Source organism: Arctopsyche grandis, chromosome 1 (assembly GCF_051622035.1).
Source record: "Arctopsyche grandis isolate Sample6627 chromosome 1, ASM5162203v2, whole genome shotgun sequence".
Classification (NCBI taxonomy): Eukaryota; Metazoa; Arthropoda; class Insecta; order Trichoptera; family Hydropsychidae; genus Arctopsyche; species Arctopsyche grandis.
Window position 1 is genome coordinate 4,032,421 of NC_135355.1, and position 144,179 is coordinate 4,176,599.

A 144,179-nucleotide genomic window follows, 5' to 3' on the forward strand; every position below is an offset into this window, starting at 1 on the left:
TTTATTTGCCAATTTATCTGATTTCATTCTTGAAACGGTTCCTTTATCAAATTGGAAAAAACCATCTATGCCACCAATATCTTAATTTTATTTATGTACAATATGTAAAAAATCCATAGCTGTCTCTATGGATTAATTCATTAATTAATTAATAGTTCATTTCGTGTTGGAATGCCGGAATGTTTGTAATTGGCTAGAAACGCGCATTAGGGCTTACATTTTAGGCCTTCCTGATATATATCTATGTAAAATAAATAAATAAATATGGAGACATTCATACGTAGCGTAGCGTAGACGTAGCAGCAGTAGCCTACGAAATCTATTCACACTATACATATGTACATCACTATATGTCACCGTAACGTATCACGCAAAAACGGTTTCTTTTAACTAACCTCTTATACGTTTCACATGGTTTTCGTTAAGCGGTCATTTTTTATATCCTTTATCTCTTATCGGATCGTTTTCATACTTTGCCATATTGCTCGTTTTGGTCATCAATATTTATTTATTTATTTAATAGTTTTGGACCATTGTGGCATTACAGGAAGAACCTAATGCGCCACAATGGCCTACATTTGAAAAAGATATAAAAACATGATATAAAAACAAGTATACTGTAAATAAAGGAAAAAAGCAAAAGCAGAAAACATGGTAAAATAAAATAATAAAAAAAAGTAACAAAAGGAAAATAATACCTCATTCAGAGAGAAAAAAAAAATAACAAAAGTGTAAAAATTAAAAATAAAATCCATAAATCCCATTCTTTGTTTACACTGAGCAAAATTAAAATAGTATATAAAAATGTACAAAAGAGAAAGAAAAAATAAAATAAAATAAAACAAAATATGAATAAAAAATAAAATCACAGCGAGGTCCAAATGGAAGAGAGTAGATTAAGATTTCACTCATTCATCACATTCAAATTAAGAAAGTAATGATGAGCGCAGGTTACCAGATAAATATGTTAAGATAATATCCGACAATCTACGCTCCCCAAGGTGGAAAATATCACATTCAGGGACAGCAGCAACGATTTCATTGAGAAGTGGAATAGCTCTTGGAATAGGAGCCATTCAAAAAAGAACTGTGCGAGCAGCAGGTACAACCATTAAATGATGATGTCTACCACGCACATAATTATTAGGGACATAAAGTCCCAACTGTTCCAGCAACAACGGGCATGACGTATTACCACGCAATAGCTGGAGAACGAAACGAATTAACGAGAAGTTTCTCCGAAGTTCAAGGGAATTATACCCAAGCATGCCCAAAAGGAAAGGAGTAGGATAGAGATATGGGTAGTACCCATACTCTTTCTTATAAAGAAAACGAAGAAATGCTTTTTGCACTTTTTCTATAATAAGAGAGTAGTTTGCTTCATGCGGATTCCACACAATTGCATTATACTCTAGCTTACTTCTAACAAGCGAGTTGAAAAGCAAGCGAGAAGACAAGGGGTTGGAGAATAATCTAGCATATCTCAAGACAAATCCAAGTCGACGAAAGTTAAGGTATAATATAAGTTAAGGTATCATCCGCAATTACGATGGTGAAAAAATATCGTATTAGACACGTTTGAAAATACTCCATCGTATTACACGGTGACGTTTATCTGTCACATTCATCATTCACATCGGTAGTTTCATTACTTTTCGCCCTGCCATCTCGCTGTCAAATTTTAATTATTTAAACGCCTATAACTTTTTCTTTTTCCACTCTATATTTTATAAAATTTGCTTTATAGGTTCTCGTTATATCTAATATATAAATATTTATAGTTTTGTGGAGGCTTGCTGAGCCAACGGTATTGGGTGTTGCCACACCAGCCTTTATGCAGGGTGGCAACACTGTTCGGTGAGTCTGACAGAATGGCGTTTAACCCATAACCTCAAATCAAAACAAACTTTCTAACCAATACAGGCTTAATATATGTACACAGATCAAACAGTGATAGTTTTATTTTTAGTTATTAGCTATCATTTCCCACTGTGGAAATATTCACACACGACGTGATGTCATAGTGGCGGGTGTACGCGTAGTAACGAAATATTGTAAATATTGTTAACAATATGTGTCCGTTATAAAATCGACTCGTACGTGGGAATTGATTAACGGCCGCCAGCGAGAAGCGAACGCGCTATACTCGCAGCGGCGCTAAACTAAATCTTTGTCGCGAATTCGAGGTCTTTTTGTCGTGTCGTCCGAGCTTTTGTCCGTCTGTCTGTCCCATGGACATTCACTTTCTCAATGTCAAACTGTGGCACGCGATAAGTCAGAGACGCGCCTCGTAAATACCGGACGCCGTTTGCCGAGAGCTTAAACGCACCGGTGCGGAATGCAACTCGGTGCATACATACAACTGCATACATCGAACCACATGCATATAGTAATATGTACCTATTGCGATGCACCGGAAACGCACCAAGCAGGAAATGCAGGCACTCCTCGTCTTTCGTTCACAATCCGTTTCTGAAAAGTTGAGCGGTGCATTTATTTATGGGGTAAGGGAGGATCCGTTGCAGTGTTGAATAGTAGTAAAAATGAAAATGTACTTTTAAAATCCACGTTGTTTAACCCTCCCTCGCCGAAGTGGGGTATGCAAGTGCCCCAATTTTTACGTTTTTCGTAATAACTATGTGATTTTCAAAGCTATATTTCTAAAGCTATATACACTCTATATTTCTTGTATTCCTAGAATGAACTACAAGAAATTTATTTTAATAGATTTTGTATGATTTAGAAATGGGGTACATCGTAAAAAGTGGTCTCCGTGACGAGACAGAATGTTAAATGACAGAAAACGCAAATATCGGAAGGCAAAGATCGAAAGATCGATAAAGTTAACGCGGCTAGTAATAACAGTGGGTTAACCCTTTGAGGAGTACGGCCGTACGGGTACGTGCAAAGTAAAATGGCCCCGCCAGAGTACGAACGTACTCGTACGGTTTGACACGTTCAATCACTCAAAATACTCTACCTCTCTCATTGTTCGACATATTTGCATTTCGTTTTTTTTCAAGTGTTGCTGAGATTTCTCTTTCACTCTTGTGTATGTATATTTTTGTATTCGAATAAAGAAACCAAATTTAACGAGGCGTGAAAGCCAGTTAAATTTTTATGACTGAACATGATAACAATTTTTTTTCTAAAGTAATATTTTCCACATGTAAAAACTATAAAAGAATTCACGCAGCGAAGACAAAATTTATGATTACTACCAAAAATACAAAATTGGAAATGCCTCCCACTCCACTAAAAATAAATGACAAAAACATTGAACTAGTGCATCAATATAAATATTTAAGATGCTGGTTGAACGACCAATGGGACCATTCACAAGAGATTAAAATCAGAATAGAGATGGCGCGAAACGCTTTCTTCAAGATGCGTGATCTCCTCTGCAATAGAGATTTCAATCTTGACCTAAGGATGAGAATTGTACACTGCTACGTTCTATCAGTACTTTTTTATGGGGTCGAATCCTGGACCATGACTCAAGCTACAGAGAAAAAGCTGGCAGCATTTGAAATGTGGTGTTTCAGGAGAATGTTGAGGATCCCCTGGGTGGACAGAGTCCGAAATGAAGAAGTATTGAAACGAATGAAAAAAAAACGAGATTTATTAAGCGTCGTGAAGCGCAGAAAACTCGAATACCTGGGTCATGTGATGAGAAATCCGAAATATGAAATCATACAGCTCATATTGCAGGGGAAAGTTCAAGGGAAAAGAAGCGTTGGTAGAAGACGCATCTCATGGATGGGAAATCTCGGTGGATGGTACCAATGTGACTCCACAACACTTTTCAGGGCAACCATGGATAGAGAGAAGATATATGTGATGATTAGAGGTAGGATAGTCACAGTGCTATCCATTTTTCGGCAAACCTTTAACAATGCATTTACAACCTTTGAACAATACACGGCCTCCTCAGGCTCCGGTGACTAGTCATAATATCCAACCTCCTACGAGGAGAGGAATAAAAAAGAAGAAGAAGAAGAAAGATCGAAAATCTAAAGATCTTAAGTCGAAAGATCAAAAAAAATGGTGCATGGTAAACGCTACATACTCGGTACATTAATGTGCGCGCGCAGAATACGGGAGGAAAAGCATGTTCCTCTTGTTCCTGTTGTATCCTGCTCGCGCAAATTAAGTGAGTATATACGTGAGTACGTACCGTTTACCATGCACCATTTTTTTTTGATCTTTCGACTTAAGATCTTTCGATTTTCGATCTTTGCCTTCCGATATTTACTTTTTCTGTCAATTAACATTCTGTCTCGTCACGTAGACCCCGTAAAAAGATACATTTATACGTTCCAAAGCATGATTTAAAGGCGGTAGAGATAAGTTATGTTTTTGACTGTTCGCTTGCATATTCTTGTTGATCGATGAATCAATGCGAGAGAAAGAGACAGCTATATTTTCGTAAGCTATTGTTTTCGTAGCTTTCGGCGCTTGGCTATTGAGTCTTGCAGTCACCTGTTGGCCTTACCTATGTGCGTTTTCATGTCGATACTTGTCGTTATTTTTTAATATAAAAATAGTCAAGAGCATTTACAAAGTAAACAAGAATACTACCCACTAAGCCTTTCCAGGTAGCATCGAACATGGGTCGTGCAATCCGTGTCATATATTTGTCAACGTTTATAAACACTGGTTTACACTGGAATTTCTGAATTTATAATAACCACAGCAGAATCTCCCCATAGAAATCCCTAACTGCTGAGCATTATAGATCGAGGCTTGGCATTTCGATTGTGAGCATTGCATTTTAACAACAATGAAGAAGATGGAACTAGTTTTGGAAAAATACATTCATTAATAGACTTCTTTTGTTTATTTTATATTGTTGCAAGATATATTAGCGAATCTAAACTCACCTTTACAAAAAAACTCGAAATCCTCGGTGTTAGTTATTTAGGGTTTGTTTGGATTAGCTATAATTTTCATACCTGCTTTCTATTGAATTTCTTAATAATTCTAGTTGGAAATGATGGCGAAATTTTCAGAGTGGCGGGCTTTCCACCGGAAAATCGTCAGCATTCAAAGGGTTATTACTTATTGTAATGCTATCACCTTTTACTTTTGTGAAACGACAACTAATTTACTTAGAAACTTACTCCAAGCAGATTTAAGCCCAATTTAGTTACAGTGCAAAACTAAATGCACCTCACAAGGGTTTGGTGCATCCGCTCTAAAATCGCCAGACAAACGAACGGCAGCTTTAAACGTAATTCTCGTTTTCTCGAATGATAGATTGCACATCGAGATGACGAGTAACCTTTCGATGTGCACAGATGCAATTATTAAAATGGTAATTATTAAAATTGAGTTGGATCTTTCTGGCGAGTTTAATAAGGCAAGATTCGGAACTTATCGAATATTGCCTTATTAAACTCGCCTGAAAGATCCAACTCAATTTTAATAATTGCATCTGTGCACATCGAAAGGTTACCCGTCATCTGATGTGCAATCTATCATTCGAGAAGACGAGAATTGCATTTAAAGCAGCTGTCCGTTAATCTGTCGTTCAATTTGTCTGGCGATTTTAGAGCGAATGCACCGCATCCACTTCACAAACGGTCACAGATATACACTTAAATACCATGTAAAAAAAAGTTTTTTAAAAACATACCTCTTCTATAATTTGTATATAAAATTATTATTTTGAATAAAAATATCAATAATTTTATTTTACTACCGCCATCTATGTTTAAAACTAAAAACTGGATAGACGTCAGGCACTTTTCAGAAATTCAAATTTCAAACGCGTCTTACACAATATTTTTGCACCATCGTAATGGCGGAGGATCCATTTACTTATACTGATGACCAAAATGAGCAATATGGCAAAGTATGAAAACGATCGGATAAGAGGCAAGTTTTTTCCTGAATTGTAATCGTAAGTGAAACGTAAAGGAGGTATGTTAGGAGGTAGTTGTAAATAGTTGCTTTAATATTTAAAATGTACAAAATTAGAGTGGGTGCAATCGAAGACCCTAATCATTCGTCCAATTATCCGATTGGCGAAAGGAGATTTTTTTGTCTTCGGGCATCTTTTTATTTGGGATTCCCGGGGAGAAGGCGATAAATTGCCAGTGACCCCGAGTCCCGAGGGTGCGTCAATAGAAACAGGAGCACTTAAGCGAATTAATCCTAATTAACCCGGCTTTAATTAAGACGGACGGACAGACATTCCCAGTCGGATTCCACGTGTATCCGCAAATAAGTACGAGTGTGCCGGCGAGAGTGAAAAAAGTGCGTCTATAATAAATATCTTAAATGTGTCGATTTGTCTGCGATGCTCTTCGGTTGCATTTTCAAGATTGGATCCGCGGTCAGATTGCGAGCAGTTTTTTCCAAGGTTCAATCTGGGTAATGCTCGCTTTGATAATTATTTGCAGATGTGGCTGTTTGCCTATTTATAACAAACTACATGTAAATTCAACATGCTGTAACATTTTATTTTTGCATAGATATATACCAGGAAGGCTTGACAGGAAGACCCCAATGCATATTCATTGACAATTAATTACAAACAATGCAGCATTTTATTATTACATAAATCACTGTATTTCCAGAAGCTGAAGAACACGAAATAACAATTTATTAATTAATTAATTACAGAATAAATCCATTGAGACGTCTATGGATTTTAGATTTGTACATAATTTTTACAAACTATACACACAATAAATACAGAAGATTTGCGACAACAGGAAAGATGATTTTTTGTCAATTTTGAGGAACCTTTTCAATAATTATCAGATAAAATTGGCAAACTCTGATAAGAAACGATCGATTTGGAGTCACAAATACCCCCAAATCTAACCAGCAGTATAGTGGATCGAATCCACTGATCACTTGGTGCTAAAAATACACGCTACCAATGAGCCATACTGCTGGATATAATGTTATATATAATGTAAGAGAATTTATCGGCACGCGCACCTATTAATAGTAAAATGTTGAGTGCGTGCATTACAAGCTCTCCGATCCAACCCGTTCGAAATTATGAATGAATGTGGCTTTGTGGGTGTGTCTACATATGTGTGTGTAGGCTCCCGCATAGCGCATCTGACGCTGACGTCACCCATTCCAAGTCAGGTGCTCAATATCATGAGCACGTATCAGATGCTCCCCTCCCACTTCTCCACGTCTCCTCGACACGATCGGTCGTCACACCATATCCCTATAGCGAATGCTTAAGAGGGCTGAACACCAGCGCCTTGTCCATACAAACGTATTAGACTTCTCCCTTCCTCAATTATGGCACTAGAGAATTTTTTTTTTAATATGCTATGGATATCCACCATTGGGATGCATCTATTGTTTTATTTTTTTTATTAGTTATTTTTTATAGGAGCTAGGAGCCGCCAAACATCTATAAAATCGCCTCTTTTTTACACCCACGAAAAGAGTCCAGCGTGCTTATTTAACGGTCGATTTAAAAAAAAATACGCATATAGTTGCACAGAAAATATCTTTCTCATACCGATGATGATTTTTTTTAAAAAATTGGTCTAGTTTCGGAGGAGAAAATAGGAGAATACGAAACCTCGATTTTGTCGACTTAAAATAAGTTTTAACTGGTCGAAGCGCAGCTGTCGCATTGACTCAATATATATATATATTGATATATATTGTCGCATTCACTCAATATATACATTCACTCAATATATACATATATCGAAGAAAGGAACGAGAATAAAATTAAGGTTTCGGGTGTACAGCCCTCTTAAAATGCATCCTTTAATCAGAATGTGTTGTCGTTGCTCTAATTGGTCAAACGTTTTGGTTTTGGACCACTTCACGCTGATTTGTTGTGCACCTCGTTCGTGTTTATTTATTTTATTAAATATCTCAAGGCATAACATATACTTCTGGTATTCTAAATTTTGTTTTTTTGAAATCTCTATACTGGTCGACGCGTCCGCCACATACCCTCATACATACATACATCACGTCCGTTATTATATATATTATTATATACCGGGCATTGTATGTAATGACGATTCCATGTGTATCTCCATTTCGTTGATGTCGGTTCACTTTTGGGAATCTAACATTTTCAGCGGACATTTCAATCTCGAGCAAACACTCTTAAAAGTCCGAACACTCTTTTGAAATGCAATGCAACTTGAAGAGAGTGAGGAAAAGCCATTGCGATATCCATTGACCTAAGTGACTGACTGTGGCTTTAAAATCGATTTTGAGAAGAGCTTCGAAGTTGTTCAATCGAAGCGCACTCGCTATCCTACAAAGCTCAAAAGCTCGACACAAACCTACAAATTCGGATATAGACCCTCTGAAAGCATATTTCACAATAGGTGAAAAGTATAACAAATTAAAAGTATTAAAAAAAAATAGGTGAAAAGTAAAACAAATAAAATTAAAAGATTTATAAACAGTTCCTTCTAATGATATCAGAATGATCATTACTTACTTCTTTTTACTTTATATGTAAGTAGTAAGAAAATATGAAACTTTGTAATCATGATTAAATTTGGCCTTGAGATTTTAACTGAAATGAATTAAGCTTCGACCATTGTTTTTACTAGGGGTTCCAAATTTAGCCAGCATTATGGCTCAATGGTAGCGTGTATGTTGCTAAACATATACGGGTGACGTCAGCGTCAGATGCGCTGCGCGGGAGCCTACATACACATATGTAAACACACCCACAAAGCCACATTCATTCATAATTTCGAACGGGTTGGATCGGCGAGCGTGTAATGCACGCACTCAATATTTTTCTATTAATACGTGCGCGTGCCGATAAATTATCTTACATTGTATATAAAATTAAAGCCAGCAGTGATCAGATTCAGATTTTTAGCACCAAGTGATCAGTGGGTTTGATCCGCCATACTACCGGTTGGATTTGGGGGTATTTGTGACTCCAAATCGAGTCTTTAAGTTCATTTTTTCCGTGAAAAGTATGAACGTATTGAAAATTTGATCTAAATAATAATATAAATAGAAGTTTATGTATTTATAGACAAATAAACATAAAATTCTCTGTCAATTTGTAACGTTGTTCAGAGATTAGCAACTTGTTTGTTAACAGATAAATTTATGTTCTCAACACAATATCAAGAAGCCAGTTGATAAAAGTTTCTGATAAATTTAATACCAAGATTTTTCTCTCATCATTTCTGTCGTAGCGTTTCTACCTGATCATTTCTGATCCTTGTCTCTACTTATTAGCTGACAAATATCTACGAAGATATTCATCTTTACATTGACTTAAATGGACTTAATTCAATAGTACATATCTATATAAAGTTTGTTATCTTCATAGTACATATTGTTATTTTTACATAGATATATACCAAGAAGGCTTGACAGGAAGTCCCTAATGCGCCTTCCTGGACAATTAATTACAAACAATGCAGCATTTTATTATTACATAAATCACTGTATTTCCAGAAGCTGAAGAACACGAAATAACAATTAATTATAGAATTAATCCATTGAAACATCTATGGATGTAGATTTTGTACATAATTTTTACAAATTATACACACAATAAATACAGAAGATTTGCGACAGTAGGAAAGATGATTTTTTACCAATTTTGAGGAACCGTTTCAATAATGATCAGATAAAATTGGCAAACTCTGATAAGAAACGATCGATTTGGAGTTACAAATACCCCCAAATCTAACCAGTAGTATGGCGGATCGAACCCACTGATCACTTGGTGCTAAGCATACACGCTACCATTAAGCCATACTGTTGTATATACATATGTACATATGTATGTCATTTGAATTGTTACTCTAAAGCTCATCTGCAAACATAGCCCTATATATTCCTTTACAACCGTATTAATCAATTAAAAAATAATGGGTAATTTCATTGAAAATAAACACACAATTTATTGATTTATCTATATTGTTAAATTCATATGTATTACATATATATGTAGATACTTTTTTCATCGTATTTTGATACCATTTCGTACGTGGATAAACGAGTGCCTTTTACCGTTCAGACATACACCGTAGAAGGGTGTTTTAAATTCGCTCAAAACATGCAAACCTGCCGTTTCAGACGTTTCAATGCCCAGACTGACGTGTTCTTTTGCAAATTTGCAAATCAGATATCACATCGTAGCGGCACCCACACACACGTACTATATTATACATGTACATAAGTGAGTCGTGAAGTATTCGAAACGGAACAGCTTTTGTGGTTTAAACGTGTTGTTGTTACGCCTTTTCGGATGAAAGGTACGAGATATGTATATAGGGGGGGCTAGGGAAGATTGTTTCGCGTGCACACACAATGCAAAAACAAAACAGGAAGCTGACGTAACAACTGGGTCACGTGGCCATTGTTCCACAATGGAACTTGACTGTTTTATACTGCCTGCCGCATGACACTAACTGTCTAGTCGTTAAACAATGCTGTTAAACTACATGTATATATATATAAACTACTCATATATAACCTCAAAAGATTGATCATTCTATCTTTCTGTTCAAAACTAACTTGTGAAACATTTCGAATTGATGTTTAGACTCGTTCAGAGAATGGTCAGTTTGGAATAGTGCTTCCAATCCCGGAAGATTACTTCAGCACCAGAATTGCGGTGCTAGGAATATCTGATCCCGGGATCCCGGTGCTAGCACCGGGAAATTAAATGTACATATAACAAAAAAAAGGAAAAAAATGTGCAATTGTCTATTTTCGTATTTCAAAACCGTTCAATTGCATTTTACAAACTCTCCCGATGTTTCACGCAAAAAATACTACGGTTCGAATCCATTTCTAGATTTCTAAGATTAAATAAAAGACATTCTTTAATGTAATCAAATAAAGTAAAAAACATCACTTTGATTAATTGATTCATCTTTTACAAATAGTTGGTACCGTCTAGTAATTATTCATCGAAATAAAAGAGTGTGGATATGAACCCAAATATTGTCAGACAAAAAAAAAAAGAAAGCAAGCTTAAAAGAGGCTAGTAATAACAAGAACCAATAGAGCAAATTTCATAAAATATAGAGTGAATTATAGGCGTTTAAACAATTAAAATCTGATAATGCCGTGTCATGGCGAACAGTTTACGCCTTGTTAAACAACACTTGTTAAACATCAGGAAGGTTTACTTTCTCCGTTTTAAAAACGCGATATATACGATATTTTATCTATTTACGTAATGGCAGACGATACATTAACGTTTATTGATGACCAAAATGAGCAATATGGCAAAGTATGAAAACGATCGGATAAGACATAAAAATGACCACTGACACGAAAGCCATGCGAAACGTAAAGGAGGTATGTAAAAAAGAGATCACCTATAATAGGAGGTACTATTTCCGGTCAACTTCAAAATTTGAAAAAAATTTACGTCGTATCGATGGTAATTTAAGTAACCGATACTAAGTTTCAGTTTGATAGGACGAACGGTGTTCAAAATATCACCAAAATACACAGACCCACAGACACACGTGAAAACGTGATCAGTGATCGATTCTGAGTTCGAATCAGTCAAAATATGCTACAAATATCATTGCAGTTGAGCACAAAATCTGCGACACAAATACAGGCCGTTGATACCATTTCGTGGGAACGGCAAGCCGGCGTCAAAACGGGTCAGAGAAAACAAATGGATTATGACTGTCATTGCTCATCCCACAAAAATAATATAATTTTAAAGAAATTTTGCCAACACCGTAATCCCGGTATTCAGACTAGTTTCAGCACCGGGATTTACGGTACCAGAAAACACCGGTATCTCGGGATCCCGGGATTGGAAGCCTTAGTTTGGATGGTCAATAGAATATGGTCAGAATGTAGATGGTCAGTTTGACCCAAACTCACTCTACCAGGTTTTCATATGACGTTGATGTCATATCTTTGATAAAATCGGACAGATGTACATATATTGAAAGCTGTGTTCAAATATGAGACGATTCGGATGATCGGATGAGCCGATGCGGTCTTTAATTGCCTTGTAGATATGGTCTAAATTCGCGTGCAGCTTCGTATAGGTAAGCAACGTTGATGCGATTCAATCGAGACATCCATTCATTCGACGGGGGTTTTTGAATCGAGTTCTTTATGTAAATTTATAAATAAAACCCGAGGAGGTGAACTTTAGAGCTTTCGATTGTGTGTGCAAATGGATCGAATTTCCGTTTATAGAAACATAAAAGGCCTTGTGAGAATTTCCACCTAATAATCTAATGGAAACGTTTCAATGCTTCCGTAATACGCAAAAGTACAGCCACTGCGAGTTGAGAGCTTCAAATATATTTTTTTAATAATGTATATGTACATATGTATGTAGATCTGTGATTATGGTGATTCGAGGTTATAGATTTGCATGTAGTTGTCCCGATTTCATGTCGTCTAAAACGTAATTTAAGGTTTCATTCGGAATGCACAACATAATTTCAATAACTGGTTTTTAATTCAGCTATGATGGTTCATCATTTTAAATATAATCTACTTGCTTCCAAACTTTTTCTAAGAAAAATTTAATTAAATAGTAAATCGTATACTACTTATGTATGTACATATATAAATGTATGCATACATAATCGTTTTTCTTAAACATTGTAGTGCATTGGTAGAGCTATTGAATACCAGTAGAAAGGTCTTGGGTTCAAGTCCCATCCAAATACGCTGCTGGCGAGATCTTATGGAAATTAAACCATAAATCGACCATATCCTGTTAGAATTTTCTTCGATTGTATTGGATCCAATAAATCAGTATACTCCCCCCCCCCCCCAGTCTCTCTCAAATTCAAGTTATTAGCATCTCGAATTTGTTGAATATATCCTACCAAAATAATTTAATTCTCGCCAATTTGCTGTGTATCAATAAATTTGTTGATAATCCATATATGTCTTTATTGTATGTTTACTGTTATGTTTGAAAATTTTTTAGTACTTATGAACAAAGATAATAAGTATGTGTATCGCCTTTGGGTTAATACCTGTCATGGCGCATATGAAGTATAATAAAATATTATTAAACGAAATTTTAATAAAGATGTCAACATTGTGACTTTCCATGTTGCCTTAATTTTTGATTTCGTATTTCACAAATTTTAATATTTTTCCGTTATTTATTATATTAAAAATTTATGGAAAAATTATTAAAAAAATTATTTTCTAAAAATTAATACTAATTTATAAAAAAAATATTTAATAAATCGAAATCATGAAATAAATACGATATTCTAGGAAGTAGGAAGTCTCGGTGACTTTGAATTTACATTAATCGATCAAAACTAATCAAAAGTGATTAATTAAAATTGTAAATAGGTAGCTATTGATATCATATTTTATTTAAAAATGTAAAAAAAAACAAATTTCACAAAAATATCTCTATGTAAAATAAAATAAAATAAAATAATAAATATGGAGGCCCGTCGACCTCAAGTTCGGAACCTTTCCAAAACAAAACTTTATATTTGTAAAGTGATCAAACATATTTTTTAATATAAATAGACAACTATTTAAATTGTATAGATAAAATTAGCTATAATCATATTGTTACTTGGGGGTGGGTAAAGGATCCAAATAAAAGGCCAAAGTCGCTTCACAGCATTTATGGGTGATTATTGAGATCCACGCACTGCCAGTGCTCCGTCCAGAATGCCTTGGTATGAGTCAACTGTCAGTTCTGAGAATTCTATCGGGAGTGTCGTTACCGACCACTAAGTAAATTCGGGGGTCTCCAGTGTTAGCCGACTGCACTTAAGCCTAGAAAACCAATTATAACGGCGGCTCCTTTTAGCATATGCTACAATATTAAACCTAATTAAATATCCCCAAATTATAAGTAATCATATTCCAAGTATGTAGTCTGGAATTATTGCTGTATTATACGCTTACCTATGGATAAACGGGATAAATCCAAGTTAGTTGGGGATGAGGGGGTGGGGCGTGAGGGGGACGGGGCAAAAGCTATGATATTCTGGCATGACTCGGTGTCGAAAATTCACGCTCGATATAACGGTCATAAACGACACGTCACCGGAATGGATGCGAGTCGATTTTTCAGCATTCCGAGCAACACGTTATTCGCGAAAATGAGTTTTCGCGCTGGGAAATGAGGCTCAAACTGAGGCCCCGTGTCGAGTATTAAATTTTACGCGTGTGCGCGACACTAACGCCCTCTGCAAATGGCCGCTCGCGATATTTCACAACAGGCCAAATTTATTTTACTTAAAATGTCATTCGTCAAGGGCGCAAATCTCCGTCGGCAGCGAACGGGTTGACTTTCGACCGTGAAAGAGCGGTTTATACGGTTCGATTGTCGAGTGTCAAAAATTATTTTTAATATAATAATATATATATAAAAACCGAGTGTCGCTAAATATGTCTGTATGTTTCGGACGATCAACCAGTATGGGGAACCAATCACAGCTGAGTAATCGAGACGCCGGTTAACGTGGTAGTGGGCAAGTAGGGGAGGGGGGGGTGACGAGCGCGTTTATATTTGCGCTGGGATCGTTGGCCGCGCCGGACGTCTCGGATGAGGGCGCGGAGGCGAAGACTCCCGAGCGCGGGAGGCGCTCAGGGCGTCGGGGGCCTTGGGGGCGAAGCCCCAGAGCGCCAGGGGCGCTGGGGTGAAACCTCCAGGGTGCCAAAGGCGTCGGGGGACGTGGGGGGCGAAGCCTCCAGGCCACTGGAAGCGTCGAGGTCGCGGGGGGCGAAGCCCTCAGGGCACAAAAACACACACATTCATTCATCATTTCGAACGGGTTGGATTGGTAAGTGTATAATGTGCCACTTTTATTACGATTAATATTACGTGCGCCTATAAATTAACTTACATTATACTACATATAACTTTATTTTTTTTCGTGTTTCAATTCCTTTTCGAAACCACCCGTTGAAATCAACGGGCACAACACTAGTACCTATATACTAGTATTGTACCGGTTGACAATGCAACGGGCTGCTTTGGAGAGGAATTGAAATACACCTACATACGTTTGTACATACGTAAAATATTGTAACGTGGGAACATGAAAGAGTATATAATAAGTGCATTCGCTTTAGTCTATAATACAATTGTCTTTCCATACATGGTTTATTGTGCCACTGTGCCAGACATGTTTAATGGCCTAGATTGAGGAAAAATACAAAAATTACAAAATTAAGCTATGACAGGTATTTTGAATGTTGGTACATTGAAAAGTATTGGAAGTATGTTAGATGTGATGTGTGGATAAGTGGGATGGATGTAAGACTTCCAAGCCGCTTTAAACCGAAACTGAAAAGCCAGCTTTTTGAACATTTTTCAAAAAACCGAAATCCGGCTTTTTTTAGCTCGATCGACCGGCTTTTTAAGGTTCTCTTTAATTAATGATTTTTTCCTCAATACTAACAATTACGAATTTCAAATTTCTATGAAAGATCAAAATAAATGTGTATATCTATACTCTCTTAGGTGACAGGCGTATATTTCTTTGAAAAACAAAAAAAAAGGTACAGCACTTAGCGGTTTCTTTGAGATTTAGCAAACGAAGACAAGGTCATAAACTAATAAAATATTATATATAGTAAGTAGTTTCAATGACCTACACAAGTTTAGGTATAAAAGTATACAAAACATTAGTATCGCAAAAGCTTGTAATTGACAACAACAAAAAAGGAGTCGTAACCTCAAATGCTTTATGGCAAAATGCATGAGAATTTCCGGAATATAATTGATTTTTCTTCAAAAGAATTAAGGAGCCCTTTAAATTTTGAGGCCACATATTTACTTTTTATTATGGTTTTAAAATGTTTGTGATATGCCGTTTTTAATGAATTTGTTTCCGAAATTTGCAACGGTTTGACAAGCTTTTGGATTTTTTAAGGTGTTTTATATATATTTTTTGCTTATTAAAATGAAGTTTATAATGTTTGGCATAATATCTAGTAGCAATACAATAAAATTTAAATAAAACTACCATGTTATTTATATAATATGCTTCATTGATATAATTTTATATTTTAAAATTTCTAAATAAATTTAGGTATAAATGTAATAGTTGTTAACAGTAATACTAAAAATAATTATAATTATGTATCATTTATTATTATTATTAAAACATTTTATTATTTATTATTTAATATTTTTATTATTATCATAATTATTATGTCATTAATTTATGTTTATTTATTCTATCTTCTCCCCGTCATCTGGAATATAATTTTTATTTATATATTAAATTCTACATATCAATTGTGTGTGTATCCGCAATCAGAATTGAAAATTTTACGCTGAAAATTCAACAAAATTTGAAAATGAGTACGAAAGCCTTATTTTCTTCCGTTACTATTTTATTTCTATCGTAAATTGAAACACCAATAAAGAATTGATATTTATAAATCACATAAAAAGTATTACATACTTGACATTAAGTTTTATGAGAAGTCCGAAGCGACCGTTCTTGATACGGCAGGGATCGCCAACGCAATATTATATATTTATTTACTATTAATAAAATAGATTCGATCATAAAAAAGTTCATTGAAACTTCATAACCCAGAGACGGCAACATATACATATTTATGTACCTATGTATATAAGAACGATCAAAACACAAAACAAAAAATATATATATAATACATATTTTCGAAACATCGTGATATTGATATACATACATACATATATTAATTTTAATACTTCTTTAAAATTTATTAATTGAAGTGTAGGTAGAATAGTTATATCCGAATAGTTTTTGAACAGACAATCAATCAACACATAAAATACTACTGAACTAAAACATTTGAGCCTTTCATTGGTTCTAGGACACTTACCCCCTGGACACATACCCCTGGTCGAAAACCCCCTCCTGGACATTAACCCCCCCATGCAAATAACAACCCCCCCCCCCCCAACGTTTTACAAAAATTATTTTATAAAAATTGACAGTATCTTTAATAAAAATCCAGAAAAATACAGATATTAATAATACATATATCAGATTCTTTATATATAATCAATAACCAATAATAAATTGATGCGATTTATCCTCAATATACCCAATATTTAATCGCCGTAGTTCTCTATCAACTCAAAAATAAAATAAAATTATATCGTGCGGTCATATTACCATTATTAACCTATGCTTCACCTGTATGAAATAACGCCTCGAATACTAACCTTTCCAAGCTCCAAGTAATACAAAATAAATCCCTAAAAATAATTTATAATACACCCATATATACTAACATAAAAAACTGCATGCCATATATAATATTCCGTTTGTTACAGACATTACTAACAAACTAACCAGTAGATTCTATGACAGAATCAATAATAACCATACTAACACACTTGTGAAGAGTCTCGGTGATTACAACAAAATATCTATACCCTTCAGGTATATACACAGATTACCCAAAAACAATCTGCTTTAGGTCATTGACTTAAGACAGTCTTTAATTAATATTATGTATTAGATGTATTATGAGCATTTATTAGAATTGTAAATAGGTTTTTGAACTCTTGTTCCTATTATGCTGTACATTCAGATTGGAATAATATATTACTATGATTACTAACAAAATTAAATTAAAATTGTAAAATAGAAAATGATCAGTAGATCAGTAGCTATTTAAATAGATATAAGATGTATTGTGAATATTAATTTCGTAATAATAAAAAGCATTTAAAAATCAGAAAAAAATATATATATAGAGATCATTCGATTATAATTTTTATTGAAACAATACTACAAATAAATGGAATGAAGGAAATGTTTGGATACACCTGCAAGTGTACAAGTTTCAGAAAGGGACATCAATAATTCATAAAGTTCATAACAAAACGGGTGAATATCAAAAAAGTTCTCCTAGCCGGCTCCTCTCCTCTCGGGAAATGTTCGCCTATATTCGTATGTACGTATAGTCGAGACGGGTTCGTCCCGAAACTGTTATATCCATAAATATCGTTTTCCTATTACGAATATTCCTCACATAGATGTATATGTGTAGAGTATACGAGTGAAATTAGGTACGTCCCGAGACCTAGAATATACTTTATTGGTTAACGATGTGTGTTCGTCGCGAGTTCGATCGCGATAAGCTCGCGAAAGCTCTCGTCGTCTCCTTTGCTTTCGGCACACTAACTTTTTATTGTTTCCGTTTTGCGAAAATTTTCCACACAGCAGTAAAATTCACTTAGCGGAGAACTTTCGCAGGAAAGTTTCGCGTGTCGCGTTTTAATGAGGGACATTGCGACGCTCCACTATGGCGAATAACGAACTGAAAAATTCCTTTGTGCATTCTAATACCGTCGAAACTTTCACCAGTTATGTACATTATTCATTTCAATTAAGCTTATCCTAAGAATACTCGTATACATTATTTTTAAATTAATTTCTGAGATTTAGATTAGAATAACCATTCAATTCTAAGCACATCATCTTCTATTAAGGATCTTGGTGTAATAATCAATATATCTCCTCTTGGATTCCTACTCCGCTCAAAAAAACCCTTTAATGATCCTTATGTACTTAAATTACTTTAGTTTTCCTTTGTAAGGTCTCACCTTAAATTTTCCTCAATTATCTGGTCACCTTTTTATTTATCCCATATTAATTGTATCGAAAAAGACCAACTTAAATTTATTAAATCCTTACGCTACCTTTGTATACCCATTCTACTGTTCCCGATATTTTAAAAATCCTATTTTTAACAATCTTCTGTCAGGCGACGACTTACTGATGCTACATTCTTCTTAGCTCATAAATGGTTTCCTTGATTGTTCTGATTTGCTGAGTAAGGTTGATTTCAGGATCCCAGTTAGGTATTCTAGACACGTTGCAATCTTTTCACTTAATCCTTTCAATACTTATTCCCAAAAATATTCTTATCTGAAGCGTGTTTATCGTATGTTTAACGGGGAGCTGAATGAGGGTTGATCTGTTCGGTATTTCCCTACATCAATTTAGGACTAACATCAAGAGAATCTTGACCGATCGATCCATTTCTTCTTCTATTCTATTTTATAACCTTTTTCCAATATTTTTACACCTTAGTTTAGTTATTCAATGTGCTATTTAGTCGTATTATAGCTTTTATTCTTTTCATTTTCATTTATTTATGTTGTATTTATCTTTTTCATTTGTTTATCTTTGTAAAAATCTATAATTGGACTCGGATGTTGTATATATATTATATATTTACTCTTTGTTTTTATGCATTTCTACATCTTGTTGTCTGTCGATTTTTCAATAAATAAAATAATAATAACAATAGAAATGCATATGGGTGGGTCAGGATCCAAATAAAAGGCCAAAGTCGCTTCACAGCGTTTATTCAACGATTTAGCAAGTCCACACGTAACCACCACTCAGTTCAGAATACTTGATCTACCGTGTGTACCTCCGTATAAAGGTCAAGTTACACAGCACAGCTTCCCCGATCCGTTAGGTTGTCTATTTTCTACACTGCTAGGTCACCCTGCACTCGCTCCGTTCTGTGAGAACCCCAGCGTATCCTTTGTTCGGGCACTTTAGCCTAATCTGGGGTCTCTATTGTTCACCCACGAATGCACTTACACAGTAGATACTCCTATGTTCCCATGTTACAATAATAATAATTTTTTTTTTATTCCAGACGATAGAGAGAATAGTGCCATCCCCATCGTCCATATAAAAAATATGTATATAATGCAAATGAATGATTAAATAAATAAATATAATGATAATAATAATAATAATGAATAATAATAGCAGAAATAAATAAGAAGAAAGCCAGTAACATACAAAACATACAAAGAAGAGCGGAAATGAGAAAGCGCGGCAGGATGCAAACAATTTTACGATACAAATACGACGTAGGGAGGCTGCTCTCATCCTGAGAATATTATAGTATCGTATTATAATAGACACATTTCGATATAATTTCGAAAGAGACTTTTTTTGTATTTTTGGTTGGGAATCGAAAACAAGTCAAAGTTTCTATGACGGCGATTCAATTGGTTGAATATTATTTATTTTATTTATTTTTCGATTCAAATAAATTTAATGAAAACACAAATGAATTTTTACTATTAGATTTGCCATGTTTACGCTGTTTATATTACAAATACTGAGCGAAGCCGGGTAAAATAACTAGTATTATATGTACAAAATTGATCAAATTAGTCAATTTGTTGTATATCCAGTATTGGTTGATGCTTCAACTGACACACTTGACTCGACTTTAAAGGCGTTTCGAGATTCGTTCACTTTCCTGGGGTAGTTTTGGGTAAACACACATTACGTCGACATGCTGGGGGGGGGGGAGGGGAGGAAAACAGCGAAGGGTGGGAAGAAGGGTAAGGGATGGTCACGGAGATTGTCACTTATCCGGGGTGATGGTGGGCCCTTTCGTCGTCACGTAGCACGGCGTAGCACTTTACGTCCGTACTTACTTTATACTACGACTGGGTCGAAATGTGTAGCAGTTGGGAAGCTGGAAGCGCAATTCTACAAAACACACAGATCCGGTCCTGTGACGTGTCCGCAACAAACAAACTCGACGTGGCAAAAATTGGCCCAAAACAAACAAAACTGTTCGGAATTTGCACGTCCGCCACGGCGCTCTGCGGCTAAAGTTCAACGTCGGAAAATGGACCACTTCCGGTCACGATCGTATCGAATCAATAATGAAAATGCCACCGTCACTCTTGAACAGCATTTCTCTTCCTTATTCTATCGGGGATTATTTTTATGTATGTATGTATTTATATAGGCAACAATTAAACGGTCAGTCTTTATTCAATAACTGTTCAATAACTTCAACAAAAATATTCGGATGGTACCAACCCATGACTTTATCTATGTATTTGAGGAATATAAGAAAGTCACAATACAAAATTTTATATTAAACCGTACAGACACATTCACACATACCGGCAGCATTATTTTTTTATTTATTTATTTTATTTTACATATATATTTTCACATACATACATATATACAAATATACCAGGAAGGCTTAACATGTAAACCCCAAATGCGCCTGCCTGGTCCACATAATTATTACATAGATACATGTAAATCTTAATATCTGACATCTATGGTCAGTATACACATATTACAAACATCGTATTAATATGATAAATAACGTAGAATAACTTTCATGTAACAATACGAATTTTATATTCGATAAACAACCACAGAGACATCTATGGTGAGCAATATGGCGAAACCTAAGATATAACAATAAATAAAGGTTCGCAACAGAAAATTGGGAAGGAAACGCCAATTTTACAGGAAACGTTTCAATGAAAATCAGAAAAATTGGCAAATTCTGATAAGAAACGATCGACCTAGACAAATCAAGGTCTGGCCAACAACGAGACTTAGCGGGGAATCGAACTCGTAACATCAAGTACGAAATAATTCAACATTCACCACTAGACCACGCTGCTGGTTGTGAAATACTAATAGCTATGACAGCATATTCGATACAAATTGAGCGCAAATGTATGGAAACTTGCACAAGACAAAAATTCTACTTCCGGTTGTCGGATTTTGTTCAATTTTTTTTCATTACTTAAAATCACTATCAGTCTTATAAACAATAAATATCAAAAAGATTAATATAATTTAAAAAGTCAAAATAAAATAATGAAATATTGTTTTAAAAAAAATTACGAATTCTGACCAAAGCCTTATCAGCTCTAATTTAGTACATAGATAATACAAATATACATTTTCAGCTTGATACGTTCAGGGGTGTGAGCAGGATTAAATCCCACTTCTGGTATATTAAATTTAGTGATTTTTTTTTTATTTTCATCGCATTGATACAAGAATTATACTTGAATTTGTTCGTGAAGCGGAATTTTAGCGGTTTGGGAGACAATTGAATTCAAAAACTTAAAAAAAAAGAGGACACCTATAAGGTGAGGTACCATTTCCGGTTAACTTAAAAATTTACGCCGTGTCCATAAGAAATTCAGTAACTAAGTTTCAGTTCGATCGGACTAACGGTGTGCAAAATATCTCCAAAATACGCAGACACACACACACATTGTTTTCTAGATCATGAAAACGTGATCTGTGATCGATTCTGAGTTCGAATCAGTCAAAATCTCGAGATCGAAGTTTCGCATGATCACAAAACTTCATCTATTATTACTTCGTACATAGATTGATAAAGGAAAAATTGTATACTTTAAAGACAAAAATGAACGGACAGTAAACCGCTTATGGTTTTAAGTATTATATTTTTTTGACACACAGACAATAGTCATGCAGTCAGTGACCGATAATACATAAAACTTCCGATCATTTATTTTCTGACCCAATTAATGTTACTGACTGCATAGATACTTGTACAGACCGTATTTACAAGTACATATGTATATATGAAGTAACAATAGATACAGTGTTTGTGAGAAATTTCAACTTCGATACTCTGTTCGATATCTTAATTATTTCTTATATATTATATGTAGTTGCCTGATCGTATTTTAATGCCTAATTTTATACAAAATAATGGCCTTTTCTGAAAAAAAATCATCTGGAGTGCAAAATATAGAAAACAATTCATTTGAAACATATGGTAAACGGATTATTGCGCACATTGTGATCACGCACACGAGATTTGTCACCACGAAAATCGCAAATATGGAATATCTGGCACTCAAGTTGTCGTTAGTATGATAGTTTGCATGCGTGACTCTCGATGGATGGAATTTGTGGATGCCAGATGTTCTATGATGGAGATTTTAGTGACGTTTGCGAGATCGTTTTGTGCGGAATAATCACCGAACTGAAAAATATGTCTATTATATGTGAAATCAATTTATTAAATGACTAGAAATTAACTATTGAGCAAGATCGATTTAATTTCGGAAAATCGATTGATATATACAATGTAGTCAGTACTGATTCTTGATTATATTTTAAAAAATAATTTGTCTTTGTAAAATTTTCGAATTTCAATGTTGTCTTTTGACGGTAACCTTTTCTGAGGCAGTAATTTTTTTACTTTACTATGTTTTTAATGATACTTGATATCTATTCAAACTAAAATATAGATTTTTAAAATCAAAAAGATTGACAGCCGCAAAAGTTTTAATTATTTATTTTTTCTGCCATTTTCTGTCTTCTTGAAATTTCATAATTATATTGCTTATGGCTATAAAAAAAGGCTAAGGCTAAAAATTAAATTAAAAAAGGCTAGAAAAAAAATCTAAATAAATCAGAAGTAGAACTGTTTTCTTACCAAATATCCAAAATGTATGGGTCTCCATTGATTAATACTTACATTTGTTCCAAGAAAGCTCTCATTGTTATCTTTGTGCGTAGTTAGCGAATTTTGTTTGTGATACTCTTTATAGTCTTCAAATATATAAATGAATTTATGAAGTAAATACGCCCCAATTTCTCATCATTTTATAATAACACAAAATAATTCTCTTATTTACATTAAATTCGTAAGTTTTCGCTCCACATCATTTAACTCGCTTAAAAAGTAATGAAAAAGCAGCGCACATTCAAAGTACCGAAAACTTTTCCTGAGAAGTTTCGGAAAGCAATTTTCTGCTTTGAACTTCTCAAAGCAACTATGAATGCTTGAAAAATTTCAAGACCGACTCAAATGAATTTATGTGTGTGTGTAAAATATGACAAGTTCGCGTAAGAATGTACGCTGAATCATTTCGCGGAAAATGCCAAGTGGTGCGTTTTGAAATATTTCGTACACGCCACGAGAACTCGTTCCAATTAAATTCAAAATTCAAATTTGTCCGCAAAACTGTCACATTTCAAATGTGACATTTTAAATTTGTGTAAATTGTTTGTGTCGCTGGGAAAATATTCCGAACCTGTAAATTAAATGTTGAGGCGGACAAAAATTCGGTATACTTTTGAATGTAAATTTATTAATAACTTATACAAATATTTTTATATTTTTTTCACTACATTTACATAGTTCGTATCACAGATATTTCTTTAAACAATCTATTCAAAAACGTAATCGTTATAATGTGAACACAATATATATATTATAATACAAACAATCATGTTTCGCCACGTACTTGCAACAAAATATTTCGTAAACTTCGGACGCGAGTCCGAAAAAAGCTTTTTTTTTATTTTATAAAATAGAAAATATTTTGGCACGAAAATTGGTAATATGCTTCCTCATTTAATAAACAAAATAATATTACACAATTATGCATTTACAATATAATAATTGTTCAACACTTATTACAGCACATATTTACTATTGTCAACTACCATCAATGTTTTCATTATATTATGTACAGTTTACAGTGTATTCGTAATACACATTAAAAATATTTTTTCGTATATGTGTATGTGTATGTATTATATTTATAATATATATATAATTTTCGCTTTTTTATTTATAAAACTGAAATAAGGCAATTATTATTTTATTTATTTTCTTATAGGTATTAATCACTAGCTCCAAATTACATAACAGTCTACTCTCATTGAATGATTGGCGATTTAAAGTGAAAAAATTAACCGTATTTCAATTTTTAATAATGCAAAATAATGTAAGACCATTTCTAAAATAAGCTTTTAAATAAAATTATTTTTTTAAAACTAGAAAAATTATATTTTTGATGGTCCCTTCTACGTTTTTGATTGAAACAATATTACACGAATAAAATAAAGCTGTCTGTACAAAAAATATTTTACAAAGAAATATGCTTAAAAGTTTAACAAATTATAAATTGAGGTATACAATATAAATCGTCTCAAAATCAGTCAATGTCGTTATTTTAAAATAAATAATCATCTCTACTACGTATAGTAAAATATAGGTTCGCACAAATTTTAATGAATCACTTCATATCAATTAGAAGATTGACGAGTTTTTTTTTCATTGAATTACTATATGATTGACGTGATTGTCACACAAACCAACAATTTTGAACATTTATCAAACACTAAATATGTATATATGTAGACTCTTTTCATTTTTGGCTGTACATTTTCACAACAGATCCAAATCAACCTGACTCGATCGAATAGATTCCACTGAAGTTTTTCCTGTTGTCAATTAATTATTCATCTGGATTTGATTTTTGTCGAACAAACTACAGTTCTTGACAGGGGTCTTTTTCTTTTTCCAAAAACAATTCAAAACTTATCGTTTACAACCAACTGGGACCCAAACAACTCTCCATAACTTTGACGGCATCATTTCTACCCATATTTTTCAAAATGGCTGCCAAATCGGCGACTGCACTAGTATTCTTATGGCGACACTCCCACAGATCCAAAATGGATTCTGTAGGAGAACTTTTAGTAGCGAAAAAGTTTATATACCTGTCGACGTTCAATTTTTGAGCCAACAGTCGCCAATCGTTGCCTCTAGAGTTTGGAGGGTCTAAACAAGCACACAGTTGCTTTTTCACAGACTTGGACAGTTTGAAAGGAGTTACACTCTCAAGAATGCAAGAATTTATCCCCTTATCGTTGACGCTCATACTTTTTTGCTTAGATTCGTTGCAATCGTCAACGCTAGATAGTGCCCTGCCCGGAAGGGTTTTGCTCTCGAGGGAATTTTCAGTGATTATCATATTCAAATCGTTATTGAAATAAGTCCTTCTTTTGCCGCGTAATGGCGAATCACAATTGGAATACTCATCGCTACATTTAATATTGAAAGTTTGTTTGTATGAAGGGTTCGACTTTTGACAAACAATCACTTTAAACTCTAATATGTTTATAGAGTCGGTCTGTTCCAAAGTGAAACTGCAATGCAGAGAGTTCGAGGAAGAGTTCCAAACGTGGCCAAAAGGTATCTCTTGATAGTTAGAACTGGATTTGACCCTCCAACCCAATCCCACATCCTCCAAATTGAGGCACAGATTAGAACCACCGTCTTGGAAGAGCAGAGTCTTTGGCGTGTCCATCAAAGTCCCACCTAGCCTATTCTCCTGCTCTGAGCAATAGTGCAAAGCGCAAGGGGTGTCTTCGAATAAATACACCCTTATGTTTATGTCAGCTGCCGATGAGGAATTGCCATGTGGACCAAACACGGCAAGTTTCAGTTTCTTCACGGACTTACCGTTTAGACTTTCGCCGATTAGGACGAAGGTTGACAGAACTTCCGTCACCAAGAAGACCTTGTCGGCGTCGAGTTGAGTGAATATCGGAGTGTTGATCGTCTCCTGTCCCAAGCTGACGACCTTCTTCCATACAGATCTAGTGTCTTTATGGTGATGATTCTCCTTGTCGTAAACGCACAGGGATAAATTCCAGAAACCGTGCTTGAGACTCGCACAGTGCGGGATCTGGACGATGACCGATTTGTTCAGAGGTGTCGACGATGGGCCGATTCTGATGACGGGACTCACCTGGGTTGCACCTGGTGTTGAACAATATTCAATTACAAATGTGTACCTTTCGAATTTTAGACAGAGGTTTTATAGTGAAACTAACCTTCGCCGAGTTTGGGTCTGTACTTCTCGTCCTTCATGACAGTTATATACATGTTCTCTTGCTTGTTCTTAGACACGGCACCCTCGGGTATTGAAAGGGCCACCCCTATCTGATCCAAACTCAACCAGGCTCCAGAGGGTCCCACACTTTGGGAACGGGTCACAGGACAAACGCCGGAAACGTCACCAAACATTCCATGGAACGCCAATAGGGGTAAAACCACCTTGTCACCGTTGGGATCATGCGTCGATTCAGCTGCACACAAAAGGATAAAATTACAATAAAACCACAAAAAGAACATACATACAAGTTCGATCAATCAAATGGAATACTTACAACTGGTACAACAACTAGCCGTCGAATGCTCAGATTCACTATAAGGTTTCCTATCGTAATTGTCGCTTTCGTTTGATGAATTCGGCAATTGCTGATCTATCGGAGTGGCATAACTAAAATAAAACAAATACAATGTATTCCAAACTATATCACAAATGAATATGTGATGTATTAAAAACAAAACAAGTACCTATTGCTCAAATGCGGAACATCGTAATGATGTTCGCTGACACTCCTGCAAATCGGAGGATTGACCTGTTTGCCCAAAAATGGCGGGTATTCGTAAGACGGTGGTACTTCGGCTTGTGGCATCAGATCTGGTTGTAATTTTTTGTCGAGGTCTTGAAAGAATTGAGGTCTCATATCTGTTCAAAAGATGCGCCATTTGAATTGTGCCGTACTTTTAAAATATGATATAAAGTGAATGAAGAGTGTTTACCAGTTCGTCTGTTGTTGTATAGAGAACGATCTCGTTCTTTTCTTCTGAACAAACGAAAAACTAAGAATGCAACTATTGCAAATACGAAAAATGCAACCACCAATCCTATGTACAGAGGAGCGTTATTGGAAACTGCAGCGACTGTTGGTGAAAAAAAAGCACAATATGAAACAGTTTTCAATATTAACATTTTCCAACGAAGTCTCTAAGACTGCATATCAGTTCCACGAATGGAAAATAAATCGTAATAACTGACTTCAAGTACCAATACCGATTTTAATTGCCTATTAAATAATATATTAAAGTATATAGCATAAGTAATTTAATTAATTCAGTTGCATATAAAAATCCGTTGTCTTCAGCATATTTTCAAACAATGCTAGATCTTCCATCTATTTACATTTACTAACCAATTTTTTTTATATACATTTGTAGAATATGCCAGCAGTATGGTTAATGTTTAGCACCGAGAGATTACTGGGTTCGATCCCGTGCTAATCTTTAATACTGCTGATATTTGTGACTCTAGGTCGATCGTTTCTTATCAGAGTTTGCCAATTTATCTGATTTCATTGTTGAAACGGTTCCCCCATCAAATTGGCAAAAATTATCATACCCGCTGTCACAAATATCTGAATTTGATTTATGTACAATATGTAAAAAAATATATACAAGTTTAAATCTATAGGTGTTTCAATAGATTAATAAATTAATTAATTGTTCATTTCAAAATACAATGATTTTTGTAGTAAAAATGCTTCAATGTTTGTAATTAATTGTCTAGGAAGGTGCATTCTACCTAACAGGCCTTCATTGTAATAATATATATGTATGTATATAAAATATGTATTATACATTGTAAGGTAGATAAATATATGACATTAAAAATAAAATAATAATATTTATAGAGAAAATTTTTGTAATGAATATTTAAATTATACTAAAAATTCACGATTCATTTCAATATTTTTCGCATAGATCGTATTAGTTGTGTTTTATCGTCGAAATTCCTTGAATATTTCACAAGTACGACCATTAAACTGCACCGAACGAGTTTCAAAATTAAATTTAAAATCACTGAACCGTGGCAAATAAATTGACCGAATTAGAAACCAAACCCAACTCCTCTGCGCATATAACATACATAGTACATATGTACATACACACGGAAAGGCTTCGATGCAATTACACACAGGTATATACAAGCGATTCGGACAAGGTGGCAAGGGTGATCCCTTCGGAAAGTCCATCATCCCCTCGTGAAATTTCAGACGTGGAATGTGGAATTTTATCCACTGCATCCACTCTCAAGATCGAGCACACCGAATTCCTGGGATGAGGAATTTCACCTGGTACACACCTGCTCCGGCTTCGTCGGGAACTTAATATTTTCTCGTTTATTGAAAAAAAACGGTCCGGAGGATTGTTTTCCCGATTTTGGGGGTTGGGTCCACGTACTCTTGGGGCTTACGAACCACGGTGGGGTAATGGGATGGGGGTGTTGGTCCACTGGGCTGTTTAATATTCACCGCAGCATTGAGCGCTGCAGGAGACACCCGACACATTACACCGTGGCCTGGACTCCGGACTGGGGATGTTATTTTGAATAATTAATGAAGAGGACCGCAGGATAAATGGTGGTAGCTCTCGGACACACCCTTCTGGAGTATGTCGGGGAAAAACAATCACAACAATACGCATTCGGCCACGTGTCAGTCATTTTCGGAGTGGAGTGTACCGGACGGTTCACTATTAATCAAATTTGTACCCATCTGATTTCAACTCGTTGTATATATTCATATACAATACACAAATCTAATATATAATTTGAAAGAGACTTTGTATACATATGTGTATTATTGGTTCGTAAATCCATGACGTCATCGAACAAATGATTCGATTCAAAGGATTCGAAGTCCCCGGGGGCAAAAGCACCGATGGCGAAGCCCTAGGGCTCCGCCCCCTAGGGGCGCATATGCCGGTGGCGGAGCCCTAGGGGGCGCAGCCGCGGGGGCGCAGACGCCGGATTATGATATACATATATTTTTTTATAAGAGACTTACTATATACATATGTTTGTTTGTTCGTGACAGTCAATTGAATAAAAAAAACAAATGAGTATTCAAATAAATGTATATATAATAAAAATGTTTACTATTAGATAAGTCATGTTTAAGTGGTTTATATTATAAACACTGAGCGAAGCCGGGTAATACAGCTAGTACACTATAAGCAGTTGTGACAATTGAATATTACCGGAAAAACAGACGGTTTGTGTATATACATATATGTATATGTTAACGGCCGAAGTGTATTTTCAGTTTTAATATTTTATTTTATTTATTTTATTGTTACAAATCAATATACACTCGCCATTACAGATTTGCTCCAATGCGACGGGTGTACGTTAATGAAAATACAGAATACATATACAATCAGAAATCAGAAATACAGTAATACATACATATACAATCAGAATATATAGCATATAACAATTAATCAGAAATAATAATCATAGAGACATCTATGGATTATTTTTAGATTTTTTTTTGTATACAATTTTTATACATATAATAAATACGAAATTATAGAGATATCTATAGATTTCAGATTACTGTGTATAATTATTACAAATTACTGTGTATAATTATTACAAATTATACACAGGCAGATTTTGTGACAACAGGATTAGATCTAATACCAATTTTCAGGTACCGTTTCAGCAATGATCAGATAAAATTGGCAAACTCTGATAGAGAAACGATCGATTTGGAGTCACAAAACCCCCAAATCTAACCAGCAGTGGCGAGGACTCGAACCTTTGACCTCAGTGGTGCTAAATATATACGCTACCACTAAGCCAAACTGCTGGCTTATATATTCCAACTGGCGTTTTAGCTCAATCATATTCGAATACAACTCAACTAGTTAATTATATATCTACAAGCGCAGATAAACTATCAACAATGTGCGCCAGTTGTAATATAACAGTTGAATTTTAACAATTATTATATTTCGGTACCACCAGTAGTCTCTATTTTGTACTACCGGAAAAAAATTTGATCAGAAACCAGTAAAACTGGCTTCGGTAGTACCGGTATTGGGATCCCTAAGACATATGTACATTGTGGAACGCAGCGCGTGTTTTTTTTAGGTAGTTTTGCGCATGCATAAAAAATCATATGCCATCGCGATCCTTTCGTGATATTTTAATCTTATATTGACATAAGTTTGCCAGTGATTGATAACGGCGATTTCTATATTTGAAGAAATGTAGAAGAAACTTTTTGAAAAAAAGCCCTGTAATTTTTCACCACAGGAGGCCAAGATCGTGCCCGTGCTGTTTGATTTAGTGTATTTTCACCTTAAAAGATTTAATATTATTAAACGCACTCGTTTCTATGCTTGTCAATGTTTGGTAAAATCTATGTTGTTATAATATTAAGTCAACGATATTAATAAATATAATAAAATTATCTTCTATATGTATTATATTAATATCGGTTTAAATAAAATAAAATAAATTGACTTCTACGATTTTCTTAGCAATAATTTTCTTACTGGTAATGATTTCATATCATATTACATACAGAAAGATGGATAATGACTAGTCTATCCACATTCGAAGGTATACTGGACAAATAATTGTCAATTTAAAATTTAAATTTGACGTATGCACATACATATGTATGTACGTCTTATATTGTAATTAATATTTCGAAACACAAGTATTAATTAACAGTAATAGGCCCGATGAAATATCATCTGACGGATTTATCTTTATATTATAAATACCGAGCGAAGCCGGGTAAAACCACTAGTTCCAAATATTAACGCATGGAAAAAAGTATTATGTTTAGATCCAGATCCACCCCCGATCGTACCTTTCCATATCTTGTTGGTAACTTTTTATTGAACTAGATCGATTCAACTGTTGATCTTGGGGTTGCATTCCAAAGTGACCTAAATTTCTCTGTTCATATCCACTCTGTGTGTTCCTCTGCCTCACGAATGCTTGGGTTTGTCTTTCGTAATTCTCGACACTAACATAATCCCGCTGTTTTGAGATTGCTGTACAATGCTCTAGTTAGGAGTATCTTGGAATACGCCTCTATGATCTGTAATCCTTACACTAAGTCTCTATCTGTGAAGCTCGAACTTGTCCAAAGACGATTTCTCAGACTGCTTTATAAGGAGCAATATGGGATTTACCCAAACTTATTTCCTTCAAAATTTGTCATGGGTATGGTCGGCTATACTTCTCTTGACCACAGGAGGAGTGTTGCCCTCATCAAGTTCTTGTTTTCCATATTTAGAGGCTGTATCTCCTGTCCGTCTATGCTGGCTGAGTTGGGCCTTCATGCTCCAGAGAGTGTGATATGGACCCACCATCGTCCCCTTTTTCACACTCCTTTGGCTAGAACTGTGGCATTTAGTTATTCTCCCATTCCTCGCGGCCTCCGTTTCTTAAATTCACTGGATGGTGCCACTGGCATTTGTCACGTCTCTCTTCATTCTCTGCACCACTTCCTAAGTTATGGAGGTCGCGACCATTTAGAAAGGTTGAGTTAGTGTTTTTGATTATGATTTTATTATGATATCATGTTTTATTTAGTTATCCTTTCCTTATTTAATTTGTATATATAATTTGTTTATTTAACTTGTATTTTTTCCTTTTGTACTTATTAATTTTTTTAGCACACTCGTCGCTTTGGAGCAATCTGTTAGACGAGTGTGCTTGATTAATTGATTTTGTAAAATAAAAAATAAAAATAAAATAAAATGTGCCTATGTACATAGTTACAAATAAATGTGTCAGATATAATCATATCCCGATATTTTCACTGACCGCACCGCACCTCTTATGACTTTCATTAAACATTCATATCATATTTCACGAAAATCCAATCGATAAGAGTCGACAGACACGATGAGCTAATAAGTGGTCTTTACAAGTTTTGAATTAACACAACGATAGCATCATCGCACACGTCAACGGACCCCGTACGAAAGGAAACGGCATTGTATCATCTATTATTTGTGTTTTCAATAAGAAAACAATGGAAGACGACGGGCCATGGCACGCGATGTTGTAATTACCCGTGGCACGCTTCGATGACACAAATATCACTTGCGGCAACATCATTTCGGTGTCGCTCTCGTAATTGGATCTAATTAAACCGCGAGCCGCCCCTGTGAAACTTAAAAGCGATGACGGATTTAGTACTACCGTACTGCTCCCTTGTCTATCTGTCAGTCTTGAATTAATTTTTAGTCCCAACACAATATGTCGTGAGTGCGACAGTGACGGTGACGTTGTGATTGATTTCGGGCACATTCGTGGTAAAAGTCATACTGAATATATATGTATATACCGTGATTACACTGTTGGACATTAAAAATGGTTCAGCGATGAGAAATGACTTTTCTATAGATCTATGCCCAGTAAACACAAATCTGGTAATAAAAAATGTTGATTGGCTCGAGATTCGGAGATACATATATAATACGGGAGGAAAAGCCTGTTCCTCTTGTTCCTGTTGTATCCTGCTCGCGAAAATTAAGTGAGTATGTACGTGAGTATATACCGTTTACCATGCACCCTTTTTTTTTGATCTTTTGATTTTCGATCTTTGCCTTCCCATATTTGTGTTTTCGGGCGTTTCACATTAGGGCCCGTGACGGAGACCGGTTAAAAACATATTTTTAAAAATTTTAACATTTTCTAGATACATATGTATATTATATGTATATATTTGCATGTCGTTGGTTGTTTTATATGTATGTATATCGAAATCCCTGAAGTTATAAAAATGATTATTATAATATATAAAACTAGTGGCATTTATGTCTACATTACATTGTTTACATATGTGGTTATTACAGAATTAGCGGTTATTTCTGTATAAGTTCTGTTACAAGTTATAATGACAGAGATTCTTTTAACACCAAAATTCGTTTATTTTATCAAGGTAAGCCAGTTATCAATAGAATTTTGGTTATTAATCCACAAGAATAGTCAAAATATGATTTTTCTCAGTGTAATTTAATTTAATTTTCATATAATGACAATTTAATATATTATCCCTATTAATTCAATTCAGATTCGTGTAAATACTAGTACGAGTTTTTAGCTCGAATTTTACCAATTTAAAATTCGGCACACTTCCAATTAACCCTTTTAAACGAAAACAAAAAATAGTGTGGCCAGAACACTATCCCAATAAACATGTTCCAGTAGAAAATACTCAATATAAAATAGTATTAACAGTGGAAAAAAATCCCAAATGAAAATACGTACTTTTGACTTTTGATTTGAACTGGACGACTACTTAGAGAGATTTGAAAGCTGAAAAGTACTACAAATGAAAGATAAAACAACCGACTATAGATTACAATATACATTTTGAACAGAAAATTGACACATTTTGAGACATCGACCGAATAACACCAAGATATAGAAAAATCGCGCGATGTAAAAAACATATATATCTCCGAATCTCGAGCCAATCAACATTTTTCTCGAAAGCCTGTTCCTCTTGTTCCTGTTGTATCCTTTTCGCGCAAATTAAGTGAGTATGTACCGTTTACCATGCACCCTTTTTTATCTTTCAATTTTCGATCTTTGCCTTCCGATATTTGCGTTTTCGGGCGTTTCACATTCGGGCCCGCGAGGTAGACCCGTTTTTAACTACTATACATTTTTAGATTTCCCTGTTAATTTTATTTTTACTAACCTCTTCTTACTTCCACTAACGATTAAAAGTCAGTAAAAATTTTGACTCTTATTATACATACATATGCATATACACATGAAAAGTCTAACAGGCAATTTATTACGCTGTATATACAAACATTAAAATAAGAAAACATTATACATACATATGTATGTAGATACTAAACAGAAAAAATAAATGTAAAATAGACAATGGTCACAGGCTCAGTAGTCATTAGAATAGACCAAAACATAATGTATAGACAATAAAAAGCATTAAAAATTAAAAACTCAATATACATATTTGTGTATCGGATGAACATTTTTTCTTGGACGCATAATATTCTTGAGTTTTTTTGATTTTTAAATACTTTTTATTACAACGAAATTATGTTCACAATACATCTATATCTATTTAAATATCTACTGATCTACTGATGATTTTCTATTTTACAATTTTAATTTCATTTTGTTAGTAATCATAGTATTATAGTATTCTTCTTATGTTTATGTACAGGCGTTATAGTTGAACGGGAACCTTATCGTTACTATCGTATTTGATTTGATTTTTAAATGCTTTTTATTATTACTAAATTATGTTCACAATACATCTTATATCTATGTATTTTAATAGCTACTGATCTACTGATCATTTTATATTTCACAATTTCAATTTAATTTGGTTAGTAATCATAGTATTATATTATTCTAATGTTAAGCATAATAGGAAAAATAGCTCAGAAACCTATTTACAATTCTTATAAATGCTCATAATACATCTAATACATAATATTAATTAAAGACTCTCTAAATTCGATGATCTAAAGCAGATTATGTTTAGGTAATCTGTGTTTATAATATTGTTGAGTTAGAGAGGACTTTAGCTTAATTGTAGTGTTTATTTTATTTATAGTTGCCTCATTTTTAGTAAGAAATAATATAAATTGCTAAGATTTTCAATCAGTATTGGATGCCGAAAGGTTAGCACTAATAATCAAGATCGTAATAGAATAGAAAAAGTTGATTAAATCAGCAATAATTTAATTTACAAAACGTCCCATATCTCTGCCGCTCCCTAAAAGCGCATTGTTCTCCCCGACCTAACATCCGAATTACAGGGGCGTTGCCGCTCATTTGCAACGAGTGCATCTCAATCTTTGCCAACGTGTGGGTCTTCAGACACTCAAAATGAGGATGAGGAGAGAGGGGAAGGGGGGGGGGTAAGAGAGGTTCTCGATTTATTAAAGTGCGAATAAATCAGGGTTGGCGCGACAACACCGAGCTAATTATACCGCGAGAAGCGGCCCACGCGACGTACATGCAGAAAACGCACTTAAACGATATTTACTGTCGTTCCAATTAAAACCGTACATTCCCCGGTGGTTGACACCGCAAGATGGATGGGGGTCTCGGTGGGTGTGTGGATGTTGTGTGTTACCAAGATGTTGCGCCGAGACAGCCCAACCACCCACTCGCAAATCGGAGCTTTCGCTAAAGCTCTATATCTATCACGTCGTCTAACAATCTAGCCATTTTCGGCAGCCTAAGACAGTGTGTCTATGTAGTTTCAAATTTATAGGACGATCTTGTTACAGCCTAAATAAAATGCGAAAGCTTGTTGTTGATTGTTTTGGGGTGGGTTCGGCTTGGGCTTAATGAGGTTAAAGTTAATTGAAGCTATTGCAGTTTCATTTTGGATATCGTTAAACAAATATAATCATATCGTCCCATACATAAGAACCAGCAGAATACACTTGTGGTTAGCATATAATGCTTTGAACAAACGGATTCAAATCCCACTGGCTTCTGCTGGCCATACCTTGGATTTGTCACTACAGGTGGATCGTTCCCTATCAGAGTTTGCCAATTTATCTGATTTTCATTGAAACAGTTCAATTTGTTTCAAACTGAAACATTGAATCAAATTGACAACCTTACCCATTTTCTTGCAAATTTCGAATTAATTTTTAATTTATAATTTTTTATAACAATTCCCGCATCTCCTTTTATAGCCCTCTTCTACCAAATGGATAATAGAATCTTCATACATATGTATATCTAATTTATGTATATATTCTATCTACTTTATTGATTGATGTGGTAAACCATATATATGTTTTGAAAATCTTCTACATTATAAAAATGAATTTTTGTAAGTTTGTTATGTAAATCTACAGTTATTTGACAACCATCGAATTTGGCAAATAGTGTCGTAGTAAACAAACAATCATTTTCTATACAAAGTATTCGGAAAATATTCAATGTTTTTACTTTTTTCAAATTCAATTCACTTTATTTATATTTTTATCATATTATAAAATGTATAATCATATTATAAATTACGCTTAAGCTCTGATACAAAATAAGCCTTATTGAGAAATTTTTGAATAAGAATATCGGTTGATGCTCGAGTAAACGATGCCTGAATTAAACGTTACATTATATATTATTATAAAATACTAATGATTAATTATATATATATATATATATATATATATATATATATATATATATATATATATATATATATATATATATATATATATATACATATATATATATATACATATTCTATACTATAAATGCCTAATGCTAAATATGATTAATTAGCCTCGTAACGCTTTCCGATGATGATATAAGATTTGTGTATAAATAACCACTTTTTTTTCCAATTCATTTCACTTGTCCAAGTCATATTATAAAATACGTTCAAGCTCCGATAAAACATAAGCCTTGTTGAACGAGAATATCGGTTGATGCTTGAGTTAAACGTTACTTTGTATATATTATTATAAAATACTATTAATTATATCTATATATACATACTATAAATACCTGATGGTAAATATGATAAATTAACCTCTTAACGCTTTCCTATAATGATATAATAAAATTCGTGTATAAATTAGCCCTTATTCTATAGTATCGAATAGTTTAAAAGTGGCTTATTTGTGGATTCAAATTTGAACGTATAATTTAACAAAACAAATCGTAGAATTGTTTCATATTCTTACTGTAGATGTTCTTAATTATAATGATGATTTTTTTTTATTTCATTTACAGTCATTTATCTCAAAATCAGAAGTAGTCTAGACTTGTACAATAGTTAGATTCAACAGACATATGCAGGATAAAAGGCCGTTATTGAAATCATCAATGTATTCAAGGATTACACACACAATGAAAGACATGTCAGAAATCATGGGGAAAGATTTGATTGATTACATTTTCAATCGATCACATTTATCCGTTATACAATGTACAATAGGTATATGCTTACTTCTACGGCTATGAAGGGTTTTATTTTACATTGGTAATGTACATTGAAAATCTCCTCGAGAGATTCTGATCGTTTCGCGAGACTTACGCTGGATTATTTTCCGTTTTATGACCCGCCGTATAAAACGAAGCGCGAGAGCGAAAGCTCGATAAGGGCCCTCGAAAGGGGAGATGATAAACGTTTGAAATATTATAATATATCAACAAATTGAGAATCGTTTCGAGAGATAGGGAGAGCTCTTTCGAGAAGAAGAGTTGCACGTGAGCTTCCAATGGTTGCGACAGGTCGCACAGACACTGTCACGTGTTTTCGTAACGGACATGTGTAATAATAAATAGAGAGAAATAAAAACAAACATTTGCGGATGACAGTGCCACCCCCTCATGATTCATGGGGACACTTATGGGGAGCAGATGACAGTGGCGGGGGATGAAAGTGCACCATCAAAAGCCTTGCTCGGATGACAGTCGTCCCATTGTAGTTTTTCATACGAAAGAGTACGCGAAAGAATTGTAAAAAACATTGTAAACATAAATATATATGAACTATATGAAAGATACTGAAAAAGACCTGCGAATGAAACGTCACGGTGTTACTTCTCAAATTTTGCCGACTTTAAAAGTCGTCTGAGAGTTTCACCAACGATACAAATCTTCTACAGTACATATATATTGTATCAAAAAATAATGCTTAAATTTTATGTACACGATTACTATGTCTATGGCAGGGGTTTCAAATATAAAGAATCTCTACATATACAAAAGTCATAAATGAGTAAATGGTAGACATAAATTCTAGTCTATTATAGCTTTCAAAATATATACATGTATGTACTTTCTACATGATTGATTATCATCCTAAAAAAATTGCACTCCCAATTTATGGTTCAAATCCTAGTACTCACATAGTTGCTTAAACTATTTACATACTATTACCTAAACACAATTTGCTTTAGATCGTCAACTTTGAGGTGTCTTTATTTTTTTTAATTTATGAATGGGTACTTGGGAAAGGTGGCATAAGCGATGGACTCAAGGGTTTTTTTAATACATAAAGTATAATACAAAAAATTAAATATCCAATAAACAAAACTAAAAAAAAACCCGAAAACCTCAAAATAGAGGGAAAAAAAATTCAAATGTGAAAAAATCATAACTTTATCTATGTATTATTTGACGAATATAAGGATTAAAAACAAAATTCGATGATGAAACATACATACACGTTCACATGCTATGAGAGCATTTTCGCTACAAGTTTGAGCGCTAATGTGGGGAAACTCAAACAAGACAAAATTTCTACTTCCGGTGATTGGATTTTGTTCAAACATTTCTCACTACTTATTATCACTATAATTATCATAATTATAAAATATCAAGAAGATAGAAGTAATTTAAAAGGTAGAAATAAAATAATTAAATATTGTTTTAAGAAAACTTCCTACTTCCGGCTTACGAATTCCAAAACCTTATCAACTCGAAGCTGGTACATAAAAATACAAATATAAATTTTCAGCTCAATACGTTCAAAAGTGTGGAAAAAATCGTGTGGTCACAACATTTTTAAGTGAAATTTATTATTTTAAAATCAAATTTGTTATTTTTTCTTTGTTTACATGCTTTTTCTGTTTACTTCATCTATTAATACTACGTACATAGATAATATTAAAAAGAAGATAATAATGCATAATAATACAATAGATAAAGTGGAGAATGGAAGAATTTTTATTTTATTTTTAAGTTTATATTTTAAATGGTATAACTTACTAGTAGTTACTTATTCATTGGATATACTATTTCAAGTATTTATTTAAAAATAAAAATGTATAAAATATACTACAATTTCTAATATTTCCCCACGGATGACCGGTATAGACGTCATGAGTAAATTTACAGTAGCTCGAATAGCTTGATTTAATGTGTAAACAATATATTTCAGGCGTAACTTCAGGTGTACATTGACTAATTTGGTTATTTAATTAATAATACAATACATATATAAATATTTATGGTTGAAAAGTCGATTTAAAACTTCACTGAAAAAAAAATCTATGCTGCAAATCAAAATAATATACATATGTACATATGTATATCACCATTATAAAGGTTTGGGGATTAAGTCGAACAATATATAAATGCACAAATAAAACCCGTATTATATTATATTTATAAGGAATATATGTACCTTCAAGATACTTAAATGAAAATATTAAAAAAAATATATATGCTGCAAATCAAAATAATATACATATATCGCCATTATAAAGGTTTGGGCATTAAGTCGAACAATATATAAATGTACAAATATAACCCGTATTATATTATATTTATAAAGAATATACCTACAAAATACGTACATACTTAAGTATTTATGTACACAGATAAATAGGTATTTGATGTATGTATATATGTCTAGATTGACCTACATATCGGTCCTTTTCGACCCGAGATATAATACATATAACTATGTAAGGTACAATAGATAAGATACAGAGAGATGTTCAAATACTGTGTTGGATTTAAGTTCAACACTTTGAGGACGAGCCTAACATAGTTTCCTAACAATTACGCAAATAAAGCAATACGGGTTCCACATTGCGTGCGGGTCGTTTATCAAAACTTACCCAAATACATAGGTATATATTGTAGTATTCGAGGAATTGCCGAGTGAAATAATATTACACAACGTTGAATGTTTGAAAAGGCTCGACTCATCGAAAGCTTTCGCTGCGACTGATGTGTGCACAATGGAAGTGTATAAAAGGGTACACAGAGACAAAGCAATTTTTTCCGAACGTTGCGTCGTCGTCAAGGGGTTGAATGAAGTTATATGAGGCGAATGTACTATGCTGGAAAATCTGCTAGTTTTTCTTTTCTCTTTTCCTTATATCAAAGTGAACGATGTCTATTGTGTATATACATACATATACGTACATAGTATTGAGTTGTATTAAAGCTACATACATATGTCATTTCTTCGCAATGAAATTGCGACAAAGTTTTCATATTGTAATTATTTTTTTATAAACATATTTTTCTAATGTGTATCATTCTTGTAATTTTCCATAGATATATACCAGGAAGGCTTGACAGGAAGACCCCAATGCGCCTTCCTGGACAATTAATGACAAACAATGCAGCATTTTATTATTACATAAATCACTGTATTTCCAGAAGTTGAAGAACACGAAATAACAATTAATTAATTAATTGAAGAATCAATCCTTTGAGACATCTGTGGATTTAGATTTTGTACACAATTTTTACAAATTATGCACACAATAAATACAGAAGATTTGTGACTATAGGAAAGATAATTTTTTCCAATTTTGAGGAACTGTTTCAACAATGATCAGATAAAATTGGCAAACCATAATAACAAACGATCCATTTGGAGTCACAAATACCCCAAATCTAACCAGCAGTATGGCAGATCGAACCCCAATGATCACTTGGTGCTAAACATACACGCTACCATTAAGCCATACTGTTGGCTTATGTGTATGAATATGTTACAGTCGAAGTTTTCACTCCTGTTCATGTATGAACTTACTAGAAATTAGTTGGTAACAGTCAAAAGCTATCTTTAGATAGACTCACCAGGTGTTGCATGAAACTATTAGCTGTCAAAACCATTGAGATGTCAAAATGCCAAGTATTTAAAAGGGAAATCCTATCCCCATTTCTTTTAAATTGCGATCCAAGCTTACATATGTATGTACATGCATAGATAGTGGGAACAACGATTGAGAATACTTTAGTTTATGTTCGTTTGACATTTTTTCTTTTATGAATATTATAAGGGCACAGACACACAGAGTAATATGTGGTACATGCTTTTTAAAACGCTAGTACACCTGATCTATTACAGAAACATACCCTGTAAGGTGAAAACACACTGAAGGGAACGGCACGGCACGTCTTCGTGCCTTCCAGCCAAGGAAGGGCGTTCCAAGTTCATTGTTAATTTAAATACTGATATTAAATCTCTAGTATTTATACATATCATCAATAGCGATGAACCAGTTTACCTTTCAGATCGAATACGAGCCCATAATCTCCGTCCGTTAATAGATCGTAACCGTTTCGACAGTGGGATAGTTGTTTAGTGGCCATTAGGGAAAGCGGTTGCATTTCTGATGGCCCGAACATTAGTCATTTGATTAATTTAGTTATGGCCCCGGACATTCAATTAAACAGCCCTGGCCGGCTGCAGATGCACCGGCCGATAGCGTAAATTATTCGCTGCCAAAATACGAGCCGCCCCTGCACATATTTATGGGTCGATAACGTTTCGCACTAATCCCGTCCACTGTAATTTAATTAGATTGATCCGATTAGATATCGTATTTTACACTGAAAGCTCAAATTAGCAATTTTTTCTTTAAATTTAATATTAATCTAAGTGAAACTTTGTGAAAGCGCGATGCACCCTTACAAAATGCAGGGTACAAACCACGCTCATTTTCTAACAACAGCTATAACAAGTTTGGATGTGTCAAAATCTGTCCGAACGTGTCAAGACAATAACAGTCCTGTTCAGTTCTTCCTCGTATTATTAAGGCTTTAAAGGCAGAGACACACAGAGAGGTGAATAGCATGAGTTTTTTATACATTCCATTTTCAATATATGTACATATTTAGATAAAATATTCCTTTTCAATATCATAAACATATATCTACGTATATAATATCGCTATTATGTGCCTATCTGAGATAACGCTCGCCGTACTATAATAGTCGTAACAATTCGACATACATACATATTTATTTATTTTATTTTTATTTTTATTGTTACAAATCAATATACACTCGTCATTACAGATTTGCTCACATGCGACGGGTGTACGTTAACGAAATACAGAATACATAAACAATCAGAAATCAGAAATACAGTAATACATATACAATCAGAATATATAGCATATAACAATTAATCAGTAATAATAATCATAGAGACATCTATGGATTATTTTTAGATTTTTTTTGTGTACAATTTTTATACATATAATAAATACGAAATTATAGAGATGTCTATAGAGATATCTATAGATTTCAGATTACTGTGTATAATTATTACAAATTATACACAGGCAGATTTTGTGACAACAGGATTAGATCAAATACCAATTTTCAGGAACCGTTTCAGCAATGATCAGATAAAATTGGCAAACTATGATAGAGAAACGATCGATTTGGAGTCACAAAACCCCAAATCTAACCAGCAGATGGCGAGGACTCGAACCTTTGACCTCAGTGGTGCTAAATATATACGCTACCACTAAGCCAAACTACTGGCTTAGTGGTAGCTTTTTTAGCTGTACGTCACAGCTAAAAAACAAAGATTCTATATATACTGATCACAACTAATATTTTCGCTTGGCAGAGAATTTACCGCCATCTATTGAAAATTTATTTAATTAATTAATTAATTTTTCTATTGGTGTTTTATATTGTTTATATTTGAAACAAGTAACAATTCCATGTCTCTCACAAGTAATACTATGTGAGAGCAGGATGCAAACTTTGTACCTTACTAGTGTGTAATTTTTTAATGTTATTATTATACTGGAAGCAATGGTTTAAAATTCCCACCTTAATAACCCTGATCTTACAGATATTAGAGGCAATGCCTAAAAAAAACCTGTTTTAAAATTGGTCGACAGATAGGTCGACAGAACATTGCTTGAGATTTAGTGAAAAGTAATAATCGAATGACAGTTCTGACTTTTCAATGAGATAAAGACATTCTAAAAGATATGCCAAAATGCAGCAAGCTTGGGTGCTGAAGAATTTTTTTCCTGATGCAATGGCTAGAATCAAAGGAAACTAATTTCTATCAAAGGGTTAGAAGGGTTGAGACAAATGTTTCAACTTTCTATATAATTCAATTATGTATATGTATTTTCTGGAAGCTTTTTGAATGCCTTTCGGTATGTACATACATATGTACAATATACAAAAAATATAATACAAAGTATACTTGATTTGAATTTTTGGTCTGTCTCCCTTGAGTGATCAATCACATTCGCTAAAACAAAGCTCGATCGGACCCTTCCCCTTCTGGCGTGTATAATGTCACGGAAGTCAACCCCTCGATGACAATTTTTCCTTTTCGCAAACATGTTCGTGTCTTAGTCATCGTTCGCTATTAGTAAGCTGAGTAATCATGTGTATGAGTCGGTTCTTATATAGGGTATGTAAGCTTATTGTTCCGTGTCAGCTTTCAGCCAGTACGAGTGAGTGTCTCTTTGTGCCTTTTTTCGATTTCAATGTCTCCTTTGTCTTTCGTGAAGGGAGAGAGACGGCGAGAAAAGGCTCGTGATGTGACTTTCTATCATTTAAAACCCTTTGCTAGGATTTCTCGCCGTTGAAAATGCACAGAAATAATTATTTTCCGCAAAAGAACCGTACTTAAAACCAAACGGTATACTTTTTAGTTAAAATAATATTTTATATGATTAAATCATATCGAATCCATTTTTTAATATATTGTTAATTAATGCCATATTTACAACCCTTTTATAACCAACATTAAAATATAATTTTTAGATTCAAATGATTGCTTAAATTTCAATGGAATGTTTGTTTGAAGCTTAAAAAATCAAATTCAATTGCGGCCTATTTTATCTTGGTTTTGATCATTTTTTAAGTAAATTATATTAGATTAGGCTATTTTGCGTAGTATATAATAAGATTGGGTAATGTTTGGTTATCTATATAAATTAAAAATAATTATATTTATAATCAATCACACTAAGAAAGAGATTAATCACATTGAATGTAAGATATGTATCATATGTCTTGTTTTATATGTATCATATCTAAATTTTATCTACCCTAGCAATGCTAACGATGCTTTTGCATAAAATCATTTCACAGATTCTTCTTGTATTATATCAGAGAAGCTGGATAAATCCATGGAAGTGGATTATTTTATATTTGCTCAAAATCGTACTGCTTAAATTCCTTTTCGACAGATTCAAAGTGTTCTTTCAGATGATTATTATTATATCAAGTACACCTTTTCAGAATCCTATAATACCAATCAAAAATAAATTTTACATCATGTTCAGATGCTTATTCAATATCTTCTTAGTCTTTGTAATTCGTGTAAATTTTAAATCAAATATCGTTCACTATTAAATGAAAATAATTATATGTAAGTATTCATTTGATACATGGGAAATTCAAACCGCACCTAATTAGTATCGAAAATCACCCCATCGTTTATTACACCTCCTAAAACATACCACCTTGCCTAGCGAACTACAGAGTAGCAAAGGGTAAAGGCGATTTCGTAATTATAAAAATAAATTAACGTTAAGGGGTACATAAAGTGTGTAACCTTCTGGTTCGCGGCTCTGCAGAATTTACGCTCGTTGTAAATGAATTACAGCCATAAAATAAATCACAGGTTCACCCCCCCAGGGTAGTAAACTGTCCTCGGACCTTACTTCCGAAAGGTTTTATCCCATATTTACGACGACCGAAGCTCGATAATGTATAAATTTATAGATATATCACAGTCTGAACGAAAGCGCAAGCGCAAAGTTGCACACCGAATCAAAAATATCAGATGTTGAGATATACATATGCTCTGAGTATATCATATGTGTATGTACGTACTTACTTACTTCCCAATTCCTGAGAGTTTCCATCTCATTTTCTATCCCGGGAACATCTGAATGACATAGATGGATGACCGAATGAGTTCGCTTTCAGGACTCGTTCAGATTAAGTCCTTTCATGCGAGAGCGTATTCAATTTCGCAACTTAACGAAGTATCCGATAGGTATATACGCAGTGAAGTCTAATTAACTCTATATATATATATATATATATTATAATATTATCTGGCGTTCTACATATAAAATTACCAGAAATTCACACATGGCTGGGGAAGCTTTTAAGCTCGAATGAATGAAATGAGTACTACAGGTATAAAATGTAATAAAACGATCCATTATAATTATTTACAAATTAATTTAATTATTATTTACATTGTTGAGTAATATCGAATCTAAATGACTTTAAAGGAAATTTAAAATCTCAATATGTAGTATTTCTATAAATCATAGTCATCAAGTCCAGTTGCAAAGATGTTTGAATCTTAAAATTGTATACATGCATCTACGGACGAGAGGTGCTGTATTACATAAAAATTAAATCAGCTGATAACTAAAAATAAAACTATCACTGTTTGATCTGTGTACATATGTAGCTTGTATTGGTTAGAAAGTTTGTTATGAAGGAATAAACAATGAAATTTGAGGTTATGAGTTGCTGCCGGCAATATGTATAATCACTTATGCCGGGAACCTTACAGTTTAGAATAGTTTATTAATACTAAGATTGTTTTAAGAATAGTTTATCAATGTATGATTGTCCATAAATGAGTTTATGTATTTACAGAAATGAACTTTTCAATCATCAGATAAATTAAATCAGCTGATATAACTTATTATTGAATACTTATCTCGCAGATAAAACCCAGTGAAGAGATATACTTTTAGCCGTGAAATGTCAAATCTGACATATTTGGCCAAAAATCAATAGATATCGTGTATTACCCTACAAGAAGCTACACGCCAAATTTGAAATCTATATATACATATGAGAGTTAAAACTATAAATATTTATATATAAGAGATAACGAGAACCAATAGAGCAAATTTCATAAAATATAGAGTGAATTATAAGCGTTTAAACAATTAAAATCTTATATCGCCATATCAAGGCGAACAGGTTGGAAGATACGGAACGAACGCTTATTAAACGTCAAGAAATTTACTTTCCACGTGTTTAAAACGCGTTGTATACGATATTTTATCTCCAACGTAATGGCAGACGATACATTAACGTGTATTGATGACCAAAATGAGCAATATGGCAATGTATGAAAACGATCGGATAAGAGATAAAAATGGCTACTGACACGAAAGCCATGTGAAACTTAAAGGAGGTATGTAAAAAAGTGTAATGATTCAAATCAATTGATGAATTTTTTGAAAGATCGCTCTTACATTCTTACACAATATGTATTATTACTATTTTACATAAGTGATCAAAAATTTGAAGCACAGTCTTTGAATGCTCGTCAAACAGTGTAAGCTAGTCATGAGCGATTTTTATAAACTTAATACGATCTTAATTATTTTAAAAATATAAAAAAAATCTATTCTATTGATAATATTGTAATAAAAATTGAAATCCAATATATTACCAATAGGTAACCTGTTGTTGGTAATTTAATATTATATTATCAGTTACCGCACGCGTTGCATGATACTTGACCGTTAAAGTAAAAATGTTAATGGTATTGTATTCATTAATTACATCGTCAGCATACGACGAAAATCCATTAACTACATAAAACATTGTACATGGTAAATTATCATAATATTTTGTTATAATAAATAAATACAAAACTTTTTCTTCATATGCATGTATTATTTATGCAAGTAATATATTACATTATTTATTAATTATCTTCTTTTCCTATATATGTATGTATGATGACGATTTATTGTCCTACTATGCAAATCTACAGTTATTAATTTGAATCCACCAAATAAGGTGTACTATCACACTTCGACAGCAAATTGCAAAATATTTTGAAATATTTCCGTTTTTACATACCTCTTATACAGTTCACATGGTTTTCGAGTTAGTGGTAATTTTTTATATCTCTTATCTCTTATCCGATCGTTTTCATACTTTGCCATTTTGCTTATTTTGGTCATCAATATACGTCAATGTATCGTCTGCCATTACGTTGGAGATAAAATATCGTATATAATGCGTTTTAAAAACGGGGCACGTAGACCTTCTTGACGTTTAACAAGCGTTCGTCCCGTGTCTTCCAACTTTTTCGCCTTGATATGGCCATATCAGATTTTAATTGTTTAAACGCCTATAATTCACTCTATATTTCATAAAATTTACTCTATAGGTTCTCGTTATCTCTAATATATAAATATTTATAGTTTTAACTCTCATATGTATATATAAATTTCAAATTTGGCGTGTAGCTTCTTGTAAGGTAATACACAATATATTTTGATTTTTGGCCAAATATGTCAGATCTGACATTTCACTGCTAAAAGTACTTCTCTTCAATGAGCGTTATCTGCGAGATAAGTATTGAATAAGAAGTTATGTTTTATCTAATTGTTAATATGATTTACAATAAGTTTTCCACCAACTAAAAATCAAAGCCACATTTTTTATAGTATGGTTCCAGCATTGATGGGTATACATAACTCATAACCTCAAATTTCATTGTTTATTCCTCCAAAACAAACTTTCTAACCAATACAAGCTTAATATACGTACACAGATCAAACAGTGATAGTTTTTTTTTAGTTATCAGCTGATTTAATTTATTTTTATATATTTTTCCAACTTTCATTCGTCCGAACAATGCCTGGAAATTCGGCTAATATAAAATAAACCACGGTTTTCTATTCTTCTTATAATTAAATGATATATTTATTAGTTCCTAAAATAGACTTTTTAACAAAGCTTTTGATAGGATTTGAATTGAAAAAAGTGGATGAATATAAATCATGAAAAATTTCACATGTTAGAACTGTTGAATTAATTTCCCAAAATTTGATAGCTAATTTATTTTCATTTTTCAACGTGAACTTTAAAACATATAATACCAGCAACAGTGGTAGCCTGTAATGCTTTCAATTGAGGGATCATGAGTTCCCTGGCTCAGTGTTGCTGATCAGACCTTAGATATGTGTGATTCCAGGCCGATCGTTTCCAAAGAGAGTTTGGCAATTTATCTAATTTCGTTGTTGAAACGATTCTACCAAATCGGCAACCTATCCTATTTCTCAAAAATTCGAGTTATTAAAAATTTTCTGTACATCGATTTTTTCTCTATAATACTGTATAAATATAATTGTTCATCGATATTTGTAATTGGCCAGGAAGGTGTATTTTTTCACCTGTTAGGCCTTCTTGCTATGTATATATTCTTTATTTTATTTTATTTCAATCGAACTTCTACGTATGTATACTCAACTTTACAGATCGCTCCAAGGCAACGAGTGTACTAATACAGATACAATACAATAATACAATTAATACAAGCAATTTTATACAATGAAAATTCTTACAAACATCATCCACAGAGACATCTATGGAAGAAAAATTTGCCAAATTTTTATTATAGAAATTGGTGAACCTCAAGGCGCAGAATAATTTGATATTTGCAAGAGAAGTTGGAAAGGAAATGTCAATTTTCAGGAACCATTTCAATGAAAATCATAAAAATTGACAAACTCTGAAAGGAAACGATCGACCTGGAGTCACAAACCAAGGTCTGGCCAACAGCTACTAGTGGGTATCGAACCGTGACTACTCCGCACGAAAGCATAAAATGCTTAACAACAGTCCACGCAACTGTTTACAAAAATACACATACGTGTAATAAACTTACATATTTTCATAAAATTAGATTCGAATGTGTATGTTCTTAGAAATGTAGACTTAATTTTACAAAATAAAGCAATCAATGGATTTTCGTTGCACGTTGAAGATATAATAAATATTTTCGAGGGCATACTCAATAACTGAGATAGTGATATTATATCTTGGTACATATGTATTGTAGACGTGCGATATATTTAAAATGATTAATGTCGATTTAATATTGTAAAATACATTATATGTATATGAAGTGGGCCAGAGTATAATTCGATAAATAATTGGCTTTTAAAAACGGCGAATTTAATTAAAGCTGCTCGACTCTAATTATGACTTAATTAGATTAATTCGAGACTCCATCAAAAAACGGAGCTTTCGCCGAAACGGGACGCGCATTCTTCTTATCCCCGGCCGAGATAAATGGCAGATTTGATTGCCCCATTATCCCTGCTCGAGAACAAGGGACGATTCTTATTATTATACAATATATTTCCGTCTCTTAATGATTCCGCTTTTTTTTCCATTACTTAATTTATTCGGGAATGGCATTATGCGACTTTTAGTATACATTTCTGATTGTATTTGAATATACGCTTCAAGCTTGTCAGCTAGGCAGGAAGTGAAACGAAGTTAGCTAGGCAAAAGTTGTCAATTAAGAGGAATCTACATATGTATGTAGATACTGCTTAGTAAAGTGATATGTGTAAGTGTAAATCAAACAAAGGCAGCATTCATTAGAATAGTTTCAAAAGTGTCGCTTACCTTCTTGATGCTCCTGCACGTCGTCTTTGCAACTTCCTCCGGTACAAGGAGCAGTTTGGATGTCTCTCCCGACGCAGTTGTCTTCCTCTTCCAGACTTTCACTTCCGGTTCTGCTGGACAAACATTGTCTTCGTCTAACTTGGCGACAATCTCTACCGCAACGCGACCAATCCGACCACGAGCCCCAGCGTCCGACGACACCTACGAGGACAAAAGCAGACTTGCAAAACCGACCCAAATCACACGCCAAAAACTTTCCACGCAACACATACCTAACAACGATTCGGATTTGTGGAATGTCGCCGTATTCAAATACAATCCATCTTCATATTTAGAAAGCAGCGAAAAATCACACGAACCATTTAAATCAAGTCTAATCATTGGGAACTACAGACACTCGACACACTCGAGAAAGGATAGTTACCGTTGTAGCAGGGTTGGCAGTCTTTGGAGCGTTGGGTGTCTGGACCAGTGCAGGGCTGTCCACCGTTCAGTGGTGGAGGTCTGTTGCACATCCTGATCCTTTTCTCGCCGCGAGCTGGCTGTCCAGGACATCTGCATTCCATCCACTGGAACCAGGAAGACCAGCCTCCGTTGACTGTAAAAAAATAAATAAACATCATCATCGTATTGTCACTATTTAGAGCTGTAGCATCACATCATAGTTAGTAAGCCAACTTGTCGGCAATTGACTTGCCGATAAGTTGGCTTACTAGCACTTCTTAAACAATAATAATAATATTGTTTTTATTTCAGAGGATAGAGAGAATAATGCAATCATCATCGTCCATATAATAGATAATACAGATAAATGATAAAAATAATATAATATTGTTGCGTAAAGATAGGATGCTAAGTGCACGCCGCCCAATTAGCACGCGGCACTCATCGTCTAATCAGAGAGCCCGACTCAGTGACCAATCGGAGAGCTCGGCTCACCGACCAATGAGCGAGCTCGACTAAACGACCAAACCCGTGCGGCTTCCAAAACATGTATAAAAGCCAGCGGATTGGTCTTAGCATTCATTTGGAAACCGGCTACCACCAGAAGAGCATCTATTAAAGATCTGAAACCTATCTGATTAATGTGCGCGCGCAGAATACGGGAGGAAAAGCATGTTCCTCTTGTTCCTGTTGTATCCTGCTCGCGCAAATTAAGTGAGTATGTACCGTTTACCATGCACCATTTTTTTTGATCTTACGACTTAAGATCTTTCGATTTTCGATCTTTGCCTTCCGATATTTGTGTTTTCTGTAATTTAACATTCTGTCTCGTTACGTAGACCAGATGTACTTACGTATATGAAATACTCATCAGAAAAAAGAAGAATGAAAGCGTATTGTAAGAGATTTAATTCGTGAAGGTTACGTTATAAAATTTATAGTTATGAAAATCAAAACAATATGGACTCTTTTCACAACCTAGATAGATATTTGATCCGATTATAATTCATCAGATAAGAATTTCCGAGACTGTTACTAACGTACATATGTATGTTGTATGATTTGAGAATAAGCTCAATTTAACACTTTTAAAAACTGCTTATATGTGTGTATGTACATATTATAATAACTTACCATAAACAGTGAGCAAAGCTGGTTCAGAGATTCTCTTGCCAGCAACGTTCTCAGCCACACAAGTATAGTTGGCCATATCCTGCGAGAAAGAAAGTCCGATTCAAAGCCATTCTCCAGTAAAAGTTGCACAGTTCTTATAAATATTTAACAGTACCTGAAGCGTTGCTTGAGAAATCAACAGGTGTCCTTCAGCCGATACTATAACGTTAGAATTGGAGCCATAAACTATCGGAGAACCGTTTTTGAGCCAAGTTTGATGAGCTGCAGGTACTCCAGTCGGTGCCAAACATCTTATGGTAGTCTGGCCATATTGCTCCACGGTTGTAGCTATCGGTGGCGAAACGAACTGCTTTCTCAAAACTGAAACAAAAACACAAACACATATACCATTTGCTGTTTACATAATTTCTTCTCGTAATCGTCCGAATGTGTACCAATTTTCCGCCCCATTCGGGAATTTCCCGGGCAGTTATCCCCAACCATTCCGAACAGATGTTAACCGCTAATCACCCGTCGTACACGTACCCTATTAGTCACCAAAAATTATGGCACATATGTATTTAATAAGTAGATATATAACCGACCTCGCAAATTGAAATATTAATTTTGAAAAACTGTCAATCTAACATTTGGCCAGTTTTGCATAAAGCAATCGACCTGCATTGATGACATTTTGGCAAACGCAACATTATTAAATCATTTTTGTGAAGTCTTATATGAATTCAGATGTATTATGCTAAATTCTAATCGCTCTTTGATTATTTTATCATCGAGAAGATCGGATAAAGGATGATTTATATGAACATACCTATACTTATTGTTCTGACTAAAAACCCCATGGCCGAGCTTCGAGGTCTAAAAACCCGAATTAAAACTGACAAACATACCTAATAGGTATGTTTGTCAGTTCGTAATATCATTATTCATCAATATTCATTAAATATCGATAGATTATAAGCATCAGGTTAATATTAAGTAGCATCATAAATTTAAAGGAAAATCCGTTGACAGGAAGTGGCAGCTTACTCTTTTCCGCTTTTCTTTTATTTTTTTCGAGCTTTTAAATGTCTGTAAACTTTTTGAGAAAATTACAGTCAAATCTTTATATCAATATTATATAAATTAAAAAAAAAATAGCAAATTTGACAAACCGGAAGTGGATTTTAAAGTCAGAAATGTTGTTACCACACAATTTTTCCTACACCATTGAATGTATAGAGCTGTTTGTATTCTTTATGTAAAATTTCATAGTTGATAAGGTTTAGGTCGTAATGTATAAGCCAGAGATTGTTTTATAATGACCTTTTGGATTATTAGACACTAGTGGTTTTACCCGGCTTCGCTCGGTATTTTTAATATAAACTGCTTAAACATTGCTTATCTAATAGTAAACATTTTATTAAATTTATTTGTTTTTATACTAAATTTAAAGTCACTGATTATAACACCCAAACCTTACATATTTACATACAAAGTCTCTTTCGAAATTATATATTAGATTCTTGGTATTTATATAATGTAGGGTTGTCAGGCATCCCGATTAATCGGGATTGTCACCAGTTTTAAGTCTCGTGTCACGGTGTCCCGAACAAACTTCTCGGGGCGCCCAAATTTCCCAGTTTACTACTTTTTAATTCCTACAGAAGTTTTTAATTAAAAATATGTAACATAAACTATGAACAAAAAATTGATGACAGATGAAAGAAATAGACTTTCTGTGGATACTGTTGAAAGTGTTCTAAAATGCATTAAAAACTATGATTTATGTTGATGCCAAATAGAAAGTCTGAAATGGCAGTCAGTAATAAAATATTTAGGAGTAACGTTTGATAAAAGAATGAGATGGGCACCTCACATTGAGGCAGCGAAATGCAAGGCGATGCGGGGTATATCTTCAATATATCCAATATTTAATCGCCATAGTTCTTTATCAACGCTAAATAAAATAAAATTATATCGCGCGCTCATATTACCATTATTAACCTATGCTTCACCTGTATGGAATAACGCCTCGAATACTAACCTTTCCAAGCTCCAAGTAATACAAAATAAATCCCTAAAAATAATTTATAATACACCCATATATACTAACCTGAAAAAACTGCATGCCATATATAATATTCCGTTTGTTACAGACATTACTAACAAACTAACCAGTAGATTCTATGACAGAATCACTAATAACCATACTAACACACTTGTGAAGAGTTTCGGTGATTACAACAAAATGTCTATACCCTTCAGGTATAAACACAGATTACCTAAACACAATCTGCTTTAAGTCATCGACTTTAGAGAATCTTTAATTAATATTATGTATTAGATGTATTATGAACATTTATAAGGATTGTAAATAGGTTTTTGAGCTCTTTTTCCTATTATGCTTTAGATTAACATTAGAATAATACAATACTGTGATTACTAAACAAATTAAATTAAATTGTAAAATAGAAAATTATCAGTAGATCAGTAGCTATTAAAATAGATATAAGATGTATTGTGAACATAATTTCGTAATAATAAAAAGCATTTAAAAATCAAAATCAAATTGATGCCAAATGTATGATTATCTAATTACAAACAAAATACTCTTGCAAAATGCTAAATCTAATGACAAGAATAAAAAATATTATTTTAATTTAGATTTTTATGGCTACTTTTGTTCCTATTCGTTAATTTACATATATTATATTGTGAATTGTTTTTTTTATGACTGCCTTTGTTCCTATTTAAGTAATTAATATAGTTAAATTATTTAATATAAATTAAAAATTATTTGATTTGATATTTTTTTTGGGGGGGGGGGATGTCCCGGTTTGACTTGCATGAAATCTGACAACCCTATGTGAAAAAACTTCTGCTTCAAAAAAGAAAGCTCATGACGTTGTTGCAGCCAAAGTTTTGAACAACGTTTGAAGTGTTTTCAAACTGGCCATCTAAAATTCAAAGACCGCCTACAAAACAGGGATAGGGGGTGGAATTATAAATCAAGGCATAGCTTTTAGCGCATCCCTGCACATTCTCGCGTGGTAATTAATACAGCGGTGCATTCGGTCGTTGATGGGTGTGTGCTTTCGGTGAGGGGGTGGTCGGGCGGTTTAATGGAAGAAACGGGGGTGGGTGGAAACATCCCCTGTTGCGGCTGAAGAAGCCAGAACTTCTTCAATGGCGTTGAAAGTTACCGAGGCGCGTATTTACCGCTCGCTTAGCAATTCAGGTGTAATTATGGGAATGCTATCAGTTACTGGTTAACTGCTCTCTCGCTGTTTCAACTTAATGCCAGCAGCGGGGAAAATGCACGCTCCACGATGCCACTAAACATTCCTTTTAATGTGTACATTTACTGGTGTACGTATGTACATATGTATGTATGCATGTATATGGAAGGAAGTTGTACTTTTAGCTAGCGTTGTAAAACTGTCACAAACGGACAATATATATGTATTAACTGTAGTTCTCTATGCTCTATGCTTTAGATGTATTTAGAGATACATACATACATATATTATAATGAATAAAAATTGGTGCTATAGTTAGGGGTTCCAAATATTCGTAAAATCCATTATTCGAATATGAAATTGGTAAAATATTAGAATAATCGAGTATTCGAGACTTGACTCGACCCGGCTCATCTCTTTCAAAGACCGTCTGTTATCGGTGAACAGACGGTCTGTGAAAGAGATGGCTGTGTACGTAATGGCATAGTAAACGAGATATTAGTGAACAGACGGGGTGAGAAAGAGATGGCCGTATACGTAATGCCTGGAGCGCATCCTCGGTTTACGGAAAATCTGTGAACGAGTTGTCGTATCACCGACCCGGCCAGGTAATGACTTAAAACCCGGATTCGGGACCCGATTTCGTGTATTAACGTAAAAATTCAAAATAATTTTCAGTCAATACATTGAAAATATCCAAATACGTATGTGTCATTAATAGATTCTGCGTGTACATGATTCATATATGGCCTTATTTGTTCGTGAACTTTTACGACTTGTGAGTTATGAGAGAACTGCAAACAATGGAACGGATTTTGCAAATACCGAAAACTATACGGCGTACTGAAATTAGGCTAAATTTAGAATTCATCAGAACGTATCATCGTTTCTCTTTTTGGTCAAACGTTTCACGCAGATTGGTTGTGCGCCTCGTTCGCGTGTATTGATTAAATACTAGTGTTTTTACCCGGCTTCGCTCGGTATTTGTAATATAAACCGCTTAAACATGGCCAATGTAATAGTAAACATTTTATTGCATCTATTTGAATAGTTTTATTTTATTTAAATTTATTTGAATATTCATTTGTTTGACGACGTCACGGATTTACGAACCAACATTACATATTTTCTTACATACTTACAAAGTCTCTTTCGAAATTATATATTAGATCTCTAGGCACAACATATACTCCTGGCATTCTTAAAGTTTTTTTTTTAAATATCCATACTGGTCAACGCGTCCGCCACATACCCATTTACTTTCATACATACATCGCGGCCATTTTTAGCCTCTTCTTACTTCCCTTTCGATTTTTACATACCTCCTTTGCGTTTCACATGGCTTTCGTGTTAGTGGTCATTTTTTATCTCTTATCTGATCGTTTTCATACTTTGCCATATTGCTCATTTTGGTCATTAATATACGTTAATGTATCGTCTGCCATTACGTTGGAGATAAAATATCGTATACAACGCGTTTTAAAAACGGGGCACGTAGACCTTCCTGACGTTTAACAAGCGTTTGTCTCGTGTCTACCAACTTTTTCGCCTTGATATGGCCATATCAGATTTTAATTGTTTAAACGCCTATATTTTATAAAATTTGCTCTATAGGTTCTCGTTATCTCTAATATATAAATATTTATAGTTTAAACTCTCATATGTATATATATATAAATTTCAAATTTGGCGTGTAGCTTCTTGTAAGGTAATACACGAAATATATTGATTTTTGGCCAAATATGTCAGATCTGACATTTCACTGCTAAAAGTACTTCTCTTCACTGAGTTTTATCTGCGAGATAAGTATTCAATAAGAAGTTATGTTGTATCTAATTGTTAATATGATTTACAATAAGCTTACATACATTTAGTTTTTTACAACAAGGTTACATATATACATCACATACAATTATTTGTAGTTATCAGCTGATTTAATTTATCTGATGACTCATTTATGGACAATCATACATTGATAAACTATTCTTAAAGCAAATCATTAAAGCAATCTTAGTATTAATAAACTATTCTAAGCTGTAAGGGTCCCGGCATAAATGAGTATACATAAATATGTATTTCCGGCAGCAACCCATAACCTCAAATTTCATTGTTTATTCCTCCAAAACAAACTTTCTAACCAATACAAGCTTGATATACATATGTACACAGATCAAACAGTGATAGTTTTATTTTTATTTATCAGCTGATTTATTTCGTCTCACAAAATTTGGGTCCTCATCCGATCGTTTTCAAACATTGCCATTTTGCTCGGTTTGGTCATCAACATATGTATGTGGAAATCAAATCCGTCATTACGATGGTGAAAAATAATCATAATAGACACGTTTGAAAATACTCCATTATCGTTCTCGGTGACGTCTATTTACCGTATTTATCCACGTTGCCGGATTTATCCACACTGTTTTGATCGTTTTTTACCTTTTCGCCACAATCTCGCTATGTCAGATTTTAATTGTTTAAACGCCTATGACCTTTTCTTTTTTCACTCTATATTTTATTATACATATATTATTCTATCCTAAGCGTATCGAACCCGGATTTTAGCCCTCAACAGAACACGTCCGCACCGACACCGACCAGACGAAGCACAAAATCAGTCCCTTTCCGAATTCAATTGGTATACAAACATTTCCGGCACCGTTCAGGGGTCGCACACCGGTTTAACTCGATTGGCCTGATTAAAACAAAGGTTTAACCGGGAATCCGCCACAACTCGTGGACTTTGACTAATGTCTCGTAACCGATGAGGTCGTAATTGCGTCACAGTCACGTACGAAAGTTGTCCCAACTAATTCCCTGGCTCGGACGTGAGAGATACACGTCTATCTGTCTGGGACTTACCCACACCCAGGCCTCAACTCTTCCCGTCGGGACCTCCATAATGGAAGGCCCGAAACCGAAAACAAGGTTGTTCCGGGAGAGGTAACACGGCCTGGGAGGATTATATCGAATTCCATTCAGATCTTCCCGGAGAAGTTTGCCCTTGCTTCGGAAACTTGCGGACAAAAGAGATTTCGCATGAATTGAATAATTCATACGCGCGACGGCTATCGAGATACGAATTGAGTTATCTGTGCGGAAGCGAGTGCGTATGTTACGCCATTAAAAACTTTGCCCATAAATTTCCAAATCGGCCATGTAACGACTATTCAATATAATACGACGCTACCTGAATGTATCCTTTTGTGCGGTCGTAAAATTTGACCTTACGATTTACATACATTGTCACTTTTTCTACAAGGTTAATATTGGCTTCAGTTCGTCTGTTAGTATGGACAAACTTCCTACACTCTTCCGATTGCTTTGAAACTTTACCATTTTGCAAGGTTTAGCCGCCGAAAGAGATTTCAATTCGGTCCGCGGAAGTCGATGGTGAAATATAATCGTAATAAATACGTTTTAAGAATCCAAAAATTTTGGAGACGGTTACAGCTAACCTATTGCCAATAGACCCATTGCCAGTTGACTTTAAGTGCCTATTTTTTTGTTTACAGATTTTAATTGTTTAAATGCCTATGTTAATTCGTATTATTATGTAATATTTTATATAATTTTATTATTTCGATAAAATAATAGTGTAATATATAATTTGGAAAGAGACTTTGTATAATGTATGTATGTATGTATTTTATTTTTTTATTGTTCCAAATCAATATAGACTCGTCATTACAGATTTGCTCAGATGCGACGGGTGTGTACGTTAACGAAATACAGAATACATAAACAATCAGAAATCAGAAATACAGTAATACATATACAATCAGAATATATAGCATATAACGATTAATCAGAAATAATAATCATAGATTTTTTTGTGTACAATTTTTATACATATAATAAATACGAAATTATAGAGATGTCTATAGATTTCAGATTACTGTGTATAATTATTACAAATTATACACAGGCAGATTTTGTGACAACAGGAATAGATCAGGAACCGTTTCAGCAATAATCAGATAAAATTGGCAAACTCTGATAGAGAAACGATCGATTTGGAGTCACAAAACCCCCAAATCTAACCAGCAGATGGCAAGGACTCGATCCTTTGACCTCAGTGGTGCTAAATATATACGCTACCACTAAGCCAAACTGCTGGCTATGTATCCTTCGTTTGTAGAAATCCGTGACGTCATCAAACAAATAATTAGCTATTATTATATTCAAAGGATTCGAAGTTCCCGGGGGCGTAGGCGCCGAGGGCGAGGCCCTATAGGGCGCAGACACCGAGGACGGAACACTAGAGGGCGAAGCCTTAGGGCTCCACCCCCCAGGGGGCGCAGACTTCGAGGAAAGAAGCCCTAGGGGGCGCAGACGCTGGGGGCGTACATATAATTATTTATAAGAGACTTACTATATATGTTTTTTTGTTCGTAACAGTCAATTTAATAAAAAAACAAATGAGTATTCAAATAAATTTAATAAAATGTTTACTATTAGATTAGTCATGTTTAAACGGATTATATTACAAATACCGAGCGAAGCCGGGTAATACAGCTATTATTTTATATAATAGTAATATTTCTTTATATAATCGAAATATTATTTTATATAATAGTAATAGTAATATATGTCAATAAAAGGATAAAATATCACCGAAAAAATTCGCGACAGTAAAGATTAGGCATGCTAGTGTTTTTTTACACGTGCAAAATTATCTAAAATAAAGTAACAAGTGCCGCGCACTATTTTGTTTGTCCGCAAATTTAGTGATATCATTATAGGGTGGGATATTCAAGGCATGTGTTTAAATTAAATACTATAGAATTACTACATGGAAAATTTAACACGGTGAAATGTCATAATCCGAGAGCGGAATATAAAGCGGAAAATTTAAACTGCAAAACCTACGATGGATGTTTTTCAATAGATTTAAATCGAGGATCAATTCTGTCGACGTCCAAAATCCCCGAATTCAACGGGACTCACACACACAAACACAATGCCAGGGATTTAAAACTGGCAACCGGACGAAATTAAATTGAATTATTAAAACGATTCCCTTTGTCTCGTTGTTGTCATAATACGCTGTGATGAATGAACGATTTTGTTCATTTTTTACTTTTTTGATAAACTGTATTATATTATTTAGCCTTAAATTATATATATAGGAGATCCGAACGAATTTACAGGTTATCATTTGAATTGGCCTCAATGCTATTATATACATTCCTTTATTGTTCATTTTTATGACCTAAACTCAATTACATACATGTGAATTAGTTGCCATAAAAATCGCTTTACTGCGCTCGAAGTTTAACGATTAGACAATTTCCAGAATAGATTAAATGAATTTTCTTGCAATTTATCATAAAAACTTCAGAAGTTGATACATACATATATATTTTATTTCATTAATTTGTATATAAAACGAAGACTATTGAACTCTGTTTTGTTTTACGTATAATTGTCATAATCATAATGATCAAATTTGCAAGAAAAATATTATGTAGGTAGCATATATTTATAGATTCAACAAATTTGAGGGCTCATGACTCGAATTTTCGAAAAACTGGGAGGAAATTTATTTATTGAATCCGTCACAACAATTGAGCTAGAAAAATCGGAAAATTCTAACAGAAAAAGGTCGATATATGTTTTAATTACCACAGGTATATATTTTTAATTCACTCATAGGTTATATAATGAATGTTAAAATGTTTATATTATAATGGTGATTCGATATGCTTGTTATGGCCAAATACGTCAGGCTCAACTGTCATTGTGACATTAAATGTCACAATGTTAATTATGTTAATATCATACTAAGAAACAAATATTATTAAATTTGGTAGACTAAACTTTTTAAATTTTTTCTTTAAAAAGTATAAAATATAGAGTGAAAAAAGAAAAAGTTATAGGCGTTTAAACAATTAAAATCTGACATAGCGAGAGGGTGGCGAAAAGGGAAAAAAACGATCGGAAGAGTGTGGAAAAATACTAATAAAATTCACCGAGAACGATAATGGAGTATTTTCAAACGTGTCTATTATGATTATTTTTCACCATCGTATGGCGGATTTAATTTCCATATATATTGATGATCAAACCGAGCAAAATGGCGAAGTTTGAAAACGATCGGATGAGAACCCAAATTTCGTCTAAGAAGAGGCTAGTAATAAAAATCTTATACGTCACATGATTTTCCCACAACTACATATTGTACTTAAAATATATAATAACTCCAGATCCTAAAACGAATCCAATTATTAATTATTTTCTCATTCAATATATTATAGTTGTTTAAAATACATGAATATGTAGAGCTTATTATAAATTGAATAACATACTTCAATTGTTTCGTAAGTAAACTCGTATTTTTTACACTCTTGCTAAGCAGACGTGAATTTTGCACAGATTAAATTCGATACTTTGCAGACATGTTATAGTACTCGCTTTACAACTCTAATTACCTGTAATTTTATATGTAATGAAATTGAATATTCGTGAGAAAGCTGCAGTCTGAAAGGCAACTTCCTTTACCCTGATGATGGCCACCTCGTGATAGTACAAATTGAAATCGTGCAGCATGATCATCATGACCGCTGTATTATATTATACTTACACTGCGAGCAATCATCAGTCATAAGGATAATTACCGAAATCCTTGCAAATCTTACGCACAGACAGACAAACGCACACGCCGTTTAATTAATTTACGGATACGTGGAAATGGGATTAAGCGTCCCCTTAATCGAATACGATCGGGAGGTAATCGAGAGTTAATTAGCAAGGTGTCTGCGTGTGACAAAAGGCAAGGGAGGGGTTTTTAGGGGGGGGCTGGGACAGTTTAATCTAAAAATTATGTCGCCCCTTGTCAGTTAAATTACCCGGGAAAATTAAATCCCGTGTTCGTTGCTGGATCGAATACGCAACGGAAAACTAAACTCTAATCTTGCCGAATTTTTTTTAATGTAAGAAAAGCATTGCGAAAACGCTCGAATGTATTATATTACCGAATATAAAATTTCTTTGATTTTTTTAAGTTAATAAATATTAATAATAATAATAAATTTGACACGTTGAATTCCAACATGACAATGATTTTTGTTGGTTTTTCCTCGTTTATGAGATAAATTATACAAAACTAATTCCATAAAAATAATTTATGATACACCCATATATACTAACATGAAAAAACTGCATGCCATATATAATATTCCGTTTGTTACATACATTACTAACAAAGTAACCAGTAGATTCAATGACAGAATCAAAAATAACCATACTAACACACTTGTGAAGTGTCTCGGTGATTACAACCAAATGTCTATACCCTTCAGGAATAAACACAGATTATCTAAAGACAATCTGCTTTAGGTCATCGACTTTAGAGAGTCTTTAATTAATATTATGTATTAGATGTATTGTGAGCATTTATAAGAATTTTAAATAGGTTTTTGAGCTCTTTTTCCTATTATGCTGTACATTAACATTAGAATAATATAATACTATGATTACTAACCAAATTAAATTAAAATTGTAAAATATTAAATGATCAGTAGATCAGTAGCTATTAAAATAGATATAAGATGTATTGTGAACCTAATTTCGTAATTATAAAAAGCATTTGAAAATCAAAATCAAATACAAAACTAATGTTAACATTGTTTTTAAAAAACTCTTTTCTTTCTACAGTTTTTTGATAGTAATGGCGGAAAGTCAAACATATATTAGCCAGCGGTGTTGTTTAATGGTTGCGTGTATGTTTAGCACCAAGTGATCAGTGGGTTCGATCCGCTGTACTGCTGGTTAGATTTGGGGGTATTTGTGACTCTAAATCGATCGTTTCTTATCAGAGTTTGCCAATCTTATCTGATCATTGTTGAAACGGTTCCTCAAAATTGGCAAAAATCATCTTTCCTGTTGTCACAAATCTTCTGTATTTATTGTATGTACAATTTGTAAAATGATGTACAAATCTAAAATCCATAGATGTCTCAATGGATTTATTCTTCAATTAATTAATTAATTAATAGTTATTTCGTGTTCTTCAACTTCTGAAAATGAAGTGATTTATGTAAAAAAAATGCTGCATTGTTTGTAATTATTCGCCAGGAAGGCGCATTGGGGTCTCCAGTCAAGCCTTCCTGGTATATATATATATGTAAAAATAAAAATAAAATAAGGCTACTGCCACTGAGCTGTCACCATCTCCAAAATTTTTGGATTCTTCAACGTGTTTACTACGATTATATTTCACCATCGACTTAGCGGACCCAATCCAAATCTCTATCGGCGGGCAAATCTCGTAAAATGGCAAAGTTTCAAAGCGATCTGAAAAGTGTAGGAAGTTTGTCAGACCAATTGATGAAGTGAAACTAATAAATACCTTCGAAAAATACTTGTAAACACATTTTCTGAAAATCAAAAAGTCAAATTCAAAATTTCCTACAAAAACAATACTCGATCGATTAATACTTCACACATTGTAGATGAAATAAATAAATGAGTGTGAAAAAAGTAGCTTCACCACTGTTTTAACGAGTTGCAAAGGGGTGGTAGAAAGAGGCATATGCATTGTTAGCTGTCATCACTCCGATCTGACACATCCAATCGATTCCGATTTAAATTTCAATGAGTTCGTTAGTGATTATATTCTTCCCTCTTCATGTCAGTTAATGTTGATAATGTTATTGTTAATAGTTAATGTTACCGTATGTCGGTAAGATATTGTAACGTGGGAACGCGAGAGAGACTATCCGCTGTCTAAGTGCATTCGTGGGTGAACAATAGAAACCCCCGGATAAGGCTATCGGGACTCAGTAAGTGACCGAACAAAGGATACGCTAGAGTTCTCAAAAGCGGGGCGAGTGCATACGACTCACCAGGGTAGACCTACGTGCCTAGACAATAGACATAGCAGCGGATCTGGGATTCTATGCTGGGCAACTTGTCCTTTGTCCTTTATATGGAGGTACAGAAGGTAGATCTAGTATTCTGGAGCGGGCGGTGATCTCGTGTGGACCTTCTGAAGCGACTTTGGCCTTTCATTTCAATTCTGAACCCACCCTTACGCAACAATATCAAAGCGACCTGAAGATTTGAAGCGGTTCAAAATTAGATCACAACTTTTTGACAGGCAGGAATGTATCTGAACTAACAGAGTGAAGCTAAAATCTTGTAAAAATAAATTAGATTCTTGATTTTCATCGTAATTTTATTGCATAACCGTATAAACTTTTACACTCAAATCATTCATCGGATTCAAACTGCACTTTTAGCCGGCAAAAGCTCGGCAAACCGAGCATTCAGAAGACATGGAAGTTTTGCAGAGTGCAATAATTTGTGACCGAACCAAGTTTCCGAAACCGCATAGCCATTCATTGCATGGCAATGCATTTGGATCGTGTGCACATATTCCGATACTGCAATACACAATATATCACACAAGTACATACATATAATACAAGAAATTTGTACGATTTGAATTATCGCCGCGAACTTTGCAGACGATTTAAAGTTATGGTGCAACGATGCACAATATCCAGGGGCTTGCACTGTTAAACTGGTCCTCCTTGCGAGATCTCCAGCCTCCGGGGCCTGTATTGTACTCCTTAACAATTCGTAAATGAAATTTCCTAAATACACAGTAGCTCCTGTAGAATTCCACGTATGTCCAAGTCCAAGTTTCAATTCGATTTCGCAACATTATGTGTAATATTGAAGAAAAGTTTCGAGCTCGAAGCACGTACCGTTCCGCTGTCTTTCTATTGGAGTTTCTGAATGTTTAACTTAAGTTTAATGAATTGAAAATAATGCGCTCTTCCGCCTTTGGAGCGATGAATGTTATGCTTCTGTTTAATATTTGAATTGAATTTATGTAGCGCGTTGTCTGTTATGAGTGTTGATTAAAATTGAAAGCGTCTAATGTTGTCTTTAGTATGTGAATAATGTTTCAATCGTAAATATTATTAAATTTTGCTTGTATAATTAACTAGCTGAACCCGGCATGCGTTGCAATGCCACAATAACGGATGCGATTCCCGTTCCCGTTCCCGTTCCCGTTCTCGTTCTCGTTCCCGTTCCCATTTGTCGGAAAAACGCAGGCAGCGAACACATTTTAAATTATTGCGTTCCCGTTTTTCCCCATTTTTTTTTTCACAGTAATCTTCCCGGACATGCATACAACAAATCCTGAAAGTTCGATCGTTATCGGTTCAGTGCTTTAGAAGCCTATATGAGATACACAGACAGACATTCAATTTTATATAGATATATAGATAGACTAGTGTTGTACCCGATGAAATATCATCGTATGGGTATAAGAATATTAAGTTATTAAATAAATAAAAATTAAAAGAAATGTGTTAGTCTTGTATGCGATCCGCATGCGGTCGATTTTTTTTCAAATACCTTTTAAATATATTCAATTTAATGTTTATATTTTATTGTTTAATATGAAAAAAAATGGTAAAAACTACTACCTACCTACATATACATATGTATATACAATATAAAACAGTTATAGAAAAATTAATTAATTAAATAATTAAATTAATTTTCAATAGATATTCTGAGATTATTTTCCTAGAGGTTTTTTCTTGATTATTATATTCATAAGTTTTGTCGGCAGTGTTTTAACTGTGACGTACATACATATTTAACTATTTAACTATTTAACCTGCTTTCTGGGAGCCTTGATGTTTTTACTTCATCATACAGTTCTGTCAGGCAGCATATTTTAAATGACTTCTAGCTACATACATATTTACACATGTTGTTTTCATTTTGTAATGTTATTATTTAGCATAATGTGTATGTATGTTGGTTTTATCTATATTTATATATGTATGCTATTTTTTATTTATATATATATATATATATGTATATATATATATATGAGTAATTTATCTTTATTTATGTGTATTGATGTGTTTATGTGTATATGCATGTATAATGTTTGTATGTTTATGGATGTATGTAATGTATGTGTATATGTATATGTATATGTGTATGTATGTATATGTATGTATGTATGTGTGGGTATATATATATATATATATGTATATGTATATATATATGTATATATATATATATATATATATATGTATGTGTATATGTATATATGTATGTATATGTATATATGTATATATATGTGTGTATGTATGTATATATATGTATATGTATGTGTGTATGTATATATATATATATGTAGGTGTGTATGTATGTATATGTATATATGTGTATTTTTATATTTATGAATGTATGTATCTGTATTTGTGTATACGTGTAAGAATTTGTGTATATATGGATGGTATACATATGTGTTTATATAATTGTCTTTGGCCAGGAAGGTGCATTGGGTTTACCTGTTAGGCCTTCTTGGTGTAAATTAAATGAAAAAATAAAAAATAAAAAATAAAATATGTCGAATCAAAACGACTATTATAGTAAAGCGAGCGTTATCGCAGACACACTGAAAAGCGATATTATATATTTGATGTACAATATACGATGCGTTTTAATTCGAACCTGTATTTCTATAGCTTTCTGATTTCTATATAAAAAGAAATATATAAATATTACGTTGTATATGCATATGTATGTACATAATTAGTTGAAAAAAATATATAAATAAAATTTAAGCTGTTTGAACTCATTTAAAAAGCTGTGGTTGTATTACAGTGGTGGTCATTTAAATTTGCATACATATGTTTATATACTTTCCTGTATTATAAATGCATGTACGTATATACACATGTATTTGAAATTACTTATGTACATATTTGAAATTCAATTCAAAGAATAGCAATTTCATTTTAACAAGCTTCCACGCTTCGTTTTTTAAGCCGGAAACTACATAGAAATAGTGCAATTTTTGCAAAACGACTTTGACTGTTGCAATACTATTAAGATAACGTAAAATAAAATTCAAAAGTGTGGAATTGTTTTTATTTTAAGCCGTGAACCCATAAGGCTTTTAGTATTATATACATATATAAAAATAATAAATAAAATATGAATAAAAATGTGTTCAAACTGATCAACGTTAAATGTTTGCGTCTCATAGTGCTTATTTCAATCGTATTATATATTTTGATACATTCATTTGTATTGATAGATTTCTAGATAGATTCATTTGTATTGATACATTCGTCTGTATTTTTCCTATTCGTATTTCCACTTTTACAATGGGTACATATATTTTTGTGAGGGATATTATTTTTGCCATGTCAACAAAGCATCTCCACTAATAGGAATTTCAATAAAACGAGCAATCCAAAATGGACCTTTTTCATTTCACAAATGGACGCATTGCCCTCCTCATTCGGCACACTCCAACCGACGAGAACAGTTCAAAAACCGTCCATTAGCTTAATCATAAACCTACATTTTATTTTTTTATCAATTCGAAAAGCTCTTTCGAGGGCTAAATGCAAATAAAGAGGACCGAAACGATCCAGGTGCCCTCTTTTATACAGGGTGAGTTAAACATGTTCGACAAAAGAATTTTGTTACAATATTATCCGATGTAATAATTCCAAAAACTTTTAAAAGCCATACTTTTGGTAAATAAATATATGAATTGAATTGAATTTAAAAATATTGTAGCATATGCTAAAAGGAGCCACCGTTATAATTGGTTTTCGAGGATTATCTCCAGGCTTAAGTGCTGTCGGCTAACAATGAAGACCCCCGAATAGACTTAGTGGTCGGTAACGGAATTAACGGAGTTCTCAGAACTGACAGCGCGAGACCGTGGGATTGCATATTTGGTATGTGCCTATAACAATAGGTAAACAAACGTGTCGAGGAAGATGCACTAAGCGACCTGTCCTTTATAAGCAGGTACTTGGCCATATGAAGGCATTCTGGATGGAACACTGGCAGTGCGTGATTTCCTTATACACCCAATAAATGCTGTGAAGCGACTTTGGCCTTTTATTTGGATCCTCCACCCACCCCTACGCAACAATATGAATTTTAATTTTACATACATATTTTTATAGCCAATGCTATTTATGTATACAGATATACACCCGTTTTTATAAACACGACATCTATGGTCAACATTATACAACGCTTAGTATTGTTGCGTAAGGGTGGGTGGAGGATCCAAGTAAAAGGCCATCAGTCGTATCACAGCATTTATTGATGATTCAGGAGTTACACGCACTGTCACTGCTCCGTCCAGAATGAATTATATCGCCTACGTACCGCCTTATAAAGGGTAGATCTCTCAGGACGCCTAATCTGTTTACCTGTTGTATAGTCACGTATTCGGATATGTATTTCCAAGAGATTGGGTCTTCCCATACCGATTCTGAGAAATAACTAATAACGGTCATTGTTTAGCCTAAATGCACTTAGAGTCCAGATATAATCTTTGGAAGTAAGTGCATGCATTTAGTTAACCGATAACAGATATCCGTTGGTCTAAGTACAATTCGCTCAATCCACGGCGTACGTAACAGTATCATTCAAGGCCAATTATTAACATCGATCATCAAACAGTACAATTATCATAGAGACATCTATGGACAAATTTTTGCAACATTTTTAAATATCAAAGCATTATGAGATTCTGGAATCTCAAATTTTGCGATAAATTGAACAAGATTACCGACTTTTTGGAACCGTTTCTAATGAAATCAGATAAATTGGGATATTCTGATAGATAATGATAATATCCAAGGTCTGGCCACCAACAAAGCCGGGGATAGAACTTGTGACCACACAATCGAAAGCATTACAAGCTAACCACTGATTTGTGCTGTCGAATACCAATCCAAAGATGATTCGAACAAGATGGGATCATCGGGGCTATAATATGGGTTCAAAAATCTCACTAAACATGATTATTTTGAAAACATTGGATCAAATAATATACATAGCAATGTTCGTGTATGTTTAGCACAAAGTGATCAGTCAGCTCGAATCGCTATACTGCTGGTTAGATTTGGGGGTATTTGTGACTCCAAATCAATCGTTTCTTAGGAGAGTTTGCCAATTTTATCTGATCATTGTTGAAAATGTTCCTTAAAATTGGCAAAACAACATCTTTCCTACTGTCACAAATATTCTGTATTTATTATATGTACAAATCTAAAATCCATAGATATCTAAATGGATTAATTATTTAATTGATTAATTAATTAATTGTTCAGGTTTTGGATATATGTACATATGTACAGTGATTTATGTAATAATGAAATGTGGCATTGTTTGTAATTAATTGTCCAGGAAGGTACATTGGGGTCTTCCTGTCAAGCCTTCCTGGTATATATCTATGTGAAAATAAAATAAATAAATAAAATTTGGTTTTAATCAGGACATGTACGGAGAGTTCATTTAATGGTGCATACGCACCAAGCCAACGAATGGCCCATAGGCCAACTTTTAAAACCAGTAGCGTACAAAATATCGAAATAAAAATTAAATTTAAAAATTGAAATTAAATATCAAAATTAAAACTATTATTATTATATTAAAATTAAATTATAATCATTATATTAAAATTAAAATTAAATATTGAAAGTTAAAACAGAACATGCACAATTTAAATAAATTTTCGAGATTGACCTAAAATTAGATAATCAACAATCACATACAGGTAATCCTCGACTTTTGTTTGTCGAAGATGTTTTGACTTACGAAGATACGCACTAAGATCGAAAAAAAATCAAAGAATTATTATTTTTACTTCCCCGTAATGCGCAGTTACTGAGAATATATCATGTATTAGTATGGGTGATCCAACGATTTTTGCTAACCCGGGGTGTTGTCGGTCACATCAAACGGATTTTTTTATTCTTCAATTGTTTCTCGTCGAAATAAATCAAGTAATTAAATCATTTCAGAGGTAAAATTTATCGGATAATGTGTGATTATTAATTTTATTTCGACGAAAGAAAAAAAACCCTTTGACAAATCACCGCCATCCGACACCGCGTTTTTTAATGAATTGTTTTTTTTTATCGATCATCCACGTGGAGATACAGTAACATCTCGTGACGACTTTAACAATATTTTTTTTCGCTCGTATGCTGAGAAATTATAATATTTCTCTGGTTTTAAATGCGGTATCGTCGTAATTCAAAACATTGTTGTAATTCAAAACATCAACGATGATCTAATTTTAGCTCAATCTCGCTCAATTTCAATTTTAAAATTTAATTTTTATTTCGATATTTTGTACGCTACTGCTGGTTAAAAAGTTGGCCTAAAATCGTCGTTGGTTTAGTCCGTAAGCACCATAACGAGAATTGATGATTCGTATGTATGTATGTATGTAGATTGATTTAATTTAGCTATTGAATATTTTCTTTTCAAACAATGTCACTAATATACGTACATATGAGCCGTTATATTTGAAAGTGTGTATATGTTTGTAGCTTTTCAGTTTTAAAAATCGAGACTTATGACCCACCTGTGTGTATATATATAATATATGTACGTGTGTGGGGGTGGTAAAGAGGAACAAGATAATCTCCATAAACGGTAACGTCCCCGTATCAATTTTATTAATGCAACACAATAAAAGCAGCCTTGTATTATTATTACTCATTCGCAACAACAACAAAGCAACGCAACTGTGGAAAATAGTGGGCGGGTAGGGCGCACGTTATCGGCGACTTTAGCGCCCCCTGTCCGCTTAATGATGTATAAGCCATTTAACCTGTAATCTTCTCCGTGGGAGAGATGCGTCTCCGGAGCATAAATAAGTGCATATCCTGGCAACTTTTATCGTCGCTCTCTCTCTCTATATCCCAAAACGGAATAGAAAGTATACAAATGTGGGTATACAATATATAGTATGCGAATCAATCGTAAAAGCTTTCATATATATATATATATATATATATATATATATATATATATATATATATATATATATATATATATATATATATATATATATATATATATATATATATATATATATATATATATTTTTACATATGTAGATATATGGTGACACGACGACTCGTTCACGGATTTTCCGTAAACCGAGGATGCGCTCCAGGCATTACGTATACGGCCATCTCTTTCTCGCCCCGTCTGTTCACCAAGATCTCGTTTCCTATGCCATTACGTATGCAGCCATCTCTTTCACAAACCGTCTGTTCACCGATAACAGACGGTTTGTGAAGCGGCGTTAGAGGATCGAACCCACTGATCACTTGGTGCTAAACATACTCGCTACCATTAAGCCATACAGCTGGCATAAATAATAACATAACATAACATAATAAATAGTAAAATAATGTTTATAACTTAAAAATAAACCGTACTGTCCAAAAAGACCATCATATTTGATGATATGTTATTTAGTATAACTAATTACATATATATGTAAACCTGTATTAAGTAACCTGATTAGGATCTGTTGGCACGCGCAGATAGATATAAAATATAGAGTGAAAAAATAAAAAGTTATAAGCGTTTAAACAATCAAAATCTGACATATCGAGATGGTGGCGAAAAGGGATATAAAGTAAGAAGAGACTAAAACGATCAATCTGGACGAACAATGTGGACGATATTGAGAAATATGATGGAGTATTTTCAAATGTGTCTATTACGATTATTTTTCACCATCGTAATGGCAGACTTCATGTCCATATGTATTGATGACCAAACCGAGCAAAATGGCAAAGTTTGAAAACGAACGGATAAGAACCCAAATTTCGTCAGAAGAAAAAATCTAAGGAGAGAAAAATCTAAGAGCTAAGAAGAGGCTAGTAATAAAAATCTTATACGTCACATGATTTTCCCACAACTATTGTATTTCAAATATATAATAACTCTAAAGTCAATCGTTTCCTATAAGAGTTTACCGTTTTATCTGATTTCATTGCAACGGTTCCAAAAAACTGAAAATGCTTTCCTACTTCTCACAAAATAGGGGTTCTCGAATTTGGTGATTTATAGAAAGCTGTAAACTTGTCCATAGATGTGTTTCTGATTATTAATCGATGTTTATGGTTGGTCTTGAATAATACTTACAATACTTATGTACGTATGTATAATGTTTGAATTTTATTCTCTAAATATAAATATTATGTAATAGTAATTTGATTTAAAAATTTAGGGGGGACTCGACTCATTATCTTAATTTATAACAATAATTTATTACGAATCACATATTGAATTTTTTCATAATTAAAAGTTGCTAGTAGCTGAAAAACATCCTGAAGACAGAACAATTGATGGAAGACTTGTCTACTGATTTGTTTTACAGGCATATATCTAGGTGAATGCTTTATTTATATAATAAACCTATTTTTAAAAATCACAACAGAATGTATTGTGATTTTAGTATCCAGTTTATTATTTAATAATGAACCCAATAGTGAACCCAACTAGTACTAACTGACTTATTGTACTGTGTAGTGAAAAAAGTTGCTATGTAGTTGCTAAAGTTACTGTGTATTGACAAATTGCCAGATTCGTCTCCAGACACATCTCTACCTTAATGCCCCACCTTAATCCGGTTCACATTTATCTCGACATTTGCATAATTTTATACGTATATTTTAGATATGGTGTTTGAGCTGGCACTTGCGTGGGCGAGCGTTGCAGCTGTTATCAGCTCTGAGGCGTCCTCTCTCTAAATGGTGTGTTGATTTGTGCGAATGGTGATGCTTATTATGAGCGAGATTAGATTAATAGTGTTGGATCGTTTTATTCCATCCGTTTTTATGATTTAAATCGCCTTAAGAATATCAACGAAACGACTGGTGACGCAAAAGTACGATAGCCTGGAAATAGCAGGCGTGTTCGAAAAAAAGTTTACAGACCTCGTACGGTAGGTTGGGCATGTAAACTGTGGTTTACTAAATTCAAATTAAATTGATACAGTATAATGCAACAATTTAAAGTTAAACGCAAAATTCAATGCATCCCCGGAAGAGAACTGTGGGTGAAAGTTCTTAAAATGGTACCCAAAAATTGAGCCAAAATGAGTTTAACACGTCTGCCTTATAATATATTCACGCGCTTCGATACTATCTATTGCATTGCCAAATTTGAACACGCACTCACCATCAAAAAAAAAAATACAATCTGATGACTAAGAATAGAACTTACATGCAACGTCAATGTGTGCTGGTTGACTTCTGATTTTCCCTTGACCCGACCAGGCAATGCATTCACACTTGTACCGGTCCTTGCCGAAAAACTCTTCCACTTGATTCCTGGTGATGTTGCATTCTGCTTCCAGAATACGAACACCAGTTTGAGGATCGACGTAGTCCAGCAGAGGTGGACTGTTGCATTTGATTCCGTTGCATTTGAAGAATACCTGATTTGAAAATAATAAAAAAATGAAGTCAACTTGTATGTAATATGAAAATTCAAATCGAATAGAAGCAACTAAAAGCTTAGAGAAACTTAAGTAGACTTCAAAGTTTCAAACTATAACTATGTAATTCCAGGTCAATTTTTACGACAACATCAACATTTGAAATGTGCAGCTTGATTAGTGTAACTTAAAGTTGTTCGAATGTGTCCTTACACTGACAATAAATGTTTCAAATCAACTTGTAATTGAGCCTTAAAACTCATCCGTAGTAACTTAAGCTTTTGCCACAGTAATAAGAGCAGCTTTGAGATGAATTAAAGTTGCCTGTTCTATGTAACTTTTTTCAAAGTGAACAGGTCGGTACATATCCGGCCGATAGAATGTCCACTCGATAAGAGATCCAGACGATAAAAACCCAAACGATAAAACGTCCGGCTGGTTAAAGGTCCGAAAACAAAATATAAAATTTAAAAATGTTTGAACATTATCATAACCAGCCGGATGTTTTATCGGCCGGACGTTTTGTCATCTGGATCTTTTTTCTTGGTTCTTTTGTTGTTGGATCTTATAGTTGCGGATCTTATGTCGTGATATGGCAATATTACAGTTTGAACATAGCTTGATTTAGCCTTAAGAGCCCTTAAAGTCCTCAATATGAGGTCATCTTCCTTACGATTACATAGTCTGAAAGACCTTTCTTTCGAATAACAAATTGGCTGTACATATTTAAATTTATCAGACATGGAAAACATGGATGTTGTTAGTACGAATCGTAGCTCACACATGTGTGGTGACTAAAATTGAAGTTATCTGTATGGGACTGGTTATGTTCGAGTCATGCAAAATTTACCTTGAGTGCATTAGCAGCTTTGCATTGTAAAGAAGCCGGTTTGTTCTTGATCACATAAGCATCTTTGGGCTCGAGCAAGAACATCGGTAGGTAGTCCGAATTTGGCTGGAGCAAATGATCTCCTCCCACGGGATCCAGCACGTGCTGGTCATCGTCATCTTCGTCTCCTTCCTGATCCCGATCGCCTTTGCGGTCCAGAGGATTTTTTATATCGTAGTTTTCGTAGTCGTCGTCGTCGCTGTCGTGCTTCTCGTTCTGTTCGACGAGAAACTTGTGGTTCGGATTGTAAGGATCGTACGGTTCAGGTTGTAGGAAGTGGGAAGGGTCGTCGTATCGGTCCTTTTCCTTATCCGGATGCGACGTTTTGTTGCTTCCTGTCTCCTCTTGATGATTGGCCGGCATGTGTTCCGTGAGTAGGTCATCTGAAAAATAAAATAAACAGTCAAATTTTAATTGATTTTTGGCTCATCACGTACACTAGTGATAACCAACCATTCATATAGGAGTAAAAAAAAAAAACTAAGTTAAAAACAACAAAGATACTCGCCCGGCGTAGCCTGAGCGTTTTCGAATAGTAACCCTTCAATCTAGCACTCCAAGACCTTCCCAAACTGATCTAAGATCTACATAAGTTGAGGTACATTGAGATAATACACCAAATTTTGAGATACTAAATTGAAAATTGTGGCCCTGCATACAACGAATACACTCGTCAAATGTTCCGCGGGCGTTTTCGTATAGGAGTCCTTCGATCCAGCGCTCCTTGGTTACCTTGAGCTAATATGTATATCCAAACCAGCTGTCGATCAAAGTCGAAAACTGTATGCATAATGTACAAAATAACTTGGTGTTAACCTTTCTATTTGGTGCTCACAAGTCCTTTCAGAACCTGCAAAAGTTCTATATTAGGGTACCATAAAGTAAATTCCAAATGCATAAGTATCAAATTCGATAATCGTAAGTTGAAAATTGGCTTTGAATCCAACAAACACACATGCCCAGCGTTGTCCAGGCGTTGTCGTATGAGAGACATTCGATCTGGCGCTTCAAGATGTTCCTAAACTGCGGTACCTCAAGATAATACATCACATTTAATAGTTCTAAGTTGAAAACTATGGCCTATGAAAACTATGATTCGCGGACATAACGAGAAAATACAGGAAACGAAATAAGTGGGTGAGAAATATGACAAGGGTAATGGATATACATAGTAGATAAAGTTAATATATTTAAATGGCAATAGGTGGGCCACGTGGCTTGAAGAATGGACGAAAAGTGGACAAAAGAAGTGCTAGAATAGTACCCGATAGAATGCAAAAGGGTAAAAGGAAGATGGGTAAATAAAATTAGTGGAGTGAGATGGATGAGAGTTGCACAAAACAGAGACGTGTGGAAGCGTGTTGGAGAGGCCTTCATCCAGCAGAGGATAGTGAATGATGACATATGTATGTCTAAGAAGTGTAGAACGCTGTTTGTCATAACGAGGGTTAGAACTGTGACAAAGGTTTATGTAATGTTGATAGTCGAGAGCTTGAAGTGGGTGGGCCAGGTAGCTCGATAAATGGACGAAAGGTGGATAAAAAAAGTGCTAGAATGGTACCCGAGAGAATGCAAAAGGGTAAAAGGAAGACCGCAGAGAAGATGTGTAGACGAAATTAGAAAAATCTGTGGGGTGAGATGGATGAGAGTTGTCCAAAACATAGACGAATGGAAGCATATTGGAGAGGCTTTCATCCAGCAGTGAAATCATCTACATACAATCAAACGTTATGGTTGAACAATTTTTGTTTGATATGTGTTATTGGAAAATATTTGGCCAAGATTTGATTTAGATTCATTTTCTACCAATATTTTGCCCGTTGACATTTCAATGTGTGGTTTTGGAAAGGAGTCGCTATGTTATTTAAAATCAAAGTTAAAACTTCTAACTTTTGAACATTGTAAAAGAAGTTTGGTAGCCACTGACAGACACGTTCATATATCACGCGCATAGCATTACTTTGACCATTCAAAAAGGATTACAAAATTCACGTATACTTGTTATTACGATGATAAAAATTCGCTTCACTTCCTTTGCTTCAAAATTACGCATTCAAGGCTTGTGACAGTCGTGTCAAATTTTTAAGAACTATGCCAACTATCAACAATGGCGTTAATTCGCCTCGCATACGAACCTAATTTTTTAATCAAAATCATTGTTCACTATGCATACGACGACGCTGATGAGAGAGGAAACGGATATCTTTATCAACGAATCCAACCGACAAATCCTTGAAATTTAACCGTCATAGTTATATTTGGCAATAGCTTTAATGTCCGAATACGGATTCGCACCGAAGTCATACAAATTAAGCGATCGTTCGATACGCTAAATTGATAACATATTTGTTGACGCGTTCGATACGAATCTAGGCTTAAATCCAATCTACTGTATAAATCCAAAAAGGTTTTCAATTTAGAACTACCAACTTTGGTGTAATATCCCATTATACTAACGACACTAAATGCACTACAACTATGAATCCCGCTTTAAATTTGCATCACTTTCAAGGTAATAATCATCACGTAAAGATATGAAAGCCATAAAATACTAAAATACGGTGCCCCGATTTAAACGCGCGGGACAAAACCGCGCCGACATAAGTGCGCTGATATACATAAGAGCGCAAATAAAGCGTAAACACATATTACCTAAACACAATCTGCCTTAGGTCATCGACTTTAGAGAGTCTTTAATTAATATTATGTATTAGATGTATTACGAGCATTTATAAGAATTGTAAATAGGTTTTTGAGCTCTTTTTCCTATTACGCTGTACATATTAACATTATAATAATATAATACTATGATTACTAACAAAATTAAATTAAAATTGTAAAATAGAAAATGATCAGTAGATCAGTAGCTATTAAAATAGATATAAGATGTATTGTGAACATAATTTAGTAATAATAAAAAACAGACCACTCCATTAGTGTTTAAAGCAAAAGTGCAAAAAAGCATACCTTTTCTAAGAAATTTAAAGTAGTGAAGCATCTAACGCCGATCTCTAATTTCACTGAGCAACTAATACCAAATTGGGTGGAAACTAATAAATCTAATACTAAATTTTACCCACTTAATTCGAATATAACAATTACTTTGTTGGCTTCTTTTCGTCTATGAGATATAAGCGTTTAAAAAAGTGCAATTTTTACAGAGTTTTGGCTTTAACTCAAAATCTAGTATTGCTGTGCATAAATGCCTAAAACTAAAAATAATTTATAATACACCCATATATACTAACTTGAAAAAACTGCATGCCATATATGATATATTCCGTTTGTTACAGACATTATTAACAAACTAACCAGTAGATTCTATGACAGAATCACTAATAACCATACACTAACACACTTGTGAAGAGTCTCGGTGATTACAACAAAATGTCTATACCCTTCAGGTATAAACACAGATTACCTAAACACAATCTGCCTTAGGTCATCGACTTTAGAGAGTCTTTAATTAATATTATGTATTAGATGTATTATGAGCATTTATAAGAATTGTAAATAGGTTTTTGAGCTCTTTTTCCTATTATGCTTACAATTTATTAACATTAGAATAATATAATACTATGATTACTAACCAAATTAAATTAAAATTGTTAAATAGAAAATGATCAGTATTAAAACATACAATATAAGATGTATTGTGAACATAATTTTGTAATAATAAAATGCATTTAAAAATCAAAATCAGTATTGCTGTGCCAAAAGTGAGTATTGGAATCAATAGTCGGATGCTTTTTCTATTACTTGTGATTTTTTATTGCTTTAAAATACTAATAGTTAATATTCTAGGGACTCTAAAAGTCTCCGCTGTGGTAATTTTTTTGTTGGTCAGAGTTATTAGAACAGACCTATGTATGTATGTACATAAGTTGTTTGGTGAACATTTGAGGTAACGATTAGGCGCACGTTTCAGAAGTATTGAGAAACCCTGGCAGCGCAAATTTATACGTTGCGTAATTTTCAGCCTTATCAGCGAAAATGAGGGTGGGCATTATTTAAGGGTGTGAAATAAACAATAAAAATGCTAGAGAAAGCGAAATAATCTGGACGCATCGCGAGCGCACACTAACTTCGGTTGTAAACGTCCGATGGCCCCATTTATCACGGCTTTTTGGCCCCAGTCCGACCCAGGCTGATAAATTGACTGCACCGGCCAGTGACGTGTTCAACTACCATATACATATATTTCTACATACAATATATTTTTTGCAATTTTTAATTGAGCTTTCGATCCAATTAAGTAGAGCCGATGTTACTTCCGGTGAGACTTTTTCACATATCGATCTATATATATAACGGGTTTGGTGCAAACGATCGACAAGCGCCAGACAGACTGAGATGACTGCTTTAAACGCAATTCTCGACTTCACGAATGATAGATTGCACGTCAGATGACGAGTAACCTTTCGATGTGCACAGATGCAATTATTAAAATGGTAATTATTAAAATTGAGTTGGATCTTTCTGGCGAATTTCAAAAGGCAAAATTCGGAACTAAGTATCAGAAGCACAGAACCTATACAGGGTAGGTATGTCGGGACTTCGGGTAGATTTCGCTTAGTGTAAGTGCGAGCAGTGCGCACGCATAAGGTACACGTGTCGTTAATCTGTGGTTCAGTCTGTCTGGCGCTTGTCGATCGTTTGCACCTCATCGATATATAACACCAGTCGAAGTTTTGTGATCATGAGAAAATTTAAACTGAAGATTTTTATTAATTTCAATCTAGTATGGATTCATGCTATACAGCAGCGCACGTTTCGGCATGTTCAGACTACTTTTGGCCGAGTGCAAAGCAAAATCGGCTTACATATACATTACAAAGCGCGACGATACGGCGCAATATTGCTTGCGCCGTATCGCCGAGTCAATATTCTCACAATATGACGTTTCCGATAATATTCATATGCGCATGCGCGTTTTTGATAGTACGCGTGCATTCGCCACTATGACGTCACGTCACCTGTTTTGCTTAATACGTTTCGGTGATTTATATTGCTGTATAATATGAATAGAAAGGGTTGGTTACTGATGTTATGTCTACACCACGTACATATGAATGTGTCCATATATGACTCGTTATATTTGAAGGTGGTGGAAGTCCAATTTTCAATTCCAAAAACACAAATTATTATCACTTCTTTTAATTCGATATGTCCAGAATCTCGGAAAAGCATTATAAACGTATTACAGGCCACCAGCATTATTAAATATGTTAAATGCAAAACATTATATTTAATATTTTGTGAGATATTTCTTGAAATTAATAAAAGTGGACTTATATATGTCACTTTCAATTATAGCGGCTCATATATAGAATGTAGTGATGAATATTTTTCGTACTGCTGTTTACGCTCAACATTGCTATTTTTTGCATATTTTTACTTTTAACCGGAAGTTTTTGTTATTAAATTTCGATGCATTTTGTAGTTTCTTTCAAAACCTTTTGGCGAATTGAACTAAAAATTCACATTTAAAAATTTGAGTATAATACAATATCAAATAACGCAATAAATTTACTAACGATCCCTCAACCGGAAGCAGCAGTTTACTCTTGTTTGCTTTTGTGTTCTTTACAAATTCTGTATAATAATCAAAAATGCTCACACGATTTTTTCCACACTTTTTAAGTATCGGGATGAAAATTTATTTTTTATGTACTAAATTAGAGTTGATAGGATTTTGGATAGAATTCGTAAGCCGGAAGTAGTATTTTTTTTTAAAACAATATTTCATTATTTTATTTTGATCTTTTAAATTATCTCCATCTTCTTGATGATTAATAATTATAATATTTACGCTGATATCAAGTTATAAAATTTTTTTTTAACAAAATCTGACAACCGGAAGTAGAATTTTTTAGTCTTGTGTGAGTTTCCCTATATTAGCGCTCAAACTTGCAACGAAAATGTTCTCATAGCCTTTCTTTATTTCATAAGTCTTTCGTCTCATATTCATCAAATACTTTTGGCATAAATATTCAATAATAACGATCCTACTTTATTCGTCGGTCGTTAAAAGGTCGCTATTGGACGGTGCTTTTTCTCTTTAATTAAAAGATTTACTATGGTCGGTAATAAAATGTGTACGTACAGTCTCGCAACGAAGGGCAGTGAATTAACGATTTAAAATACGAAAAAAAACAGAGCCTTTTTCCATTGTATTTAAATCAATGATCTCCCTAGTGAATGGCCGTATAAATGTAGACAACACGCAGTGCCGAAAGCTCACCAGGATTTATAACTTTAGGTGTGTTTGGAATCGTTAAGTTTCCTACAAAATCCAGGTAGGTGTATCTGTGTATGCTATAGACTTAGGGGGAGCGTTATGTAACAGGTAACTGAATTCATTTGAATTATATTATTAAATAATCGATTGTATACGTACATACGTTAAAATGTATAGTAAGTATGTACATATGTATATGAGGTTTTATATATAAATAAATAAAATACTGAACGCTTGCATTTATTATATAGGGTCTATAAGTACATAGAGATTCCCAAAGGAGTCGTGATCACTGATGAGATCTACCTTTATAATGAACTTTATATCTAAGATTCAGTTTAAATTCAAAATACTCTCTCAATTTTCTTGAAAAGAGGTATCTGTGATTACTTGTAAATATTTAATAACACTTTCGAAGGTTGATTGAAGATATGAAAGTACATACGTAGATCTAAAGATTCGCAAGCTTTAATTTTCTGAACAGAATTCAAGATTCTGACCTGACCAAAGATGAACTCACTGATATTAAGATAAAATGCTTCTTGAAGTAAATATTAAATAACACTTTCGAAAGTTAATTGAATATATGAAAATACATATATAGAACTAAGGATACGTTAGCTTTTATTTTCGGGACAGAATCCAAGATTCTGACCTGACCAAAGATGAACTCACTGATCTTAAGATAAAATGCTTCTTGAAGTAAATATTAAATAACACTTTCGAAAGTTAATTGAAGATATTACAGTACATAAATAGAGCTAAGGATACGCATGCTTTTATTTTCTGGACAGAATTCAGAATTCTAACCTGAACAACGATGAACTCACTGATCTTAAGATAAAATGCTTCTTGAATTAGATATTAAATAACACTTTCGAAAGTGAATTGAAGATATGAAAGTACATATGTATATAGAATTAAGGATACGCAAGCTTTTATTTTCTGGACATAATTCAAGATTCTGACCTAACCAAAGATGAACTCACTGATCGTAGGATAAAATGCTTCTTGAAGTAAATATTAAATAACACTTTCGAAAGTGAATTGAAGATATTACAGTACATAAATAGAGCTAAGGATACGCATGCTTTTATTTTCTGGACAGAATTCAGAATTCTAACCTCAACAACGATGAACTCACTGGTCTTAGGTTAAATTACTTCTTGAAGTTATACTCAAAATCTTGGAGAAATCTATTGTTCCTTGAAAGAGTTACTCTTATCTTATAAAGCAAACTACACATGTACGTTTGAAAACTAAATAACACTTTCGAAAGGCAATTGAAGATATGAAAGTACATAGTAGAACTAAGGATACGTAATCTTTATTTTCTGAACAAAATTCAAGATGCTGACCTAATCAAAGATGAATTCACTGATCTTAGGATGAAATGCTTCTTGAAGTGAAACTCAAAAAATATTAGAGAATTCTGTTGTTCCTTGAAAGATTTACTATTAACTTATAAAGTAAACTATAATGCATTTGAAAACTTAATTCTGGGAATGGGTTTCCATCCGATTAGCAAATGCGTACATAAAACATGAAATAAATTTTAAAAATGACATATGTAAATTTTCTAATGAAAAGCATTTGAATGTCGATGCATTGGCATTTCTATGAAATACATACAACATGTTTAATATTTTAAAAGGAATTGAAAACGTTTTACAACTGCTACATATCGCATGCAGATGCTAAAACATCTTCAGAACGAATCCCAACTAAAAATCCATTTCAAACACAGATTTTTCTAGATAAATATAAAAAATATATCGTAAATCCAGTCAATCCAAGTCAAACGGAAGCTGTAAAAGGAAGACAATCTGTCTTCGGAGAAGGATTTGTTAACCGTATTTGGTCAAAGCAAATAAGCCCTTCTTTCGACAAGCCGAAAGAAAATACTATAAGCAAACATTTTTTTATACATACAAATATGGACAAAAAAAACATCAACGATTTTATATTTGCACTTGAGAGCATTACGGATATTTTTAGCATCGACTTAAGATAAACAATCTGAAAAAATATAAACGGTAATAATTTCCAATACAAACCTTCATCGTTTTCTTTGCTTGTAGGCGATGACGCGATGAAAGGTAGTCTCGCGAGGCAAATCAACAAAAACAACACAGACAACCACTTCATAATGGCTATTTATGACTTGATTTTAATCAGTCATAATCATAACCGCGACACAGTCATCGTATTGTTTTATTATCCTCAACGCAACGAAGCAGCACAATCATGTTCAACACATCTGCAACAAATCACAACATTCACGTTATTCACCGCGTTGATATTTCACTTGATGAACTTAAAATTAGATTCGAATAAATGCACATATAAAAGTACGCACGACTAAACTTTCGAGAGTCGAAAACAACACTAACCAAATATACCTGACCTCAACGAGGAACCCTTCGAAGTACCCTATTCCCACCGTTGTCTCTTTCTTCACCCTGTGGGGAATCATCGGCGAGTCTCTTTCCCTCGCGGTCATGTGTCATATATTTTTTTTGCCGCTCCGAGGTATCTGTATAGGCGTTTGTTCGAAATGTGCATCTTGCACACAAAAGTTCAAACACGCAGCTTCCCCAACTCGAATTGTGTAATGGCTATTATGCAATGAAGGATTTTGTCGGATCTATTCTCATCGAATGGCAACAGTATTTTTTTTATTTGATAATATGTATTCTAATGCGACTATATTTTGATCAGATTGTTGAATTTGAATATCAAAGGACAATATTTGAAAGATGGTTTTCAATATTGTATTGAAAATAATAGGTGAAAGTTAGAAGAAAGCATCATTGATTCATTGCTACTCGATGTTGTTATACATATGAATTTTTGAGGCAATAATTTATATAAAATTTAAATAATAATGAATTTTATTTTGCCAAATATTCCATTTAGTTTTTATGGCCATTTCTTCAGTTTGTAATTTGATCTATGTGTGTAGAAGTTCATAAAGCGAACTGTTGACTAACTATCATATCAAATTACGGTAAAACGGCTTCTATGAATCACTTAAGCTTTCGCTACATTATTTTCAATAAATTTAGTTTCTAGCAAACATTATTTTATTTATTAATTATTTCATTATATTTTTAATTACTTAATTTTAACAAATTGAATGCCTACATACATACATATATATCTATTAGTGAAGCATAAATAATCTATTACTGAAGAATGTTTATATTCATATGAGAGATAATGATAGCCTCTTTTTGATTTTTAAATGCTTTTTATCATTACTAAATTATAATTCACAAGACATCTTATATCTATTTTAATAGCTACTGATCTACTGATCATTTTACAATTTTAATTTAATTTTGTTAGTAATCATATTATTATATTATTCTAATATTAATGTACAGCATAATAGGAAAAAAGAGCTCAAAAACGTATTTACAAATTTTATATATTTACGAATTTACAAATTTTATCATATATAAAATGAAAATTTGATAAGATATAGTGTGAAAAAGATAAAGGTATAGGCGTTTAAACAACTAAAATCTGACAAAACGAGTGGGGGGCGGAATGTAAAATATATAAGGCTACAGGAACATGTTTATTACGATTATATTTCACTATCGAATAAGCGGAAACAATTAGAATTCTTTACCTATTACTAATTACTAGAGGTAGGATAGTCACAGTGCTATCCATTGTTGTAAATCCTTTGTAAAAAAGGTTCGGCAAACCTTTAACAATGCATTTACAACCTTTGAACAATACGCGGCTCCTTCTGGGTCCGGTGACTACTAATTACATATAAAATTTCAATTATTATAAAAAAATTCTCTTCAATCAATAGCAAATTTAAATATAAATAAATAGATTATACATATAATATATTGATTCAATCCAAGCATATATTGAATTAAATAAAATAATAAAAAAAAAATAGAAAAAAACTTTTAGAAACATTTTGCGCAAGATGAAAAGTTTGACTACCTACCTACCCTAGGGCTTTGGGAACACAGGGGCGTAACGGTGTATTTTTTGCACCCCAGACCCCAAGCTCAAAAGTACACGCATACAATGTCCCCATCAAATCCCAAGAAATACACGCAGAAAAGCGCTGAAGAACTATTGAACGATTCTCAAACAATATAGGCCATTATTAGCCGAACATCTCTCGTTTTGTGTGAAATTGAGACCTCCGCACAAGTCCATTGTTTGCACTTGGCTTATCCGCTACTGACGAATACGCAGCACAATTGCACAGTAGTGAGTCCATTATGAGCATCGGTGCCTATTCACAGGACAACAAATCACACTTTGATGATATGCAGTATCTGAGAAAGACTCATCCGAGAGCGGGTGCGTCGATAATTTAAGATTTATTGTTGCCAGGTGAATTATTCTGCAGGCAATTTTGCACTTGAGAGCCCGCATCTCAAATGGGGAATTATTATAGTTAGACAGAAGGCGAATATCTCTATCAATTATCTCGGTAATTACAGGTTGGCGAGTTCGCAAAGTCATCTCTCACAAAGGTATTCCGCCTGCTCGGTCCTACACCCTTTTATTACCATTTTTTTTCACTCTACCATAATTCCTTTGATCGGATATATGTACATGTAAGAGGGTCATTATTTTCGCAAAATCGTAGCTATTCTTGTCGTATGCGGTCTACTATTGCTGATGATGATTTATTGCCTATTATTTTAATTTAAAAAAATGCCTAAATATATACATGTGTACAGTGTTGTAGTGCTAAATAAAAAATAACCAGTTCGGTGTTTTTTAAGACCCCCCCCCCCACTTTTTTCCTTACTAAAAAAAGTTGTATCCTAATATTGGTAGTCCAAATATTTATAAACAAAATCAAATTAACAAATATTCGTACTTGTTGAAATTATGATGTATTTTTTTATATTTTATAAAAACTTTCATAATGCATCCTCTTCAACATCTTTGATCTAGAAAAAAACCTTTTTTTATATACATATGATTTTGCAATACATATGAATGTCAAAAAACAAATTTCAAATTTTAACATGTGAATTTAGAGATGACTATTCATTTAAGCTGAGTTTCCTCATTTTATCTATCCTTAAGTGCGTATGGTCAATAGTTCAAATAATGTTGTATTTCGAAGTTTTGGGTGGTTTTAGATAAAAAAAAAAATATATATATATATATATGTACATACATATATACATAAAAAATAGTTTTTTAAAAACATACCTCTTCTATAATTTGTATATAAAATTATTATTTTGAATAAAAATATCAATAATTATATTTTACTACCGTCATCTATGTTTAAAACTAATAAATAAACGGTGGATAAACAAACGTCAACGACTATATTTTTTTCAAACGTGTTTTTCAATTTTCAAACGTGTCTAATACGATATTTTTGCACCATCGTAATGGCGGAGGATTCATTTAATTATATTGATGACCAAAATGAGCATTATGGCAAAGTATGAAAACGATCGGATAAAAGGCAAACTTTTTCCTGAATTGTAATCGTAAGTGAAACGTAAAGGAGGTATGTAAATAAGCTAAAATTTCATTATACGTCCTTTAAATTTTGAATGTGCTCAGATTACTATTCTATTGTGGTCATCAAAGTGTTAGAACGAGAGTCTACTCACCATATTTGGAATACAAAATTTGATGTGAAAGTTTAGTCAAAATATTTTTTAATTGTACTCGAAAAACAATGTTTATATCAATCAAAGTGCCAGGGCGGCGACCTGGTCCAACCTGGCCTGATTTATTTAGAAGAAGAAATAAAGAGACGTATGAAATTAGGATGTAAATATTCTGCATTTGGACGAATGAATTGCCTAAACAGACCAAATTGTCTGAAGAAAAAGATCAATGTATTTTTCTGGTGATGACGTTTTGATGTGAAAATTGAACATTGAACGCCAAGTTGCTACACAAAGTCCAATGCATTCATAGAAGCATGGAACTTTGTATGATTGGTATATCGAGGAAAGACAGGAAACGGAATACGTGGGTGAGAAGTATGTCAAGGGAAGTGGATATAGTGGATAGAGTGAAGAAATTGAAATGGCCCATGGCTAGAAGAATAGACGAACGGTGGACTAAAGAATGGTACCCGATAGAATGCAAAAGGGTACTAAGAAGACCGCTGGGAAGATGGGTGGACGAAATTAGGAAAATGTGTGAGGTGAGATTGATGAGAGTTGCGCAAAACAGAGACGAGTGGAAGCGCGTTGTAGAGGCTTTCATCCCGCAGTGGATGGTGAATGGCTGTAGATAATGATGATAATATATAATATGTTGATTTATTATCTATCTTCATATCGATTGATTAACTTCTTAATTGGTGGCGAAAAAAATATCAAAGCCTGTTTTAGGCGTAAAAATTCGTTCGCTTGACCTTGAAATGCCTTTAAAAAAATTAAAATATCGGAGTTACTTTATTTCAAATATAATTTTATTTCATAATTGATTTTTCAATAAAATTAGCAACATTTTTACTATTTAAAATCATACTTATACATATATGTACATATAAGCTGAATATTTTTAGTCAAAACATTTTTAGTCAAGACGTTATTTAAATAATTTGATATGGAAATTGAAAATCAATCACACACAAATTTGAACTATAATATATTTTACTTTCAAAATAGGCATAATTTTCACGTCAAGTATATTTTTTTAATGAATTTTATTTAGTCGTTACAATAAGCTTTGGAACTTTGCATTTTTGTGTAACGCTTATACTATATGTACCATCATGAATAAATGTAGTTCTATTTATTATTATTTGTATGTATTTACTTCAAAATTTCTTATTTGATTTTATAATAATAATCGTTTTAATTCTAGAAATTGTTATTTCATTTCATTAACCATGCAAATCGTGTGTAGTTTTGAATTGTTTCCAAAAATGAATTTAAAAAATTTCCAAAAAGGTTTCCACGACAATCAAATAGCATATTATAATATCAACAACCTTATCATATCAATTTGTGATTTTAGTAGTCAAATTTACAGTTAAATAATGAGTAATATAATAAAAGCCGGAGCAACTTTTAAACGACTTTTTATAATCATTTTATAAAATTATATATATGTATATATAATTGTATACGTATATAATACAATTCACATTGAAATCGAGATCAAATTAACTGGATTTCAACTGTAAAATGATACTGGAAACTTGTTGAAGTACATTAGTAATGTTAAACACAATATAACTACATAACTTTCAAGTGTGATTTGTTCATTCTATAAATCATGTACATATTTTATATGAAATATATAAATGATTGAATATATTTACATATATACATATATCGTAAAGTAAAGCGAATCGATTGTGTAAAAATAAAATATAGGAAAGCTTTTATACACGCATAAAAGGCGCGAAGGCTTAATGTTAAGGGAATATAGCCGAGCAAGGCTCTACGTATCAACGCTATCACTACACGAAAATTCCATTAGAAATCTGTGATCACACACGAAAAGTGTTGGCTACAGAGACTCTGAAAAGGATAAACATGGCTCTAAATATTGTGAAAACATTCAGACACCCAGAGAGAGAGAGAACGTTCAAAGCCAAACGAAGCGTGCGAACACGACCACATACGAGAGCCCTTTTCCGGCCGACTCATTCAACACGAATCGAACACATAAAAATACAAATAAATAAAAATGAAACAGAACACACACTCTTTATTCATATCTCGTGTTTAATTTTCCCATATACTTAATATTAAAACTACGATTGTGTTGTAAAAGTGTGTCACGCGTGCGATATCGATCTCACATGTGTACGTACGTACATACTCGTACGTCGCGTTTATACTAATGTGATTGATCGCTTCCTATTCTGCCACGCCGAAAAAAATATTAAAAATGTGTATTAGGATCATAACGAAAACACTAAGTGATCTATTATGTGTGTAGCCACCCTTAGCCCCCTATTTTTGGGGGGGTGTTAATCGCCACGCGAACATTCGGATATTTACCGCCGTATTGTTGTTTAATTTAATTTATGATAGTTAATTTAATAAGTCTCAATGGTTAGCTTCCACATATAGAAACCATGGAATCAACTTAATAAATATATATGTATTTTGATTAAGTATATGTATGTGTTGCAGTCGAAGTGTGTTTTCAGTTGTAATACTATGTATATTCCAACTGGCGTTTTAGGTCACTCATATTCGAATACAAATCAACTAGTGAATTATGTATATCTCTACAAGCGCAAATACATTTTCGGCAATGTAAGCCAGTTGTCAAATAACAGTTCCGATTTAACAGATCTGATGTTTTTACGAATGCTTTAGAATTCAATAGTGCGTTAATATTTGCTATGTATTACGAATTATGGTAATGAGTACCGTATTACAATAACTCAATTTACTAGTCGAGTGGAAAGAAAACATAACCTTTCCATCTAACCTGGTTCCAACTTATAGTTAATCTGTATTTTCAGTTGTAATATATTTTGACCAGTTGGAATTTATTTTTCGCCGTATGAATCAACCCACGTGGTTTAAACGGAACATATTCCAAATATTAGAAATATATTACAACTGAAAATACACTTTAAATATAACGATAGTTGGTACCAGGTTAGATACAATATATTGCAACTAGTCAAAATATATAACAACTGGAAGATATTGTACTTCAACTTATGCACCTATTCAATAATATTCCACACATTCTCAAATATGACGTATGGATACAAAACGTGGTTATTAAATGAAAAAAATGTACCTACTCAAAAACGTATAGAAACATGTGTATGAGGAGAGAAAGATTTTATAGGTTTTTTTTAGGTTTTAAAGGTTTTTGGGATAAGGATTTCGATGATTGAAGAGTGTGATTATTATTTAAACTAACTGCGCTTTTACTTATTACAATTTTTGAGACTTAAAGTAAATTTAAGCTCACCATTGGCCAAGAGACCTTTCGGCAGAAAAGTCTACCGATAAGTATTTGACTACGAAATTTGTCACGATGACAGACGCTAAGGATAAATTTCTCAACTCTTTCATCAAATGTAATTCCAGGTTCAATAAAATGACTTAATGACTTATAAAAAAAATTCTAGAGACAGTAATTAAGTTAAAACATGACATTTGATCAATTTTTAATAATATTTGGTGACGGTGAAAGACAGTATACAGTTTTGTAAATTTTTCTTTTGATCACTTGACCGGTTATTAAAAGTATCAATTTATAGAAATTTAAATCGTCATTGAGAATCAATTAAGACAAATCAATCAATTAACAAATCTCACCACCTGGAGTGTTTTCAATGATATTTTATCCTAGTTACTTGATTTCCACTAATTTACTAAGGGCCGGGCCGCACCGTGCAACTTTGTCGGCCGACTAGTTGCGCGACACGAAAAAATGTATGGAAATGTGTGCGACAAACAGGTTGACGGATGTAGCATGTCCCATCTACCTGCATGCATTAGTCTGGTCGCCCTCAACCAAGTCGCTCGCAAGTCGCACGGTGCGGCCCGGCCCTTACGGTGATTTTCATATTAGAAGAAATGTAGGAGAAACTGGTCGAAAAAGTAAGATTATGCGAATTAACAATGATATGAAGATACACCCATCACAGCTGGAAACTACGATGTCACATGCCGTATGCCGTACTTTTCATTGTGCCCTTATCATAAATTTTTCCTTTTAGTATTATATCATCATCATTTACAGCCACTCGCCATCCACAGCTGGATGAAAGCCTCTCGTTGATGCTTACTCCGGCTTTGTCCCATTCCAAGTTCCTGAAAACTCCCTCAAGCACCGCATTGAATAACTTGGGCGAGATAGTATCTCCTTGTCTTACTCCTTTTCCTATGTTAAATCTATCTGTACCTGAAAAAATTTTAACCGAAGCTGTGGCATTCTTATATATTGCAGCTAACAGCCCCACATAGGGTTCCGGTACTCCCTGTGTTTGTAGAGCGTTACGTACTGCATTGTGGCTAACTGTATCGAAGGCTTTCTCATAATCGACGAAACCTAGGCACAATGGCCGTTGATATTCGTTGGCGCGCTCCATTAGTTCGCCAACTACTTGGAAGTGATCCATTGTGCTGAAATTTGCCCTAAACCCTGCCTGTTCTATAGGTTGGTTCTCGTCGACGATATTCTTCAGCCTTTCTGTAATAACCTTTGTGAAGAGCTTGTAGACCGCTGAAAGTAAACTTTTGTCACCTTTTTTGTGTATTAAGATGATAGTTGCGTTATTCCATCCTTATGGTATAGCTTGGTTCTGGATGCATTTGCTGAAAAGCCTAGCTAAGATATTATTTAGGGAGGAGCCGCCACATTTTAGTAAGTCAATGGGAATATTATCTTCCCCTGGGGTTTTACCGTTCTTTGCAGTTTTTAGCGCGGCCTCTACTTCGCTAGGCAATACTGCAGGAACCCTTTGGCCGTGTGGGAATCGATCGCAATCAGATCAGAGAGCGGAGTAATAATTAGTATTATATATCTAATATATAATTTCGAAAGAGACTTTGTATGTACGTATTATTTGAGACGTAAGTGAAGCTAAAAGGAGGTTTGTAATAAAAAGAGAGTCTTCGTTTTGAGTCACATAAAAAATTAAAATCAGGAAATGAACCGCTCCTAAATTATTATTAAAAAAAAAGATTAAAATCATTTACAAATGTAAAAGCGACACAATGAGTGTCACATTCATGTAATAGTTTATTTTAATTGAGTTGTTTATTGTTGAAATCGAGGGCTTTAATATTGTAATATACAGGGGGTACGGTACATTTGCATAGCGGACGATAATTTTTTGAGAGGGGTCGGATTTAGGCACTCAACTCGCCATACACCGGGGTCCATTATTGTTTCATAAAATCAGTTCTTGAGTTATTCGGGATGGGGGGTGGGGGGGTTGATTTTCGACTTCCAAGTTCGCTCCTGGCCTAAAGCGATCCGACCCGCATAAAATATGATATACAGCGGGGTCTAACAGCGGGGATTCTATTTCGTCTTGTGTACCCATGCCGTGTTAACAAACGCCCGAAGGCAACGCGCCGATAATAAACATGTATTTTTTAATAATAATTCCTGGCAGGGATTTCAATAACGGCCTCCAGAGCTTATACTGCGTGAAAAATGAACGCGCGAAAACAATAATGTAATGTTTGATCCGAAAATACGGTGAATGTACGGTGTATGGGTCCAGCAGGGGGTCATGGGCGCGTGGGAACAATATTGTTTACAAGTCGGTTTTTTTTCTATATATTAGAGATTTTTGTTGTTAGACGAAGCGTCAAGAAGATGAGAGTCGTTTTTCAGGTTGTTGGGTTTGATTTAAGGGATGATAAGTGAAGTTTTCTTTTATCTCAAGACAGCGTGTTTTCTCATTGGTAAAATTGAAGAGTTTGTACAACTATTGTTTACTATGAGTTACGACTGTTGGTATACGATTCCGGTGTATTTGTTTCCCATACATTAACATAACACTAGACTTTAGAAACGCGATGCGGGGTATATCCTCAATATTTAATCGCCATAGTTCTTTATCAACTCAAAATAAAATAAAATTATATTGCGCGCTCATATTACCATTATTAACCTATGCTTCACCTGTATGGAATAACGCCTCGAATACTAACCTTTCCAAACTCCAAGTAATACAAAATAAATCCCTAAATATAATTTATAATACACCCATATATACTAACATGAAAAAACTGCATGCCATATATAATATTCCGTTTGTTACAGACATTACTAACAAACTAACCAGTAGATTCTATGACAGAATCACTAATAACCATACTAACACACTTGTGAAGAGTCTCGGTGATTACAACAAAATGTCTATACCCTTCAGGTATAAACACAGATTATCTAAACACAATCTGCCTTAGGTCATCGACTTTAGAGAGTCTTTAATTAATATTATGTATTAGATGTATTATGAGCATTTATAAGAATTGTAAATAGGTTTTTGAGCTCTTTTTCCTATTATGCTGTAGATTAACATTAGAATAATATAATACTATGATTACTAACGAAATTAAATTAAATTGTAAAATAGAAAATGATCAGTAGATCAGTGGCTATTAAAATATATATAAGATGTATTGTGAACATAATTTCGTAATAATAAAAAGCATTTAAAAATCAAATCAGACTTTAGAATATACTAGTGGTTTTACCCGGCTTCGCTCGGTATTTGTAATATAAACCACTTAAATATGACTTATCTTAAAGTAAACATTTTATTAAATTTATTTGAGTAGCTTTAATTTAAATAAATTTATTTGAATATTCATTTGTTTTTTTTTTATTAAATTGACTGTCACGAACAAACAAACATATATACTAAGTCTCTTACGAAATTATATGTATACCAGAATCCGGCGTTTGGTGCCCCCCCGGGGCCGGGGGTGAATTCATTTGAATTGAAAAGAAAATATATCGTCATAACTTAGCTGTTTAAAAAATTACGAACAAACAATACATACATACATATGCAAAGTCTCTTTCGAAATTATATATTAGATTAATAATAAGAACCTATAAAGCAAATTTTATAAAATGTAGAGTGAAAAAGTTATAGGCGTTTAAACAATTAAAATCTGACATAGCGAGATGGTGGCGAAAAGGGAAAAAACGATGGGAACAGTGTGGACAAATGCGACAGTGTGGACGATAAACGTCACCGAGAAAGGTGATGGAGTATTTTCACACGTGTCAATTACGATTATTTTTCACTATCGTAATGATTATTTTTCACCATCGTAACCAAACCGAGCAAATTGGAAATTTTGAAAACGATCGGATAAGAGCCCAAATTTCATCACACGAAAAAATCGAAAGTGAAATAAGAAGATGCTAGTAAAAAAATATAAAAACGTATAACTCTCGAATAAGTATGGACGCTTTTAAAAAAGATCGAACAAGAGTAAACTTTCACTTTCAGTTGACGTATGCTTACCAAATTTTAAACATAATTTCGGACTAAGCTTAAATTTTTTAGATATGAAATTTAAGTTCAATAAACCAAAATGTTTCTGAGAAAAATATAAAAAAGCTTGATTATATAGAGTAAAAGTACTATTTCCGGTACAGGTAAAAATATTTAAAAAATATTAAGGTATAAAATTTATAATTTCTATTACATGTAAAAAAAATTCAGTCCGATTTGGTTAGCGGTTTGGGAGATAAATGAATTCAAATACTTAAAAAAATGAGGACACCTATAAAGGGAGGTACCATTTCCAGTCAACTTAAAAATTTGAAAATAAATTACACCGTGTCGATAAGAATTTCAGTAACCAACATTAAGTTTTAGTTCGATAGGACTAACGGTGTTCAAAAAATCCCCAAAATACACAGACACACACAGGCAAACACAAAGTACACACACATATTTTCTAGATCATGAAAACGTAATCAGTGATCGATTCTGAGTTCGAATCAGTCAAAATCATCTCGAGTTCGAATTTTCGCATGATCATAAAACTTCATCTATTGTTAGTACGTACATACATAGATACAGTAAAAATCGTGTTAAAATTAGACAGAATAATAAAGATTCGATGTAAATTTATTCACTACACTTTTTGATCACACTTCGAGTATTTTTTGACTTGTAGACTTGTAGCCTTTTGGGCTTTCTCATCCCGTGAAGTTGTAAGACAAGTGTCGAAGTACTATTTGAGAAATCGTTTTGATTGTATTCAATTGTTGTCGAATTGAAAACAAGTTGTGTCGCAAATGAATTGGCACTTTCACTGTTCGTTGTCGCTCGTTTTAATAACATTATATTATACAATGTCGTGTTACATTTATTGGACAAGCTTCGTAAAACAATTGTGCAATGTTGTATACAAGTGTACGGTACGGTTCAAAAAATCAATGCCACACAAACACTATTATTTTTCTCCTATTGTAAAGTGCACACATGTTACATGAACGTGTACTTGACAAGTTTGAAACATTGTTAAAAATCAAACTTAATACTTTTGTAACTTACAACAATGTATTTATATAAAGTAGGCTTTGTATAATACTCTTACAGTTTGACATAAATAATTTTATAATTACCTGATATTAACCTTTGAAAAACGTAGTGTCCCGAACCGGGGTCGAGTAAGACCCCAGTATTTTTTAATCAAGATACATCTTTTCTCAATACAAATGGGTTCAATATATATCTTATCAATCATTTTATACATCAACATAAAAAAGTTTTAGTCCTATATCATGTTTTTGACTATTTATGTATTAAAAAATAACGACAAGCATCAACACGCAAACGCACATAGGTAAGGCCAACAGGCGACTGCATGACTCAATAGCCACGCGCCCAAAGCGACGAAATCAATAGCTAACGAAAATATAGCCGTCTCTTTCTCTCGCATTGATTCATCGATCAACAAGAATATGTAAGCGAATAGTCAAAATTATGACATCGCTACCGCCTTTAAAGCTATACTTTGGAACGTAGAAATGTATTTTTTACGATGTATCCCTTTTTTAAATCATACAAAATCTATTAAAATAAATTTATTGTAGTTCATTCTAGGAATACAAGAAATATAGGGTGTATAGCTTTGAAAACCACATAATTATTACGAAAAAGGTAAAAATTGGGGCACTTTCATACCCCACATCAGTGAGGGAGGGTTAAAAATGCAAATAAAGTTTGTAATATATGTATGTATCAAGGTTTCATTTTAAATTTCATTGAGTTCATTAAATATTTGCACCGTCTTCGACCAGACTATTTATGTTGATATGAATAATATTTGATTGACTCGTTTGATTATATTATTGTGATTGAAATTCGCAGTTTGTTTGAATAAGTCTGGTTGCGCTCGACTTGAAAGAGTTTTTTCTTGCGTCAGCGTTGCAAAATAGATTCGCTTTAATTCGGCCGAAGATTTATTTTTGCGTCGGTATAGAAAAAAAAACTTTATCTTTAGAAGGAATGAAAATTCGTTATTTCTTCTGTAAAATAAACTTCTGAAAGCGAAGTGGCGACACAAATCTCCGACGTCAAAGGCACTCAGCCTACCGGCTCCCTCGGTAAACAGGATTTTCGCCAGATTTTCAGGACTTATATTATATTTTCTTAATACTTATAATGTATAAACTTTTGCCGAATTTCACATCCACATTTGAACGAATTCAATCGGTTATTTCGACGGCTTTAACTCGACGAAATTAAATTCATGCCACCTGTATAAGCGCTTGCATGCTTCACGCTCACAAATTATATAAATATTATATTCACAATCAAATTTAAATTGAATATTATTAGTTAAAAGATTCGTACTTTCATTTAAGCATATTAAATTGAGAAAAAAATAAACGTATCCACCGAGAATTCAATTTTGAAAATTTTTTTATTTCAATTAATCATGCACACTCGCCTAACAGATTGCTCCAAAACAGCGAGTGTGCTAAACAGATTAAGACTCGACAAATTATATATTACATATATTAAATACATAATGATTATATACATACACATATAAATCGAAACAGCACCTGACATCTATAGTCAGACATTACAAACATCATAAACAATACGATCAATAACATTTTTCATGTAACAATACGAATTTTTACATTCAATAATCATCTAAAGAGACGTCTATGTAGAGAAATCTGACGAAACCTGAGATATAACAACAACTCAAGGTTTGCAATAGAAAAATTGATAGGAAAAGCCAATTTTACAGGAACCGTTTCAATGAAAATCAGAAAAATTGCCAAATTCTGATAAGAAACAATCGATCTCGACAAACCAAGGTCTGGCCAACAACGAGACTATAGTGGGAATCGAACCCGTGACACCTTGCACGTAATAATACAACACTCACCACTAGACCACGCTGCTGCTTAATTAGTATCGCAGTATATGTATGTATCATGTTAGTTTATAAGAATTGTAAATGAATTTTTTGACTTTTTTCTCCTATTATGTGTTCTATACATAGATGTAATCATTATAAATGTAGTGGAATAATATAAATACTAACGAGTATAAGATAAATAATGATCACTACATCATTTACTATTAAATAGATTTAAGACGTATTGTAAACATATGCAGGTTATGAAGCAAATAATACTTAAAAAAATTATAACTTAATGTATTTATAAAGTCTCATTATGTATAAAGCGATAGTAATACAACATTTATAAAAATACACAGGTTGTTTGATGAAAATGTACAATTTGTAGTGAAAATCTTTACAAATCATCTTTTCGTTTTTCGACAGCATCATGGTTTAGTACAAAACAACAAAATATCGTACTTTTTACATGATATTTACAGCTGTTTATTGCATATATTTCAAATCAAACCAGCAATAATGAAAACATTTCGGCGAAACTAAAAGAATTTGGTGATTTGTAAATTATAATATAGAATTAGGGCAGCATAGCTCTATTTTTTTTTTGATTTTTAAATGCTTTTTATTATTACTGAATTATATTCACAATATATCTTATATATATTTTAATAGCTACTGATCTACTGTTCATTTTCTATTCTACAATTTTAATTTAATTTTGTTAGTAATCATAGTATTACATTATTCTAATGTTAATGTACAGCATAATAGGAAAAAGAGCTCAAAAACCTATTTACAGCCTAGAGAGAGTCATTACTCGAAATGTGTCAAATCTACTTAATCATTTATTTATTTTCGGGAAATGGTCAATATTAATTAGTTCAAATGTCTATAGATTATAAACATAAAACAAAAGCCATTAAAAATTTTTCTCATGTTAAGTTACAATGCATGAATAAACAATTAGAAAGTAAAGGTTACTGATTATTTGCATACAATGTATACTATCTATAGTATTTGTTCAGGTTATATAACGTTTTCCTATATAATAGATCAAGTCAAATGTGAAGTAGGTATGTATGTACATATGTATATTTCGTTAACTTAAATAGAAGGAAAGATCTCAAGTTGCGGTTTTATTTTGATTTTGGCCACTTTTTGTTTTGCATATTAAGCCGCCAACGCGGCCGTGACGCGGCGCGAATTTAATTTATTTTTCTCGGCCCGTTTGCATTTTCTTATAAACAAAATATTTAATTTGAAAGGACGAAAAAAGGACGACGCAGAGGAAAATGAGGCGACATCAATTCCGGGAAAATTATACAAATTTCTGGCGCGTTGAGCTCCATTTGAAAACTTCGTTAAGAATAAAGCTCTCGATATTTCGATGTCAAAGAGGGATAGAGGGGGACGAGGGGGGATCGGGATATTTAAGAGGGGTTTCCGGTCATCTCTGTTAGTACAGGAACGGACAGGGAGAGACAGGAAGCAAACACCGGCGAAACGAATTACGTATTCCGGCCCTGAGCCGCGCCGCGTTGACATTTTTACATGAATATTAATGCGAGCGGCCACATCCGATTTCTTAATTTTATTTGCATAAAATTTTAATCCATACAATGCCGCCAAGTGGGGAATAATCACTACGAAAACACGACATACCTACATATATCATATGTACGTATCGACATAATAAATATTTAAATAAAGTATATGAAATTTTAACGAAGAAGTGCGACTATTCAAAAAGACACATGGTTGATGCAATACGAAAATATATCTCATCACTTTGAAATAGTATTAATAACTATGTGGTTTTCAAAGCTATACACCCTATATGTCTTGTATTCCTAGAATGAACTACAAGAAAAAATATTTTAATAGATTTTGTATGATTTAGAAAAGGGATACATCGTAAAAAAATACATTTATACATTTCTACGTTCCAAAGTATGATTTAAAGGCGGTAGCGATAAGTCATGTTTTTGACTGTTCGCTTGCATATTCTTGTTGATCGATGAATCAATGCGAGAGAAAGAGACAGCTATATTTTCGTAAGATATTGTTTTCGTCGCTTTTGGCGCGTGGCTATTGAATCATGCAGTCGCCTGTTAGCCTTACCTATGTGCGTTTGCATGTCGAAGGTTGTCGTTATTTTGTAATACAAAAATAGTCAAAAACATGGTATAGAACTAAAACTTTTTTATGTTGATGTATAAAATGATTAATAAGATATATATTGAACCCATTTGTATTGAGAAAAGATGTATCTTGATTAAAAAATACTGGGATCTTACACGACCCCGGTTCGGGACACTCGTTCGATCTCGACACTCCGTACTTCAAGGGTTAAATTGCGTGAGAATGATGCTTTGTAACGATAATAATAAATTCAAGTGGTGATTTACTATCAGCTTGCAAAATTTCGTCAAAGTAATGTAAAACTTGAATGAAGTGAAAACCAATTGTTAATTTGTATGACGAAAATGCGTCGATTTTAAAATCACTATAATATAATAATAATAATCTATCAACAATAAAAATATTTATATAATTGAATAAAGTCAGTATGTGGCTTTGTAATGATTGTAATAAGTTGAAATAAGTTATTTATAGTCAGTTCGCAACATTTCGACAAAGTTACGCTACACTTGTATGACATTTCATATGAAGTCTCAAAAATATGTCATTTTTAAAATCTCTATAAATTCGATATTATAAATCACATAAAAATATTACTTATGAAATTGAATAGAGTATGAATAAGGCTTTGTAAAAATGTTATAGTTTACGGTAAATTCTAGATATTGCGTCAAAGTTACGCTAAACTTGTATGAAATTTCGTATGAAGTCTTGTTAATGAACTAAACAATTCTGTCACTATAGCTAATCTGATTGATTTTCACAAAGAAACTATGCAAATTAATATTAAAAAATACAATAAATGAATCTGTATCAAAATCAATCATTGTATTTGTTTACCTATACTTACATACATACAAAAACCGTAATTTGATGTGCGTATGTAAAGTATTATATAATTTCAACAAAAAAAATTGTCGAAATTGAGTGAATTCAAGTCATTTATAAAGAGATTTAGTGCACAACAAAATAAATAATTATTTTAATATTTTTCGAACGCTTTCCGTCGGTTACAAATTGGATCTCAATTTACTATTCGAAGTCGTGAAAATTTCGATTCTCCATAATATCACGTGACACGCCCACATATCCAACTTTGATATTGATGTATCATATGATGTGATATTGCCAAAAAAAAAAAATTAGGCGTGGCTAACACGCAACTTTCTACATATAATAAATTTCGAACGATGCAACTCAATTCCACTAGAAACAAACGGCGAAACAAGAAATTAAATATTATATAAGTATCAACCTAATACTAAATAAATATACATTACTATCGTAAATCAATCTATCCTATTTGGTTTTAAAAATAATATTTTAAGTGTTCATCTGCTATACAAATCAACAGTTTTCAATTCAATCAATTCAAATTTGACATGCTACATATGTACATACATATCATTGCGCTCAGGTCGGGCTAATTAGTGTATTTTGAAGTTTTTTTTTTAAATTGTATATACTCGAGCAACGCCGGGCATTACCAGCAACGCAGCTAGTATTTACTATAAAAACTGTATTCAAAAATCGAAACAAATTTCATACACACTTTTATTTATATAATTCTAGAATTTCAAATTTTTAATAATGAGATTTACCCCAACAACAATCCAAGCTGTATATTAAAATAACCTAATCCGGAAGTGCTTAAAAAAGAAAAGCCAGGTCTTTTTCATTAAATTTTTCCAGGATACGTCAATTCCAAGCGCTTCCGACCGCTGTGTTGTTTAAATATGCTCGGATTATTTTTGCCACTCTTTATAAGTATTCAAATTGACAAACGAAATTTTCGACGAAAAAAATACAATAACAATATCAATGTATATATGTACGTTTATACTATTTTATAAACCGCTGTACATAGTCATGTGAATAAAATATAAGCCGACCGGTTATACGCAACCGTATGGATTCGTGAAAAACCCCAGTCATCACACGTGTAATTTATCCAGTATGATTAATAACGGGCAGGGATACATTTGAGTTTCTTTTCTTCCTTCTTTTCGGTAATGGAACGAGATAGGAGCGGTTCCGTTTCCTATTATTTCGGTGGGCCGGGCCGAAGAATAAAGGTGAGCTCCCGTTTCCGGTTTCGGGGAAAAGGAAAACTTACGACTTCGGCAAGGAAAATGCGATAACGAACGGGGATACAATACCGTCGAGATAGACCGACCTTATACGTTTTCATTTGGCCTCAAATTGGCCCCGTGACATTTATAATTCTTCGTTCACCGGCCTATGTATCTCTGTATATATGAACAGACATTTATATGGATATTATATTGTTGTATAAGACTGCGCGAGCTTTATACATATAAGATTTGAACGTCGTACATATGTACATATTAAGGTCAAAATAATATCATTCAATATTCATAGCTTATTGAAATATGTATACTCAAACATATAGCAGCATAGACTATTGGTTAGCATATAATGCTATGAACAAAGTGGTCACGTGTTCAAATCTCACTGGTTTCAGCTGACCGGAGTTTGGATTTGTGACTCCAGGTCAATCAAAGTTTTTCGAATTTATCTGATTTTTATCGAAACGGTTCCAACAACTTTTTTTCGCAAATCTTGAGCTATCAGAAATCTCGATTTTGAATTGATGTCTCATATGTTAACCCTTTGAGTGCTGACGTATTTTTTGTTGAAAGCCCGCCACGCTGAAAATTTTGCCAATATTTCCAACTAGAATTATTTAGAAATCCAATAAAAAGCAGGTATAAAAATTGTAGTTAATTCAAAACAAACCCTAGATCACTACCGCTGAGGATTTTGAGTTTTGTAAAGGTGTGTTAGACTCTCTAATATATCTTGCAACAATATAAAATAAACGAAATAAGTCTATTAATGATTGATTTTTTGCAAGACTGGTTCCATCTTCTTCATTGTTTTTAAAATATGAATGCCAAGTCAAAATCTAAAATACTTCATCGAAAAATTCTGCAATGGTTATGAATTCAGAAATTCCGGTGTAAACCAGTCTTTATAAACATTAGTTAAAATTCAATCTTATATATAGTAATAGTTCAATGTTCAATATAAAGTAAAGTTTATATACATATATTATGTGGCCACAGTATCATATTTAGGTAATCTGTGAAAACACTGTGGTACATGTTTATTAAAATAAAATATAATATGTAGGTACATTAAAAAAATTGACTAAAAGCAGGCTTAATTTCAAATCTGTTTGATGTAATTTATTTACATATAGTTGCTTAAATACGCAATAAAATAAAAGACTACTTTGGACGCCTTTAATATTTGATACAACCTTTGAATACATTTTGGATGCAGAAATTTAATTTAAAAGTTGATTTTCGTACATGATGTGAAAGCTTTTGCAATTTCGACCGGTTATTATTTATGATTTAAGTAAAATATATATGTATAATAGAAGGTGTGGCGAAAAAACTAAAAAATGGAATAATTATTTATTAAATAATTTATTTAAATTTAAAGTAAGAGTTTAAAATTTCGTATTTTCAAGGTGTAGTAGTTTCAAGTGTTTGTTTTCATACAAAGCGCTGAGACCATTCGAAAAAATTAAGATAATTGAATTTATTAGATTAAAAAGAAAATTATGCTGGCAAATTTGTGGAAACGAAAGGTCGTTAAAAACAGAAAGTGTCCATTATGCGGCAAAAACAAAGCGTATCAAGAAAGAGACGGTTACACGTTTAACGACTGAGCTTTTCCAGTTCGCGGAAAAAGTTCTCTGTTCGCGCCGCATTGGTAAAGCGAGAGCTGCAGATGACAATGAGAACAAAAAGGGAGAAAGATAAGAAACAAAACGGAAATAAAGGAAGAGCCAAATCCCCCGTATAAGACGAATGACGTTGCAGGAAAAAAAACGTAATTGATTAAACGCCGACCGGTCCCTCGGTCGGAGGGAGTGAGTTTTCCCCGGAAAAAGAGAGCATTTTCCAGAGGAATCATCGCGACGCCTAGAGATCTGCACTAAACGAGCAAAAAACTCGAGAATCTTCCGGTTTTATGATGCACCGAGAGTACGATCTTTGCGAGACCTTTTTATGTGTGCCTTATTTTTTTAGCCGTATCGAGGATTAGGCGAATTTGCTCCGCGGAAAAAAGGGCGATTTCCTCGCACTCGATCGGAAAATTATGCGCACGACTGCGATTCGTTTCGCGAAAATATAGCGAACATTATCGTTAAAAAATACCCAAATCCTACACCCCACTCCCCCCTCCTACCCCTCTTGGGAATTTTTATTATTCGGCCGATATAGAGAAATCCCTTATGTTCTTGCAATAAAAATTGGATTTTACGTGTATAAAAATCGGCGTTTTATTGACGTACTTTGTCGTTAAAGGTTATTACTGTTTAAATCAAAAAAATTACAGCTTTTTTAAAAGGGTATATTATGTCAGTACATACATAATATAAAACGTACCAGAGTTCTTCAAAAATGTATAAAAATTGAGCGTCTGTCCGTTGAAGAATATAAAACATTATTTATTCTACATTTGAACATACTTTTTATATTGAACATAAAATTTTTATGTTCATAACATTTTTATTTCTTGCTGTGCAATATTTGTATTTCATTGACAAAACCAAATCTGCAATTTCATTATAATAATTATAATTTCTTAGTATTACGAAGGAGGGTAAAAGTTGAATTAATTAGTAAAAATCTTGATTATTTTTTAGAAAATATTAATTAAACATAATATTATAAGATAATATATCAAATATTGTGGTTTTTAAATGAAAATTATATATTTAGTCTAGCAGAAAAATCAAACGATCAAACATTGCTAAAAAAAATTAATCAAATAAATCTTTTTGATTAAAAATAAATCTTTATTATTCTAAATGTATTTAAATTTAAAGCATTACAGTTACATAGTATGATACCTGGAAAAAATATGTTTTCACAAGCTAGTTAGTAACGATATCTAAAATCGTATACAACCAACAAATGAACAATTGAATTCAAAATATATAATACAGGCTTACATATACATATGAATGAAACTTCAAATAGAGATTTAAATCGAAATATCCGATACATATAAAATTGTACTATCGGATCAGTCTGCAAATTTGATCATAGCTTAATCGCAAGAGAGTCGTATTGTACTCGTCCTAGAAAGGGAAGGGGACTCCTTTGCTTTGAGGTCGTCGCATCCCCATTCCCGGGACTTAATCCATTTTTTTTGAGCTCATTTGCTTCGGTAATCGGTTTACCGATCCGCACAAATGCGGTTTTTTAACCGACGAATGGGACTCGGTTTTTTTTTTTTTTTTTTTGCCTCTTCTACATACTACCGAGCGAGCGCCTGTAACAAGATTGTATCTAATTTGATTCAGTCTCGCATATCAGATTTCGCGTGTTCACAGACACACGAATTTTAAACTATTTCGTATAAATTAAATCCCCCTATAATGAAATTCGTCGCTGCAAATGTGCGTCGCCTTTGAAATTATGTAAATAAAACCCCGTAATACAATAAACTTTCAAATACATGTTCGATTGTACAGTGCAGCTTATTTTATTTTAAGTTTAAGTTTGGAACATTGTGGCATTACAATGGTCGAAAAAATACAGAGAGATTAGTTATTTATACATAATCATAAAAAATACATTTATACGTAATCATAAAAAACAATAGCATTATAATAATAGCAGATAAATTAAAAATTTCAAATAACAACATACAAAGTAGAGAATATTCTATAGCCAGCACCAATATATAAAAACCAGAAGCAAATACATAACATCCCTGCAAAGCCCAAATGGGTGAGATAAGATCAAAATTCCACTCATACATCACATTCAATTATGAAAATAATATTGAGCACAGGCTACCCGATAAGTAGGTTAAAATAATCTCCGATAAAAAATATCACATTCAGACTCAGCTGCAACGATTTCATTGAAAAGCCAGATAGCTCTTGGAATACGAGCCATTCTATAAAGAACTGTGCGAGCAGCAGTTACAACCAACAAATGATGATGTATACCACGCATCTAATTATTAGGGACATAAAGTCGCTCCAGCAACGACGGGTATGAAGTATTACCACGTATGTATGTATGTAGAAGCTGAAGAACAAAAATAATTAATGAGAAGTTTCTCCGAAGTTCAAGGGAATTATACCCAAGCGTGTCCAAGAGGAAAGAAGAAGGCAAGAGATATGGGTAGCACCCATACTCTTTCCTATATATTCTTGGATTCCTACTCCGCTCAACAAAACCCTTTAATGATCCTTATGTACTAAAATTACTTTATTTTTCCTTTGTAAGGTCTCACCTTGAATTTGCCTCAATTATCTGGTCACCTTTTTATTCATCCCATATTAATTGTATTGAGAAAGTTCAACTTAAATTTATTAAATCCTTACGCTACCTTTTTCTTACCTATACCCATTCTACTGTTTCCGACATTTTAAAAATCCTTTCTTTTGACAATCTTTCTGTCAGGCGACGACATACTGATGCTATATTCTTCTTTAAGCTCATAAATGGTTTCCTTGATTGTTTTGATTTACTGAATAAGGTTAATTTCAGAATCCCAGTTCGGTACTCTAGACGCGTTGCACTCTTTTCACTTGATCCTTTCAATACTAATTCCCAAAAATATTTTTATCTGCAGCGCGTTTATCGTATGTTTAACGGAGAGCTGAATGAGGTTGATCTGTTTGGTATTTCCCTACATCAATTCAGGTCTAACATCAAGAGAATCTTGACCGATTGATTAATTTCTTCTCCTATTCTATTTTTCCAATATTTCCAATATTTTTATACTTTAGTTTAGTTATGTAATGTGCTATTTAATCATATTATAGCTTTCATTCTTTTCCTTTTCATTTGTTTATTTTGTATTTACCTTTTTCATTTGTTTTATATTTGTAAATTTCAATTTCTTCTTATATTCTATTTTATAACCTTTTCCAAATATTTTAATACTATAGTTTAATTATGCAATGTTCTACATATTTTGTCATGCCTTTATTCTTTATTCTTTTTAATTTATTTTCCTTATATTTATCTTTTTCATTTTTGTAAAAATCTATTATTGGACTCGGATGTTACATTTATTATTTATTTACTATTTGTTTTTTTTATACATATCTATGTACATCCTCTCTGTTGATTTTTCAATTAATAAAATAAAATAAAAAAATATATGTACTATATAGGAAACGAAGAAATGCTTTTTGCACTTTTTCAATCATTAGAGAGTAATTTGCTTCATGCAGATTCCACACAATCGCATTATAGTCTAGCTTGCTTCTCACAAACGAGTTGAAAAGCAAGCGAGAAAACAAGGGATTGGAGAACAATCTACATAGCATACCTCAAGACAAATCCGAGTCGACGAAAGGAAACGCCAGCGACTGTCTTGATGGGGTTGTGAAATGTGAGTTGAGGTTATATATGGTATACATAATATGTTCATATATGGTATATAATGAAATTATATTATATATAGATTTCTAAGGCATTTTATAGAACACAAATGTATTCAACGAAGATTAGAAATTCCGTGGAAATTTTGCTTAGGTTTGGTTAATAGGAGCGCGCGTGGCCGCGAGCCAATCACTTCGAAGTTCGGCGAGTTTCGGAACCTTTGACTTTGTATTCTACGAAGCACTTATTAGGTTTCCCTAATGTGGAAACCTTAGCGGTTTTAGTATTCAATGCGCCACTCGGCTAAGAGTTACATTAAACCCTTCCCAAGATTGTTTTACAGCCGCCGATATGACCGACCCATTTTCCTGTTAAAGCCGCCGAAATTGTGCACGGAAAATGGGGTGGGAGTGGGCGGTGGGTGGGGATCGAGGGGGAGGGTGGCATTAAAGATTGAAGCTAATAACCTCGACTTCAAAGTGAGGAATTCGCCTGACGTGCCTTCGACGAAAGCTCGCTTGTTTCCATTTATCAGTTGTCTGTGTAAATTGTGCCGCACTTAATTTTTCCCTTGTCGCTCCTAATAATGTTTTCGATTCGGGTGACTTTAGATTATTTATGCTACAGATATATATACATAACTAGACAATACATATATCCTGAATAAAATAAAGAATGATTTAAAAATAATATAATGTAATACATCCAATGGTTTATACCCGAGCTCGTAATATATCATAGCAGAATCACATAGCAGATAAACTGACTTGCCTGGCGTTGCCCGAGCGTTTTTGTGCGGGAAAATTTTGATCCCGGAATCCGAGCCCTTCCAAAACAATGAAATACTATAACAAAGTACATAACTAGGGTTTTTTCTATAAAGGTCAAACACATATGTTATATATTTTTTTATTTTTTGTTCGTTTATGATAAATTTTCAATTCCAAAAAAAACACTATTTAAGCTTTACTTAATTTAAAAATTTTTATCACTACTTCTAATACGATATGTCCAGAATCTTGGAAAATAAGAATAAGCTTATTACAAGCCACCAGTGTTTTTAGATATTTTAAAAGGCAAAACATTATATTTAATGTTTTGCGAGATATTTCTCAAAATCAAGGAAAGTGGACTTACGCCACCTACAAATATTCATTTATATATTTAAGTTTAAGTTTGAACCATTGTGACATTAATACAAGAGTCCTCTAATGCGCCACAATGGTAGAAAAAATATAGAGAGATGATAAAAATAAAAATAAAAAATATACATATACATAAAAAAATAATAGCATTATAATAATATCACATAAAGTAAAAATATCAAATAATAATATACAAAGTAGGGAATGTTTTGCACCTATAGCCAACTCCAATATATATGTAAGAACCAGCTACAAATACAAAACATCTCTACGAGGCCCAAATGGCAGAGAGAAGATCAAAATTACACTCATACATCACATATGTATAGGTAGATATAGCAGGAACGATAGATATAAAGGCTCATGTACAAACGAACATAAAATCATATATGTACATATATTTATACAGAAAGAAATAGGAGATAGAAGATAGGAGACCACATGAAAGATAAGAACACACTTAAAAGTGCGGCACGGACGAGTACGTGGACTACATCAGTGAGAGGCGTTTCTTTGTGTAATTATTAATTTGTACGATCTACTTATTAAGATAGTTTTTCCTACATTTCTTAAAATTATGTCGATACAAGGATAAAATATCACTGAAGAAACTACAGAGGTTGAGGCTTGCAAAGAAACGTGCTTCAAAATGTAAATAAAGCTACAAATTTCTTAAGAAGACAAAATTTGATCATAGCATAATCATAATCCTCAGAAAGTACAGCCATACACCATCCACTGCTGGATGAAGGCCTCTACAACACGCTTCCACTCACTTGTCTCATTCATCCCAACTCACACATTTCCGTAATTTCGTCTACCCATCTTCCTTCCGGAGTTCCTTTTACCATTTTACATTCTCTAGGGCACCATTCTAACACTTCTTCTATCCACCTTTCGTCCATTCTTCTAGCTTATAATATATTATGTATATTTTATATTTTATTTTATTTTTTACATTGATATATACCAGGACGGCTTGAAAGGAAGACCCCAATGCGCCTTCCTGGATAATTAATTACAAATCCAAAAGCTGAAGAACACGAAATAACAATTAATTAATTAATTACAGAATTAATCCATTGAGACATCTATGGATTTAGATTTTGTACATAATTTTTACGAGTTATACACACATAAATACAGAAGATTTGTGACAACAGGAAAGATGATTTTTTGCCAATTTTGAGGAACCGTTTCAACAATGATAAAAAACGATCGATTTGTAGTGACCCCCAAATCTAATCAGCAGTATGGCGGATCGAACCCACTGATCACTTGGTGCTAAACATACACGCTACCATTAAGCCAAACTGCTGGCTATGTAGGTCAATGTGTAGATCAAAATGTATAATATTTGTTAGAATCAATATGTAGATCAAAATCAGTACCTCTTTTACAAGCATAATCCAATTAATTATATTTGTACCGGAATTGAATGCATTCTTGTATTTGGATAAAAATACGCATTGAATTAATGAAATACACCTTTTGGAATAATATACATTATATTCGAGCTACGAATTATCGATAGCTACAAAATAGTAATTTTAATACGAATCGCTCACAGAATAATTGAAGGCAATATCGTGCCTCATTATATCGATTCTCGTCGGTATTCGATCGAAAAACATATCGAATTTCGACGACGGTAATAATAAAATAATGAATTATAATAATACACGGTACGCTTCCTAAAATTACAGGGTCGCACTATTACGGAGCGGCAATTTACAGATAAAATGTTTATTATAGATAATTACGTAGGCGTCCTAAACAAAGAGCCATATTTTAAGACGAGCCGGAGACCCAAAATGATACGTCAAAATTGCCGTAAGTCAATATTCGAACATCCAAAAATTGTAATTAGTGTCATATATCGGCGTAGGAGAGATCTTAGATTAAGACAAATACATACATATGTATTTTTATATGTATGTAAGGAGAGATCCAAAGGTTTTATTGAAGTTTTTCTTTAATGAATCACATTTTATCTTTGTTACGTCTGTTTATTTAAGTCATTGCTCTTCTGTTTGATATCCAATCTTCTATGGTGTTCCACAAGGCTCTAATCTTGGGCCATTGCTCTCACTTTTTATTTAAGTTGGAAAAAGTTCCATGAAATTTCTTCGTTACTTGTAAATTGGGAAAATATGCAGCGGATGGTGATAAATAAGGGCAAAATGGCTTTTTGCCGCTATGGCTATTTTTAAATTCGTAGAAAATCGTTTATTTGCTTTCTTTGCATTCATCACTACTGGAAAGTTTAATGGCCATTGCCCTAATCACCATCAGCCTTGTGGTTATAACCAAAGATCGACGTTATAAGGATGCTTTTCAAATAACAAGAGACTGCTCCATTGGTGTTCCAAACAAGAGACCAAGAAAGCATGAATTTTATAAAAAATAATTGACAGTTGTTAACTATTTTTTATGTGAAAAACATCCATCAACAAACTAAAACTGGTTATAACTAGACAGCTTATACACTAGAGGGTGATCAGGCCAAAATAGCATTCAGCACTGTTGGAACGTGTATTGTGAATGACCACTGCCCTAATCACCATCTGCCTTATAATAATAACTAGAAGTAGGACCGGAAGCGTGCTTTTTCTAGGAAATAGGGCGTTTTGGGTTTATTTACCAGGAAACAGGGCAAACTACAAAGCTAGAGAGCATAAAAAAGGTTAATCATAAAAATGAACAAAGAACGGCGCAAAGTTGGTCCACTCTTTGATAATAACTAGACAGTGAAGGGTGATTAGGGCAATATGGCATTCAGCACTGTTGGAACGTGTATTGTGAATGGTCACTGCCCTAATCACCATCTGCGCTATAGTTATAACCAATATTTGTATCCTAGTAGGTATTTTGGGATTCACCTAATCTTGCTTCTGGAAGATGTGCATTTTTATTGAACATTCCTTAATGATTATGAGAGGTGAAATTTGCAATTTCTCTATTTTAGAAGATTTTGAATTTTGAATCTCTGAACTTCAAAAGGAATATCGTTCTAGAACTTTTTTTGTGCTCATTAGATCTAACACTAATTTTAATGTAATATATTGCCATTAATCTTCGTAATACATTGCAGTTCATATTAATATACATATACATATACTGTCAATTATGTATGTTGGAATTGAAAAAAAATTGGTGACTAATTGACAAATGGAAATGATGCGCTAATTGAATGTCAAAAAAATGAAGAAATTATTTTATAGCTTGCATGGAATTGTGTTATTGAATGCAAATTTGATCCATATACTTATTTTTAGGCTATAAAGCCATCAATAAATTTAATGAATGTATGAACTATGTATATAGAGTTAAATGTAAGTATAATAAAAAAATTACAATATTCATTAACATATGTGTTTTGTTAAATAAAAACTTCCAAATGTTGGATCATCCGTTATATGTATGTATGTTCAATAGATTTAGAATGCCAAAAACGAACAAAGCATTGAACACGGCATTAGAAATTATACAGAGATGGCAGATATCTATCAAAAAAAAGAAGACTGCCCACGTTTTAGCATTTCGAAAAATTAATTAATTAATAGTATGATTGTGTACAATTTTCTCCTTACGAAACTGTTGTACAATATGCAAATTTTATCGTCGTACACCCACCCAATTTTGACGATTTATGAACGATTATAATTTATTGCAAGTGCTAGATGCTGTTTTTTTTTTATTATTAATATTCACATTGTGAAATCTCGATTTGTTTCCACCACAATGGGAACATTAATTAAAAACGTGAATTAATAAGTGGGCTATGCACTTTATCGTGCGTGGATATTTCAAAATGCGCGGTATTATATCAAAATTTGACTTTAAAAGCTTGGATAGTAAAGTACTTTTTGACTATTCATAAATTAGCAGACGTCAGTTGTTATTAATATCATCGATAAACTGTTCACAATAAACGGAAACATTCACACGTTATACATACATATGTATTATACCGAAATGAAGCTCGATTTATTACTCACATGAACATTATGTAATATTTGAATTTATACATCAAATCTTGATCGTATTATATTAATAGAATTAAAATTTCAACATATGTACATACATAAGTCTTTATAACGCAATAAAAAACTAATCAATTCTACGCCTATTGGATCGAAAATTTTATAAACAAACAACTCAATTACATGTATAACATAATAATATTCATAAGTTAATGTATGTAATGATTTTTTACAAGGCGGTGAATATTAAAATAGGATATAATATTTTTCTGTCAAAACCATGTCGGAATTAAATAAGAATAGGTATGTAAAAAATACGAACTTTCAATTGAATCAAATGGTTAAAAGTTATTAATTGAAGAGTAGCAACTTAAAGTTTAAATATATTTCAATTTATTTTGCTGTAATAATAATAAATTATAAAAGACAAGAAAGTTTGACATCCATTAAATATTTGACAGGTTGTTTCGTTTCAATTTATTTTTAAAAGCCTCAAGAAATGACATTTTTTACTGTCCCTTAAATAATATATATAAAGTATGATATAATATATAAGTTTTTCTAAGACGCAATTCAAACTTTTTACTTGTTAATTACAAAATTGTAGGAAGATGCAATTTGAATTTCTCTTTACGATTATTTAATTAAATATATGTATGTATTGATATTTTACAATATTTCTATTGTGTTGGGGGAAAATAGTAATATGCCAAAAGGTGTAATTTTCCATTAATTCGTAGGCAAAATAAAATATTTCCAAGCAAAATTATATACATATGTATATTCTAAGTCATTTTAAACAATTTGAAAAACTCGTCAGATATATTTAGATAACACGCAATTGAAACAAAAAACAAAATTAATAAACCAAAAAGATAATAAGAACAATTTATATTAAAATTGTCTTATAATAAGATTATAAGACGAATTTAAACGGTTTCCAAGTCAAAAATATTATTCAAATACTGTCATCTCTGTCAATTTAAGCGTCAAAAATATAATATTTTGGGCTATTTGGCAAACCTTTCAGTTATATTATACATACATTTTGTCAAAAATTACATATTAAAAAACCAATTAAATATTTAAATACGAATATGCAAAAAAATTTTAATTCAAATTTCAACATTTCAAAGTTAAAAATGTCACTGACAATTTTTAATACCAGTGTAATATTTCAAACATTTTGCAAAAACTTTTGTTTATACTATGCACATTTTTATTCAATATACAAATCAATTATAATGACATTAATCACATACATTTTTAAATATGAATATGCACAGAAATTATTTTATACATATTATGTACCTACATATGTATGTACATATGTCTATTTAAGCGCCAAGTATGTGTATATATGACGTTTCTAACCCGAGTTATATTTTTCTCATTTTAAGTCAACATACAAATCATAAACTAACTAAATATTAAATATGAACTTGTTTGAAATATCAAAGACAAATTGCAGCATTTCGAAGTCGAAAATACGATTCAAATATTTAAACGAATATTTAGAACCATTAGGCAAAGTCTGACTACTCAATTATATATGTAAATATTTAGTCAACATACTAATATATAAAAATCACATCACAAACTAACAAAAAAATAGATACGAATATGCATAAAAACATCGAAGACGAATGGCAATATTCCAATGTCGGAAGTATGACTAAAATACATAGCACTGTCAATTTAAACGCATATTTAGAACCATTAGGCAACGTCTGACAATTAAATTATATATGTAAATATTTAGTTAACATACTCATATATAAAAATCACATCACACACTAACAAAAAAATATATACAAATATGCATAAAAAATTCGAAGACGAATGGCAATATACCAATGTCGGAAATATGATTCAAATAAATAGCACTGTCAATTTAAACGAATATTTTGAATCATTTGGTAAATCCCACAGTTGCGTTAATATATTTAAATATTTAGTCAACATACGAATTTATAAAAATAACATTACAAACTAACAAAAAATATGCAAAGAATATGCATAAAAAATTCGAAGACAAATCGCAGTATACTAAAATCGGAAACATGACTCTATATATGTAAATATTATATTTAGTCAACATACTCATATATAAAAATCACATCGAAAACTAATAAAAATATTGATACGAATATGCATAAAAACTTCGAAGACGAATCGCAATATACCAAGAAATATGACTCAAATAAATAGCACTGTCTATTTTAACGAATATTTTGAATCATTTGGTAAATCCGACAGTTACGTTAGATACATATGTAAATATTTAGTCAACATTCGAATTTATAAAAATCACATCACAAACTAACAAAAATATACATATGCATAAAAAAATTCCAAGACGAATCGCATTATACCAATGTCGGAAATATGATTCAAATAAATAGCACTGTCCATTTAAACGCCATATATTATATTTTGAGCCATTTGGAAGACCTGTCATACGTATTATAGTCAACATACAAATTAATAAAAATGACGTTACATATAAATTAATCAATATTTTAAATATGAATATGCATGAAAAATTCGAAGACAAATTGCAGCATTTCCAAGTCGAAGATATGATCCAAATACATACCACAGTCAATTTAAACGCTTTTTATTATATTGGTAAGTATTTGGAAAATCTGTCAGAGAATTTCGATACGTCACAATTTAACAAAAATATACATATGCATAAAAAAATTCCAAGACGAATCGCATTATACCAATGTCGGAAATATGATTCAAATAAATAGCACTGTCCATTTAAACGCCGTATATTATATGTTGAGCCATTTGGAAGACCTGTCAAACGTATTATAGTCACATACAAATTAATAAAAATGACGTTACATATAAATTAATCAATATTTTAAATATGAATATGCATGAAAAATTCGAAGACAAATTGCAGCATTTCCAAGTCGAAGATATTATCCAAATACATAGCACAGTCAATTTAAACGCTTTATATTATATTGGTAAGTATTTGGAAAATCTATCAGAGAATTTCGATACGTTAAAAAATAGAGAAGAAAGCTCACCGTCAAAAGCGAAAGCTTATAGTAGTGCGTACGTCCGAAGTCGACAGTCAGCTAGACAGGAAACGACAAAAACCACGTAACGTTTCTGAAAATCCATATTATATGAATTACGTATTACAGAAGAACACTTTCACAACAACTTCCGGCAACTTTTCAGCGACACTCGCGTGAAAAATACTACGTAGAAGTGGATCGGAAAAGTGGTCCGCGTCCTGACCGCGCAACAGTCGACACTGGACTGAGTGGTTTTTCAAAGCTCATGCGCCTGCTACAGGCAATCGTTGGAGAGGGACGGAAATACACATTAGACCGGAAGTGCGAGAGGGACGACACAATAACACGAAGATGCAACAAAACATGTGGCTCTCGAGTATTATTCGACCGCTACTTGTACGCTCCCATGATGATTTAATACTGGTAGACGAAGATATGTAGAATGTCCGGATTTATGACGGTTTATGCTCATTATGTCACTAATTTCGATTTAACGGCGAGAGCATTCCGGTTTTTCGAATGTATTAGGCGTGTATAGTAGACCGGTACTGTGCGGTAATGTTTGTAAGCGTCTTTAGTGTTGTCTAATGTTACCTATGTGAACGAATGTGTGTGCTTTGTTCGTAGAAACGGGTTGGAATTTTAAATATTTGCTGGGTTTCGTAACTGGTGTAAAAATGTTGCATGCACACATTTATTTATTTTCGAATTGGGTCATAGTGACATATAACCAGCAGCATAGATCAGTGATTAGTGTGTAATGATTTCGAATGTGTTGTCTAGGTTCTATCCCTAGCTTTGTTGCTGACCAGACCTTGGATTTGTAACTCCAAAGTTGATCGTTTCCTTTCACAGTTTTCCAATTTATATGATTTAATTTGAAACCGGCCCTACAAATTGATAATCCTGTCCTATTTCTCGCAAAATTTGAACTTACAGGATCTCATTTTTTTACTTACCTCTTATACAGTTCACATGGTTTTCGTGTTAGTGGTCATTTTTTATATCTCTTATCTCTTATCCGATCGTTTTCATACTTTGCCATATTGCTCATTTTGGTCATCAATATACGTTAATGTATCGCCTGCCATTACGTTGGAGATAAAATATCGTATACAATGCGTATCAAATATCCAGAATCTCGGGTACGGTGACGTCTATGACGGTACGGCAAACTACCATAATCTATCTTCAACCTTTTCGCCTTGATATGGCGATATCAGATTTTAATTGTTTAAACGCCTATAATTCACTCTATATTTTATACAATTTGCTCTATAGGTTCTCGTTATCTCTAATATTTAAATATTTATAGTTTTAACTCTCATATGTATATATAAATTTCAAATTTGGCGTCTAGCTACATGTAATGTAATACACGATATATATTGATTTTTGGCCAAATATGTCAGATCTGACATTTCACGGCTAAAAGTATATCTCTTCACGGAGTTTTATCTGCGAGATAAGTATTCAATAAGAAGTTATGTTGTATGTATCTAATTGTTAATATGATTTACAATAAGCTTACATACATTTAGTTTTTACAATAAGCTTAAATACATACATCACATACAATTATTTTTAGTTATCAGCTGATTTAATTTATATTTAATCAGCAGCTTCTTCAGCAGCAACCAGAAACAATTCCTGTAAAATTGGCTTTTCTTCCCCATTTCTTTCGCGAAATCTTGAGTTATTGTGTTATAACTGTGGGTCTTTATTGTATACAAATTCATATTGTTACATGAAAATGTTATTGATCGTATTGTATACGATGTTTGCAATGTTTGACCACATATTTCATGTGTAAGTTTTGATTTAATAATTATGTATTAAATATATATGAGTTTTAATCTGTTTAGCACACTCACCTCTTTGGAGCAATCTGTTAGGCGAGTGTGCATGATTAATTGAAAAATAAAATGCTGCAAAAATTTGTAAAATTTACCCTGAATAATACTTACCAATTTTAATGTTGACCATAAACGTCGTGTTAATAAAAAAAATGTGTATACCTCTATAAATATACAATATTTTCTGAGAAAATTGATTAAAAATGCATTTGTATATATTTTTTTTAAAGAATCCACAAAATGATTATATAAGTTTGAAATTTAATGTAAATACTCATTTATTACAAATAAATATGTAGGTCTTAGGTTTTTATAAGACTTTGCTTATGCATTTTGGAGTGGAGAAATTTTTTTATATTTAACTATTATCATAAATTTTGTGACTACCTCTATTATTGTTTGAACTTTTTGTGTATTTAATTTCTGTATAATTGGTGTATTTTTTTTGTTACTTCTCTGTTATATTTTCGACCATTGTGGAGCATTGGAATTCCTGTAATGCCAGAATGTTCCAATATTGAATTAAATAAATAAATTATGTATCATGAAAGTATAATTAGGACTATATATGGGTTTTGGAGGGGCTCAGAACTCTTTGAAGGACTTTTATTCGCTCGGATATACACACTTTTTAATATATATTTTAAAAGTTTCATCAGTTCATAGATTTTTGTCGTGGTTCGGTGATTACTAGTCAAATGTGAACCGGTCACAGGACAACCGGTCGCTCTAGATCAGTCACACGTGATCACCCGCCACACTAAAACTGGTCACGAGAAAACTGGTCACACCCTAAAACTGGTCACGAGAAAACTGGTCACGAGAAAACTGGTCACACCCTAAAACTGGTCACACCCTAAAATCAGTCAACCAGTTTTATCGTGACCGATTTTAGGGTGTGACCAGTTTTAGGGTGTGACCAGTTTTCTCGTGACCAGTTTTAGTGTGACGGGTGATCACGTGTGACCGATCTAGAGCGACCGGTTGTCCTGTGACTGGTTCACATATGACTAGTTGTCCGTTTACCTTTTGTCGTATATCAACAAGTTTATGTAACATATAAAATAGTATGACAGTAATATTTATTGGGAAAGTTTTAAAACGATTCAAAGTATCTAAAACATTTCTTGGGCATGTTAAAAATGTATAAATATAAATCACAATGTAGATAGTTTTGTATGAAACAATTTTACTGAAAATACATATGTACGTGGAACACTTTTGTACGTTGGAAAATCCATCGAAGCGACTAGTAAATAAACAGCAGATAAACTTTCGCACATTCGCCAGTATTTATGTATCGACGTAAAATTAGATACGACAGCAGGTATACCTTTCATCGACCGATAAACAAACAAACCTCTCGATTGAAAAGTCGAAAAGAAAATCCCGATCGGCGCCATTTTTCATTCGGGCGCGCGAAATCGTAAAAGTTTAATGAAAACATTCAACTGACGCGCGCACGAGATCAAAAGGAATAAAGTAAAGAAGCGTTTAAACCCGTTGCCATAAAATCATATTAATATTTACACAATGCGGGGCCCCTAAACAACCAGAAACGGCCCTTTGATAAATTTCACATATATTACCGCGCGGAACGTGCACTCTTTACGATCGTACGGAATTATTAGAGATTTTTATAGTCGGATGACGACAACGCTTGTATCACACGAAATGCATCATTATAACAGAACTTTTACGCTCTTCCATGTCGTAAATCATGCTCTGTGATGTGTCATCCTCTTTTAATGACAAACTTTGACTGGTACAAGTGAGCTTTATTGTTAAAAGGAAAGAACGCGGCGCGACTTTCAAATAGTCGTTCGAATCTTTTGATTGACAATGTCCGATCTCTAAGCTGAGTAAATATACAATTGTCTACAATAGTTTAATTTAAACTTTCAACTAATGTCATTTTATAGTAAATAGAGTCCTATATTGGAATAAATTTCATAAATTAAATACATACATACAAATATTCTTCAGTGTGGTATAAATATTTGATTCGCCAATAGTTACACTGCTTGGTAGCTTTTAAATTAAGTGGCCTATAAATAAATAAGAATTTGGCCAGTTCGTCTGTCGGTTTCTTTAAAATGCCCATTTTTCAGCTACATAATTAAAAAGTTACTTCAGTTTTTGGCTTCAAAATCATTTCATGCACAATAGAACTTCGTATGTACATATGTCAGATTTGGAATCGGCTGATTACTGGCCATTTTATTAAAGTACTTACCGTTGAATTTAAAATACTGACCAATCGATATGTACATACATATATCATCATCATTTACAACCATTCACCATAAACTGCTGGATGAAGACCTCTCCAACACAATTCCATCCGTCCCAATTTTGAGCAATTATCATTCATCTCGTAGTAACTGTGCATTTTTTTTAATTTTATTAATTTAATTTTAAATCAAATTACAAATCGGCTGTCGAAATAAACTGGCCATTTAATTTATGTACTGACCGTTGAATTTAAAATACCGACCAATCAATATGTACATACATACATATATCATCATCATTTATATAAATACATTCACCATACACTGCTGGATGAAGGCCTCTTCAACACGCTTCCATTTTGAGCAATTATCATTCATCTCGTAGTAATTGTGCTTTTTTTATAGTTTTATTAAGTTTAATTAAAAACAGTGATCAAATTAAATACACGATAAACCTTCGTATGTTTGTATAAAAATAGTGTAAAACAAATTTGACAAGAACTTTACTCAAAATTTGACAATATACTTTTATTTAAGTTTGGAAGAAATCAGAATTACATATTAATAATGCTATTGTTGCGCAGGGGTAATTTCAGGATCCAAATGAAAGGCCAAACTCGCTTCACAGCATTTATTGAATAATTCAGGAGGTCCATACGTAACTAACGCTCGCTCCAGAATAATCTGATATGGCGTGTGTCCTTATAAAGAAAAAGATCCCTTTATGTATATATTGTCTAGACATGTACAGTTAAAAGTGAGAATTCCAGCAAGTACTTACTAAGTGCCGCTAGGCCAATTCGGGGGTCTCCATTGTTCACCCCCCGAATGCACATTATCCTTTTTTTTAATCTAAATTTTATTAAATAATGTAAAATATAAAATAATAATAAATATATATATGTATAATACATATATAATAATAAATATAATTAATAATATAATATAATAATAAATAATGTATCATATAATAAATAGTGTATAACATAATTCTTACAAGTTAACCAGTAGCGTGGTCTATAGTGGTGAATGTTGAATTATCTCGTACTCGATGTTACGAGTTCGATTCCCGCTAAGTCTCGCTATTGGCCAGACCTTGGTTTGTCAAGGTCGATCGTTTCTTATCAGAATTTGCCAATTTTTCTGATTTTCATTGAAACGATTCCTTTAAAATTGGCGTTTCCTTCCCAATTTTCTGTTGCGAACCTTTAGTTATTGTTATATCCTAGGTTTCGCCATATTGCTCACCATAGATGTCTCTGTGGTTGTTTATCGAATATAAAATTCGTATTGTTACATGAAAATTATTCATCGTTATTTATCGTATTAATACGATGTTTGTAATATCTGACCATAGATGTCAGATATTGTTTAGATTTACATGTATCTATGTAATAATTATGTGGACCAGGAAGGCGCATTTGGGGTTTACCTGTTAAGTAAAGTTAAATACAAAATGTCCAATTTATAGCATTGTTAGAAATTTTGACACATTGCTTACAAATCCCACAAATAAACCAAACAGTATCATATTTGTATAGCTTTTATGAACTACGTATGTATGTATGTACGTATTATACTATAACGACTTTATATATGGATTGAAAACGTCACTTTTTGAGAGGCTTTATATCATACAGGGGATTTTTTTTAAATAGTTGTCCCGTCTTTCAGCTACAGATGAATAGATCCAGTTTTACGATATAGAATAAAATTCACATTTTTTTTTTGTATCGAAGCTAACAAACACGTCTCGGATCGTATGTCGTTCACGTTTCTCAAAAGACCGTGCAGTTTCGTATTACAAGACAGGTAGCATAGCATATATTCTGATAAAACTCATTGCCTCTCATGCGGTGTCCAATTCCAATTTATATGACATCTAAAAAATAAAAAAGAGGACGCTTTTAATGTAAAAAAAACGTACCATAAGGGTACTTTGTTAAGTCGCGTGAGACTTTCGAGATTATTATAGTGTTTTGGCACGGATTCAACTACTTCCGGAAAACTTAATCTTTTAGCCGGAATACGAGGCGTTATAGTTGAACGGGAACCTTATTGTTACTTTCGTATTTGATTTGATTTTTAAAGGCTTTTTATTATTACAAAATTATGTTCACAATACATCTTATATCTATTTTAATAGCTACTGATCTACTGATCATTTTCTATTTTACAATTTTAATTTAATTTTGTTAGTAATCATAGTATTATATTATTCTAATGTTAATGTACAGCATAATAGGAAAAATAGCTCAAAAAACTATTTAAAATTCTTATAAATGCTCATAATACATCTAATACACAATGTTAATCAAAGACAGTCTAAAGTCGATGACCTAAAGCAGATTGTGTTTAGGTAATCTGTGTTTATACCGGAAGGGTATAGACATTTTGTTGTAATCACCGAGACTCTTCACAAGTGTGTTAGTATGGTTATTAGTGATTCTGTCATTGGTTAGTTTGTTAGAAATGTCTGTAACTAACCGAATATTATTTATGGCATGCAGTTTTTTCAAGTTAGTATATGTGGGTGTGTTATAAATTATTTTTAGGGATTTATTTTGTATTATTTGTAGCTTGGACAGGTTAGTATTCGAGGCGTTGTTACTTTCTTATAAGATTTTGTAATGATAGAGGAATTTGCGCGTTTGAAATCGGATTGATTCGGAACCGTACCTGGTAGTTAGTTTCTCCGGGGTGTCTGTTCCGGTCAGGTAAAAACATCGTCTCTAATTTATACTTGAGGCAAATTTATGGTAGGTCTTGTCCTCCTCCTCTCGCCGGGCTAAATTATGTCCTCCAGATTCCCGGAGTCCCGTTTAGAGTCGCACACCCCACCACTTTATATCGGACCATCGCATAAATCGAGAGCACGGCCACCAAACTCGCCGGTGACGATGGACCGCCTCTTCCTGAAATGTGGCTGAAGAAAGCTTTAAATAAGCTTGATGTATGTTTGGTCGAGAGCTTTTCCGACAAGCTCATATTTTTCACCACAGAGCTATACTATAATTACTGGACGAAAATTTGAGCCAAAACCTCAAGTTTTATGTTTCGATGCGTATAGCTTGATGAGTAAAAGAAATGCGCACGATATAATATGTTTATTTGAAATAGTGAAAATAGAAGTGAAACTATCGGTGATTTAACATAAAGTCTCCTATATCTAGTGCGATATATCTGCTGAAACAGATTGCTGGTGAAATTGACCTCTTCAATGTTAACTGTGCTAACCTGGTTGAGTGGTTGTTGAACAACGCCAGTGGTTGATTTTACCAATTATATGTATGTACATACGTGTGAATGATTACACTGTTCGACACGAAAAATGGTTCAGATACGAGATATGACTTTTCTTATAGATCTATGCCGAGTAAACACGAATCTGGAATCGAAATGAATAAAAATTGTTGATTGGCTCGAGATTCGGAGATATATGTGTTTTTTTAATCGGGGGATTTTTCGCTTATTTTATCGAGCTAAGCCAGTTATCAATAGAATTTTTGTTATTAATCCACAAGAATAGTCGAAATATGATTTATCTAAGTGGAATTTTATTTAATTCTCATTTAAAGACAATTTAATATATTATCCCTATTAATTCAATTCAGATTCGTGTAAATACGAGTAAATACTAGTACGAGCAATTTTACCGATTTAAAATTCAGCACACTTCCAATTTACGCTTTGAAAAGAAAACAAAAAATAGTGTGACCAGAACACTATCCCAATAAACATGTTTCAATAGAAAATACTCAATATATTTATTTATTTATTTACAAATATACCAGGAAGGCTTAACAGGTAAACCCCAAATGTGCCTTCATGGTCCACATAATTATTACATAGATACATGTAAATCTAAATAATATCTGATATCTATGGTCAGATATTACAAACATCGTATTAATACAATAAATAACAATGAATAACTTTCATGTAACAATACGAATTTTTTATATTCGATAAACAACCACAGAGACATCTATGGTGAGCAATATGGCGAAACCTAAGATATAACAATAACTAAAGGTTCGCAACAGAAAATTGGGAAGGAAACGCCAGGAATCGTTTCAATGAAAATCAGAAAAAATGGCAAATTCTGATAAGAAACAATCGACCTTGACAAACCATGGTTTGGCCAACAGCAAGACTTAGCGGGAATCGAACTCGTAACATCAAGTACGAAATAATTCAACATTCCCCACTAGACCACGCTGCTGGTTATAGCAGTATTACCAGTGGGAAAAAATCCCAAGTGAAAATATGTACTTTTGACTTTTGATTTGAACCGGACGACTACTTAGAGAGATTTGAATCTACAAGAAAAGTCATACTATGTATATATAGTTTTGATTTTTTTTCTAAATGTTTATGCATTTCTATCCAAACTTTCTTTATTTAACATCATCCTGATAATATTTCGAATACGTGGTAAAATTTTCGTCCCAATCAATCAACCGGAAGTGGAAGTTTTTACGTCTCGCGCATTGAACGCACCCTACGAATAGACGCTTCAACTTGAGAACCATTCATCTAAATTAAGCAAAACGACGGGTCACACGGCCGTCCCCGGTCCTAAAAAACCAGGAGCGGCCGCCCCGGGGCGACACGTGTTTTCAACCCCTATTTTGTTATTTCACACGTGCCGCCCCCCAACGCTAACGAGCCAACGGCCTTATTATTTTCGGGGACAATTTCAACACGTACATACATATTTCACACTTTTTAGACGCATCGTTTAATTTTTCTTATGATAGCATATTATAAATTATATATCACATTTCAACTTCACAATGAGTTGATAAATTGAACATCGGCGACAACTTTTCTGGGTTTCAATTTTGGAAAGGCTCACGTTGAGCAATACGTGGGTTATAATATCTCGTAATATTACTATTTTATGCATTATGAACGAACATGCACGGCCCCGTACGGGATTATCTAATTTATTACGAGTTTTAAACCTAAGACTAGTCACTATTCAAATTATGTAAAAAGCGTACGTGAAAATATCCCAAAAATTCTGAATGCTTACGTTTGAATGAACATAAAAAATACATACGCCGCATTTACATATGATATATTCGAAAAGTGTCTATTATATAATAAATTTAAAATACACACGACAGCCTATGATTAAATTATATACATTTGTATGCACTTCTAACACAATTTGATGCAGTTTTCGTTTATGAATATTTTAGTCAGTTTAGTCAGTTCAAAAATTGACCACCATAAAATTGACATGATGTTTTAATGCAATATTTTCATATATAATTTTTAGTGCAATATTTAGCCAGCAGTATAGCTTAATGGTAGCGTGTATGTTTAGCACCAAGTGATCAGTGGGTTCGATCCGCCATACTGCTGGTTAGATTTGGGGGTATTTGTGACTCCAAATCGATCGTTTCTTATCAGAGTTTGCCAATTTTGTCTGATCATTGTTGAAACGGTTCCTCAAAATTGGCAAAAAATCATCCTTCCTGTTGTTATAAATCTTCTGTATTTATTGTGTGTATAATTTGTAAAAAAATATGTAGAAAATATAAATCCATAAATGTCTCAATGGATCAATTCTGTAATTAATTAATTAATTAATTGTTATTCGTGTTCTTCAACTTCTGGAAATACAGTGATTTTGTAATAATAAAATGCTGTATTATTTGTAATTAATTGTCCAGGAAAGCGCATTGGGGTATTCCTGTCAAGCATTCCTGGTATATATCTATGTAAAAAATATATATACTATATATATATATATATATATATATATATATATATATATATATATATATATATATATATATATATATATATATATATATATATATATATATATATATATATATATATATATATATATAAAAACACGGATATATTTCATAATGCACCAGTGAGACATATTTGCATAAATACGTGCACTGTGACCGACTCAGATAGTTTCGTTATCCACACGTCCGTTCGACCCCCTACGACTTTTACAGTAGAAGTTCCCTTACGTCAAACATTATATATTTGTGCTTCATATAGAACACATACTTACATAAACCAGCAGCAAAGATCGGTGGTTAGTGTTTATTGCTTTCAACTGAGTGGTCACGGATTCAATCCCTGGCCCGATGTTGCCGCTGACCAAACTTTATTTATTTAATTACATATTTGCCACAGTGACATCACATAATACTCCAACGAGTCACTGTGACTAGACATATAAGCATAATACAAATACTATATATAAGAATTAGCGAATTATGTATGTATGTGAGGGATAACAAATTTTTGAAATCAGATAAATTGGCAAACTCTGATAGGAAACGATCGACATGGAATCGCAAATATCCAAATCTGACCGGCAGCATTTTAAGATTATACTCAGAACTCTTTTCAATTGAAGTCAGCTCACGGGATCGAACCCAGCTTCCTCTCGGTGCTTAATATCAACGCAAACACCGAACCACGCTGCTGATTATGTTACTCTAAGTTGATCAACTTATTGTAACATATAATCAGCAGTTGATTGTTTTGCTTGGCAATTTTGACAACTTTTTGATTTGACTATTTATCTGTTTTGACAATTTATCATTGAAACAGTTTCAAAAAATTGGCAACTCGAATCTCGAATTTGCTGATATATAAAATGCTGCAAAAATGTTTCTCTAAAATGCTCTGTAAAATTTCTCTATAAATTATTTATAATTGACCAGAAAGGTGCATTGGGGCTTTCCTGTTAGGCTTTCTTGGTAAAAGACAACAGTTGTTGCAATCGGTTTATATTAGGGGGACCGAAAAGTAATCAAAAAAATATTCCCAAATTCCCTGTCTGTGCAATTTTCTTATGCAACGAAGATGATCCTAAATTATACAGCATTCAACGATAATTCCTCGATGGTTTGACAACGATCTGATTCCACCATTGACGTCAAGATATTATCATCTAATTTTTGAGCTCTTCTTTTCCATCTTTGAGTCCCTATTCCCTTTTTTAAATTGTTTATACCACCGATGACACTTGTTTAGTTTCAGAATATCCCCCGTAGGTATCGGTGATTTTTTTCACTGCTTCGATTGCTTTTGTTACTAGGTCTAATATAAACAGCATAAAATGGCGCAAGTGCCCTTCCTCCATATGGGTCTCGACATCCTTCCTCAGGCACAATTTTTTTTAAACAGAAACAATAAGCTTACGACAATAACTTCAACATAATTAACCATATTGTGAATAAATGTTACTCATTTTTGTATGTAATAATTTTCTGAACTTAACTATATTATCAAAAATATACAAAACTTTTATCAGACCTAAACTAGAATACGCTCTAAGCATATGGAACCCTCATTTCAAAAAATATGTTATATGCAGTGGCGGCTCGTCCATACGCACTGCGGTACTGCAGCACTTTAAGTATTTAAGATGGTATCAAAATCAAGAGAAGCTGAGCCAATGTTTTCAAGAACTTAAATATTCTTCCGAAAATACTGATGAAACAATAACAGATTCTTCCAATTTACTGAATACAATTTTTTATTTTAGTCAGCACTTTTTCACAAGTTAATGCCGCATGTAGAAATTATTTATAACCAGATGCAATCTAGTAATATCGATGCATTTTCAATTAAAGAAAACTTAAAAAGTTTTACTAATCTCATTATACAAATATGAGATTCTTATAGCGAATAGAAACCAAAAATATGTGATGCATATATTATATGCATATATTATCGCACAAATTATAGAATCCAAAAATATGTGCGATGTTATTATTAAGGATATAAAAGCAAGATACGCTTTTTCTAATGAATGAAAAGCTGTGATATTATTTAATAAAGAAAATTTTGAAAAGTACTATAAGAAAATGCCAATGGAAGATCTACTACTAACCGTAGAATCATATCCAATGCTAGATAGAGAAAAACTTCAAACTGAATTAGAAGTGTTTTACTCAAGGAAAGAAATGCATAGTATTAATGATTTATTAATATTTTTAAAACTTATTTTTGCAATCAATTTATCCAAAGTTCGTGTGGAAATAACAAAACTTATTCAAATTCTGCTTACAACTTCAACTACCTCTGAGCCAGAACGGTGTTTTTCATCAATAAATAGAATAAAGACATCCATATGTATATAAGAAACACAATGGTTCAAGAAAGATTGACGGCTTTGTCTATGCTGTCAATTGAAAAAAAAATGATTATGAACAGTGAAAAATTTAACGAAAAGGTAATACACCTTTTTTCAAGGAAAAAAGACAGAAGAATCTATTTTTAAATGAAATAAAATACATATAATGTTTAATTGCGATAATTTTGATGTTAATAGTAAAATATAATCCAAATAAACATTTTTTTTATTTTTAATCAACCGCAGCACCCCCAGATATATGTATTATCCACGAGCCGCCACTGGTTATATGTATCGAAAGGGTACATTACAAAGATTCCTTCTGAACTTCAGTCACTTTATTATAACGAAATATTGAAAATAATGAATCTCACTACACTGGAGACGAGAAGAATAAGAGGCGACTTAATGGAAGTATTTAAAATACTAAATAATCATTATAAATGTCATATGCCCAATCTTTTCACATTCAACGAAAACACTCACCTCAGAGGTCACTCGCTTAGACTCCAAAAAGAAAAATCTAATAAGTTGATCAGAGATTCCTTCTTTTCAAACAGAGTGGTTTCAGTTTGGAATAGTCTTCTCAATGAAATTGTAATTTCTGATAACCTAAATATTTTTAAGAATAAGCTTGATGCATTTCTTAAACTTGAAGGATTTCTATAATTCTTGTTTTCCAATATCTTATTTCTCAATTGATTTTTTCTCATTTAATTTACATATAAGTATGTATGAATAAAACAAACTCCTTGGGCCTATTGACTTTGCCGCCTCCCCCAAGTATATTAAAAAATCTATATATGTACATACATATTATATATAAAAATCAATGTTTGTCTGTCTGTCTCGAATAGGCTCCTAAACCACTGAACCGATTGCGATGTAACTTTCAGGATTTGTTGTATGCATGTCCGGGAAGATTACTGTGAATAAAAACCGTGAAAAAACCTCTTAATAATAATATTCGTAATTACGATTTTATCGACGCGAAAGTATAAAGCGCCAGTGTTTAGTTAAGGAAATGTGTACGTTGGTAACTAAACTGAGCGCACGAATGCCAACCCTAACATTATATATCACTCATAAAAAAAAAAAATATATATATATATATATATATATATATATATATATATATATATATATATATATATAGTGTTTTAAGTAAAGTAGATATAGGTAGCGATCACAGATTAGTCCGTGCCAAGATGGCCATTAATATAAATTGCGAACGTAGGAAATTAATAAAAGGATGCAGTAACTCTCCAGATTTCGCTCAACTAAGGTCTAGGAAAAAGGAATTCGAACTCGAACTTGGAAATCGATACGGGAAATTAAACCCAGAAGCAGACATCGAGGAATTGAACACTGTAATTAGTTCGGTTCTAACCTCAACAGGTAAGAAATTAGGTGGATTCAGGAAACAGATTAAATTAAGCAAAATTTCAGCGGAAACAAAAAACCTAATTAAGCATAAAAGGAATTTAGATAGGGATAATAATAAGCAAGAATACAATCTAGTAAATAAGGAAATTAAAAAGAGAATAGTCAGGGATGTCAGGGATTTTAACAGCAAGCTAATAAAAAATACCATTAAGAATAACCGTAGCCTGAAAAAGTGCAAACAGGATCTTTTCTTAGGCAAAAACCAAATGATCGCAATCAGATCAGAGAGCGGAGTAATAATTAGGAATAGAGAAGAAATCATAGACAGAGTTTACACGTTCTATGCAAAACTATACGAGAACGACAACGGCCAATTCCCCGCTCTGGAATCGACACACGGCCAAAGGGTTCCTGCAGTATTGCCTAGCGAAGTAGAGGCCGCGCTAAAAACTGCAAAGAACGGTAAATCCCCAGGGGAAGATAATATTCCCATTGACTTACTAAAATGTGGCGGCCCCCCCCTAATTAATATCTTAGCTAGGCTTTTCAGCAAATGCATCCAGAACCAAGCTATACCAGAAGGATGGAATAACGCAACTATCATTTTAATACACAAAAAAGGCGACAAAAGCGATATCAAGAACTACCGACCCATTAGTCTACTTTCAGCGGTCTACAAGCTCTTCACGAAGGTTATTACAGAAAGGCTGAAGAATATCCTCGACGAGAACCAACCTATAGAGCAGGCAGGGTTTAGGGCAAATTTCAGCACAATGGACCACCTCCAAGTAGTTGGCGAACTAATCGAGCGCGCCAACGAATATCAACGGCCATTGTGCCTAGGTTTCGTCGATTATGAGAAAGCCTTCGATACAGTTAGTCATAATGCAGTACTTAACGCTCTAAAAACACAGGGAGTGCCGGAACCCTATGTGGGACTGTTAGCTGCAATATATAAGAATGCCACAGCTTCGGTTAAAATTTTTTCAGGTACAGATAGATTTAGCATAGGAAAAGGAGTAAGACAAGGAGATACAATCTCGCCCAAGTTATTCAATGCGGTGCTTGAGGGAGTTTTCAGGAAATTGGATTGGGATACAGCCGGAGTAAGCATCAATGGTCGCTTTTTGAGTCACCTTCGGTTCGCAGACGATATAGTTTTAGTAGCTCGTGATTCAGCTGACCTACTTATCAGACTAACACAGCTGGACAGGGAAAGTAGAAAAGTAGGATTAAAAATTAACGTAGATAAGACTAAACTAATGTTCAATAGTTATTGCATGCCTGATAGCATCCCCTTAGATGATAAACCAGTAGAAGTAGTAAATAATTATTTATATTTAGGTCAAATAATTGACATGTCTGGTAGTAAAAATGAAGAGATAAAGAGACGTATGAAATTAGGGTGGAGTGCATTTGGACGGATGAATGCTGTTTTTAAATCAAAAATGCCACTCTGCCTGAAGAAAAGGATCTTTGATCAATGCGTTTTGCCAGTGATGACGTATGGATGTGAAACTTGGACACTGAACGCCAAGATGCAAAATAAAATCCAATGCACTCAAAGAAGTATGGAACGCTGTATGCTTGGCATAACGAGGAAAGACAGGAAGCGGAACACGTGGGTGAGAAATATGACAAGGGTAGTGGACATAGTGGATAGAGTGAAGAGATTGAAATGGCAATGGGCGGGTCACGTAGCTAGGAGGATGGACGAAAGGTGGACAAAAGAAGTGCTTGAATGGTACCCGAGAGAAGGCAAAAGAGTAAAAGGAAGACCGCAAGGAAGATGGGTGAACGAAATTAGGAAAATGTGCGGAATGAGATGGATGAGTGTTGCGCAAAACAGAGACGAGTGGAAGCGTGTTGGAGAGGCCTTCATCCAGCAGTGGATGGCGAATGGCTGTAAATGATGATGATGATATATATATATATATATATATATATATATATATATATATATATATATATATATATATATATATATATATATATATATATATATATATATATATATATATATATATATATATATATATATATATATATATATATATATAAATCAATGTATGTCAGTCTGTTATGTATGCGTTCCTATACTTAACTATAATTTAATTTGATTATTAAGTATTAATTTGAAACTGAAACATTCACTTATCGAAACGCATCGAGAAACACGAACGGGAACGGGAATTGCATGCGTTATTGTACGATGGAACAATGGAACTTTCAAGATTTATTGTATGCATGACCGGGAAGCTTACTGTGAAAAAAATCGGCCAAAAACGGGAATGGGAACGGGAAAAATGGGAATGAGTGGCATTGCAACGTAATAATTTCAAATGTTTTCGCGTCGCGACATACGTTGTTAGGGTAAAATAAACAAATAATTGAATAATTTACAATGTGTTCGCTGCCTGCGTTTTGCCGACAAATGGGAACAGGAACAGGAACGGGGTCGGGGACGGGAATTGCATGCGTTTTTTGTGGCATTGCATCGCATGCCGGGTTCAGCTAGTAAATAAATAAATGATAGCAAAACTTAAGTGTTTATTGCACCGGGTCTTGACACAAACTGACTGCAAAAGAGCTCGTCGAAAATTTTTGATTACTTTTCAGTCCCACTAATAGATATTTTTTATTTTATTTTTATTTTATTGTTACAAATCAATATACACTCGTCATTAGAGATCTCTCCAATGCGACGGGTGTACGTTAACGAAATACAGAATACATAAACAATCAGAAATCGGAAATACAGTAATACATATACAATCAGAATATATAGCATATAACAATTAATCAGAAATAATAATCATAGAGACATCTATGGATTATTTTTAGATTTTTTTTGTGTACAATTTTTGTACATATTGTTGCGTAGGGGTGGGTGGAGGATCCAAGTAAAAGGCCAACAGTCGTTTCACAGCATTTATTGATGATTAAGGAGATACACGCACTGGCAGTGCTCAGTCCAGAATGACATGATATCGCCTAAGTATCGCCTTATAAGGGATAGATATCTCAGGACATCTTCGACGTCTAATTTGTTTACCTATTGTTATGGTCACGTACGGATTCCCACGACATTCCCACGACACGGTACAGGTCAATTCTGCGAAAGGACCAATACCAGCCAACTCGGTCGCCATTGTTTAGCCTACATGCACTTAGCTTGTCGCTAATCCTTAAAACCACTTACATCGGTCACACGGTCTCTCAGGACGCTACCCGGCCTAATCCGATCGCAATAAGATCAATTAGTTCCTTGATTCATTTCAATCGATTGATTCATTTCTTCTCCTATTCTATTTTTCCAATATTTCCAATATTTTTATACTTTAGTTTAGTTATGTAATGTGCTATTTAATCATATTATAGCTTTCATTCTTTTCCTTTTCATTTGTTTATTTTGTATTTACCTTTTTCATTTGTTTTATATTTGTAAATTTCAATTTCTTCTTATATTCTATTTTATAACCTTTTCCAAATATTTTAATACTATAGTTTAATTATGCAATGTTCTACATATTTTGTCATGCCTTTATTATTTACTTTTTAATTTGTTTTCCTTATATTTATCTTTTTCATTTTTGTAAAAATCTATTATTGGACTCGGATGTTACATATATTTTTTATTTACTATTTATTTTTTTATACATATCTATGTACATCCTGTCTGTTGATTTTTCAATTAATAAAATAAAATAAAATAAAATAACTCGGCGGCTCTTTTTAGTATACGTAACAATATGTATAATAAATACGAAATTATAGAGATGTCTATAGAGATATCTATAGATTTCAGATTACTGTGCATAATTATTACAAATTATACACTGGCAGGAATAGATCTAATACCAATTTTCAGGAACCGTTTCAGCAATGATCAGATAAAATTGGCAAACTCTGATAGAGAAACGATCGATTTGGAGTCACAAAACCCCCAAATCTAACCAGCAGTTTGACGAGGACTCGAACCTTCGACCTCAGTGGTGCTAAATATATACGCTACCATTAAGCCAAACTGCTGGCTATTATGTATGTATACTTTTTCCAACCATTCTGAATCAGCTTCACTATTTTTTGTTTATCAAACATTTATGCGAGTCTGAACCAAACATTTTTACAGAATTTTAGTCTAAATAAAACCAGTAGTACAAAGCTTTGAGTGTGTTTCAACGTAATTGGAAAGCTCAGAGAGAGCTCTCTCACGCACCACGTAGTCCAGTAATATGACATGCGATACGCGTAACGTTTTTCACCTGTCACGTAAACATGTCTGCTTTTTTATTTTTGAAAAAAACATACCATGAACTATACATACATATATACATAGATATATCATACATGTATTTGAGCCTTTGAGGTGTCGACGGATTAGTCACATTTCCCGCATCAATCAATGCGACCCAGACGATACGAAAAAACAACTACACGACCCAGTAATGTAATAAGAACGGTCTGAAAGGAATAAAGTACGTCAAAGCTGTCTACGAAATCTTATTTCCTTTTATACGAATGTCACCACAGTTAGGTATAAGATCGCCTCGGGTGGTCGGCTCGCTCCATCACCATAATATACGCTGTATATTCTGCAATGTCGTATCTTTATTTTGTTTTGTTCGAGGGAAATTGTGACGTCGGAGAAATTAGTGGAGAACTTGATTAATTCCTCGGCGGTAACTTTTTTTTCGCAGATTGCGTAATTTGTGCTTGGCAACATAAAGCCCATCTTCCCGTCCCTTTGCGCTTTCGAGGAATATTTCATATTTTGGGGAAAAGTTCTTCGACAACAATTCGACACTCGTGCCGATTACGCTTTAAAAAGTGAGTCAAATTGTCGACGATAAATTTTGCAAACTCAATAACAAAGATTAATTTATGTAAATTGTATCAAATTTATTCTTTAAATCGTTGCAAAACATTTCAAAAAATTTATTTGGATTTATATTTTATTTTATGTATATTGCACGGTATCAATCAAGACTATACACGTGCCTTAAAGGCCAACGGGCACCGCGAGGTGTCGTTAGTAATGTTGTAACGTGGGTACATGAGATAGAGTATTCACTGTCTCTCATGTTCCCAGATTAGGCTAACGGGACTCAAAAAGTGCCCGAACAAAGGATACGCTGGAGTTCTCACTGACCTAGTGAGCCTAGTGAGAACTCCAGACAATAGACTCGCCAGTGTAGACCTTTAAGTTCCTAGACAATATACACGTTAATGGATCGGGGAAGTTGCGCTGGGCAACTCATCATTTATAAGGAGGTACACACGGTAGATCAGATTATTCTGGAGCGAGCGGTGGATCACTGTGGACCTCCTAAATCGATGAACAAATGCTGTGAAGTGACTTTGGCCTTTCATTTGGATCATGAACCCACCCCTAGGCAACAATATTATATTGTTGCGTAGGGGTGGGTGGAGGATCCAAGTAAAAGGCTAAAGTCGTTTCACAGCTTTTATTGATGATTAAGGAGATACACACACTGGCAGTGCCCAGTCCAGAATGACATGATATCGCCTACGTACCGCCTTATAAAGAGTAGATCTCTCAGGACGTCTAATCTGTTTACCCATTGTATAGTCACGTATTCGGATATGTCTTCCCACGGTATGGGTCAGTTATGCGAAGGGATTAATAACGGTCATTGTTTAGCCTATATGCACTTAGAGTCTAGATATAATCCTTGAAACCAATTATCCCGGTCGCACGGTATGCACTTAGTTAATCCGTTAACAGATAATCCTTGAACGGTCACACAGTCTCTGGGATTCTATTCGCTTAATCCGCGGTGTACGTAACAATGTGTATAATACTTTAGACTTATGTAGACTTATCATTTCTTAATTATCATTTCTCTAATATTTACAAAGGCTAAATGCATTTTATTTTATTGTTTTCATTTCATTTATTTATTCACTCCAGGTATCTTCATTGTTTAAAACTCCTATTTTTCCATTCCTATATTAATTTTGTTTTTTATTACTGTTCTATTGTATTATGGTTTAATTGTATATGCGGCCGTATATATATATGTATATATATATATATATATATATATATATATATATATATATATATATATATATATATATATATATATATATATATATATATATATATATATATATATATATATATATATATATATATATATATATATATATATATATATATATATATATATATATATATATATATATATATATATATATATATATATAAATAAATAAATATGTAAATACTAGTGTTGTGCGCGATGAAATATTATATAATAGCATGGGTTATGGCATATCAAGTTATTAAAAAAATAAATTAAAAGAAATGTGTCGGTCATGTGTTCGATCAGCATTCAGTTGAACTTTTTTCAAATATGTAAATTTTAAATATATTTAATTGTTTAATATGAAAAAAAAGTAAAAATCACCTACTAAAATTAATGTATTAATGAATTAATTAAATAACTTTTCAATAGATGGCACTGAATGCTCAGAGACTATTTTTCCTAGAGGAAACATTTCTTAGCAAACTGAATCAACTCTTAAAACATTATATATAACTAAATATTATATACATATATGCAATCTGCTTTTATTCCAACATTAACTTAGTTTTACGACAAATATAACATTTATGTATATAAAAAAAACTAATCTGTCTATATATGTATATGTACAGATTTTAAAACCAAAACTGCGATCAATTTTAATTTAAGAGGTGTATTATTGAATGTAACGATATTTCTCATGCCAAATATTTGTTGAATGTTTACGAAAATATTCATATGTATCTACGAAAATATATATGTAGATGGATATAGTACAAAAATGAAGGATGCAGTGCATCCGCTCTAAAATCGCAAAGACAAATTGAACGACAGATTAACGGACGGCTGCTTTAAATGCAATTCTCGTCTTCTCGAATTATAGATTGCACATCAGATGACGGGTAACCTTTCGATGTGCACAGATGCAATTATTAAAATGGTAATTATTAAAATTGAGTTGGATCTTTCAGGCGAGTTTAATAAGGCAAGATTCGATAAGTTCGGAATCTTGCCTTATTAAACTCGCCAGAAAGATCCAACTCAATTTTCGAAAGGTTACTCGTCATCTGATGTGCAATCTATCATTCGAGAAAACGAGAATTACGTTTAAAGCTGCCGTTCTGTTAATCTGGCGATTTTAGAGCGGATGCACCAAACCCAAAAATGAATAGTATAATTTAAAATATCACATCTACCAATTTTCAGCAAAGAAACGTTCAATATCAAAAGCTATGTTCGTTTATTTCTATTGTATCAAAAAAAAAAATCGTTTATTTCTATATTAAAATCCATTTATTGATTAATGATATATACAACTGTTTTATATATTATAGTAAGTATGATTCCAATTAAAATATCAGAAGAAAGAGTCGAAAATTTCGACACGTTCGACGCGATCTGTAGCGTCAGTTTTTCCGACCATTTTCTTTAGCGGCGTAATTTACGCGACAGCCGAATTTACGACAACATTTTCACTGGTAAATAGCGTCTGCCTATTCGGCAATTATTTCTGCCTGGTCGTGGCGAAATCTGCTCGGGAAAACAACACAATTAAAAGCTCAATTAATTGCCGACGAGACGCATGCTCTTACCTCTGACTTCAATTTTTGAGAAATTCTAAGAGTATTATACTTGTTCTTGGAAATATATATTTCACGTTATGAAATTACGTCAGCGCGACAAGAAATGAATAATAGGGTTTCGAAAATATAAGGCTTCGTTGAATTGAATTGCCTTTCGTCTACCACTCATAGTTTCGTCTACCATTCTGTATAGTGGTTTTATTTGTTCCTTTGTATCGCCATATGATTTTTCCATCTTCTTTTCATTGACTTTTATGAGCTTTATCAATAGACTTTTGATCTTTATACACTCGATGTTTTATGCCCATACATACATATATAAAATTATATATATCTTGTAAACTTGAAGATGATGCAACATAAAACACACATTAAAAAAAATAATAATACTGAAAATGAACAAAATAAATGGTTCATTTGTTATAGAAATACCGGAAAATCATAAAAGGAAATCAAAGTGTTTCTTTTCAGGCTTAATATGAAAGTTCTTGTCGATGAGTATTCTATAGGTATATTAAATTTTGTAGAGATACTAATGATCGACCCCTTATTACCCGCAGACTATCCTTCAACTCTCTCCAGTCATTGTTTCTTAGCCGACTGCAATTGACCATTGATTAATGATGTCTGAAGATGGACGAGAGTAATTAACGTTTATATAATACGACCCAAGTAAAATATAACGAAAGTCGTTAACCCTTGCTTTAATTAAAATTATATTTAAGTGTTATCAGTCTACATATACTTTCAGTACACTATGTATAGTAGTCAATTATTTCATCATTTTTTACGCGGTAAAATTTATAATGGAAATATCTTAGGCATACAAATACGTTTCAAATTAAAATAAATATCAAATGTCTTTGTTTGAATACATCGAAGCGGTTTTAATGAATTATTAATTGATCCTTCACAATTTGAAAAGGAGATGAAAATTCTGACGAATATACAACGTAACACAAAGGAAAATTGAGCTATGATAATATGATGGAAAATTTAGCATTCGTAATAATGTTATTGTAATCTGATAATCCCGTGTATGAATTCGCAGAATTCGTATAACATATTGTATGTACTAAAAAAATAAATATAATTTAACAGAGAAGAACAATATATGTATGTACATACATATATATGAGAATCTTTGATTACATATTCTTTATATAAAATAAAATTAATAACGACTTTTATTATTTCAATAGTATATACAATACACTGTATTTTAATGTAGACTATAATACATGTATATACATATTTCCTAGACACGTAATTACAAACATTACAGCATTTTTATTACCTTACATAAATCGCTGTATTTTGAAAGGCTGAAGAATACAAAATTAAAAATTAATTAATTAATGGATTAATCCATAGAGACATCTATGGATTTAGACTTGTACATAATTTTTTACATAATTGTACATAATTCAAATTCAAATATTTATAACATAGCAGGTAAGATGATTGTTGCCAATTTGATGGAGGAACCATTGCAACAATGAAATCAAATAAATTGGCAAACTTTGATAGGAAACGATCGATTTGGAGTTACAAATATCCAAGTCTGACCAGCAGCATTAAAGATTAGCACGGGATCGAACCCGGTAACCTCTCGTAACTATATGTACGAAATAGTTTCTGGCAAAAATTAAAGTGATTTTTTATAACCGTTGTAATCATTAGAATTTACAGTCCTTTACTACATACAGAATATTTTTATTTTTTTACTATCGTAAATAATGAATTATCGTTTCCGAAAATAATCTAAATTGGCGTTCCGCAGGGGAGCTTGCTTGGACCACTCTATTCCAAAAAACTGTCACATAGCCCTATATGCAGATGATACCGCTTGCTTCACAAGTAGCAAAAAACCATACATTAAAACAATGACGAAACACTTCACTAAGTGGAAAATTCAAATTAATCAAACCAAAATAAACGCCATTTTCGTTAGTGTTAGAAAGCATAAGCCAAGTTCAAATATGAAAATCCCCTCTGGAGAAAGTCTGAAATGGCAGTCAGTAATAAAATATTTAGGAGTAACGTTCAATAAAATAATTAGATGGGCACCTCACATTGAGGGAGAGAAATTCAAGGCGATGCGGGGTATATCCTCAATATACCCAATATTGAATCGCCATAGTTCTTTATCAACTCAAAATAAAATAAAATTATATCGCGCCCTCATATTACCATTATTAACCTATGCTTCACCTGTATGGAATAACGCCTCGAATACTAACCTTTTCAAGCTCCAAGTAATTCAAAATAAATCCCTAAAAATAATTTATAATACACCCATATATACTAACTTGAAAAAACTGCATGCCATATATAATATTCCGTTTGTTACAGACATTAGTAACAAACTAACCAGTAGATTCTATGACAGAATCACTAATAAACATACTAACACACTTGTGAAGAGTCTCGGTGATTACAACAAATTGTCTATACCCTTTAGGTATAAACACAGATTACCTAAACACTATCTGCTTTAGATCGTCGTCTTTAATTAATATTATGTATAAGATGTATTATGAGCATTTATAAGAATTGTAAATAGGTTTTTGAGCTCTTTTTCCTATTATGCTGTACATTAACACTATAATAATATAATAATATGATTACTAACAAAATGAAATTAAAATTGTAAAATAGAAAATGATCAATAGATCAGTAGCTATTAAATTAGATATAAGATGTATTGTGAACATAATTTAATAATAATAAAATACATTTATTAATCAAAATCTTTTTTTTTTATATAAATTTAAAGCAAAACTGTAGGCTGGCTTTAAGTCATAAAACCAACTTATTATTAGAATTTAAATGTCAAAGACCAATTATAGATTTACAAATATTGACTTATGTATATTGAGGGCGGAACATTTTCTTAACCTTGAACTCGCAAATACACTTATTTCTACATCAAAAAATAATTCGCAGTGCCAAAAGCAATCGTTAATAGAAACTTTGCCATTGATATACCGTCAACAGTAAATTAAATCGGTCAATTTGTCGATTTTCGATTAAAGATCGACCCCGAGTCGACTGGGTCTTTGGGCAAAGGCGTTCGTGCGGTTTACTTTCGCTCAATTACCCCGTGCGATTAGCGGTCGTAAACATTTGGCCTGCGAGCTCTGAAACCCCAATCATCCACTCGTCCACCTGTGGATGACGTTTGCGAAATTCATTTAGGAACGAGAGCCACCTCTCCTTTGGCCGATCGACACTTAATGACCCGAGAGACCCTTCGACCCCGATTCGATAGACCCAGCAACTCACATACGTATATGTAGTATAATATAATTGGGGGAAATAATAAATCTAGTGAGAGAAAACATTGTTTCAGGCGAGTCATCTTTCGGGATGTTTTTCGACACACTCGCATCAAAGTTTGCTGAAAGTTTCCACTCATTTCACCGCGCCCAGGAAAAATATAATAGCCATCTCCCGACAAACTGCTGTTTCCTTCCATTCTTCAGCTGGAAAACTTCCCTCTATTATGACGGGGAATCCTTTCAAAGTTTCTTTTATGGCGTCGGTATAAACATGAGACCACGCCGGAAAAGATTTTCGCCACTCCACGTCCTCCTTGTCCTGGAAAAATATTTTAATACAAGCTTATATTCCGCAGCGGCAGATTGTTCGCCAATAATTCCGGTTGAAATTTAATGGAAGTCGGAAAATATCAAATCAATGACGTCCTGTCGGAATTTTCAATTTTTCTCCATAAAATCAACCCTAGCAATGGTTATCTTATACACAAAAAAAAAACAACATAATCCAAATATTTTTTTAAGAACAAATTAATTAATTTTATGAACATCATCTTTCAAATAAAATTATAGCTAACGGTGTTCAAAAAATCCCCAAAATACACACACGTTCGAATCAGTCAAAATCCCGAGTTCGAATTTTCGTATGATCACAAAACTTCATCTATTGTTACTACGCACATAGATAAAGTTAAAATAGTGCATTCCCTAGAAACAAGGTGAAAAGAGGGAAAACGCTTTTCGCCCGTCACAAGAAAAGCGCTACACTAATGCGACGGGCGTATTATCTAAAAAGGAAGCGAATCATCAATCATCATTGCACCACGTCAAAGCATGCATTTACGATTGTGTGCCGTTTCGACATACTTCAGATACAAAGTGAGTATTATAGATTGGAACCAAACATTGAATGTATTCGGTAGGCTTGTGTTCGAATTACGAACGAGGCCTAAGGCTGTTGATCTTAATCCGCTTATATTCAATCAACTGTTTTTTTCTACCTTTTTTTGCTACATCTCTTCCCATGGTAACGCGTAAATCCAATAAAACATATTCATGCGTGTTTTTTCCCCCACTGAAATATTACAGGTAAAAATGGACGATCAGAATTTAGGGCTTACGTAAAGTATCGAAGGTGAGCAAAAGAAAATCGTACATAATAAAAATACACATGAAAGATTATTCAGTTTTATATTATCCTTCCACTTGAGATAAATTAATGTTAAAAATTTCTCCCGCCAATACTTGTAAAATCATTCCCCAAGTAAAAAATAAGCTCTAGAACGTAATAATTAAGCAATGTTTTTTTTTACTTGCGGCTTTAATCCCTTCTCTCTTGAATTAAAAAAAATACAAAATTGTTTCCGCCGCCGCTGCCGTGAACAAAGGCGCTAGATAAAATATTCATAGACGGAAGAAAAACGCTAAAATGAAAAAAAGAGAGAAAAATCTTGCACATAAAGAGCTTAAACATTGTCTAGTATGAAGGCTCTGCAGTATTTTTTTCTCCTGTCAAACTGTGCCAAAAAGTACGACACATCAAATGCAAATTTCAACTATGACTTATGTACACACATATGTATATGTAAGCATTGCCGATCAATTATGCAAATTTTGCAAATATGTAACGTACAAAAGAAAAGGGCAAAACGAGAAGGACTCAGTTAAAATTCTTCCGATTCGCATAATTGACTCAATCTGTCGACGAACACGATTCAACTCAAGGAACTAAATAACCCATGAGAAATTACCATCGTTATAATTCAAGCTACACACTTCGTTCAAGCGATCGAATTAAAACGACCCAATTTTTTAAAATTCGAATGTATACATTTATATATATATATATATATATATATATATATATATACACACACATACATACGAAGTATCTTTTGACTCTCGAAATATTGACTGTTTGTGTAAAGTATACGTTCTTAGTCATATGTACATAAATCATCAAAATATTTAGTATTTTATAAGTGAGAAATTATAACAATGAAATTTTGACTATTCAATGCCTGTTCATACTGGCACAGCACAGACTGGCAAACTAGCAATACGAAAATATGATTTACTATATGGTCACATTCATATGTTCCGTAATACGGAACTGGCGTAGACGTTACAGCAGTAGCCGACATGACCTATTCAGATAACATGTACATGACACTGTAACATATCATTTTCGATATAAATTTACTGCCAATTTAGGGAAATTTACACAAGAAAAAAGTTTTAATTCCGGTTATTGGATTTTGATCACTTAAAAATACTATAAATGTTATAAAAAAATATTAAAAAGGTCAAAATAAAATAATGAAATATTGTTTTAATAAGATATATAAAATTATAAAATAAAAAAAAACTGTAGTAAAAAATAAATGCATTTAATAAAACTGTAGTAGTAAAATAATGTACTAAAATATAAATAAAATAAAAAGGCAATTTCAACAACAAATGTACAAATATGTGAGATTTCATGATTAATATTTCAATCAAAGAGTTTTCAATGATTGGGGTTTCAATCAAAATTATGATCCCGGCTTAAACTAATGTAATTAAATATATTACTAAGAGGTTTGGGCCGATTTAAAATCATCAGTTTTTTTATTTTATAATTTTATATATCTTAATATTATATACAAAACTAAAAGGTTAGTATTTAAAAAAGTTTTTTTTACTAGGGTTTTTATTTTAAAATTTTTAGTTTACTAGTTATATAACCGGAGTAGAACTTTTAAATCAGCTGATAACTAATAACTAAAAATAAAACTATCACCGTTTGATCTGTGTACATATATTAAGCCTGTATTGGTTAGAAAGTTTGTTTTGATTTGAGGTTATGGGTTAAACGTCATTCTGTCAGATTCACTGAACAGTGTTGCCACACTGCATAAATAACGGTGTGGCAACACCCAAGACCGTTGGCTTAGCAAGCCTCCACAAAACTATAAATATTTATATATTAGAGATAACGAGAACCTATAAAGCAAATTTTATAAAATATAGAGTGAAAAAAGAAAAAGTTATAGGCGTTTAAATAATTAAAATTTGCAGGGTAATGAAAAGTAATGAAACTACCGATGTGAATAATGAATGTGCCAGATAAACGTCACCGTGTAATACGATGCAGTATTTTTAAACGTGTCTAATACGATATTTTTTCACCATCGTAATTGCGGATGATACCTTAACTTATATTGATGACCAAAATGAGCAATATGGCAAAGTATGAAAACGATCGGATAAGAGATAAGGGATATAAAAAATGACCGCTTACACGAAAACCATGTGAAACGTATAAGAGGTTAGTAAAAAACATTACTACTTCCGCTTTATAAATATTAGGCAAAACCTCAAGTCTAAGTTAATACATAAAAAATGCAAATATAAATTTCAAATTGATATATTAAGTGATGTGGAAAAAATCAAGTGGTCAGAAAAATTTTGATTTTTCTAAGAGGAAAAAATCCCACTTCCGGTGTATGAAATATTATATAATTATTTTTTTAATTTTCACCACATTGATACAAATATTATACTTGAATTTTATCGTGAAGTACATATTTAAATCAGTAGCTATTAAAATAGATATAAGATGTATTGTGAACATAATTTAGTAATAATAAGAAGCATTTAAAAATCAAAAAATAAAACACCTACATATTGTAACTATGCACATACATACATAAATATACATATATAAAGACGGTAATCTGTGTGTGTGTGTGTGTGTGTGTGTGTGTGTGTGTGTGTGTGTGTATGCGTGTGTGTGTCCTAACGCTCGCCGAACATAATGAACGAATCGATAAAAATCGATAAATTCATTTTTCGACGAGACGACTTCGTCGCGACTCAAACCGATCATCCAGATACCCTCTTATAGGTGTATTCAAGTTTGGGAGTTAACCAATTACGCCACGGTCCAATTTCAAAATTCTCCTTTTTTTTAAACATTAATTGAAAATTTTCGCTATCGCCATATAAAAATACGTAATTATAATAATTTTATTTAGCGACGTTTTGAACCATTTTTTTTTCATTTCATATAAAACAATTAAATATATATTTTTAATTAAATTGAAATTGAAATTATTTATATTTCGACGATATTCGAAAAAAATTGATTTTATTTACGGGCGGGCGCCGGGAATCGAGCCTCGGACCTCTGATTCCAAACGCGATGTGCTCACGGGCCCGCGCCGCACGCCATATCCTCGCCCAGGAAATGTGTTGTAAATAAACATCATATGAATATGTACTCAATTTGTTATGTGTAATAATAACATTCAACGTTACGAGTTCAATGACCGTTTGTGTATAATCGGAAAATTTTACATTTTGTTAACTTTAATTAACATTTTGTTAACGTTAACTTTAAGAATTGAAAACTATCTATGAGAGTCTACGAAAATAACGGTTCCGGTTCGGGATTTTTTTTTAGGTTTATACGAGTATATAATAATTTTATACCCATGCGATGATGTTTCATCGGGCTATTCACTAGTACATAAATAAAGGCAATTATGCCCTTCTGTAAATATACATGTTTCATTACTATACTATACTATATTATATTATAATATATTTCTATTATATAGGGAAAGTCATTGATAGTACCTTAAAATTCTTCTAGATAGCCTCGGGAAATTACCTGATTCGTGCACGGGAAGCTATCGTAAAAATCTCAGGTACACCATGAAAACTTTCACCGTGACCTATGTTTCAGCGTTCAGTAATAGACGGTTATTTATTCAGGAGCTTATCGCAGTAAGTGCATAGCGAACGTGCACCGTTGCACCGGCACTGCACGTGCACGCGAACATTCACACGTGGACCGTATATTTTACACATACACACACACACACACACACGAATGTTTCAGGCATATTGCCTGAAATCCCCGAGGGCATATTGAACGGTTCCTAGAGCCGACCACGTACGCTGAAAATGCAAGAGAGCTGAAAACCGTCTTTACAACATCTCTTCAGACTATGAAACCGCCACAAATCTCTCTCTCTCTCTCCGCACACGCCCACGTTCGCCGCTCCGTTTTTACCGTTTCGTCGAGATCCACTCGTGTTTGGAAATTTATAGGTGTGTTTATTTTAAGGTAATAATTAATATGCGGTCGTTTTCGGGGATATTGTGTTTTACGATCCGCGATGAAATTAACGGGGAACGTGATCGAGTGTGGATATTGTTGCTGCAGCGGTTGGAAAATTGGTTGGAAATGTCACTTCCGTATTGTAAATTATGCATTTTTTAATATCGCATAAATGGTATCCTACCATGCATTCATAGATGTGATTTTCACTAGTTCATATGTTAGTTATAGCCTTATTTGCATTTATTCAATTCATCAAACTCATTTAAGTACATGTGTATGCAAATTTTGTAATATGGTAGAGTATATGTATGTATGTAAGAATAACAAATTGAGATCATTAAATGAAAGTCAAACTTGAAATATAGATACTTCATACAAATATGATAAAGGTAAAAAATTTTTTTTTTTTAAAAAACAAGCCTCTTCTATGTTTTGTATATATTACAGTGAAAGCATATAAAGCTTTAGACCATCGACTTTAGAGAGTCTTTTATTAATATTGTGTATTACATAGATGTATTATGATCATTTATAAGAAATTAACGAATATTAATTAAAGACTCTCTAAATCGACTTTAGAGAGTCTTTAATTAATATTATTTATTAGATGTATTATGAGCATTTATAAGAATTGTAAATAAGTTTTTGAGCTCTTTTTCCTATTATGCTATACATTAACATTAGAATAATAAAATACTATTATTACCAACAAATTTTAATTTTAATTGTAAAATAGAAAATGATCAGTAGATCAGTAGCTATTAAAATAGATATAAGATGTATTGTGAACATAATTTCGTAATAATAAAAAGCATTTAAAAATCAAAATATTTAAAATTTGTTTTTGATTTTATATTACGTGTATTCGCAATTCATCTTTAGTCTATTATTTATTTTAAGTTTAAGTTTATACCATTGTGACTTTACAGGAGTCCCTAATGCGCCACAATGGTCGAAAAATACAGATAGATGAGAAAAATAAAAAAATATATACATATGTATATATACGAGTGGAAATGTATTTTCAGCAATTCAAGCAGTGAAAATGTACCAAACAATGAATTTACAACGTTAAACTCTATAAATTTAACCCTAACAACCCAATCTTAAATGAATAGGGCCAACCCTTACTCAACCTAACCTATCCTAACCCTTAAATAATTCCAATCCTTACAATCTAATCTTAAATGAATAAAATTAACCTTGAAAATGTAACTGGTTATGATTTCACTGAAACGTCAATGAAAATATATTTTTACTTGAAATATAAGTTCACTGTGACATATATTAAATTAAGACAATATATAAAAAATGGCCCAAGCCTTTAAGTGTTTTTCGATGGAGATACTTCATAAAGTGCATGTATTTAAAAGAAATGTAAGAATGAATATTTTTCACATTTAAATTAAGACAAAAATTATAAAATTTGTTCTTG

General features: G+C 33.0%; 1 protein-coding gene across 1 annotated transcript; it reads right to left on the reverse strand.

Annotated features, from left to right (window-relative positions):
* Positions 1 to 24,829: 24,829 nt before the first annotated feature.
* On the reverse strand, positions 24,830 to 113,353 carry LOC143914067 (netrin receptor UNC5C-like). Its single transcript, XM_077434160.1, has 13 exons — positions 113,114 to 113,353; positions 81,627 to 81,829; positions 73,290 to 73,711; positions 72,226 to 72,439; positions 51,105 to 51,310; positions 50,951 to 51,029; positions 49,797 to 49,970; positions 49,373 to 49,573; positions 27,172 to 27,312; positions 26,923 to 27,097; positions 26,733 to 26,845; positions 26,397 to 26,651; positions 24,830 to 26,322 (listed from the first exon to the last, which is right to left on the reverse strand). Exons 2-13 carry the CDS (start codon positions 81,715 to 81,717, stop codon positions 25,103 to 25,105), a joined length of 3,291 nt encoding a protein of 1,096 aa, XP_077290286.1. The 5' UTR covers positions 81,718 to 81,829; positions 113,114 to 113,353; the 3' UTR covers positions 24,830 to 25,102.
* Positions 113,354 to 144,179: the final 30,826 nt, after the last annotated feature.

Bases quoted from the DNA above. Each gene is read 5' to 3' on its own strand.
- LOC143914067 (XM_077434160.1), bottom strand. From the start codon at position 81,717: ATGAAGTGGTTGTCTGTGTTGTTTTTGTTGATTTGCCTCGCGAGACTA. The intron at 73,712-81,626 runs GTTTGTATTGGA...TTTATTTTTCAG, and splicing joins AAGCAAAGAAAACGATGAAG to ATGACCTACTCACGGAACAC. The intron at 27,313-49,372 runs GTAAGCGACACT...TTTCACCAACAG, and splicing joins CGTGCAGGAGCATCAAGAAG to TCGCTGCAGTTTCCAATAAC.